Source organism: Sus scrofa, chromosome 9 (genome assembly GCF_054392235.1).
Source record: "Sus scrofa isolate SSC_HxYL_T2T_F1_AM1 chromosome 9, Sscrofa_HxYL_maternal_Yorkshire_Landrace_v2.0, whole genome shotgun sequence".
NCBI classification, from domain to species: Eukaryota; Metazoa; Chordata; class Mammalia; order Artiodactyla; family Suidae; genus Sus; species Sus scrofa.
The window spans coordinates 79,177,645-79,306,177 of NC_139391.1; the positions used below are offsets into that span (position 1 = coordinate 79,177,645).

Below are 128,533 nucleotides of genomic sequence, written 5' to 3' on the forward strand. Positions count from 1 at the left end.
TATTTTTATAGAAATAATAACAGAACATGAAAATTAGGTGTTTATATACGCTTCCAGGAATTAAGTTACTAGTTGGGAGATTTATAGTCACAAATTCAACTGCAAGTTTAGCATAAATTTCCAGTGAGTCCTGGGAAATCACTAAGCTTTTTACTTCTTTTGTGTTACTGTTGGCAATAGAATGCCAACTATTGTAACATTTACTGGTATATGATATAGCAACTTGGCAACATTGATAAATTCAATGGTCTAGTGCAAAAAAAAAATAGTATCAAAAAATATGTTTTCAAAACCACCATGAGGTGTTATTTCACACTTGTTAGAATGACTACTATCCAAAATAAATAAATAAATAAATAAATAAATAAATAAATAAAACAGAAAAATAACAAGCATTGACAAGGATGTACTGAAATTGGAACCCTTGTGTACTGTTGGTGGATATGCTATGGAAAAGAGTATGGAGTGTCCTCAAAATATTAAAAAAAAATAGCATTAGTAATCCCACTTCTGGATATATATTCAAAAGAATTGAGAATAGGTTTTTGAAGAGATATTTGCATACTTAGGTTTATAGCAGTGTTACTGACAATAGTCAAGAGTTGGAGCAACCCAAAAGTATGTGGTATATACAGACAAGGGAATGTGATTCAGCCTTAAAAAGGAAGGAAATCTTGTCATATGCTACAACATAGATGAACCTTCAGGACATTGTGTTAAGTGAAATAAGCCAGTCACAAAAAATCAAATATTGTAGTAGTATATTTATATGAGTTATCTACAGTAGCCAAATTCATAGAACAGTAGAATAATGCTTCCCAGACCCTGAGAGCATGGGGAAAGGGGAAGGAGTAGTTGTTGTTTAATGAATACAGTTTAACTTTTGCAACTTGAAAAATCTGAAGATGTGTTAACAAAACAATGTGAATATGCTTAATCCTAGTGCACTGTACACTTTAAAAAAGGTTAAGATGGTAAGTTTTATGTTTTTATAATAATTAAAAAATAGAAAAATATATTAACCTTTCTAGATAGAACCAACTTTATGGCTTTATAAAAAGGCAGATACAGGAGTATAACATAAAGCTCATTAAAGGAATCTCTTCCCTCTGACCTTATGTCTTTATGCCTTAAATGCCACCCTTAGAGCATCATTCTCTGTGCTTATGAACATATTCCTTATTGTGACTAATACCTAACATAATGATGTATAATCAAGTATTTATATTTAAGAACATTTATATCAGATTATTAAGAGTAACTTTTGATAGAATAAGGGAAGAAAAAGAGTAGAAGGGAAAGGGGTGCTTAGTGAAGGGAGAGTCCACCTCAGAGCTGAGGAAAAACTTTCCCTTCCTATTTCCTATTGCCCTGGGGAAAGTTGCTGTTACCATAGCAAAGGGAGTCTATGTGTGTAACCTATGCATTCCTTTCTAGCGGCAGACAAAAGAAACATTGTGAGGGAATTACTTTCACAGCTCTTCACCCCTGGGCCATTAGCATTAAGTTTAAGCAGTATTTTTCCTGTTTTTGAAGTTAATCCAATATTGATCATTTCTTCTCATTTCCACATCTTTCTTTAGTTCACATGAAGAACAACAGATTAATCATTACAATGGGACCAGAAGTGTTAATACATTTTAATATCCACTCCAACACAGACCACTCACCTCTCGGCCTTGTGCTGTGGAACTTACCTCTGAAGAAATGCCATTTTTAATTTTGTGATTTTTGCATGTATTACCAACCCCTCCCCCATGGTTACTATGGAAACTGGAGAGTGAGTGACTTCGTAACTTTAACAGAAGTTGCTATTGTTAAAGCTGGAATAACAATTGTGGATTTACCAGGGGAATACAGAATTTTCTATCATAATGTTGGCTATTTTTTTTAACCAGGTGTTCCATAACTCTTCTACAAGTGTATTCCCAGGATAGGAACAATATTTTCTGTATTAATGACATAGGAAAATGTTTGTGATTTTGAACAGCAGTATGATAGTGAAAAAAATTAAATTAATTAAGTCAATTTATATGACTTTATGTGTCTATATCTTTCCCTTCTATTCAGCCTTAAGCTTTAAGAAGAGCATCCTTAAAGATTTCATACATTTGGGTTTTCTTTATTTTTAGTTAAACACAGAAATGATTTATTATGCAAAATTTGGAGAGCAGAATAAAATGTAAAGAAGGTGAAAAAAAAAAAAAACTCAGGAGTTTCTGTCATGCTTCAGCAGCAACAAATCTGACTAGCATTCATGAGGACACAGGTTTAATCCCTGGGTAGAACAAAAGAAAAAAAGAAAAAAGAGAGAGAGAGAGAGAAAAGCAATCAGGACTGGACTAGCATTCATGAGATGGAGCTGTGAAAGTGAAAAGGAACCCATGCCGTGGAAAGCCACCTAAACAACAGGGATATCAGTGGAATGGAGGGACCTCAAAGTCTCCAAGAAAAGCACAGGAGCTGGACTAAGGAGGGCAAAGCAGAGTGAGAGCAGCACAGATCATCTGCACCACTGCCCTGGACACTACAGCCTGAGACACTCCAGCAGGGACTGGGCACTGAGAATCAGGCTTTGGAGGATTCTGCAAGTGGGAGCAGCCTGTGCAGCACCTCCAGTGCAGGCTAGGCAGAATGGCGTGCTTCTTGCATGGTCTACAGGTGGTGGGGGCAAACCACTGAAGTTATCTCTGACCCCACAGATAGGCGTGGCTGGCCATGACTAGGGGTCCATGAACAGGCACCACTTGCAGACAAATCACCTCAGACGGCACCACAGAGGAGGGCATTGCAACTGAACGCCATCTGTTGTTGCTCTCACTCCTCTGAGAGCTCACACACCCTGCCACAGCCACTGCCAAACAGGCCCATGCCAAGACATATTATAATAAAAATGGCAAAAGGTAAAGATAAAGAGGATTCTGAAGGCAGCAAGAGAAACACAAAGTGTTAATTATAAGGGAACCCCGATAAGGCTATCAGCTTATTTTTCTACAGAAACACTACAGGCCAGAAGAGAGTGGCAAGATATATTCAAAGTTCTAAAAGGGAAAATTTTGCAGCCTAGAATACTCTACCTACCAAGGATATCATTTAAAACAGAAAGTGAAATAAAGAATTTGTCCAACAAACAAAAGCGCAAAAAGTACAGCAGTACTAAACCCACTCTAAAAGAAATACTGAAAGGGTTTCTCCAAATAAAAAACAAGGAAGAAGAAATAGGATGGAGGAAATCACAACTGGAAAGCAAATCACTTAAATAAGCCAGCATACAGATCTAAAAGTGGGGGCAGGGGGGGGGACCTACTGTAAAAGTGATGATAAACAGAAGGAAGAACCAAAGGACAAACATGAAGATGTAAAAAAAGGACTTCAAAATCATAGAATGTGTGGAAAGAAAATAAGAAAATATACACTCTTTTTTTTTTTTTTAAATAATGTGTTTCAGCCTATATGGCTATCAGATAAAGCAACCAGATATACGAAGGGCTTAACATACTTAAAAAAGACGGAAACCACAAATCAAAACCAAACATTACATCCACAAAAACTAAAAAGAAAAGTACACGAGCATAAATTAAATGGAAATCATCCAACCAAAAAAAGAAAGGAACAAAGGAGAAACAGAATCAGCTGGAAAACAAGGTTTAAAATGGCAATAAATACATGGTTATCAGGAGTTACCTTAAATGTCAATGGACTGAATGCTCCAATCAAAAGACATAGAGTAGCAGACTGGATAAAAAAACAAGAGCCTATAATATCTTGCCTACAAGAGACTCACCTTAGGGCAAAGGACACATATAGATTGAAAGTGAGGGGATAGGAAAAGATATTTCATGCCAATGGAAAATACAAGAAAGCTGGGTTTGCAATACTCATATCAGACAAAATAGGCTTTGAAATGGAGGCCATAAGAAAGTAAAAGAAGGACACTATTTAATGGTAAAAGTAGTAATATCCATTCAAGAAGAGGATATTACAATTGTCAATATAAATGCCCCTAATATAGAAGCAACCATATACAGACAACAAATATTAATAGACATAAAAGGAGAAGTTGATGGGAATACAATAATAGTAGGAGACTTTAACACCCCACTCACATCAATGGACAGATCCTCTAGACAGAAAATCAATGAGGCAACAAAGATCATAAATGACACAATAGAAAAGCCAGACATAGTTGACATTTTCAGGACATTACATCCAAAAAAAAATATACATTCTTCCCAAGCGCACATGGAACATTCTCAAGGATTGACCACATACTGGCACAAAACTAACCTCAACAAATTTAAGAATATAGAAATTATTTCAAGTATCTTCTCTTACCACAATGCATGAAACTAGAAATCAACCACAGGAAAAGCAGTAAGAAAAAACTAACTACATGGAGACTAAACATGTTACTAAAAACCAATGGGTCAATGAGGAAATCAAGAAGGAAATTAAAGAATACCTCAAGACAAATGATAATGAAGACACATCCACTCAAAATCTATGGGATGCCACAAAAGCAGTGCTCAGAGGAAAATTCATAGCAACACAGGCCTTCCTCAAAAAAGAAGAAAAATCTAAAATCAACAACTTAACCCAACACCTAAATGAATTAGAAAAAGAACAAACAAAACTTAAAGTCAGTAGAGGGAAGGAAATCATAAAGATCAGAGAAGAAATCAATAAAATAGAGATTAAAAAAATAGAAAAAACCAATAAAACCAAGAGCTGCTTCTTTGAAAAGATAAACAAAATTGACAAACCTCTAGCCAGACTCACCAAAAAGAGGAGAGAAAAAACCCAAATAAACTAAATAAGAAATGAAAAAGGAGAAATAAAAAAGGATACTGAACAAATACCAAAAAACCATAAGAGAATACTATGCATAATTATATGTCAATAAATTTGACAACATTGAAGAAATGGACAACTTTCTAGAGACTTACAGCCTGCTAAAACTGAATCAAGAAGAAATAGATCAACTGAACAGACTTATTACTAGAAATGAAATTGAATATTAGTAAAAACACCCCCTACTAACAAAAGTCCAGGACCAGATGGCTTCACAGATGAATTCTACCAAACATACAAAGAGGAACTTATACCCATCCTTCTTGAACTTTTCCAAAAGCCTGAAGAAGAAGGAACATTCCCAAAGACATTCCATGAAGCCACCATCACCCTAATACCAAAACCGGATAAAGATACTACCAAGAAAGAAAATTATAGGCCAATATCCTTGATGAATAAAGATGCAAACATTCTCAATAAAATTTTAGCCAACCGAATCCAACAACATATCAAAAAGATCATATACCATGAGCAGGTGGGATTAATCCCAGGTTCACAAGGATGGTTCAACTTACTCAAATCAATCAATGTCATACCCAACATTCACAAAAGAAAAGTCAAAAACTACATGATCATCTCAATAGATGCAGAAAAAGCATTTGACAAAGTCCAACATCCATTCATGATCAAAACTCTCACCAAAGTGGGTATAGAGGGAACACACCTTAACATAATCAAAGCCATTTATGACAAACCCACAGCAAATATAATACTCACTGGAGAAAAACTGAAAGCCTTCCCACTAAAATATGGAACAAGACAAGGATGCCCACTCTCACCACTGTCATTCAACATAGTACTGGAAGTGCTAGGCACAGCAACAAGACAAATAAAAGAAATAAAATGTATCCAAATTGGAAGAGAAGAGGTAAAATTGTCACTCTATGCAGATGATATAACACTATATATAGAAAACCCCAAGGACTTCACATAAAAACTAATAGAACTGATCAACAAATTCAGCAAAGTAGCAGGATAGAAGATTAACACTCAGAAATTGGTCACATGTCTGTATACTAACAATGAAATAGTAGAAAAGGAATACAAAAATACAATACCTTTTAAAACTGCACCCCAAAAAATTAAATACCTGTGAATAAACTTGACCAAGGAGGTAAAACACTTATATGCTGAGAGCTATAAAACATTAATCAAGGAAGTTAAAGAAGATGCAAAGAAATGGAAAGATATTCCATGCTCCTGGGTTGGAAAAATTAATATTGTAAAAATGGCCATACTACCCAAAGCAATCTACAGATTCAATGCAATCCCTATCAAATCACCCAGAACATTTTTCACAGAACTAGAATAAACAATCCAAAATTTATATGGAACAACAAAGACCCAGAATTGCTGAAGCAATCCTGAGAAACAAATACCAAGCAGGAGGCATAATTTTCCCAGACTTCAGGCAATATTACAAAGCCATAATAATCAAGACAGTGTGGTACTGATACCAAAACAGACATACAGACCAGTGGAACAGAATAGAGAACCCAGAAATAAATCCAGACACCTATGGTCAATTAATCCTCAACTTTAGGAAAGAATGTAAAATGGGAAAAAGACAGTCTTTTCAGCAAGTATTGCTGGGAAAACTGGACAGCTGCATGCAAATCAATGAAAACTAGAACACACCCTCACCCCATGCACAAAAATAAACTCAAAATGGTTTAAAGACTTAAATGTAAGACAAGACACAATCAAACTCCTAGAAGAGAACACTGGCAAAACATTCTCTGACATCAACCATACAAATATTTTCTTAGGTCAGACTCCCAAGGCAACAGAAATTAAAGCAAAAATGAACCAATGGGGCCTAATCAAACTGACAAGCTTCTGCACAGCAAAGGAAACCATAAAAAATAACGAAAAGACAAACTACAGAATGGGAGAAAATATTTTCAAATGATTCAACTGACAAGGGATTAATCTCTAAAATAAACAAAGAACTTAAACAACTCAACAGCAAAAAAACCAACAACCTAATTGAAAAATGGGCAAAAGACCTGAATAGACATTTCTCCAAAGAAGATATACAGATGGCCAACAAGCACATGAAAAAAATGCTCAACATCACTAATTATTAGAGAATGCAAATCAAAACTACTTGAGACACTACCTCACACCAGTCATGACGGCCGTCATCAATAAGTCTACAAGTAGCAAATGCTGGAGAGGGTGTGGAGAAAAGGGAACCCTCCTGCACTGTTGGTGGGAATGTCGATACAACCACTATGGAAAACAGTAAGGAGGTTCTTAGAAAGCTATACATAGAACTACCGTATGACCCAGCAATCCCACCCTTGGGCATATACCTGGACAAAACTTTCCTTGAAAAAGACACATGCACCTATACATTCATTGCAGCACTATTCACAATAGCCAAGGCATGGAAACAACCTAAATGTCCACTGACAGATGAGTGGATTAAGAAGATGTGGTATATATACACAATGGAATACTACACAGCCATAAAAAGGGAAAAATAATGCCATTTGCAGCAACAAGGATAGAACTAGAGACTCTCATACTAAGCGAGATAAGTCAGAAAGAAAAAGACAAATACCATATGAAATCACTTATATCTGGAATCTAATATACAGCATAAATAAACCTCTCCATAGAAAAGAATCTCACAGGAGTTCCCGTCGTGGCGCAGTGGTTAACGAATCCGACTAGGAACCATGAGGTTGCGGGTTCGGTCCCTGCCCTTGCTCAGTGGGTTAACGATCCGGCGTTGCCGTGAGCTGTGGTGTAGGTTGCAGACGTGGCTCGGATCCTGCGTTGCTGTGGCTCTGGCATAGGCCGGTGGCTACAGCTCCGATTCGACCCCTAGCCTGGGAACCTCCATATGCCGCAGCAGCGGCCCAAGAAATAGCAACAACAACAACAAAAAGACAAAAAGACCAAAAAAAAAAAAAAAAAAAAAAAAAAGAAAAGAATCTCACGGACCTGGAGAACAGACTTGTGGTTGACAAGTGGGAAGGGGAGGGAGTGGGAGGGACTGGGAATCTGTGGTTAATAGATACTAACTATTGCCTTTGGAGTGGAAAAGCAATGACCTCCTGCTGTATAGCACTGGGAACTATATCTAGTCACTTATGATGGAGCATGATGGAAGATAATGTGAGAAAAAGAATATATATATATGTATGTGTGACTGGGTCAATTTGCTTTACAGTAGAAAATTGACAGAACACTGTAAACCAACTATAATGGAAAAATAAAAATCATTTTTTTAATCAAAACTCATTATCCTAACTCAATTTTAGTTAGTATTTGATCTATGTTCTTCCAGGATTTTTTCTTAAGCATTTTTTAGCATAGTTGAGATTATTTAAGGTTTTAATTGCAATAAATTAAATTTTATTTATCATCTAGAACTTCTACCATTGGATAGTGAAATTAACAGTAATCATTCAATATGTATAACTGATTCCTTTTTGCTGTATACCAGAAATTAACATAACATTGTAAGTCAACTATACTCCAAAAAAATATTATTTTCTAAAAATTAACTAATAATAAAAAAGTAGTCCATTTGTCTGTTTCCTATTTTTTAAACTTGATAATACATTGGGTTTGGCTGGTGGTAGAGGGCATGGAGAATGGAGCATCATCAACATTTGCCATTCTTGAAAGCCCCAGGTATAGCGAATTTGCCATTAGCAAACTGTTTGAATTTATAAGGACCAGAGGTTGGAGAAAAAGAAAGGGTATTTATCTCTAAATTGAAACTGCAAGGGCTATACATGTTTCTCTTCTCAGCTGCCAAACTGTTACCATGCAAAGAATGCCCCTTTAGTTTAGATGCCATATAAAATAGATAAGATGTCAAAATATTCTTCTAAAACAAAGAATTTTAAAATTCAGTAAATTAAAAACTGAGCAGTGTTGGTCTACAATGCCTGAACTTGCCTAGCTGAAGAAAGAGCCCAGAGTCGGCAACACAGACATCAATGGTTTAACTGATAGGGGGATCTCACATGTTAGAAGCAAGGTCATGGAGCAATACCACCCATGTGTGTAACAGAGGGTGGGCAGAACATGGCAACAGATAGAGAGGGCAGGGGAGATTACAATAGGGTGTACTGTCCTCAGTTTAGCTCAAGGCTTACCAGGGAAACCAGCAGAGAGGTACACCCCTTGCTGCCCTTTTGATGAGCTATCAGGAAGAGATGTTCTGATCTAAATTTAGAACAATCATTAGCTGGGGCCTGGGGAAAGCATATAGGAAGAGGAGTCATGTGTTTAGGATATAAGTGAAGCAGGTAACGTCCAGCAGGGGATGTACAGAGAGCAAGAAAACAGCCACCTTGAGTAATCTCACCATACACTCCACCCCTACATACCCGGCACAACCCTTACAATCTTGGTCCACCACTCTTCTACAATATCTCTGGGGTCAGGGATGTAGGGGGCACTGCTACCAGACATATAATACAGACATCAGCAGCCAAAGATTATCAAGAGTTAAGACAAATGGTATGCTAAAACCAGTCATCCACCAGGATGTGGGCAAACTGTGGAACCAAGCAATTACCAGGTCAGTGGAGAGGGAGTCAATGGCAACAGCTCTCTGTCTAGTTATAATGAAGGTAAGGGCACCCTTGGTTTTCACTAACCCAGAGCCACTCCCAGAGGGAGGGGAAGGCCCTGGCTTTGAAGGAGACACTCTGTTGGCCTAGATAGGAGTCAGCAGTCACATCAAAAGTCTTATTGCATTTTTCTTTAGATGTCTACTCCATGTTATGTTGGGTGCCATTAGGGATAGACCCATTAGGTCTTTCCAACAGAAATAGTTAATCCCACTAGTTGGACTTGGATGTCCAGAATCTAGCCTTTCCACTCCACACAGGATAGCCCAGGGAGGCTCATGGCCAGTCGGCCGGGAAAAATATATGATGTGTTACACAGTAATGTTTACCATCAGCGGTCTTTCTGATATATTGGCATGCAGAACAGGAAGATGGTAAGAGTCTTTTCCCACCATTGTCATTTGTTCCGACCTGGTCACAGGTTGACTTTTCATGGAAGGCCAGAGAAGGACAATAACGGCCTCTTGCTATAGACCCAGAAATTAGACTCATTTCAACGTGAGCCCATTGCTGCTGTTCAGGATGCAAATAGATTTCCTCTGCTCAGGGAGGGAATGAAATGTAAGACATCCAGCAATAACAACAGGGGAGATCATGACCATGAAGCAAAATCAAGGGGTGCCCACATTCTGAGATAATACCATAACTGCCTGTGCTTTTTTCCTGGTCTGCAATACAGTTCAGAAAACTCAGGTTCTCAGTAATACAGGAATGTGTTCAAAATTACTTCTACAAGGGCCACCAATTTTTACATTGGATGTCTGAACAACAGCTACTCCATTTTGACTTTCAAATGCATTCCCCTCCACCAGGGCCAAAGCAGATACAAAATGCATGTTTGATAGGCCAAAAAACAGGTCACCCTGGTCAGTAAAGTTTTAAGTTAAACCTTTAATAAGCCAGACTGACTTCCCCATACATCCATATGTGAAGGTTTTTTTCCCATCATTTCCTCTTTTGATTGCAAATATTTCAATAGACCAAAGTATATGCCCTGGGTCCAAATCATGTCCAGAAGTCCCCTGGTGCTAGACCTTCTTGATATGTGCCCAATTATATTAGCTGAGGAAAAACTGATCACTCTCAGAGGTAAGTCATTGTATAAATATTTTACCCGCTATACATCTTATCAGTTACACTGAGTTGTTACCCAAACATTGTATGAGTTCTTTTAGCATAGACTTAGAGTAAGTAGTGTTACCTATCATGAGTAGTTATACTCTGTGACAACTTCACTAGAGAATTCTCTTTCCATCTAGAATAGCAGGGCCAAAGTATGGCTAACAATAATTTTCATAAATACAGACTTCAATTAGCAGAACAAGAATTTAATATCCACTGAAACATAATATTTTCCTCTCTAAAATTACCCTTGTCTCTACCAAACATAGCTCTAATTTCTGGTGATATCACGCAGAAGGAAAAGAAAAATGTTTCATTTCTACCCACAGGTTTAGTTTACCCAGTTGTTGTCAAAACAATAACTAACTTGAGGGAAAGGCTTCCCTCTACCTGGAAAACACACATAAAAACCGGTAATACTCCAGACAAAAGCCATAAAAATCATAACCATATTCACCAGTTCACTCAGTAACCAATCATCTTGTTAACTTTTTATGAAGCCATCGGGTTTTCCATTAGGATCCTTTAATTTGTATACAGCTCAGTAGTGAGATCTTTAATTTATCAGAGCCCTGGACTTATCTTTCCTGTTAATCTTCTTGAAGATGAAGCACTCCTGCAAAAGCCTCAGAGTGCTTACAACAATAACTATCTCTAATGATAACACTTTAAAAGTCATGGCTAAACACCTGATTACAATGCAATCAATAAAGAAATGATTACAATGTAATCAATAAAGAAACTTGATTACAATAACTAGAATTGTGACTGAGTATAATCTTAACTCTTAAAAACCTTAACAACTGGCAAAAATCAGGAAACAAATAATTGAGAACATCAGCAGATCATATCTGCTAGTCCTGATTGGGAAACTTATACTTTGGTCTTCCTCTGCTAAGAAGGCAAAGGTGAGTAAACTTAGACCCATCCAGTAGTTAATGTTCCAATATTTTATTCTGTTTGAAATGACCCACATTATAAAATAATTCTCTTCATTTAAATTAATTTAGTTTCAAGTCATGAAAATCCAGCAAAGCTACTTTTTTTTTTCCTTTCCATGACTGTGCCCATGGCATATGTCATTTCTGGGCCAGGGATTGAACTCACATAGCTTCAGAGATAATGCCAGACCCTTAACCCCCTGCAACACAACAGGAACTCCAAGAGAGACTATTTTAGATAGACTTTTCCAAAACATAATTATTCCTAAACGGTTTTAAAAGGCCTTCTTTTATTCCCTTCACTCTAAGAGATCAGGTAGGATTAAAGTTCCACAGAGTCCAGGTAGATCATTTACATCTTTTTTTTTTTTTTTTGTCTTTTGTCTTTTTGTCTGTTGTTGTTGTTGTTGCTGTTGTTGCTATTTCTTGGGCCGCTCCCGCGGCATATGGAGGTTCCCAGGCTAGGGGTCCAATCGGAGCTGTAGCCACCGGCCTACGCCAGAGCCCAGCAACGCGGGATCCAAGCCGCGTCTGCGACCTACACCACAGCTCACGGCAACGCCGATCGTTAACCCACTGAGCAAGGGCAGGGACCGAACCCGCAACCTCATGGTTCCTAGTCGGATTCGTTAACCACTGCGCCACGAAGGGAACTCCATCATTTACATCTTAAAAGTACAAGAACAGAAATACCAATTCCTTCTAGAAACCTTACTTCTTCTGATGGCATATGAAAAAATCAGTTTTAGAATGTCAAAAATATCTACCTTGACTACTTTCAGGGATTTTTTTTTTTTTAAGTTTCTAAACAGTTCAGTTTAAAGAAAAAACAAGAATAGATAACAATACACATCTTTCACTGACATTCACATGCCTCAATTTTATAGGAATATGAACCAACTTTCAAGTTAACCATAACCTGTGCTGTTAGCTCAGCATCTGTGGCCTTTCTGAATCTAAAAAGCAACTGAATGGGAGTTCCCCTTGTGGCTCATTGGGTTATGAACCCAACTAGTATCCATGAGGGTGCAAGTTCCATCCCTGGTCTCACTCAGTGGGCTAAGGATCCAGAGTTTCAGGGAGCTGTGGTGTAGGCTGCAGATGTTTGGATCCCACGTTGCTGTGGCATAGGCAGCTGCAGACCAAGTAGACTCCTAGCCTGGAAATTCCATATGCTGAAGGCGTGACCCTGAAAAGACAAAAGAAATAAAAAGTAACTGGCAGCCCACAGCTGCAGCCACTACTCCTTTCTTCTCACCGTAATAGCAACCACAACGGCCTTATTGGTGTCTATGAATTCTCTGTACACTCTTGGTGGCCCCCCTTTGTCAAGAACAGTCACCGCAGGAGCACACATGCTAGTGAGTGGCCACCCTGGGATTTCTGTGCAATTCTCAGTCTTCAAGTGCTAGTGGATGTCTCCTACAACCTTCCACTCCCATCCTTATTTCCTGACATCTCAGCTTTCACGCAAAGTTTCTGGTCTCCTGGCTGTTCCACCAGTTGTTGGGCTGCACCCCCCGCCCCAGGCCTTCAAGGTGTGGACTTGCCCAGCCTCGGAACCAAAGAGCCCAGAATTAGCAACATGATTTAATGGACAAGGGATCTTACCTGTCTGAAGCAAGGTCCTGGAGCGACACTCCATTCTTTGCGGCAGAGAGCAGGCAGAACAGGGCAGCAGTCTTCTCTCCAGGGGGTGGGGAGAGGTTACCAGTTAAAAGGAGAATTGACTACAGGTTGGCTCATCAGTTACCAGGGAAACCATCAGAGGAGAATACCCTCACCTCCCTTTTGATTAGCTATCATCCAGATATGATACAAGCATTAGCTGGGGCCTGGGGCAAGTATGTAGGAAGATCAATTTAGTGCGTAGGTGTAGGTGAAGCAGGCACTGGTCTAAAAGGGGATGTACAAAGAGCAAGAGAACACCCACCTTGAGTGGCCTGATCATAAAGCAATTGCAACATTTTAAAATTTATTTTTATTTATTTTTTCATTTTTTGCTTTTTATAGCCATACCCACAGCATATGGAAGTTCCTAGGCTAGGGGTCTAATCAGACCTACAAGCCCCCAGCCTACACCAAAGCTGCAGCAATGCAGAATCTGAGCCGTGTCTGACAACCTACACCACAGCTCACAGCAATACCAGATCCTTAACCCACTGAGCAAGGCCAGGGATGTAACCCATGTACTTATGGATCCTAGTTAGGTTCATTACCACTGAGACACGCTGGGAACCCCCTCAACATTTTTTAAATGATAATTTACCACTGATATAAAACTTATGAAGGTCCAGAGACAATTAGAATTATATATATGTATATATTAGAAAAATGTCCTTTTTATTGAGAATTATTATAAAATTGTGCACAACTTTTTTTTCACTATTATTACTTTTCACTAAGAAAATTTTCTAGGAGTTTCCATCGTGGCTCAGTGGTTAATGAATCTGACTAGGAATCATGAGGTTGCGGGTTCAATCCCTGACCTTGCTCAGTGGGTTAAGGATCCGGCGTTGCCGTGAGCTGTGGTGTAGGTTGCAGATGTGGCTCAGATCCCACGTTGCTGTGGCTGTGGTGTAGGCCAGTGACTACAGCTCTGATTAGACCCCTAGCCTGGGAATCTCCACACGCACAGGAGCGGCCCTAGAAAAGGCAAAAAGACAAAAAAAAAAAAAAAAAGGCGAATTTCGATAAGATAGCCCAGTATTTTCTTTTTCTTTCCTTTTTTTTTTTTTTTTTTTTTTTTTTGCTTTTTAGGGCTGCATTTAAGGCACATGGAAGTTTCCAGACTAGGGGTTGAATCTAAGTTACAGCTGTGGGCACTGCCACAGCAATGCAGGATCTGAGCCATGTCTGCAACCTCCACTATAGCTCATGACAATGCTGGATGACCTACTGAGCAAGGCCAGGGATAGAACCCCCATCCTCAAGGATACTAGCTGGATTGTTTCCACTGTGACACAATGGGAACTCCCTCTAATCTTTTTTACATATGAACACACCAAGTTTTTTTAAATAATTTTGTCCATTTTTGTATGGTGTACAAAAAGTAAATTTAATAATGTATATATTTTATATTGCATGTCAACAAATATTGCAATATATTCATTTAAAATAATAATTTTGATATCTAAAAAATTTTAAATTTTGATATGTAACAATTTTAAAAACACATAAATTTAGACTCCTTCACATTCATTGAGAAAACAAAGGTACTTAATTTCCGTGAATTAATTATGTAACACAAGACCTACTATGTCAAAAATATACTTAAAATGAAATATGCTTTATTTGGGGACTGAATATATGTTTAAAAGTATATTAATGTGAAACTGTTATACATCAAAAAGAGCAAAAACATTTTTCATGACTTTGCGATTCTAACAGATTCCTCAAAAATTCAACTGATTTGTTTAAAAAAAATTTTTTTTTTGGTCTTTTGCCATTTGTTGGGCCGCTCCTGTGGCATATGGAGGTTCCCAGGCTAGGGGTCTAATCGGAGCTGTGACACCAGCCTATGCCAGAGCCACAGCAACGCGAGATCCGAGCCGCGTCTGCGACCTACACCACAGCTCACGGCAACGCCGGATCCTTAACCCACTGAGCAAGGTCAGGGATCGAACCCGCAACCTCATGGTTCCTAGTCAGATTCGTTAACCACTGTGCCACGACGGGAATTCCTAAAAAATTTTTTTTTCATTGACAAGGCAAAAGCAGTGTTTTCAGGCTATTTCTGAAGATCTTCCTAAAATAAAATAATTGTTTTAAGGGTACAATAATTATTTCACAACACGTGGCTTACACATTATTTCTCATTTTAACATAAGTTTTTGAAGCCCTTCTCTTGAAGAACTATTTAAGAATATTATAGCTCTGGGATCTGGTAAAGAATAGTTTTGTATTATAACTACCAAGGAAACAAATTGTATGCTTTGTAGTATGACTAAATTGATGAGACTGATTTATTAAAGTGACCAACAATATCAAAACTGAAGAGAGTAAACTTATCCACTAGGGTATAAAAGAGATATTTTTCACAAGAATTTAATATTTTTCTTTGGATAAGATTATATCATGGACAACGAAAGCATTAACAAATCTCTTGAGCCTGTCTTTTTTTTTTTTTTTTTTTTTTTTTGTCTTTTTGCTATTTCTTTGGGCCGCTCCCACGGCATATGGAGGTTCCCAGGTTAGGGGCTGAATTGGAGCTGTAGCCACTCGCCTACACCAGAGGCACAGCAACGCGGGATCCGAGCCTCGTCTGCAACCTACACCACAGCTCACGGCAACGCCGGATCGTTAACCCACTGAGCAAGGGCAGGGACCGAACCCGCAACCTCATGGTTCCTAGTCGGATTCGCTAACCACTGCGCCAGGACGGGAACTCCGAGCCTGTCTATTTTGCACATTGTACAATCGCAGAAAATCTTATATCAATAACATTTAATCTGTATAAAATTTTTCTCTTTTCTTTCTTTTATTTGAAGTCTGCACTTGTGGCATATGGAAGTTTCTAGGTCCCCAGGCTAGGGATGGAATTGGAGCTGCAGCTGCCAGCCTACACCACAGCCATAGCAATGACAGATCTGAGCCAAGTCTGTCTGTGACCTACACCACAGCTTGAGGCAATGCCGGATCCTTTAACCTACCTAATGAGGCCAGGGATTGAACTTGCATCCTCATCCTCATTGAGGTCGACATCCTCAACCTACTGAGCTACAGTGGGAACTCCCAAAATTATCTTTTCATTTGATAATTTTTCTTAAGGATTCCTATGATAATGATGAACTGGTTCAGGAGTATAAAGTGTATTGAAATAACTGAAAATATTTCTGCCATCTCTCAGAAGATAAATATATGTCATTGTGATATTCCAAGGGCTCTTTGAGAAATCTCACAGATAATTCTAATTTTGAAAGACATCTGGGAGTTCCTGTTGTGTCTCAGCAGTAATGAATATTATCCACGAGGACTGAGGTTTGATCCCTGGCCTTTCTCAGTGGTTTAAGGATCCGGCGTTGCCGTGAGCTATGGGGTAGGTTGCAGATGTGGCTTGTATCTGGCATTACTGTGGCATACGCCAGCAGCTACAGCTCCAATTCAACCCTTAGCCTGGGAATTCCAATATGCAGCAGGTGCGGCCCTAAAAAGCCAAAAACAAACAAACAAACAAAAAAACCCAAAACATCTAATGCTCACTTTTTTCTTAATGATTTTTATTTTTTCTCTTATAGTTGATTTACGGTGTTCTGTCAATTTCTACTATACAGCAAAGTAACCTGGTCTGACGCACACACACACATATTCTTTTTCTCACATTATCCTCCATCATGTTCCATCATTAACTGACTAAATATAGTTCTCTGTGCTATACAGTAGGATCTCATTGCTTATCCACTCTAAATGCAATAGTTTGCATCTGTTAACCCCAGAATCCCAGTACATCCCCCTCCCTGCCCCTCCCAATTGCAACCACAAGTCTATTTTACATGAGTTTCCCTTCTGTAGAAAGATTCATTTGTGCTATGTATTAGATTCCAGATATGTTTCTGCTGTGATGCAGTGAGTTAAGAACTTGACTGTGGCGGCTGGGATCACTGGGGAGGCTTAGTTCAATTCCTGTCCAGCACAGTGGGTAAAGATCTGTCGTTGCTATGGCCTGCAGCTCAGATTCGATTCCTAGCCCAGGAACTTCCATGTGCCATGGGTGTGGCCATTGAAAAAAAAAATGAGATTCCAGATATAAGTGATATCATATGGTATTTGTCTTTCTCTTTCTGACTTACTTCATTTAGTATGAGGGTATCTAGTTCCACCCATGTTGCTGCAGATGGCATTATTTTATTCTTTTTTATGGCTGAGTAGTATTCCATTGTGTATATATACACCATATCTTCTTAATCCATTCATCTGTCGGTGGACATTTAGGTTGTTTCCATATCTTAGCTATTGTGAAAAGTGCTGCAATAAACATATGGGTGCGTGTATATTTTTCAAGGAAAGTTTTGTCCAGATATATGCCCAAGAGTGGGATTTCTGGGTCATATGGTAATTCTATATTTAGTTTTCTGAGATACCTCCATACTGTTTTCCACAGTGGTTGTACCAATTTACATTTCCACCAACAGTGTAAGAGGGTTCCCTTTTCTCCACACCCTCTCCAGCATTTGTTATTCGCTGACTTATTAATGATGGCCATTCTGACTGGTGGGAGGTGGGATCTCATTGTAGTTTTGATTTGCATTTCTCTAATAATTAGTGATGCTGAGCATTTTTTCATGTGCTTGTTGGCCATCTGTGTATCTTTGGAGAAATGTCTATTCTGGTCTTTCACCCATTCTTCAGTTAGGTTGTTGGGTTTTTTTTTTTTTGCTGTTGAGTTGTATAAGTTCTTCATATATTTTAGACATTAAGTCCTTGTCATTTCCATCATTTGAAACTATTTTCTCCCATTCTGTAGCTTGTCTTTTTGCTTATGGTTTCCTTTGCTGTGCAAAAGCTAATGCTCATTTTGGCAGCATATAAACTAAACTTAGAATGATATAGACAAGATTAGCATGGTCCCTGTACAAGTATGATGTGCAAATTTATAAAATGTTCCATATTTTTTTTCCAGCAAATGATGCTGGGAAAGCTAAACATTCACATACAAAAGAGTGAAGGTGAACTCTTACTTTATACCATATACAAAAAGATTAACTTAAAGTGAATCAAAGACCTAAACATAAGCACTAATGCTAAAAACAAACAAAAAACTTAAAAGAAAACATAGTTCGCGAGTGTGGTTGTGGGAATGATTTCTCAGATATGACCCAAAAGAACAGGCAAACAAAGAAAAAAATTGATAAACTGGACTAAATCAAAATTTAAAATATTTGCATATCAAAGAACACTATCAAGAGAGTGGAAAAGAAACCTATGGAATGGGAGAAAATATTTGCAAATCATATATCTAACTAGGGGCTAACATTCAGAATATATAAAGAACTATTCAACAAATAAATAAACAAGTAGATTTAAACGTGGACAAAGGAATCAAACAGACAATTCTCCAAAGAAGATATATAAATGGCCAATAAGCACATAAAAAATGTTCAAATCACTATTAGAGAAATGCATATTAATACCACAAAGACATATCATTTCACAAGTGTTAGGATTGCTATTATCAAAAAAAGGAAACAAAATAAATGTTGAAAATGATGTGGAGAAACTAGAACTGTTAGCATTGCTGGTGTGTCTATAAAATTGTGCAGCCACTATGGAAACTGGTATAACTGTTTCTAGAAAAAAATTAAACATAGAATTACCATATGAGGAGTTCCCATTGTAGTGCAGTGGAAAAGAATCCGACTAGTATCCATGAGGATGTGGGTTCAATCCCTGGTCTCCTCCATGGGTCAGGGATCCGGCATTGCCATGACCTGTGGTGGTAGTGGTCACAAACACAATTTGGATCCCGTGTTGCTCTGGCATAGGCTGGCAGCTGTAGCTCTGATTCAGCCCCTAACCTGGGAATTTCCATATGCCACGGAAATGCCTAAAAAGCGAAAAAGAATCACCATATGATCCAGCAATTCCACTTCTGGGTATATACCCTAAAGACTTGAAAGCAGGATCTGTTTTTTTGGAAAGTAGGATCTCAAAGAGACATTTATACATCCATGTTCATAGCAGCATTAATCACAAGAACCAAAAGGTGAGAGTAATCTAAGTGTCCGCTTAAGGATGAATGAATAAACAAAATGTAATATATACATACAATGAAATCTTAAAAAGGAAAAAAATTCTGACACATGCCACAACATGGATGAAACTTGAATAGATTCCAAATGAGATAAACCAGTCACAATAGGACAACTACTATATGATTCCACTTACATAAGCTACTTCCAGCAGTCAGATCCATAGAGACAGAAAGTAGCATGGTGGTTGCCAGGGACTAGAGGGGAGGAGAAATGGAAGATATTGTTTAACAGGCATGGAGTTTCAATTGGGAAAAAAGTTTTGGCAATGGATGGTGGTGATGGTGGCACAATAATGTGAGGTAAATTTTTGTACTTGATGCTATAGAACTGTACACTTAAAAATGGTAAAGATGGTAAATTTTGTTACATGTATTTTACCACAATTTAAAAAATGAAAAAGACATCCTAAAAACTTTTTTTTTTAATTTTAGTATCTAATCTCGAAGAAGCAAAATAAGAATTATCAGAAAAGAGAGAAGTTCCCGTCGTGGCGCAGTGGTTAACGAATCCGACTAGGAACCATGAGGTTGTGGGTTCGGGCCCTGCCCTTGCTCAGTGGGTTAACGATCCGGCGTTGCCGTGAGCTGTGGTGTAGGTTGCAGACGCGGCTCGGATCCCGAGTTGCTGTGGCTCTGGCGTAGGCCGGTGGCTACAGCTCTGATTCAACCCCTAGCTTGGGAACCTCCATATGCCGCTTGAGTGGCCCAAGAAATAGCAACAACAACAACAACAAAAAAAAAAAAAAAAAAGAAAGAAAAGAGAAAACCACATTTTACAGTAAAAATAGAAGGCGGCTACAAAATGACAAGGGACTTTAGCTATTCTGGAGAACTTTTTTTTAGTAATCAAGAACATAATAAAATCAGCACGAATTATCGGAACTTATTCTGGTGATATACAAAACTGCTAAACTTACAGATTACACAGAAAGGTAAAGCATACCCTTTATTGTCCTTGTTAAAAGCAGACTAAAGATTTCAATATCAATTTCTATTTCACAGGGAGAAAGTGAAATTCCAGTATTTCATTAATTTAGTCTTTAGCAGTGAGAGGTATTAACATATCTTTATAAAAAAACCCATCAAAATTAAGCAAAACTGTGACAAAATTTTTAAATATTTTGTCTATTTTCTTTCAGACTCTCCTAGATTATGGTGAATAAAATTCTCTTTCCTCAAATCTTCTACAATGTATTATATACACTCAAGTTTCATCCTTCACTGCATTCTTTAATATTCTGGAACAAACTGAACTTTACTCTAGAACAAATTTATTCTGTTTTTCCTCAAAAAAATATGCCAGGCTATCTCTCCTGGTTGTCAAAGGCTGTATTGCTCTTTCCCATTTTGTATGAGTTCATTTTAAAAAATTTTTCTGATATTTGTTACATGACTCATAGTATGTAACAATATATGACTCATATATTCTCTATTTGGAGAATGTTCCATGTTCATTTGAAGATCACTGTATATATCTCTTTATACTGGGTAATAGTTCCTTGCTTTGATGTCCCCATTATATGATATTAATCTACCACCCCAAATTTATTTTGTTTAGTGTTTATATAGCATATCATTTTAATCATTTTAACCTATTATTGCAGAGAGAGTATCGAATTGCAAAGGAGCATGAGGAAATTTGAGGGTTGAAGGATACACTCAGTATCTTGACTGGCAGTGAAATTATAAGAGTTATATATCTGTTATAACTCATCAAATTGTATACTTGAGTGCAGATTTTGGCACAAAAATAACACATCGAGGAGTTCCCATCGTGGCTCAGTGGTGAACGAATCTGACTAGGAACCAGGAGGTTGGGGGTTCGGTCCCTGGCCTTGCCCAATGGGTTAAGAATCCGGCATTGCCATGAGCTGTGGTACAGGTTGCAGACGCGGCTCAGATCCCGCGTTGCTGTGGCTCCGGTATAGGCCGGTGGTGGCTACAGCTCCGATTCGACCCCTAGCCTGGGAACCTCCATATGCCGCGGGAGCGGCCCTAGAAAAGGCAAAAAGACAAACAAACAAACAAACAAAAAACCACATCGATAAGGATGATTAAAGATAGAATAATCAAAAAATATCTAGAAACTCTTCAAGTATTTGGAATATTAATATGCTTCTAAATAAACCAGGGCTCAAAGAAGAAATCACAATGGAAATCTAAAAAACCTTGTGTTAGATAATAATGAAAAGATTTTGTATCAAAATATGCAGAATGCAGCTAAAGCAATGTTTCGAGCGGAATCTATAGTTCTGTGTGTTTACATTAGACATGAAGAAACATTTAACAACATTAATCTACATTTCTACCTTAGAAACTTAAAAATTAAAGTTAAATCCAAAGTCAAAAGAAATAAAAAATGAAAACTCAGAGCAGAACTCACTGAAATTGAAAATGGTCAATAATGGAGAAAATTAATGAAACAAAAAATTTTTTCTTTAAAATTGTTAATGCAATTGGTAAATCCCTAGGTAGGAGACATGCTGTTTCTTTTCTTCTATGACATAAACTCATCAAAGAATTTCAGTGTTCTAGACAATATTATTTCTTTCCCTGAATATTACCATGATGTCTATGGAAATCAGTCTTAGCAAATTTAGTGTTAGCATACAATTTAGGTAAGAGTTTGAAGAATGCTGTTGATTATACAGTGAGGTTAGGGTAAGTTCGTTCTCAGTACCCATGCAAAGACATCAAATTACAAACAAACATATCATGTTCACAATTTATGAAAAATAATCCAAAATTTTGAAATAAAGCCACGAGAATACAGTATATCTTTTCAAAGTCATACTGGATCATTATTTAATGAAAACCTCTGAAGATTATTTCTAAGAAAATTAAACTGGCACTTCTACCCAGGTTTTACCATTTTTTTCACTATTTGATTAGAGCCCAAACAATCTAAAATCCATGTTATCTTGTAGATTTCTGTGTGATAGAAGCATTTACTCCCAGCATTGTGTTGGGATTTGGGGGGTGGGGGTGGGAGCAGTGTTTTTTACTGTGAAGTAACAAGTTTTGTATCTAACCTAGTAATCTTATTCTAATTTTACTGTACTCAAGTGCCTATAAATAGTTCCTCAAAATGTTTTTTAATTAGCTTTACCATCTTACTTGCTAGGGTTAGGAGATATTTCTCTATTGGTCTCTCAACTTCTGTGTGTCCTAGGAGCAGAGGTACTAACTGCCTTTGTTCTGAATTATCTTTTCAAGAATGTTTGTATAACAAACACCCTTGGAAGATACAGTGTTTGCTTTCAAAGAAAAGTGCAGGTTTATTTAGAGCCATGGGAGAAAGACAGATCTACCTCCTAGGCAGGATGAGGGTCAGGCATGCTTAGTGTGTACTACCTAAGTTCAGAGTTTCTTTCCCAGAATGCAACCCACTGCATGCGCAGGAGTCACCTGGCCTTTTCCTATCACTGTGTAGAATTGTGGTTAGAAGAACTGGCACAAATATGCTTATGTTTCTGCTGCTTGCAGTGCTGTAAGTAATAACTTCTTTTGGCCTCTAACCCAGGCATCTTGTGTCTTCTGCTAGCATCCATGAATCCATGGCAGGCAACTTTTTCGCTTGCATCTAAGGTAAAATCTCAGACCCTTCACAGTTCTTGATATGTTCTTCATTATTTGAAAAATCGGGAAAAATACTTGAGCTGTGTTCAGTCCGTATTTGTATTTTAATTATTTGAAAACTGTACTTAAACATATTGACAGATCATCCACTGGGACATCTGAGTGGACTTTCATGCTGGATTCAATAGAACAGCATTGTCCAAGAAATGAACTTAAAGGATTGTTAAGCCTAGGCATATCTTTCTTCCACCCCTGCAGTGATTTCCACTCACTGTAGAAATTTACTTTGCTGACTCACTCTTTCACTCAGTTGTTTTCTTTTTTGTTTTTTGTTTTTTTCCCCTTTTCTTTCTTTTTCCCTCCTTGTTTTTGTTTTCTTCCTTGGCTCTTGGTCAAGAGTGTTAGTTGGTCTATGTTTTGTCTACCTGCATGTTTGGGCTAAGCTGCTTTTTACAGCCAAGTGCAGGGACAAATGTTCTAGCAGATCATCTTGACTGCATATTCAGTTGAGCATCTGATGTGGACTTGAATTTGACTCATGCGTGGCTGATAAATGTTTCCTGATTGATTGCAACAATTTCTGATAATCTCTTTGAATTGCCTCTCTGCAAGAATGATAAAGATCTGTTCTTTGTCAGGTTGAGACAACAAAGAATCTGGCTCATATCAATTAAAATATTTTTGTGTACACTGGAAAGGAAAAAGAACTGTGGAGTTTTTGTATTCTGTGTTTACTTTTACCCATGGCTGAGGCTGTAGAACTAATGGTGCAAATTCTTTTAGTGACTTTTCATGATTGAGGAAAGTCTTTAGCTCCTTTAGGGTGATTTCAAAATATTTTCCTATTTCAGAAGGGTATTAGTAAATTAGACTGTAAAGTCTTACAGAAGAAAAAAGCTCTGTTCTGATTGGTTTAAACAAGTTATTACATAAATATAATATTCCAAGAGTTTTTAGAAATTAAACTAAATTTTAATATTTTACATGTTAGTCTTTAAAAAATCAATTTCTAAAGAAACTTAGTTCAGAAGCATTTTCATATGAGGGTCCAAATATTCATTATCAAGGTGAAATCTGGACAAATTGGACTGGATTCATTTTTGGTTTAAACCAGGGTTTCTTCACTGTGGCACTGTTGACATTTTAGGCCACATAAGAATTTAAAATTAAACTCTTTGAAAAGACATCTCTCATTACATTTTCATTTAAACACACTTTATTATATTTTAATCCTAAAAAAAAAAAAAAAAAAAACTTGCGGAAACAAAAATAACTTAGCGGATCCATGGAACTGATGTTGGAAATCTTAATTATTTCAATCATGCAAAATTAAACTCACCTTGTACTAGCTAAAATATTCTACTAAACATTTTTATATGTTGATAAAACTAGAAGATAATGTGTTGATTTTAAGCTACAATTACATTACTGTAATTCATCCAAACAATTGTCTATTTAAGAATATATTCCTGATTTTTCATATATAAGTAAATCTCTATAATAATATCAATTTTTAAAACTCTAGAATTTTGCCAAAAGTTCTCAGTGTTGAGTTTTTCTTTCTAGGTGGAAACCACATCTATTACTTCAAACCACATCTATTACTTCGAACCACATCTATTACTTTGAACCACATCTATTACTTCAAACCACAGTTAACTTTTCTACTGAGTTTCACACTTGGCAAGGAAAAACATGCAAAAGAAAAGCAAACAATATAAAATTTCCTCTGTCCCTTTTTTATTTTGGAAACTTTTAACTTTATATCTGCACTAGGTATTCTAGAATTTACACATTATGACAGAGCAATGTTCATGAACAAATTAATTTCCAAATTTCCAAAGGGAAGAGAAAGAAGAAACAAGAGGAAACTAGCTTAAAACAGATATAAAAGTATCAATAAAAGGCTTATTATCTAACCTCTGCAAGGAAGGGAGAGGGATCAAATGAAAGAAACCCTATTTTCACAGAGATCACATAAGAGAACAAAGCATTACCATTATTTTAAACAATAACTAGGGTCTTTAACCATTTCATCAAAACTTATGATTAAAAAGCTGTTTAGTAATCAGAAAAGTAGGAAAACCTGAGGGGATAGATCTCTTATGTTAAAAAGTAGCCTCAGAGTTCCCATTGTGGTGCAATAGAAATGAATCCAACTAGTAACCATGAGGTTGCAGGTTCCATCCCTGACCTCACTCAGTGGGTTAAGGATCTGGAGGATCTGGAGTTGCTGTGAGCTGTGGTGTAGGTCGCAGATGCAGTTCAGATCTGGCATTGCTGTGGCTATGGTGTAGGCTGGCAGCTGTAGCTCTGATTAGACCCCTAGCCTGGGAACGTCCATACGCCATGGGTACAGCCCTAAAAAGCAAACAAAACAAAACAAACCAAAAAAAAGTAACCTCTTTTACATGTAGCTGTTCAGTTTTCCTTAAACCACATAGAGACTATGTTTTCTCTATTGTATATTCTTGTCTCCTTTTTCATAGATTAATTGACCATATTGCATGGGTTTATTTCTGGAATCTTTATTCTGCACTACAGATCTATTTGTCTATTTTTGTGCCAGTGTCATGCTGTTTCATTTACTGTTGCCTTGTAGTATAGTTTGACATCAGGGAGATTGATACCACTGGCACTGTTCTTTTTCCTCAATTTTGCTTTAGTTATTCGAGGTCTTTTGTGGTTGCAAACAAATTTTAGTATTATTTATTCTAGTTCTGTGAAAAATGTCATGGATATTGTGATATTTCACTTATATGTGGGATCTAAAAAATAAAACAAATGAATGAAACAGATTCACAAATACTGAAAACAAACTTGTATTTACCAGAGGGAGAAGGGTTGGTGAGAGGCAAGTTAGGAGATAAAAACTAGTAGGTATAAAATAAATATGATACAAGAATGTAATTAAATAAGATACAGGATGTGCATGGGGAATATAGGCAATATTTTTAATAACTTTAAATTGACTATAAATTATAAAATCTTAAATCACTATGTTGTACACCTGAAACTAATATAATATTGAATATCAATTATACCTCAATTTTATTTTCTTTTTAGGGCTGCACCTGTGGCATATGGAGGTTCCCAGGCTAGGGGTCCAATCAGAGCTACAGTTGCCGGCCTGCACCACAGCCACAGCAATGCAGGATCCAAGCCATGTCTGTGACCTACACCACACGTCATGGCAATGTCAGATCCTTAACCCAATGAGTGAGGCCAGGGATAAAACCCACAACCTCATGGTAACTAGTTGGATTTGTTTCTGCTGTGCCACAATGGGAACTCCTATACCTCTATTTTTTTTTTTTTTTAAAGTAACCACTTGTTTGAATACACAAGTCAGAGTATCCGCTTCCAAGGTTTTCTGCCCATTTGCATGTTGTTTACTTCAGAAATTCCCTGAAATGGCCACAGTAATTCTAAATACTCCTTGATTAAATGTCTACTTAGATCTCCTGCCCATTTTTTAATTGGGTTGTCTGGGGTTTTTTTACATTAAGCTGTATGAGCTGTTTCTATATTTTGGAATTTATTCCCTTATTGGTCACATCATTATCAAATATCTTCTCCCATTCTATTGGTTGGTTTTTTTTTATTTTGTTTATGGTTTCCTTCATTATTCAAAAGAGTTTAAGTTTAATTAGGTCCCACATGTTTATTTTTGCTTTTGTTTCCATTGCTCTAGGAGACAGACAGAAAAATATGTCACTGAGATGTATGTCAAAGAGTATTCTGCTTATGTATCCCTCTAGAAGTTTGTTTTGTTTTGTTTTGTTTTGTTTTAGTATTTGGTCTTACTTTTAGTCCATTTTGAGTTTATTTTTGTGTTGGATGTTAGAGAATGTTCTAATTTCATTCTTTTACATGTAGCTATCCAGTTTTCCCAGCACCACTTATTGAAGAACTATCTTTTCTCCATTGTATATTCTTGCCTACTTTGTCATAGGTTGACTATAAGTGTGTGGGTTTGTTTCTGAGCTATTCTGTTCTATTGATCTAGGTCTCTGTTTTTGTTCCAGTACCATTCTGTTTTGATTACTGTAGCTTTGTAGTACAGTCTGAAGTCAGGGAGTCTGATTCCTCCAGGTGTTTTTCTTTCTCAAAATTTCTTTGGCTATTTTGGGGCTCATGTGTCCATACAAATTTTGAAAATTTGTATTGTAGTTCTGTGAAAAAATGCCTTTGATAATTTGATAGGGGTTGCATTCAATCTGTAGATTGCTATGGGTAGTATGGTCATTTTGATAATATTAATTCTTTCAACCCAAGAATGTGGTGTATCTTTCTAGATGGCCAATAGGCACATGAAAAGATGTCCAACATTGCTGATTATTAGAGAAATTAAAATCAAAACTACAATAAGGTATCACCTCACGCCAGCCAGAATAGCCATCATCAAAAAGTCTACAAATAATAAATGATGGAGAGGGGGGTAGAGAAAAAGGAACCCTCCTACACTGTTGGTGGGAATGCAGTTTCGTACAGAAACTATGGAGAATAGTATGGAGATTCCCTAAAAAACTAAAAATAGAGTTACAATAAGATGCACCAATCCCACTCCTGGTTATGTATCTAGAGAAAACTACAATTTGAAAAGACACATGCACTACAATGTTCATAGCAGCTCTACTCAAAATAAAGACATGGAAGCAACGTAAATGTTCATCAACAGATGAATGGATAAAGAAGATGTAGAATATGTGTATTGTGTGTTATAGATAGATACATACATACATACATACATACATACATACATAGATACACAGATATTGATGTAGATACATATATAGATGTAGATATATACATATATATGTTTTATGTGTATACACACACACACATTAGAATACTACTTAGCCATAAAAAGAATGAAATAATGCCATTTGCAGCAACATGGATGGATATAGAGATTATCATACCAGGTGAAATAAATCATAGAAAGACAAATATCATATGATATTACTTATATGTGGAATCTAAAAAGATGAAACAAATGAACCTCTTTACAAAACAGAAATAGACTCACAGACATAAAAAATAAAATTATGGTTACCAAAAAGGAAAGGTGGGGAGAGGATAAATTAGGAGTTTGGGATTAACATATACACACAACTATATGTAAAGAGGATAGACAACAAGGACCTACCTGTATAGCACAGGGAACTATACTCAATTATCTTGTAATAACCTTAATGAAAAAGAACCTGGAAAAGAATATATATATATATATATATATATATATATATTATATTTATATATATCACTATATATAATAACATATATTATTACTCAGTATTATATATATTTATACATATGGGTTCACTTAGGTAAACTCCTAAGACTAACACAACATTGAAAATCAACTATACTTCAATTAGGAGTTCCCATCGTGGAGCAGCAGAAACAAATCTGACTAGGAACCTTGAGGTTGTAGGTTTAATCCCTGGCCTTGCTCAGAGGGTTAAGAATCCAATATTGCTGTGAGCTGTGGTGTAGACCAGCAGCTGTAGCTATGAATAGACCCCTAGCCTGGGAACCTCCTTATGTGGCCCTAAAAAAACATAACAAAACAGAACAAAATAAAATAAAATACATTATACTTCAATTTTTAAAAAAAAGGAAAGTAAAAAAAAAGTACTCCTTGGTGAAATAAGCCAATTAAAGAAATATGCATGTGAATGAAAGCATGAAGACAGCACAAGTGTGGGCCACAGTGTCAAAGATGACCTCATGAGAACCACAGCACTTGGTGAGAATCTGTCCAATCAGCAAGTCTTTCTGGCTTGAGACTTCCAGCTCCAAGCAAAAGAAATGAAATTAAGTGATTATCAAAGGAACCAAAGCCAGATACAGGAACCTTATTAGGTTCAGAGAGGTGGCCCAAGGCAAAATTGGTCCTACAAGAATGAAGGTCTAATGAGACTTTTTGAACTTGTCAGCCCTCAGAGAAGAACTGAGAGACAAACTACTGAACCTATGCTAATCATTTCCCCTGACTTTTCTCTTATGACCTCACAACAAAAAGTGACAGGAAAAGAAAAAGAACCCAAATATTATGTTATGAATAACAAGCTAGGTTTACCTTCAAATGTATTTTCAAGTCTGATCAAATAGACAAAGGATTGCTAAAAGGAGTCCTTATTTCAGGACATAAGAGAAACTCTGTTTTAAAATGCTTCACATGTATGTTTTGGACCTGAATGCAAGTGCAGTACCTACCTGACCACCCTGCAGTGGGAGAGTCCCTGAACAAGAGGTTAAAGAAACCTCAAGAGTCCACGTGGTTTCAGAGCTGAGGGCCTTGGGCTGTGTCAGCCAGTAGGTCTTGGTCAGGTCTTGTGTTTCCAGGGTCATCAATGCCACTTCCTCCAAAGACCAGCAAAAAAATCAATTGATCAAGCAAAGCAAAGTTTATTAGAATGACAGTCATAAAGGGGGGTGACGCCATGAAAGTCTTTATAGTATATCAGGAGGGAGATTTCAAGAAATAATATTTGTAGGGTTGAAGGAGCTGGACTGGCAAGGTTCAGAGCAAACCATTCATGGCAGGTTATTATTATGAGTATTTTGACACAATAATTTGGGATTGGTGGACATGGTAAGGTGTTCTGATGAATAAACTGTTGAAGGATAAGGAAGCTATTTACCCAAGACAGCTATCTATTGTCTTAATAGAAGAGTTATTTATCCAAATGAGCAAAGTCTCTACCTGGACAAAATTAGTTTGCAGAAATTCCTTTAATAGCAAAATTTACTGATTTACGGTCTTATCTCACTTGGCCAGAGTTCTCCAGAACAAACATTTGTGTCCTGACAGCAGAGGTGGTCTCAGTTCTTAGAACATTTCTGTTCTGTAACCTCTACTATAGCTTTGCTCAGTGACATACCTGGAAAGTATTATTGCTTTCCGATGCTGTCCCAAATAAAAACCTGTAACTATCTTGCAAAGGAAAAATTTTCTTCTGCTTCCTCAGAATATACCCTTTCTTTAGAATGGTATTAACCTTTCATTGGTCTGGTAATGTTTCTGTTTCCATTTTCTTACAAATGGAGTACTTGTTGTTAAAAGAATTCAAATAAGTTTTCCCAGGGTTTGCATCTCAGGATTTTTTCCAGCTTCCTCGGCACACTTGTCTATCCTTCCCTAACCTGCTCTCGTTCACAGGGAGAAAAAAATTCATCAAATTTCTAAGGCTAGAAATTTCTTCTGACTTTAATATTTTGTAGCTATTTCCATAAAAATCTAGGTTGAGAAAAATTAACAGTTTGATCTTGGGATCCTTATGTAAAGCAAACAATTTAGACATTTTTATTTAAACGTGATTGATAAGGAGTTCCTGTCGTGGCTCAGTGGTTAAAGAATCCGACTAGGAACCAAGAGGTTGCTGGTTCGGTCCCTGGCCTTTCTCAGTGGGTTAAGGATCCGGCGTGGCTGTGAGCTGTGGTGTGGGTCACAGATGCCCCTCGGATCCTGCGTTGCTGTGGCTCTGGTGTAGGCCGATGGCCACAGCTCTGATTTGACCCCTAGCCTGAGAACCTCCATATGCTGTGGGAGCAGCCCTCAAAAGGCAAAAAGACCAAAAAAAAAAAAAAAAAAAGATTGATTAAAGATAAGATGATAGAATCACTTTGTCACTTTGTAATATGAACTGTTTCATTGTTTTGGACTAGAGCAAAAATGTCTTTGTCCATCATAATGCAGTGAAGCAGTTTGAATGGGAGTCTGAAATACATATTTTACTGTTGCATCTATTAAAATAGAGAATTAAAACCTAAAATTGACTAAGTATTAGAAATATTTCTATAACCCATACAAATGAACTTCTTAATTTGACTAGCCAGATTAAGAGACAGACATAGGCAATGTAGATACATAAAGAAAATGATTTGTGTGTCCAAGTGTCAACAGAAAGCTTGCTTTTATTTATTTATTTATTTATTTATTTATTTATTTATTTATTTATTTATTTATTTATATTTTGGGCTGCACTCATGGCATGCAGATTTAGCCAGCCCAGGGATCAAACCTATGCCACAGGAGCAACCCAAGCTGCTGCAGTGACAACACTAGATGTTCAACCTGCTGTGCCACAGGAGAACTCATATAGAAAGCTTTTATTTATTTATTTATTTTTTTTGTCTTTTTGTCTTTTTGTTGTTGTTGTTGTTGTTGCTATCTCTTGGGCCGCTTCCGCGGCATATGGAGGTTTCCAGGCTAGGGGTTGAATCGGAGCTGTAGCCACCGGCCTACGCCAGAGCCACAGCAACGCAGCATCCGAGCCGAGTCTGCAACCTACACCACAGCTCACGGCAACGCCGGATCGTTAACCCACTGAGGAAGGGCAGGGACCGAACCCTCGACCTCATGGTTCCTAGTCGGATTCGTTAACCATTGCGCCACGATGGGAACTCCAGAAAGCTTTTAAAAGTCAAGTGTGCAAAGACCAAAAAAGCCATGAGGATACCTGGAGTTTAATTAGGTATCTTCTAACATGTATCACAGTTATAGTCCTTAATAATAGAAAGAACATGAAAAGGATGCAAGAAGTGGTCAAGTCCAAAGGTTTTTGAAGATAGACAGAAAGCTATTTCAATATCTTAGGAGACAAAGTGGTGAAAATCCAAATGAGATGATGAAGCTAATGGCAACAATCTTAATGGGGACTGCACACTCCTTTTAGAAGACAAATGCAGACATTTCCTAATTAATGACCGTAAACTGTTCCTGACAATAAGCACTTACACACTAAAGTGTTAAGAGAAGCCAATTATTTTAAACAGGGACACTTTTAATATGTTAACTATCAACTCATTGCTTCCAAGCAATTTCTTAAAATACTGAAAACCGTTGCATATGAGTAACAGGCTCTAACATTAGGATGTAAAATTATTATAACTAAATGTACTGTGTGCAGTAATCCTGAGACCTTTCTACACTATGGACATCATAAGAATCACAATAAAAGAGTTTGTATTGATGTTATGATTGCTTGTCAAGGCTTCTACACTGATTCTGTCATTCTGAATATTGTATTTGGTTTACAACTCAAGAATTTTCTCTCATCATTTTGATAAAAATATTGCACTGAGCTTTGGGGATATAAATATACATTTGTTCCCATATAAACACCAGCCTAAAATATTGTTTTGAGAGATAAATATGTTTTATGAAGTTAGAGATATTAAAAGCCTAGATGCATCCTAGTGGGAAAATCTTAGCTGAGGAGAGAATCAGCAGCTTATGCCTGTATTAGAAAATTTTGTAACTTATTTGCAGCTTCAATTCATGGACACGAACTATGTGAAAATTTTCTCCGTCCCCTTTTAAAAGGTAGAGTGATTTTAACTAAGCCTTAGAGACCCCTCACTGAGGTCGTTAAGAATCATGCTAGAATTTTGCCTTAGAAAGGAAAGAAATTCAGACACACTTCAATTAGGATGAACTTTGAAGCATTAGGCTCAGTGAGATAAGCTAGGCACAAAAAGACAAACACTGTATAACGCTATTTATATGAGGTATCTTGTGTGGTCAAATTCATGGAAAGAAAATGTAGAAGGGTGGTTGCCAAGGTCTGTGGGGAAGGGAAAAACAAGAATGATTTTTTTCCCCCTAAGTCAATAGACTTTTTATTGTATCTTAAAACATCACAAGGGAGTCCAAAGAATTATCTGGCATCTTGATGTTTCTGTAGCCATACAACACAGATCTTACTCATCAGCCTGCTGAACTGTTCCTTTCTCAGAAATAGAGATATGATCCAAAAATTTTCAGATATCCTTGTTCTTAACTTTTGTGGCTTGCTGAATCAAAGCAGCTGAATTTTATACAAGTTCAAGGCTGTTTCCTTCAAGAATCAGCTCATCTTTCTGCGTTTGAGATACTGAACAAGCAACCACCAGCCTCATCTGAACCATACAGATGTATTTTTCACCCCCAAAATTTTGGATTTCAACAAGAGAACCATTCTCCTGAATAATGACGTTGATGGGGAAGAGAGCATACACAGACCTCATCTTGGAACAGAAGCCCAGTGTTACCCCTTGATCATGTTCTGTACATGACTACAGATAGTGTGGAACTACTGAACTACAGCCAGTAGTTCCTTTCTAGTTCCCCACCATTTGTCAACCTGGAGCCTCTTCTTTTTCTTTCCAAGGAGACTGAGTTCTACATTGATGTGGTTCTAGTGCCTCTTCAGAGTGCCTCTGGGGCCCTTCACGATAAATGTGTGTCCCATGGAATGTCGACAGTCTGATTGCTGAGAATGGTCTTCATTCTCGCAGTAGATGCAGCAAAGAAGGCTTTTTTTTTTTTTTTAATGGATATGGAGTTTTAACTTTTTCCAGATGAAAAGTTCTGGAGATTGGTTGCACAACAATGTGAATATACTTAACACTACTGAAATGTACACTTACCAATGGTAAGGATGGTAAATATTATGTGATACATTTTTACAACAATAAAAAAGAACAAAGAGGGAAAAAAGAATCATTCTAGAAGATCACATTACTCAGAAGACATTTCTAAACATTTTTGGTATTACTAAGTGTCTCTTTAGTGATAAAGCATCTTTTCACTCACGAAGAATTAGGAGTATATATAAAAATCTTAGAACATATAATCCATAGTGTTAATGTTTTGCATTAAAGAGTCTTGCATATTCACCACTGTATTTTCTTATAATATTTGTCTTAATTATTTGTAATTCCATTTTCAAAAGTGTACTTGGATAGTTGATTTAGGTTGGTGATATTCAATTCTTACTAAATTTATGTACATTCTTAAAAATGTCAGATAATTTGAGGTATTTATAAGTTTAACTTATGAGATTAACAAGAGTTTTAGTAGGCAGAAAGACTTATTAAAAAGTTATTAACTTATTAAATAACTTTTAATAAGTTATTAACTTATTAAATAACTTTTAATAAGTTATTGTTAACTTATTAAATAACTTTTAGTAAGTTATTGTTAACTTATTAAATAACCTTTAGTAAGTTAGTATTAACTTATTAAAAGTTAGATAATTGTTTTGCTGAAAAGAAAATTGAACATGTTAATGCAAAAAGTTAAATGTGAAAGGAAACTGAATAAACTGAGATTTTAAAGGAATTTAATAAGGTTCTAAAATCTCCCTTAAAAGCAACTATGAAAATTTGCTAGACTCCTAAAAAGAATTCAAATACTATAAGGTACATTAAAAGCTTAATAAAAAATAAAGTAAATAAAATATTCATTTTAAAAGTAACCTAAGTAAACCTCTAAGTGGTCATTTTTCACATAAAAGCTGTCCTTGAGGGCATAAAAAAAAAAAAAAAAAAAACACCTCACTTTCACACAAGCAATACTATGGCATGTAAAGAACAGAATGAAAGCTGGGTTGCAGCAAGTTAATGAATAGTTGTTAACTGCCACTGACAGTGTGAGCAATTTGGATATCGTATAGAATAGAAAGACAACTAAATTCAATGATTGCAGAGAACCAAGGCTAAAAATGTAGATGCAGAGAATTTGTTTCCTATTTAAATTATACATAACCCTTCTCGATAATTTTTAACCTCAGAGCCTTTACTCAGTTCTTTATTCATTAATTGCCTCACCAGCAGGCAATTTGAGTTCTAGGGTCGGCCTGACCCTGTGGGGCCATGACTACCAGGAGCCTTGATAATGAGCAGCTTAATTCTGTCTTCCTCTCCGGTACAGAGTAACTTATAATTCTGCTCAGGTGCAAAAGCAGTTTGAAACTGTCTCTGTCTCTGGTTCTCAAAGATTTTCTCACAATCAAAAATAGATTTTCTTTTCTTTTTAAGTAATCTGAAAAGCACCCCACTCAGTAACATGTACATTTAATAATTTGGGGGGAAGGTAATAAGGATGACCTAGTATGATATCATTTTAACGAGCCAGTCTCTCTCTAAGGAAGCTCTGGGCTTTGATGAGTCTGAGGCACATTTTCAAATGATTCAGAATCACTTATCGATCACACTTGGTGTGTAGATGAAGGTGTTAGTATTATTGACAATTTAAAAGAATAACAAAAGAAAAAGCCTTGGACTTCAAAGAGTTTCTAACAGTCTTTTTAGAATATGGAACAGTTATGGGCAGACAAGCCCAGGGCACCATGCTGCAGCCATATGTGCCTTCAGGGCCCTGAGTCACACAGCAGGATAAGAGGAAAGGAAACGAGGACTAGAGGCAGGTTATAAAAATGAAATTGCCTCCAAAGAAATCCTCAGACCAGTGGTCCAGTGGAACATGTCGAGCAGGGACTAGAGAAACCCATCCAAAATTACAGCTCTTGCTAACCACAGGACTTGGCCCAACTACCAGTTCAATGAAGATGTTTCCAATTAAAAAAAAAAAAAATCATTCAACGGGGACTTGCTGTTTAGCACAGAGAACTCTACCCAATATTCTGTGATAACCTGTGTGGGAAAAGAAGCTGAAAGAGAATAAACGTGTGTACATCTATAACTGAATCACCTTGTTGTACAGCAGAAAATATAACATTGCAAATCGTCTATACTTTGATAAAACTTTAAAAAATGGAAAAAAAAATCACTACCCTCACGGTGAGCCTGAAAATACATAATGACAATGCCAGAACATAAATCACCATACAACTTGGCCCCACAACTTCTGCAGCCATCAGCCCTGAATGATTAGGACTGGGTCAATGACTGCCAGTTTCTTCTCATTTTTGGCCCCAGCTTCTAGCTCAGGACCAACCAGAGAAAGCCATATAAAGGTCCCAAATCAATCATGCATGGTGACCTACTTCTAGTTAGCCACTTCTAGCTGCTACCCCCCTTTTCCGCTATCAAACTTCCTTGACTGTCTTGGAGTTTCTGCTAAAAGCAAGTGACTGGGCCTGACTGCCCCACTGTAGCAAGCTCTGAATATACCACTTTATAAAATTATAATTTGTGTGGTACTCATTAATTTCCACAGTTCTGCTAGAGGCCCTACATAGACACTCTCTTCTCTGCCTATTGCCACAGACCCCAGTATTTGACCAGATGCAGGACCCACCAAGGGAGAGCCAGGTGTCTTGCTGCTCAAGGCCTGTGGAGCCAGCACCAGTGTGGTGATGCAGCACTGAGTTCCTCAGCTATTTATCCTCAGTTTATTAGGCAAACTTTTACTAGTTTCTATTTGTTTGGCATTCTTGGTAGAATCTGTTTATTCTTTTCCATATTTTGTGTGTGTGTGTGTGTGTGTGTGTGCATTCTGTTTTGTGTTATGCTGTCTGAAAGTGTTGTTTGTACAAGACAGGGAATCCCAGATTAAAACACAGGCATAGGTCCAATAAGTCTATTCCACATTTCCTCACCAATTTGCTTTTCTTACTAGACAGGCATTCATTTGGATGAATTCTGCTGAGAGTCACCAAAAACCTGATGAATTTTTCCTTCCATCTTGACTTTTTTATCTTGAGAGTTTGGCTTTGATCCAGAGACTGTTCACTCTGGTTTTCTGGCTGTGGGGTGAAGAGTTGGGGCAGGGTGTAAATGAAAAGATTATTGGGTCTGCATTTGGAAGTAGCCAGCCAACCTTCAGGTTAGGGGTTCAAAATATGAGGTGCATGAGAATCTCATTACTGATGACCATTGCCCAGCTCTGACGGTGTCAGCTAAGCCAAAGTCCTCCTTCTACGTATATACCCTCATTACAATCCTTGTTTTTGAGCCTCTCCTCTAAATGGCATGACTTCACCAAGGATGATCTAGGTCTTCGGTAGCACTCTGGGGAACACTAAACTTGAACAAAACTGATCATTTGAGAGGTGCCTTAGAAGGGAAAGGGAATAAGATTTCTCAGGCTTAATGGGCAGTGGTTTTTGATTGGTATGCAAAGACCTCTAAATGAAATTCTGAATCAAAAATTGCTTCACTATAAGAGTCTTTGGCCAAAAACAATGAGCACTTTAGCAAACCTAAGCGAAAGCAAACTAGACTCATTTCTTTTTTTTTTTAATGAAATTTTTATTATATTCAAAAATATTTTTTTTCTTTTTTTGGTCTTTTGTCTTTTTATGGACTCACATAGAGGTTCCCAGGCTAGGGGTCAAATCAGAGCTGTAGCTGCCAGCCTGCACCACAGCCACAGCAAGGCAAGATCTGAGTCGCATCTGCCACCTACACTACAGCTCACAGCAATGCTGGATCCTTAACCCACTGAGCAAGGCCAAGGATTGAACCTGTGTCCTCATGGATACTAGTTGGGTTTGTTAACCCCTGAGCCATGATGGGAACTCCTAGACTCATTTTGTAGTAAGTCCTCCAGTTGCCCCTTCTTCTCCCCCTTATCCTCTGATCTCTCTCCTTCTGCTCTTCCAAGGACACCTTCTTCTCCTTCCCCTGGTCCAGATCCTCTTCATCCTACCAACGACTCTCCAAAGACCCTGAAATACCACTTGCTTCTAAAGATCCATCCCTCTCATCAGCAAGGTATGCAAACAACTACAGAATTTAAACCTCTAAACTGAGGTAAATTAAAAGCTGTGATTAAGAATTTCCCTAAACCCAGACAAGGCCAACAGCTATTCATAGATGAATTTAGAATTCTTTTTGGAGTTTCCATTGTGGCTCAGTGGGTTAAGAACCCAATGTAGTCTCCATGAAGACACGGGTTTGATCCCTGGCCTTGCTCAGTGGGTTAAAGATTTGGCATTGCTACAAGCAGCAGCATAGGCTGCAGATGCTGCTCAGATCTGATGTTGCGGTGGCCGTGGTATAGGCCTGAACCTGAAGCTCCAAGTCGATGACCCCTAGCTCGGGAACTTTCATAAACCACAGACACAGTCATAAAAAAATAAAATTAGAGAGAGTTCCTTTGGATGTCTATAACCCAGGGTTACCTAGCCTCTATCAACTTGTACATACTGTGTTCAGAACTTCAGATGCTAATTCTTAAATGGCAGACTTTGATTGAACCAACTCAGAAAGGACCCTACAAGATTTCTCTTCTGACAGCAAACCTGAGGGTCAGAAAACAGCTCAAAAAGGAGAACAAAGTACCCTAAAAGCCCTACCTGAAACATTTCCATTTAAAATTGTTTGGGCCATTACTGAATTTTGCAAACAGAAAAAAAAAAAAAATCAATGAGGAATAGGTTCTCATTCAAGATTAAAACATCTAGGAGTTCCCTTCATGGCGCAGTGGTTAACGAATCCGACTAGGAACTATGAGGTTGCGGGTTCGATCCCTGCCCTTGCTCAGGGGGTTAATGATCCGGCATTGCCGTGAGCTGTGGTGTAGGTTGCAGACGCGGCTCGGATCCCGCGTTGCTGTGGCTCTGGCGTAGGCCGGTGGCTACAGCTCCGATTGGACCCCTAGCCTGGGAACCTCCATATGCCGCGGGAGCGGCCCAAGAAATAGCAACAACAACAACAACAACAACAACAACAAAAAAGACAAAAGACAAAGATTAAAACATCTAAATTTTCCTTGCGATTCAGTTCTGATACAAAATATAGATGATGTCATACTTTTCTCAGAGAACAAGGAAACCTGTAAAAAAAAAAAAATGATGCCATTTACTTGCTCTCAGTCACAGCAGAAAAAAGGCATGAAGTCTCAAAAGATATTACATTTTTTCCCAAACACTGCTTGTTATTTAGGACATGGCCTAATTAAGAAGAGAAAAATACTCTCCAAATAGAATAAGACTACCCAAACTTATCCTATGCTCCCTATAAAATGACAATTGAGAGGGTTTCTGAGTTTAACGGGATATTACAAACACTGGGTTGCCAAATCTTTTTGAGTTTGTAACACTTGTTTATGAACTGAAGATCGTCCAGTACCATTGACCATGGAGTTTACTGAACAATCTCCAGTGGTGAAGATCTGAATATCTAGCCTTCCCTGAATTGATCAGCTTCTCACAAGTGACAGAATGTCCAAGGGGTGGGCGGGGGAGTACTGAGAGATAAATATGCAAATGGACAATAGCCAGATCAAGTGTGTATGTGTGTAATCCAGCTTTGACTCACAACTTCTGTGGCAATCAGCCGAAAGTGATCAAAACTTGGGCAATAACTGCCAGTGTTCCTCCTTTTTGCCTTGACTTCCAAATCAGGATGAACCAGCAAAAGCTAAGCAATCTCTACCACACAATTACACAGGATGCCTCACTTCTAGCTAGCCCTATATTTCATCTATAAAGCTTTTGCCTTCCCCTGTTTACCTCTGAGTCTCTGCCAAATGCAAGTGTTGGAGACTGACTGCCTTGTTACAGCAAACTCTGAAGATATAACCTCTGTTCATTCTTACCTCGGTTGTCTTTGGCATTTTCACATCCTCCACCTAGAACTGTCTCTTTTGAAACATTTTAGGTTCTTGCTATAAAAGTTCCTGAGCAGCATCGATCATACCCAGAGCCAGGATAGAGATGATGTTACTTGATCCCAAATTTCAGAGTCAACACGTCTGAGTGACAATGCCATTTTATTTCACTCTACCAACGCTACACTCAGGGAAATACCAGCCAGCTCAGCAAGAAAGCTAACATATTAACTCCAAAAATGTGATAGAAAAATTACCATCAAACCAGAGAGAGGCAAATGTGAGTACTGGGTATTTTTTAAGCAAAATGCTGGGCTTGCAGCTTTAACTTCCTGTTATCTGCACTGTTTTCTAACTCTGTAGGATAGAGGTTAACAAGCAGTTTTTTGTCTAATAGAGATATAAATAAATTCTATCCTGTATCATTTACTGTCCTGTGACTTATAAACCAGCTTAGCATCTAACTCAGAAATCTAATAGTAATGTTCTTTAATTAGATTAGAATTTAGATTCCTGGCTCCTCAAATGCTTTCTGGACTAATTTTAACATCTTACTGGTTCCCTCATTGATTGATAAGTTGAATGAAATATTTGACACATATTCATTTGATATTTTCCTAAGAGACATGATTTTACTTTTTGAAAATTATACTTTAACCATTAAAGATTGAGCTCTTAAAGGAAAGATATAATTTTTTTCTCCTTAAATATTATGATAATATGTACTAATACTTATCTTAAAATTGAATCAACCTTGCATTCCTGGGATGTAGTTTATATGATAATATGGTGCCAAATTCTAATTGCATATATTTGTATTTAGGATAATAGCACTTATAATTACTAACAATTTTCAGTGAAAGGGAAAAATCACTTATAAAAATATAAAAATAAACACATTAAATAATTTATTTTATTCCTATCATATGAGGGAACCAAACAGACGTTTTAATAGTTTACAGGAAAAGATAAAACAGAAAAAGGTTATGTGGAGTAAAGGAATTTTGAGAGGAATTGCAAAATGGGGGCAAAAATTTTTCCTAAAAGGGGAGGAAATTCAAGTAATTTCATTATCAGACAAAACATAATTTATGTATGTAAAAGTTACCTAAATGTAAACAGAAATGCAAAATAACTCAAAGACAATGAACAAGGCTAGAATCGATAACCTGAGATGGGATGGTACAGATGTTACATAGTTTCCATTGAAACAGAAAACATTTTTTGACATAATCATTGATAAATTGGTCTGTAATTTAACCTTTTTATGTAACCTTCATTGCATTTTAGTATTGTAAAGGGAAAAAAAATTCTCCAGTCCTTCCACTAAAGCAGAATTTCAAGACACATGGACATCAACGGTGTCCATTGGTGGACTAAGAATTTCCAGGTGCCTGTCTCTCTCAAGAAACATCAAAAAACCTGGTGAAACTTTCATAATCACCCTTTTAGAAACACTGGGAAGTAGTCAAGGATTTTCAACAACCCAAAAAAAGGCCACAGGAAAAGGGTAAGAGAATTTTGTGAAAATTAACTTAGTCTTGCTTGGCCTCTCTTCCCAGTACAAGAGCAGGCTTGGAGATGGTAACCTGTGCTCCTGATGTGGCACCATGGTTCCAGAGCAAGCCAAGCAGACCTTGTTCCTGAGTATTGTGTTTTGTTTTGTTTTTTTCTTTTGGCCTGTTCTTAGATTCCTGAAAGACTGATGTCAGGGGCCTGCCTTTGTTTTGCCTAACTTGGAACTCTCTCAAGGTGAGAACCAGCTATGTGAAGGATGTTTCACTAAAACATTGAAAGACAGAAGAATGAACTTCTACCAGCAGGAGCAAAAAAAAAAAAAAAAAGTAGACAAGCAGACATTATCTGTCTATCTATCTATCTATCTATCTATCATCTCAGTTGGCACAAAGGGTAGATACACAGAAAGCTAGAAATAAAATTATGGAGAGTGAGACTCTTTGGCAGAATAAGGGCTTTGAAAAGTTCCTGCCTATGATGGGGAACTTATGGAGAGTGAGACTCTTTGGCAGAATAAGGGCTTTGAAAAGTTCCTGCCTATGATGAGGCACATCATGCCCAGGGCAGGATGCCTGCTCAGAAAAGACCTGAGATGACCATAACCTTTCACTTTTGGCTGATCTTTAGGTTCAAAGAAAGCAGGGGTTGAGGACTAAGTGGGATTGTAAGCAGACTGGTTAATCAACCAAGGAGTGCCTCCACACAGTGCCAGTCTTCAAAGACCTGGAAGTATTGTTCTGTCTTTTCCATTCCTTCTTTTCTTTGCATTTTTCCTTCTTCTGTTAATTTTTCTTTTATCTTCTCTCTCTCTCTCTCTCTTTTGACTCCAGGAGTTTAAGGAAATCTCTGTCAAGAAATTAGCTAACAATTAAACTAAAGGAACAGAGACTCCAAATACATATATGACAGAGAATACAGTCCTTACAAAAATAGTGTTATTTCTCACAGCAAGCAGAAACAACAAATCCTGGAGAGAGGGGAAATTTTAATTTCCAAAGTTATCACATTATTATACGCAAAATATCAGATTTCAACAACAACAAAAAATTATAAGGTATACAAAAAAGGAAAAATTTATGGATCTTTCACAGGAAAAACAGAAATGAACAAAAACTGCACTGAGAAAGCACAAATACTATACTTAAGTAGACAAAGATCTTAATAAATGGTCTTATATGTGCTCAAAGAGCTAAAGGAAACCATGGGCAAAGAAACAAAGGAAACCAGGAAAATGATATTTCAATAGAGAATAACAAGAAAGAGATAGAAATTTTTAAAAGAGACCAAAGAGGATATTTGGAGCTAACAAACACAAAAATTGAAATGAAAAACTCACTGGTGGAATTCAAGAGCAGATTTGAGGAGGCAAAAGAAAGAATCAGAATTTAAAGATAAGTCAAATGAAATTATATAGTTGGAGGAGCAGGAAAAAAAAAAAGATGGAGAGAAATGAACAGAACTTGAGAACCGTGGGATACTATTAAGCATACTAACAAATGCATAATGGAAATCCCAGAAGAGGAGAGAAAGGGCAGGAAGACTATTTGAAGAATACTCAGTATTTCAAGAAATAGTGGCTAAAAATTTCCCAATTTAAAAAAGACATAAAGGGGATTCCTGTTGTGGCTCAGAGGTAATGAACCCTACTAGTATCCTTGAGGACGCGGGTTTGATTCCTGGCCTCACTCAGTGGGTTAAGGATCCAGCCTAGCGATGAGCTGTGGTGTAGTTCACAGACGTGGCTTGGATTCCAAGTTGCTGTGGCTGTGGTGTAGATCGGCAGCTGCAGCTCTGATTCAACTCCTAGCCTGGGAAATTCCGTATGTCGTGGGTGCAGCCCTAAAAAAGACAAAAAATAATAATGATAATAATAACAAAAAATAAAAAAGACATAAATCTATACATTCAGGTAAATACACCCTGAGATTGAGCAAATTTTCATAGTTTTAATAGTCACTTGTGTTTTCTGTCAACTGCCTGTTCATTTGTCTCATTTTTTCACTTTCCTAATATTTTTCTAATACCTTGTGTATGTATATATATATATATAAAAAATACATGTTTATGGTTTTATTTTGTCTTAATGACAGATGATTTAATTTTTATATTACCAGTTCTATGCTTTTTCTTTATTCATTGTCTGGGTTTCCTGTATTGCCTAATAGCACTTCCTCCTCTTCAAGATTATACAGCTATTCTGTTACACTTGCCTCTGATATTCCTATAATTTAATTTTTAACATTTAAGACTTTATTCCATATGCAGTTTATATTTTGTATTTGAGATATCAGGGGACTCAAGACCTTCTCTTCCAAATGTTTAACCCAGTTGCATTGACATAATTGCTGAATAATATATTCTTTCCCCTACGAACTTCTAATGCCATACTTCTCTTCCCCAAATCTTTAGAATTTAATATATACATGGAAAAGTTTGTAGACTCTCTTGAACTGCCTATTTCTACACTAATATCCTACCATTTTAATCAAGCAGCTTCAAGAAAATTTTTATGTCTAATAGCACTTCCTCAATAATAGTTTTTTCACAAACTTTCATGTGTGCACTTTTTTACATGCACCTAAGAGTTATTTTATTGAGTGTCAGGTTAAATACCTTTGGAATTTTGGTTGGAATTATATTAGATTTATATTTTATTCTGGGAAGGATGGCTATGAAGTCTTCTCAACCTGGAAAATGATGTCTATTTAATTGGATTTTTGTTTATGGTACCTAATATAATTTTCAAAAGTTCTTTTCACAAAAATCTTATTTTTCATATTAAATGCTTTCCTACATATCATATAATTTTTTTTCCTTATTATGGATACAGGACATTTTTCCATTTTGTTTTCCATCTGGTGATTTCTAATGTAAAAACTATTAATTTTTATGTATTTATTACTTGCTATTTATTAAATTCTCAAACTAGCTGTCAGTTTTCAAAGTTGAGCCTTTTGGGTTTTCTTGCTATAGATTCCACATAACTATAAATAATAATTTTCTTCTTTCAATAATAATTACACTTATTCCTTGTGCTTTTTGCATTATCTAGAATCTTTGGAAAAACAAAGAATAGTAGTGATAGCAGATATTCCTGTCTTTTTTCTGGTTTTAATGGCAATGCCTTCAGTATTTTTCTATTTTGATGATTTTTGTTGGTGGTGGTGGTTTCTGATAAAGACTTTTTCTTGCTTTAAAGAATTTCTGTTCCTTTTTGGTTAGAATTTTATGGCATTCCCGTCGTGGCGCAGTGGTTAACGAATCCGACTAGGAACCATGAGGTTGCGGGTTCGGTCCCTGCCCTTGCTCAGTGGGTTAACGATCCGGCGTCGCCGTGAGCTGTGGTGTAGGTTGCAGACGCGGCTCGGATCCTGCGTTGCTGTGGCTCTGGCGTAGGCCAGTGGCTACAGCTCCGATTAGACCCCTAGCCTGGGAACCTCCATATGCCGTGGGAGCAGCCCAAAGAAATGTCAAAAAAAAAAAAAAGAAAGAAAAGAATTTTAACCAGGAAAAGGTAACAAATTTTACCAAATCAAAAAAAAAAAAAAAAAAATCAATTGATGTCATGTATTTTTGCTTTTTGTTACTGTACTATATTGTTAGTGTTAGTCAACCCATTATAATTGCCTTACTAGTATAAATCCTACTGTTCTTTGAATAAAATCAAGACTTTTTCCCCATGCAGGCTATGGTAATTATTTTCAACATCCTTTCAAACCAAGTGCCTCCTTGGCCCATGCTTACTACTGTTCCACTCCACTAGCCTCCCTCATATTCCCCAAGATCACTAGGCCTTTATTACGTATTGCTGTCCTTACCAGGAGTGCTTTCTCCCTTGCTCTTCATATGTCAGACAGAGTCTAACCCAACAGACCTTAGCATCTCCTCAGACTAGCTTTCCCTAACTAATCTTCTTCTTCCACATATTCTCCATCTCCTTGAGTTAATTTTCTTTACATCAGTTTTTTTTTTTTTTTTTAAACTACAAATTATCTTGCTATTTATTTGTGGTCTATTTCAGGGTTAGCAATTTTTTTTTCTTTTCTAAAGGACTCAGTAGTGAATATTTATACATCGTGGTCTTTATGGTCTCAGTCACAACTACTCAATTCTGCCTCTGTTATGTGTAAAGCAATAGGTAATGCATGAGGCAGGAGATGGGCTAGGTCAAAGAAAACTCTCCAGAATGGGCAGCAAGCCAGATTGGGCCTATGCGTTGGAGTCTGCCCATTCCTGGTTGTTAGTTGCTTCAGCTGTTCTTTTCTCAGTTTACCAAATTGAGTCTCAAGACCTGTAGTTGAAGCATTTCTTGAAGCAGAGGTTTAGCTACATTATCTTAGGTTCTTTAATCCAACAGACTATCTTTTCCATTATTCTTTTGGTGATTGCACATTTCATTTAAAAATCACATTTCTTCTTGGGATCATATTAAAAGACTTCAGTTATGAAGCAACTAAGTTTATATTGTTTGTTATTGATTTTAGTTTTTTCACATTTTAGTGAAAGAGTATCACTTACTCTCTTCATTTAAAATTTTTCCAAGACTTTTATCTGCCCAATTACAAGTGATTTTTTTTATAATTGTTCTATGAGTATAATAAAATAAGATGTATACTGATAGAGGTAGATACAAAATATCATATGCATATAAATGCTGGTAATTTTCCTGTTCAAAATCTTATTTGATAAATATTACTGATTGTCCTACTGATTTTTACTGTATGTTTATCACTATAAATATCCTTTGGTTGAATACTCTTTAATTCTACTACACCTGATATAATATCATCCTCTGATTATTTAATTTGTATCTTTCTATATCTCTTTATTTTCTTCCTTCATTTCTTATAGTCAATATATGGCTAGATTTTATTAAACCAATCTGAAATTCTATCTTTTCATGGGGGAATTGAACCAAATCAATTGTTCAGTTTGATTTTTGTTTTATCCAACTTATTTTATATTTACTCCTTTTATTTATTTTGTTATGGCCTTTTTTCACTTCCCATGGGCTTCTTGCATTTACCTTTTAAAACTATTTCTACATTAGTAATTTATTCTATTATATAGCTCTAATTTAATCAACCATATTTTTCTTCATTGGTATGCCAAAACTAAATCATTCTTGTACTGCTGTGCCCCAACTCTTTCTTCTCTGCTTCATCTGATACGGAGGAGTGCTGGTCTCTGACTGAGCTACAAAGTAGAGCTGCGGAGAGGCAAGATACGCATTCTAATTCTCAAGGTCTCTCAGATATTCTAACTGAATGTAAAGAATGAGCTAATGAGGAGGGAAGACTGGGGACAAGAACTTCCTCCTCAGAATGCATCTACTAGGAGAAGGTGGTGTCCAGCCAATTTCCGGCTGTTGACCCTCTTCCTGTCAAAAGGCTACATCCCTACTGCATTGTTCCAGGGCAAAAGGTCAAGCATTCATTGGCCTTGATTAGATTTGTTTAAACCTTAACATCTGCTTGTAATTAGTAGGAATCCTTCCAAGATTCTGATATATGATGAATTCTAATCCTTAGTTTCCAGAACCATTGCACATGTTTTATAATGTGTATTTTCATAGATATTTTACGAAAATTGTGATGGTTTTTATAGCTATTGAAAAAGTAACACATAACATTGCCTAACATTTGGAAAATGCAAAATAAAGTCCCCAAAAAGAAAATATCCATAGCCCACTTACACAGAAAAAATTTCTTTTATCAGATTGTTTTATAAATGTATTATTCTAATTCTGATTTTCTATTTATTCTTCGTAATGTAAAGTCTATTTGAAAGCTGTTCCATATCTGAAAGTTTATATATTATGAACTTTTTCCAATCTATATGTATTCTTCAACAGCAAAAATTTTGTTGCTACTTAGTATCCCATCTATAATTTCCAGAGAATTATTTTCAAATTCATTGGTAAAGTTGTGCTAGTATTGTCTTTTTACATTTTAGTATCTCTGGACTAAGCAGATATCTGCTTTCTCATTCTTAAAATTATTCATTTGTATTTACCTTCTATTGTTTTTTAATATATTATATACTGATTATCTTAAAAGCAACACTTTTTAAAACTTCTTTGGCAAAATTTTAATATAATTTCAAACTTGTATAAAAGTTGAATGAGTAGGATAGGAAATACCCATCTGTCTGTTACCCAAATTCACCAATTGTTTATATTTTGCCCATGTAATATATTACTTTATATGTGTAGATTGTGTATAAAATGTATATAATATATGTGTTACTACCACTATTGTACATTACACTACTTTTTTCTGAGCCATTTGGGACTAAATTGAAAATATGCCTATTTTTCCCTACATTCATTCAGTGTGTATTTCCTAGGAACAAGGGTATTTTCTTCCTTAACCACAATATAGTTGTCAAAATTGGGAAATTAGAACATTGATGCACTATTGTTGAATTTATAGTCTATATTCAGATTTGTCTTTGCCTTAATAATGTGCTTTGTAGCATTGCTTTGGTTATCATATCTCTATAGTTTTTTTTTTTTTTCAGTCTTGAAGACTTTCTTAAATTTTATCTTTCTTAACCTTGAAATTTTGAAGGCAGCTATTGCAGAATGTCTCTCCATGTGACTTTGTCTGATCTTTACTCATGATAAGATTTAGACTGTGCATTTTGATGGTAATATGACACAAGTTATGTGTCATTCTCATTATAGGATATAAGAAATAATGTGATGTAAGTTTTGGTCACTTGATTAAGGTGGTATCTGCAGATTTCTTCACTTTAGAGTAATTGTTTCTTCTTTTGTGATTAATAAGAAGTTTGTAGAGAGTTGAGACTATGAAAACGTCCTGATTTCTTATTCATTGATTTTAACATCTCTTCCTGATTTTTAACTCAACCATTCCTTCTGTATTTGTTGACATTTTACAGTACTATTTATTCTTTCCTGCTTATTTTTCATCTTGGTAGGTTCGTGCATTCTTATGTTATTAAACTGGTTATAACTCATTTCTCTATATATTTTGTAGCATATATATTTTGGTATACAACTCAACCCTTAAAGTTGTCATCTCTTGAAGTTGGCGTCTTTTTTCTAACCTTTAGATCATATTGCTTTTTCATTAGCTCTATCAACTGTTTCCTGTTGTTAAATTTGTTTCCATGTATACTCATGCGTACACTGAAATTTGATGCATAGAAGATGGATTATGTAATTTCAGCCTTTTACTCAAAGGTATCCAATCAGAACAATCTTGACTTGGTAAGAAAATAATTCACAGGTAAAATAGAACCTGCTATCAGATGTCAAAACACTAACCTTCTCTTTTTGCTTTTCACCATTTTAGTGTTTAATGCAGTAATGTGGTTTTGTGGAAAACCATCTGCCATTTTTATCTTTAGAAGACTATCTTTTTTGTTACGACACAGGAGGAGGACTTCATTGGATTTGTTAATGTTCTGTTTTGTCTGTTTGTTTTTTAGAGCCGCATGTATGGTTTATGGAAATTTCCAGGCTAGGGGTCGAATTGGAGCTGAGCTGCCAGACAACACCTCGGCCACAGCAACATGGGATCCAAGCTGTGTCTGTGGTCTACACCACAACTCGGGGCAACACCAGATCCCTGGCCCACTGAGCAAGGCCAGGGACTGAACCCACATCTTTATGGATACTAGTCGAATTGTTTCCTCTGCGCCACAACAGGAACATCCAGATTTGTTAATGTTCTAATAACACTGCTTTAGTGTTTGCACCATGATCTATATCATTCCCCACAAATTGTTGATTTTCAGTAACCACTTTACTCTCATTCATTATAAGAATCTGTAAGCATTACTCTCTCTATATATCCCATGCTTTCATTTGAAGTGTTGACAGGATTGGTCTTTGAGTTAAGCAATGTGCTTGCCAAGGAACAAAGATGATGTCATTTCCTCTGAGATTTCTGTCCCAGATAGGTGAGAAGAAATAGAGAAGAAACCAGACTTGCTTTTAGAAATTTGGGAAGAGAAATTCTGTGTGACTTGTCATTCTTTGTCTTGAATCTTTCTAAACTTCTGTATACTGGGATTGCTTCTTCCTTTATCTCTAGTTTTGACTCATCATGGTGGGGTTTTTGTTACTTAAATGTCATAATGAATGAGCCTGTTGAAGAGGCCCAAGACCCAGTATTTGTTGGAGACTTTGTTTCCCATGGAGTTGTTCCCAAGCAATGCCCCTGCCTGTCTTCCTTGCTGCTCATCAGCAGGGGCCAGGGATTGAAGTCCAGGCCTCCACTGAGGTTGCTCTTTATTCTTCAGACATAGTTCCATGATTATTTTCCCAGGGAAACCTGGTTGTTTTTAGTTAAGAATGCCTCTAGTCCCTTTCAGCAAAGAGAGCTAGGAAATAATCTTTATCGATTTATATCTATACATTATATCTGTCTTTATTTCTATATATAAATTAATGACTATGAGCTTCATTTCCAATTCAATACCACAAGGCATGATTGGTTCTCCTCTTTCCATATTTTTATCACTTCTTCACTGTACCTGAACAGTGAAAAATCTGGATCCCATGAGTCTCAATATTTTTATTTATTTGCACAAGTCTAGAATACACAAAAGTTAGTTTCAGAATTTTTAATGCATACTACTAAGAAAAGTAAGCATTCTAACAAGAACCTTGTTCACATGAGTTCCCACTGTGGCTCAGTGGGTTAAGAGCCTGACAAAGTGTCCACGAGAATGCGGGTTTGATCCCTGGCCTCACTCAGTGGGTTAAGTATCTGGTGCTGCTGCAAGCTGCAATGTAGGTCACAGATGTGGCTTGTATCCAGTGCTGCTATGGCTGTGGCATAGGTCAGCAGCTGCAGCTCCAATTTGACCCCCTAGCCTGGGATCTTCCATATGACACAAGTGCAGCCTTAAATAGGAAAGGAAAAAAGAAAGAAAAACAAAGAACCTTGTTCACAGATTTGCTTTTATACTTAGCTGCACAAAATCTAAGTCTACAATTGATGAGTGTTGACAAGGGCATACATACATATAGTCCACATCTTACCAAAATAATTTTCCATCTAAAACTGTAGGGCTTTTGTAGGCAAAGTTAAGATGTCTGCTTAAAAGAGACTGTAATAAATGTTAAGACTTTATGTAAGTTTCATTGTAACCATAAAGCAAAACCTATAGTAAATACACAGAAGATTAAGAGAAAGGAAGCAAAGCATAGCACTACAGAAAATCATCAAAGTAAGAGAGCAATAGAGGAACACACACACAGGGATTAAAAATAATCAGAAAAAGATTAACAGAATGGTAATAGTAAATCCACAGCTCTTAATAATTTCTTAAAATACTAGAGGAATAAATTCTCCTGAGAGTGGCTGAATGGATAAGAAATCAACAAACAAAAACACAACAACAACAACAAAAAAAACCATGATCCATCTATATATTTCTGAACTAAAGAGACTCACTTTAGCTTTAAGGACACATATAGACTGAAAGTGAAGGGCAGATACAAACCAAAAGAAAATAGGAGTAGCTTGGAGTTCCCGTCATGGCTCAGTGGTTAACAAATCCGACTAAGAGCCATGAGGTTGTGGGTTCGGTCCCTGCCCTTGCTCAGTGGGTTAACGATCCGGCGTTGCCGTGAGCTGTGGTATAGGTTGCAGACATGGCTCGGATCCCGTGTTGCTGTGGCTCTGGTGTAGGCCAGTGGCTACAGCTCCGATTAGACCCCTAGCCTGGGAACCTCCATATGCTGCGGGAGCGGCCCCAGAAGAGGCAAAAAGACAAAAAAAATAGGAGTAGCTATACTTATATAAGCTATACATATATCATGCAAAACCGATTTTTAAGCCAAAGACTGTAACAAGAGACACAAAAGGTCATTATATAATAATAAAGAGAATAATTCCTCAAGTGTAACATTAGTAAATATATATATATATATATACTCAAAACAGGAGTACCTCAGAGTTCCTGTGGTGGCTTAGCAGTAATGAACCTGACTAGCAACCATGAGGATGAGGGTTTGATCCCAGGTCTCGCTCAGTGGGTTAAGGATCCAGCATTGCTGTGAGCTATGTAGGCCGCAGACACTGTTTCAATCCCACATTGCTGTGGCTATGGTGTAGGCTGGCAGCTGCAGCTCCAACAGAACTTCTATATGATGCAGGTACAGCCCTAAAAAGCCAAAAAACAAACAAACGAACAACAACAACAACAACAAAAAAAAAACCACCAAAACAACAAACAAACATACACCCAAAAGCAGAAGTACCTAAACATATGAAGCAAATGCTAATAGACTGAAGAGTAGACATTATAAAAATATTAGGGGACTTTAATCCACTTTCAATAATGAGTAGGTTAGGCATACAGAAAATCAATATGGAAATACTGGACTTAAACTACACAATAAATTAGATGGACCTAACAGACATTTATTAAAAATTCCATACAATATTTATAGAATACACTCTCTTCTCAACTACATTCTCTAGAACAGATCATACCTTAACCATAAACAAGTTTTAATAAATTTAAGAAGATTAAAATCAGAATTCCCATCATGGCTCAGCAGATTAAATACCCAGCTAGTATCCATGAGGATGTGGATTCGATCCCTGGCCTTGCTCACTGGGTTAAGGATCCCATGTTGCTGGTGCTGTGGCATGGGCTGGCAAGTGCAGCTCCAATTTGACTCCTAGCCTGGAAACTGCCATGTGCCACAGGTGTGGACCTAAAAAAGGAAAAAAATAAAGAAGACTGAAATCATATTAAGCATCTTTTATGACAATATGATATTAGAAATCAATTATAAAAAGAAAAACCGGAAAATTCACAAATAAGTGGAGATTAAACAACATACTACTGAACAACCAATGAACTGAAGAAATCAAAAGAGAAATGAAAACATATCTTGAGAGGAATGAAATTGTAAATAAAACACATCAAAACTTATGGGATACAGCAAAGGAATTCCAAAAAGGAAGTTTATAATGACAAACTCCTATATCGAGAAATAGGAAAGACCTCAGAGCTTTTCCTTACACCTCAGAGAACTAAAAGAATAAACTCAACCCAAAACTAGTTTAGGGAAGAAAATAACAAAGATCATAGTAGAAATAAATGAAATAGAGACTGGAAAAACAATAGAAAAAAAGATAATAAAATAGACAAATCCTTAGCTAGAATTACCAAAAGAGAGAGAGAGAGAGATTTTGCACAGCAAAGGAAACCATTAAAAAAAATGAAAAGACAACTCACAGAATGGGAGGAAATCTTTGCAAATGATGCAGCCAACAAAGGCTTAATCTCAAAAATATACAAACAACTCACACAACTCAACAACCAAAAAACAAACAGCCCAATTGCAAAATGGGCAGAAGACCTGAATAGACATTTCTCCAAAGAAGACATATGGATGGCCAACAGGCACATGAAAAACTACACAACATCAGTAATTATTAGAGAAATGTAAATCAAAACTACAATGAGGTACCACCTCATACAAGTCAGAATAGCCATCAGTAACAAATCAACAAATAACAAATGCTGGAGAGGATGTGCAGAAAAGGGAACCCTGGAGTTCCCGTCGTGGCGCAGTGGCTAACGAATCCAACTAGGAACCATGAGGTTGTGGGTTCGGTCCCTGCCCTTGCTCAGTAGGTTAACGATCCGGCGTTGCCATGAGCTGTGGTGTAGGTTGCAGACACGGCTTGGATCCCGCGTTGCTGTGGCTCTGGTGTAAGCCAGTGGCTGCAGCTCCGATTAGACCCCTAGCCTGGGAATCTCCATATGCTGTGGAAGCGGCCTAAGAAATAGCAAAAAGACAAAAAAAAAAAAAAAAAGGGAACCCTCTTTCACTGTTGGTGGGAATGTAAATTGGTACAATCACTGTGGAAAACAGTATGGAATTTCCTCAGAAAACTAAATATAGAACTACTACATAATCCAGCAATCTCACTCCTGGCCGTATAACCAGACAAAGCTTTCAGTCAAAAAGACCCATGCACCCCTATGTTCACTGCAAGCACCGTTCACAATAACCAAGGCATGAAAATCATCCAAATGTTCTTTGACAGATGAATTGATTAAGATGATGTGGAATAAATGATGGAATACTACTCAGCCATAAAAAGGACAAAATAATGCCATCTGAAGCAACATGGATGGAATTAGAGATTCTCATATTAAGTGAAGTAAGTCAGAAAGATAAAGACAAATACCGTGTGATATCACTTACATGTGGAATCTAAAATATGGCACAAATGATCCTACCTACAAAATAAAAACAGATCATGGAGATGGAGAGCAGACTTGTTTTTGCCAGAGGGAGGGAGGAAGAGAGTGGGATGGATAGGAAATTGGGGGTTAGTAGGTGCAAACTATTACATTTAGAAGGGATAAGTAGTAGGGTCCTACTGTATATCACAGGGAACTATGTCCAGTCTCTTGGGTTAGAACATGATGTAAGATAGTATGAAAAAAAAAAAAGACGGTGTATATATTGTGGCTGGGTCACTTGGCTGTACAACAAAAATTGAAGCAATACTGTAAATCAACTACACTTTAATTTAAAAATTTTTTAAGTAAAAAAACTACAAAGGATCATAAAAGACTACTATGAACAATTATATAGCAACAAATTGGACAATCTAGAAGAAATGGATAAATTCCTAGAATTATATGACCTACAAAGACTGAATCATAAAAGTAATAGAAAATCTGACAGACCTGTACTAGCAAGGAGATTGAAACGCTAATTAAAAACCTCCCGGCAAAGATCAGGACCAGACAGCTTCACTGGCAAATTCTAAGAAATATTTAAAGAAGAATTAATATCAATCCTCAAACTCTCCTGAAAAACAGAAGAGGAGGGAACCCCTCCAAACTCATTTTAAAAGGTCAGCATTACCCTGATACCAAAGTCAGACAAGGACACCACAAGAAAAGAAAATTACAGGCCATTATCCCTAATGAATGTAGATGTAAAAATTCTCAACAAAATATTAGCAAACTGAATTCAACAATAAAATTAAAAGCATCATACACCATGATCAAGTGAGATTCATTTCAGAGATGCAAGAATGGTTCAACACAAGCAATTCAATCAATACAATACACCACACTAACGAATGAAGGATTAAAATCATATGATCATCTCAATAGATAGAGAAAAAGCATTCATATCTTTCATTCATGATTCATTCAATATTCAACATTCATTCATGATTAAAAATTCTCAACAGTGAGTGTACCTCACCATAACAAAGGCCACATATGACAAACCCCCAGTTAACATCATATTCAATGGTGACGATCTGAAAGCTTTTACTCTAAGAGAACAAGACAAAAAGCCCACTCTTGTTACTTTTATAAATGTAGTATTAGATATCCTATCCAGAGAAGTTAGGTTTAAAAAAAAAAGTAATAAAAGACATCAAAACAGGAAAGGAAGAATTAAAGCTGCCTCTATTTGCGTATGACATGATATTACATTTAAAAACTCTAAAGACTTCACCAAAAAATCTTTAGAATAAATGAATTTAGTAAACTTGTGAGATCAAAAATCACTATACAAAATTATTTTTGTTTCTAGAAACTAACAACAAACTCATAAAGAGGATAGTTTTCTACTTAAGAAAAGAGAAAGAATTTCCCATTTAAAGTAGCATCAAAATTAGTAAAATACTTAGGAATAAATGTAACCAAGGTGAAAGATCTATACACTATAACATTATGAAAGAAACTGAAGAAGATAGAAATAAATGGAAATACATTCCATTCTCATAAACTGGAATAATGAAAAGAGTTAAAATACTCCACACTACCCAAAGTGATCTACAAATTCAATGCAGTCTCCATCAAAATTCTAATGATGTTTTTCACAGGAATAGAAAAAAATTTCTAAAATTTGTATGAAACAACAAAAAGACCATGAATAGCCAAAGCAATCTTGAGGGAAAAATGTGGAAGTTATCACATTTCCTGATTTTGAATTACAGTAAGATAAAGATCTTTTTTAAAAAAATTATTATAGTTGATTTACAATGTTCTATCAATTTCTGCTGTAGAACAAAGTGACCCAGTTATACATATACCTAAATTCTTTTTCTCATATCTTCCATCATGTTCCATCACAAGTGACTAGATATAGTTCCCTGGGCTATACAGCAGGATCTCATTGCTTATCCATTCCAAATGCAATAGTGTGCATCTACTAACCCCAAACTTCCAGTCCATCCTACTCCATCTCCCTCCCCCTTACAACCACAAATCTGTTCTCCACGCCCATGAGTTTTTTTTTTTTTTCCTGTTCTTTAGATAGGTTCATTTCTTCAATATATTAGATTCCAGATATAAGTGATATCATATGGTATTTGTCTTTATCTTTCTGACTGACTTCACTTAGTATGAGAATCTCTAGTTCCATCCATGTTGCTGTACATGGCATTATTTTGTCCTTTTTTATGGCTAAGTATATCCCATTGTGTATATGTACATATTAATCCATTCATCTGTCAATGGGCATTTAGGTTGTTTCCATGTCTTGGCTATTGTGAATAGTATTGCAATGAACGAAGGGGTGCATTGATCTTTTTGAATGAAAGTTTTGTCTGGATATATGCCAAAGAGTGGGATTTATAGATCATATGGTAGTTCTATATTTAGTTTTCTGAGGTACCTCTATACTGTTCTCCCTAATAGTTGTACCAGCTTACATTCCAACCAACAGTAAAAGAGGGTTCCCTTTTCTCCGCATCCTCTCCAAATTTGCTACTTGTAGATTTATTAGTGTTAGCCATTCTTACCGGCATGAGGTGGTACCTCATTGTAGTTTTGATTTACATTTCTATAGTAATTAGTGATGTTGAGTATTTTTTCATGGGCCTGTTGGCCATCTGTATGCCTTCTTTGGAGAAATGTCTATTCAGTTCTTCTGCCCATTTTTCAGTTGGGTTGTTTGTTGTTTTTCGTCTGTTGAGCTTTATGAGTTGTTTATATATTTTGGACATTAAGCCCTTGTTGGTTATATCATTCACAACTATTTTTTCCCATTTTGTAGGTTGTCTTTTTTCTTATGTTTTCCTTTACTGTGCAAAAGCTTTTAAGGTTGATTAGGTCCCACTGGTTTATTTTTATTTTTATTTCTATTGCCTTGGGAGACTAAGAAAACATATGTAGAGTTGATGTCAGAATGTTTTGCTTATATTCTCTTCTAGGTGCTTGATGGTGTCTTGTCTTAGGTTTAAGTCTTCAAGCCAATTTGAATTTATTTTAGTACATGATGTGAGGGTGTATTCTAGTTTCACTGATTTTCCTGCAGCTGTCCAGTTTTGCCAGCACCACTTGCTTGAAGAGAATTTTTTCCCATTTTATATTCTTAACTCCTTTGTCAAAAATTAATTGACCATAGGTATCTGGGTTTATTTCTGGGTTCTTTATGCTATTCCCTTGGTTCCCATGTCTGTCTTTGTACCAGTACCACACTGTCTGGATTACTGTAGCTTTGTAATATTGTCTGAAGTCTGGGGGAGTTTTGCCTCCTGCTTGGGTTTTTTTTTTTTCCTGCCTCAGGATTGCTTTGGAAATTCTGGGTCTTTTATGGATTGGTATAAATTTTTGGATTGCTTGTTCTAGTTTTGTGAAAAATGTCGTGGGTAATTAGATAGGGATTTCATTAAATCTATAGATTGCTTTGGGTTGTACAGCCATTTTAATGACATTAATTCTTCCAATCAAGGAGTATGGAGTATCTTTTCTTTTCTTTGAATCCTCTAATAAAGATCCTGAATTTTTCATAGTATATTTATTTGGATTAGAATTGCTATATAAAGTATCTACTATTACAAAATTGATTCTCTAAGTTAACCTCTTACCTAAGTCTAATGTCACTTTTCATCTTATACTTGAATCCCTTGAACCAAATCATTTATTAACAATCTACAAAACTTGTAAAAATCCAGTGGACATATTACAGATACAACCCATTCTAATTTTGCATGTTTCTGACTTTCCCGTTATCCCATTGTTTACCTGGTTTTGATTATCTGCTATGATTTTTTCCCATAATACCTTACTAACCCAAAAAAATTTTTAACAAATACATAATGAGAGAAAGAATGTCTCATCAAGCCAAGCTACATTTTTGGAACTTCTCTTTTCCCTTGATAATCAAACTAAAAGACATTAGTTGGTGATTACATTTAGATATTGTTAAGTAATAAAATTGCATACCTAGAAGAATAAAGGTATTCAACTCAAATCCACTAAATAATATTAGACACATGTTTAAATGAGTCTATTTTAGTAATTTTTTTTAAAAAAGCAGAAGGTAATGATGAAATCAAACTCAAAATTGTAACTTAAAGAGGGTTTTAATGGATTAGAGCTGAGATTTCAGTATAAATTCATGTTTAGTTTAAAATAAACACAGATGATTACATATGTAGAAACATGTATATTTGTTTATACACTAGCTAGTAAACACATACATTTCCTTGCTCTGTCAGCGAGAGGGCAAGAAACAGTGACATTCCAGTAGCAGTGAGGAGACCTAACACCTAGATCTTAGTTCCTAGTACCACTTTCCAAGAAGGAACCAGGACTCCTTAGAGAAATGGCTGATTCTAGTGTAGGGGCAGGAAATAGGATGATCTTGGAGTATCTTCAAGTGCTAGAAGAGTGAAGGTAGCCCTCCCTCCCAAAAAAAAAAAAAAAAAAAAATCTCAAAACTTAAAACCCAAAGCAAAAACCCATGTGATGAAGACATGTCAAAGGGACACATAAGCAAACTGAAAGATTTCCCAGAAAACTGCAACAATTTGAGAAACTTAAAAACAAAACAAGGAGTAGCCACGTGGCTCAGCGGATCTGATTCTGTCACTACTGCAGCTTTGGCTGCAGTTGAGGCATGGGTTCAGTCTCTAGCCTGGGAACTTTCACATCCAGTAAGTGGGGGCAAAAAAATAAAACAGAACGGTATTGGGTTATAACACAAAGTATAAAATAAAATCTATGAGTTCATACTTATAGAACCAGATGATTGAATAAATAGATCAGGGGAGACAAATTTCCTGTACAGAGTTGCAAATAATTTGTGTAGATAACTCTGCTGGCAAGAAATAGGGCCATAACCTCCACTCCTTTAGTGTGGACTGTGCATAGTGCTTCCAAAAGGTACAAATGGGAAGGAGGGGAAAAGTAACTTTACAGGGGAGGAACCTGGTGAGCACTCCCTCAGACAGTGGATCAAGGTTAGCATAAACAATAACAAGTCATGTAAAAATAGTATCGAGTTCTCATCTTGGCACAGCGAAAATGAATCCGACTAGGAACCACAAGGTTGCGGGTTCAATACCTGGCCTTGCTCAGTGGGTTAAGGATCTGGCGTTGCCTTGAGCTATGGCGTAGGTTGCAGACATGGCTGGGATGTGGCTTTGCTATGGCTCTGGCATAGGCTGGCAGCAACAGCTCTGATTAGACCCCTAGTCTGGGAACCTCCATATGCTGTGGGTGCGGCCCTAAAAACACAAAAGACAAAAAAAATAAAATACAAATAAAAATAGTATTTACCCTTGATAGAAAGGAATAGGAATGGCACTCCACCTCTGTGATCTTCCTTCCAAAAATCCGTAACTCAAGTCTAACCATAAGAAAGATCACTAGTCAAACCCCAATAGAAGAGACTTCTATAAAATACCTGATCAATACTCCCCCAGACTGTCAAGGTCATCAAAAATGAGGAAAGTCTGGGAAACTGTCACCTGCAAGGGGAGTGTAAGGAGACATGACAGAATGTAACAAGGTATTCTGGATGAAATCTTGCAACAGTAAAAGGACCTTGAGTTAAAATAAGGAAATCTGATTAATATATAGACTTTAGATAATAAGAAGAATGTATCAATATTTGTTCATTAATTGTGACACATGTGTCATACTAACATGTCAAGGGAAATTGGTATAAGGTATAAGGGAATTCTGAAATATCATCTCAATTTTTCTGTAAATCTAAAACTATTCTAAAAACAGTTTATATTTTTGAAAGTATATGTTGGAGTATAAAAAGCCCTCTTGGTTTGAGATTGTATGTATAAACTATTAGCAGTCTAAAGGTCAATTGTATTGAGTTTTTATTTATTATTCTTTCCTTGGTTTGCAATGTTAACTGCATTCTTTTGATAATATGATTCAAAGCTATTTACTTTCACTCCCTCTGGCGAAAACTTCCCCATATGCTCCTCAGTATGCTATTCTGTAACCTCTTATTGCAGTATTTTTTTAATAAAAAACTCTTTGCAAAAACAATACATTGTGGAGCTGAGTTTTCAATTTTATTGAGTGAAGGACATTAGTTCTTCCCGTTGTAGGTTCAAATAAATTTTGTATTTAAAACATAGATTTCATATATATTATTTTACTCTGAAAAGGAAAATGTGCCTTGTTAGATAAACAAAATATACTGCAATATGTTACAGTTGTGGATCTTGAGGGCTGAAAATGACCCTGAAATGAAGAACTTCAAGTACAGGATTGTACAAATTATTTCAACAATGACTAAATTATGGCAGCCAGGACAAAAAGAACATAAGCAAAACAAAATTCTAAAAAAACTTAAAGCACATCATAAATCAAAAATATTTATAAATATTAGGAACAATATTCAAATAATAAAGGTCGACTTTTTTCACAATTTCTGAATATGGCACAGGAATATATGTGGGAGTCTATTTGCCATATTTATATAAATAAAGTCAGTTCATTTTTATCTGTTTTGGAGAATGTTTATTAAGATCAATGACTTTTCTCTGATATTAAAATTTTGCACAAACCCAGAAAAATTCTGGAAAGAAAGCTGTTTTTCCCTTTGTGCAGGATTGCTTTTTCTAGGGAGCTAAGATTGGAGAATTCATTTAGAAAAAGGGGGATTCTGGAGTTCCCGTCGTGGCGCAGTGGTTAACGAATCCGACTAGGAACCATGAGGTTGCAGGTTCGGTCCCTGCCCTTGCTCAGTGGGTTAACGATCCGGCGTTGCCGTGAGCTGTGGTGTAGGTTGCAGACGCGGCTCGGATCCCGCGTTGCTGTGGCTCTGGCGTAGGCCAGTGGCTACAGCTCCGATTGGACCCCTAGCCTGGGAACCTCCATATGCCACGGGAGCGGCCCAAGAAATAGCAAAAAGACAAGAAAAAAAAAAAAGAAAAGAAAAAGAAAAAGGGGGATTCTACTAGAGCATGATGATGTTACAAGTACAGAAAGCAGGCTTTAGATATTGGGGAAACTGGTACTGCTAAAGAAAATTATACCAATTCAAAGTAGGACAAAATAATGACTGTATGTCTTTTCAGTATCCTATCATAACACTGTCTGATAAGATCACCAAAGATTATCCAGTTCTCTAAGGGATGAGCCTTTGTTTGACTTACTAATTACCTTCGATTAAGACCCAGATTCTGTGAGTTATACGTCAGTGGTTTTTTTTCCAGTAGAAGTGTAAATGACTTCTCTCCGGTAGAAAAGATAATCCAGAAAGTTACACTTTTATCACCCTGTAGGATATTAACCATTTTATCTCTCACTGCGTACATTTACTTCAGGAAGACTTTTTTTCTTCTGACAGTGTAAATCAATCTTAATCTCTGTGTGTGTAGGTATTCACACATCTATACATAATATGTATGAATAATACATATTACATGTGTATATATATTTCAAGTGTTCTTTGAACCAGCTTAACCATTCTACTCGTAACTTTAAGTCAAATACACCTTTGACATATGTTTATACTGTATTTGTACGGGTCAAGCTATAATAAAATGACTCAAAGTATTTACTTTTAATTTTTCAGGTGAGAACTACATACATTCTTCAACCCTTTAAAACAGGTGACTGAAAAAAAGTTTTATGCCTCAATTCATTGGTTTAGAGCTGAATTACTGCCACTAGATTTCACCTCTTCCCAACTACTGCATATATCCTCATCTATTTATGATTGTGGCTCAAAGCAGTACTTGTGAGCTACTATTGGTAATGACAGAACACATAGCCTACCTTTTGTAATGTTGAACAGTTTGATCTTGTGATGGATGAACAATGTACCATAAGCTTTCAGAGCTTTTAAACAAAAGATCTTTGACTGATATCTGCTTAACATTTTACACTTAAAAACCCACCCACTTCATTAATGAAAATCAATATTTACTCATCTTTCATTAAATATTCTCAAGAGAATAAAATAGATTTCGATCTGTGGGTTATATGAGGGGAAAAACCTAATCGACTAACAACAACATTATCATCATCGTTATCTTTTCTAACAGAGAGAAATAATTTATCCAGTAATCAACTTTATCAATTGTCCTTTTCGGGACATAGTCACCACAGGATTGAATATAGTGCATAGATACTTGAAATACATAAAACAAGCGCAGAATAACTACTATGTTAAATATCATTAAATGATCATGTGGACAAATTAATGAACAAGTCATCTGGCTATGCAGTCAATCTAGGAAGGAAGATCTAGAAAATAACAGTTGTCCTTGAAACTCCCCTGTATGTAGCTTCTAGGACAAAATAACGAGTGTCAACAAATGGTGTAACCAGTATTGCCGATGAGAAAGCTCCTAAACGTTAGACTTTATATAACACAGTCAGCATTTTACACATAAATGGTCATGGAAGTACAAAGCCCTGTCCCAAGGAAAACTCCTTCTTTTCCTGCTTATATTTACTTATTGTTCTTACTGAACCAGTAATTTACAAGAGCCAGGAAGTGGCATGGTTGGAATTTTAATGCAAGACTTTTAACTCTATACCCAGTCCTTCTTCAAAAGATAATAGTATACATATTCTGTACACCTTGACTTTATTTCAGATCAGGGTTTATTAAAACTTATTTTGTATTTCAGCAAGGGAAAAAAGATTCTCAAGGTTTCACTTCATAGGAACAGGATGTGTGCATGTATAGTAAATTCTGAATAACCCATGCCAATAAAGAGCATTCGCATGAAAAAGGAAAATATAACTAGTGTAACACTTGCAATAGAGATCTGTTCTACCTCCAAAGATATGAATGTGTATTTACCTGTCCATTCACATGCATGTGTTTCATGACAAACACCATGTAGTCAATGCCTAATGTTTCCCACATATTTTCTGTCCAAATATTTAGTTAATGCCACCCACAATGGGGTTTCCCAAATACATACGTTCAGAAAACTTGAGGGTTTATCATTCTTTTACTGAAGTACTGTCTTTCTTACTGAGGCAAATTATACTTGTGATCCAAAGGCTAATAAATCTAATAAGCTTTAGGGTTTTTCAATACTTTAACAAATATACATAACACTACAATTTAGTCTTCCAACATAAAGGTGCCTTATTAAATAAGTCAAGTGGAAAGGCTAACCATGCTAGATTGGGGACTCAGAACCTCAGGTTCCAAGTTAGTTCACAGGACGTGTGTCACATGATACAATTAGTAAATCACCTGGAACTGTTTTCCTCAATGGAAAATCAGAGGGCTGGACTGATTTCTAGAAAATGGCTAAGTTCTTTCCCTTACACCTCATAATTGATAGTCTTCCTAAATTTTTCCTTCATGAAAAATAAATTTCAAATAAAATTCTTGTTTATGAAAGTATAAGCATCTAAAATAAATTGCAAATAACATTCTGTGTTTATTAAAGCACAAGCATCTAACATTTAAATAGATAGTTCATATCCTTTATAGTAGAATTATGAATTTGTTACTGGAGAAATGTTCAATTTATTGTAACAATAACTATAACTTTGACAGGAAGAAAAAAATTGTATCACTTAAACTTGGACATTCTGCAGTATTTTTTATATATTGACTAAAAATCAAACTGTATTAAATGCTAAGGATTATGTCATAAACTTTAAAAATAAACATCTCACAGATTGCCAGATTATTTATCTGAGAACATATAAATACAAACTAATATGAATCATTATAGCATTCACTTTTGAGTGTGACTAATGAAGTCAATAGTAAAACCTATATAACTGAAATTCCCAACTTTGAAAATTAAAAAAAAAAATTGTCAGTGTGAATTCTATAAGCTTCTGTTTTCCAATTCTCTAATTCTTCTTTTCCTATCAAAAATATTTCTCACTTAAGAATTATCTTCAGAATCATTAATAGCCAAATCAAGTTTCAATATGGTCTTACTAAATAATTTGGCACCTCACCTAAGGGAAAAAAAAGCAAATAATTTCCAGAAGAATTAAAACATAGTTTTTTCTATAAGTGTTGGCATTTCAGTTCTGCCCAGAGACCCTCTCAAATTTAGCTGGAGATAGTTTCCATGGTAACTGAAGAATGTGTTTGATGAGTCTTTGAAACAGACAAATAAGAATCTTTGCTTCTCATGCCACTTACAAGGGCTTAATTTCTAAAATATACAAACAGCTTATACAACTCAATAACAAAAAAAAACACCCAATCAGAAAATGGACGGGAGATCTAAAGAGACATTTCTCCAAAGAAGATATACAGATGGCCCACAGACACATGAGAAGATGTTCATCATCGGAAATTATTAGAGAAATACAAATAACTACAATGAAGTACTACCTCACATGGGTCAAAATGGCCATCATTAAAGTCTACAAATAACAAATACTAGAGAGGGTGTGGAGAAAAGGGGACTCTCCCACACTGTTGGTGGGAACGTAAATTGGTGGAGCCACCATGGGAAGCAGTTTGGAGCTTCCTCAAAAAACTAAAAATAGAGTTGCCATATGATCCAGCAATCCCAGTCCTGGGCATATATCCAGACAGTACTGTAATTCAAAAAGATACGTTCTCCTTTATGTTCATAGCAGCACTATTTAGAATAGCCAAGACATGGAAGCAACATAAATGTCCATCATGAGATGAATGGAAGATGTGGGACACACATACCACATATACATATATATATATATATAGTGTATGGGAGGTAGGCTAAGGAAGAATTGGGAATTTGGGATTAGCAGATGTAAACACATATATAGAATGGATAAGTCATAAGGTCCTACTGTATAGCACAGTGAGGTGTATTCAGTATCCCATAATAAACCATAATGAAAAAGAAATGAAAGAGAATATATATGCATATATCTGTATCACTTTGCTCTACAACATTATAAATCAACTAACTTCAATAAAATACATTGTTTTTAAGAAAGACTCTTTGCTTCTTACAAGTGAACAACAATTTACCTTTCTGATGCTTAATGGACTCGAATTTATGCTGGTTTAAGACAAAAACTGGAAAAAAAGTCAGTTCTGTCAACCACACAAAGTTTGGAAGGTAGCTATCAATAAAATTGAGGTCAGTATAAGATACTGATATACATCCCAGTTCTTTTAGTCTTCCTGAAATAATTTTTCCAAAGAGAGGAATATATTAACATTTGATATTAAATATCTTATACTGCTATGAAGAATTTTAAAAACTAATTTTCCTATTCCAAGAAAATATATCACTTACCATTGCCATTGTTGATTTTTAATTAATTACTTCCTGTGGAATCTGCAATGCAAAATTGTGACACTGTAAAAAAATCAGATTGGTCTTTAAAATTATTTTTTAATGGCCGCACCTGCAGCATATGGAAGGTCTCAAGCAAGGGAGCAATTCCGAGCTGTATTTGTATACACCATGGTTGAGGAAACACAGGATCCTTAATCCACTGCACTGGGCCAGGGATTCAATCTGCAACTCTGCAGTGACCCAAGCCTCTGCAATCAGATTCTTAACCCACTGTACCACAGCAGGAATTCTGGTCTTCAATTTTTTAATGTTTGTTTGGGGGGTTTGTTTTGGTTTTAGTAGAGAAAAATTAGGGATGGGTTAATGGGAATGCACAAGTCAGTATGTGAAGGAAGGAAATATTTGCAAACTACTGGGCTGAAAAACAGGTATACCTTTTCAAAAGGCTAAAAAAATCCCCATGAAAGTAAAAAAGAATATTGGTATAACTCAAGAACAAATCATGATCCTACTTAAAAGTATCTCTGCATACACTTGTATAGAAAAGATATAAAAGCAGATAAATGTACCCCAATCACAAACCAAAATCAACAAAAAGACAGTCAACTCCCTAAAAAAGAATCTGTGTTTCTCTTGGTTATGACACTGGTTACCAAGGTAGTGATTATATTTGAGAGACCCCTGGGTACAAATCCATCCTCTTGAAGACTTTCAATAAAATCTAAGTCAAACAGACCCTTCTAATGGACTAACTTGTGCTCCCAGTATTCAAATTCCCGAATCTTAGCAAATGGCGCTTGTTGCAAAGCAAAGGCAAAAATTAAGGTAATTATTGAAATTTTCCATTTAAAACTGCTTTTACCTCAACTCTCCAGAACAGAAAGTTAAAACATTTCCATCTAGTATAATTTCTTAGAACCCTGTGACCCAGGCATTGTAATTGGCTGGATAGCCAGTAGCCCACATAAGTATTTATGTGATTTAGAGAATATGAGTGCTGGTGTTGGGGCTCATGGCATGTAAAGTACAAGCTGAATTTAAGCTCTCCCTTACCTCTTTATCCAGACATATTTGGGCAGTATATAAACTGCACAGCTGTCTAAGATAGAGCATTGGATCTTAAGTATGCAGTGATGAATAGAACACCTACAGAAAACAATAATTGAAATCTGTTATTAAAGGACTGTTAGTATTTAAACCAACCCGATCAATAGTTTAAGAACCTACCATGTGCCAAGAACACTATTTAAGGAATACAAAAATGGGAGCTAAGAACTACAGAAGAACCCTCGTCATGTAATGACTTCTTCAAATTCCTATACCAAGAGACTTCACCAAACCAGTTGTGGCTTTTGGCAGCTGAAGACACATCCCCCTGGGATGACCTTACCCTTCTCCGAGTTCTGGCCTGCAAAAGCTCAAGGCTATCAAAAGAATTTAATGTTTGTTCTATCCTGTTCGAGACAATAGGACCCTGCTCCCCAATTCTTAGAACATTTACCAACAAAATCAAAACAAAAAAGAAAGCTTACAATCATAAATCCTTCATCCATCCCTTTAAGATAAATGTATATGTATCTCCTATAACCACAGAGTCTTTTTCAAGAACTGAAAGCCATTTCTTCAAAATGTTACCTGCAGAAAGGATAAGACCTCTGTCTTCCAGTCTCTTTCGGAGAATATAATCCTAACTTCAATTCTTGCTAGAAGCTACAGCTGGCCCAATCATGTGTATACTGACTGATCCTCTTACCCACTTTTCATAATTTTTCACTCCCCTGACACTGCTTGAGCACTCCCCTTTCCCTAATCCCCTTTTTTCCCTTTAAAACATTTAGTCACCTCTGTACAATTTGGAATGGAGCTCTGTTCTTTCCCCTGCTGCCAATAGTTACTGAATAGAATCTGTTTTCCCCACTCTAACTAATGTTTGGCTTTGTTTACCTTTGACAGGTCTAAAGAAAATATTCTAGTGGGAAAAATAAATGGCCATAAAATATAAAATAAATATGCTATGATAGTACGTTTGTTTGACTAGAGTGTGTATATAAAGACTGCACATTGATACAGATAATGATATATCTGAGAAGAAGAGGGACATCCATTGGGCAGAGGAGGAAAGAAATATGGAAGGAGAGGAAATTTATCTGGGAATTATGAGTTTGAATTTGAACAAGAGAAAGAGAATTTGGGGTTTTTTGTTTGTTTGTTTTTGTCTTTTTCTAGGGCCGCACGTATGGCACATGGAGGCTCCCAGGCTAGGGGTCTAATCGGAGCTGTAGCCACCAGCCCACGCCAGAGCCACAGCAACGCGGGATCTGAGCCACATCTGCAACCTACATCACAGTTCACAGCAATGCCAGATCCTTAACTCACTGAGCAAGGCCAGGAATCGAACCCACAACCTCATGGTTCCTAGTCAGATTCATTAACCACTGAGCCACGATAGGAACTCCAAGAGAAAGAGAATTTAATTTAGCACTGACATAGGTTCATATTATTCCAGAAGACATAAGCATTATCATAACTATACCAATAAATTGCAAGATCCATAAAGCACAGATCTTATTTTATATCTGTATCATCAATATGTAAAATACAATGGTCTAAATGAAAAGTCATCAAATTACCAAATACATGAAGTATAATTTAAACAGACACTAAATATATGAACTAAAAGGAAGCTTATACAAACTTAATCAGAAAATTGGGAGTTCCCGTCGTGGCGCAGTGGTTAACGAATCCGACTAGGATCCATGAGGTTGCGGGTTCGGTCCCTGCCCTTGCTCAGTGGGTTAATGATCCGGCGTTGCCGTGAGCTGTGGTGTAGGTCGCAGATGCGGCTCGGATCCCGCGTTGCTGTGGCTCTGGCGTAGGCCGGTGGCTACAGCTCCGATTCAACCCCTAGCTTGGGAACCTCCATATGCCACGGGAGCGGCCCAAGAAATAGCAGCAACAACAACAACAAAAGACAAAAAGACAAAAAAATTAAAAAAAATTTAAAAAAAAAACTTAATCAGAAATAAAGAAACATTACATCTGATGCCCATAGAAGTAAAAAGAATCATGAGACTTGTATGAACAATGATATATCAACAAACAAGACAACCTGTAAAAAATAGATAAACTGCTAGAAATATATATAACCTACCAGGACTGAATCATAAAAAAAAAAATAGTCAGTCTGAAGAAACCTATAATTACTGTAGACATGGAATCAATAATTAAAAACCTCCAAACAAATGTTTGGGACTAAATGGCTTCGCTGGTGAATTCTACCAAATATGTGAAGAATTAACACCACTACTTATCAAAGTTTTATAAAATACTGAAGGAGAGGGAATACTTCCAAACTTATTATACTGGGCTAGCATTACTGTAACATTCAAACCAGAAAAAGACACCACAAAAAAAAGAAAACTATAGGTCAATACCCATGATGGATATAGATGCTAAAATCCCCAACAAAATAATAGCAAACCAAATTTAAGAGCACATTAAGAGTGTCATACACTATGATCAAGTAGGCTTAGCCCTGGGATGCAAGGATGATTTAACATATGAAAATCAATTAATGTAATATGCAACATTAACAAAATAAAGTATAAAATCACATGTCCATTTCAATAAATGCAAAAAAAAGCATTTGATAAAATTCCATGCCCCTTCATGATAAAAATTTTCAACAAGAGTTCTTGCTGTGCCACAGCAGATTAAGAATGTGACCACAGTGGATTAAGAATCTGACTGCAGCATCTCGGGTCACTGCAGGTGTGCAGGTTCAATTTCCAGCCCAGTACGGTGGGTTAAGGATCCAGTTTTGCCACAGCTGTGGCGTAGGTTGCAGTTGTGGTTTGGATTCGGTCTCTGGCCTCGGAACTTCCAAATGCTGCTGGTACAGCCATAAAAAAAAAAAAAAAAAAAAAAAAACTAGGAGAGTATCTGCATGAAAAAAAGACATATGTGCAAAACCCACAGCTGACATTTTAATCAATGGTGAAAAACTTAAAACTTTTCCTCTAATATCAGGAACAAGACCCTCTCTTACCACTTTTATTCGACATAGTACCAGAAATCCTAGTCAGTGCAACTGAAGGAAGAAAGGAAAGAAGGAAGGAAGAGAAGGCATCAAAATTGGAAAGGCAGAAGAAAAACTGTCCCTGTTTGCAGACACATGATCTTTGTATAAAAAATCCTAAAGACCTCACCACAAAACTGTTAGAATAAACAAATTCAGTAATGTCAACATACAAAAATCATTTGTGTTTGTATACACTAACAAGGAACTATCTGAAAAGGAAATTAGGAAAACAATATTATTTACAATAGCACTAAAAAATAAAATACTTAGGGAAAAAACCTAACTAAGGAGATGAAAGATTTATATAGTAAAAACTACAGAACACTGATGAAAGGAATGAAAGACTAGGAGTTCCCATCACGGCTCTGTGGTTAACGAACCCGACTAGCATCCATGAAGATGTGGGTTCGATCCCTGGCCTTGCTCAGTGGGTTAAGGATCTGGCATTGCCATGAGCTGTGATGTAGGTCACAGATGTGGCTCAGATCCCACATTGCCGTGGCTCTGGTGTAGGCCAGAGGCTACAGTTACGATTTGACTCCTAGCCTGGGAACCTCAATATGCTGCTGGTGCGGCCCTAAAAGATAAAAAGACAAAAAAAAGAAAAAAGAAAAAAATTGAAATCAAAGTCTATACAACCAAATGGAAAGCTTGTGTCCGTGGGTTAGAAGACTTAATATTGCTAAAATATCCATACTAGCGATTGAAAGAATCATCACAATCCCTGTCAAAATCCCAGTAACAGTTTTTTACAGAAATAGAAAAAAATAACTCTACAAAACATATGGAATTAAAAGTAGCCAAATTAATTACAACTATTAATAAAGCTGGAGGCATCCCACTTCCTGGTTTCAAAACATATTACACTTTTTACCTTGATCAAAATAATATAGTACTGGTTAGGACAGACATATAGGTCAAAGGAAAAGAACAAAGATCCAGAAACAAATCCATACATATATGGTCAACTAACTGATCTTCAAAAAGGATGGAAAGAATACACAATGGAGAAAGGTGCAGCCCTCGAAAAAAAATTTTTTTTTGTTTACAAAATGGTGCTAGAGTAACTAGATTTCACTATAAAGCCATCCATACTTTACAACCTAAATAAAAATTATCTTGATATATCACAGAAATTAAATTACAAAATTTTAGAAGAAAATCTTAATGACCTTGGTATACGTTTAACAGAACACACACAAAAAAACATAAAAAATTGACAATATACTTCATCGAAATTACATCTGCTTGCCAATAACTGTGAGGAATCTGACATTTCACTCAAGTTGTAAACTAATGCATAGCCTCCCATAGTTTTATGGATGCTGTCATCCAAGATTCCTGAATCAAAGCTTAAATATTCATGGCACAACAAGTAGCATGCCTATTCGCATATTTCTACCAATTTTCTTTGTCCCTAAATCCTACAGGGGTAAGGCAGATGGGCCTAGATGGATGTTTGAACATGCAGTGGGTTGCACTGTAGAAGAGGGAACTCAGATGTCTTATGATGTGCAGTACGCATGGCTGTCCTTTGCTCCAGGAAGATACATTCTGGCTTTTTGTTTGTTTTTTTTTTTTTGTCCTTTTGTCTTTTTGCCATTTCTTGGGCCGCTCCCACGGCATATGGAGTTTCCCAGGCTAGGGGTCGAATCAGAGCTGTAGACGCCGGCCTACACCAGAGCCACAGCAACGCGGGATCCAAGCCACGTCTGCGACCTACACCACAGCTCACGGCAACAATGAATCCCTAACCCACTGAGCAAGGCCAGGGATCGAACCCGCAACCTCATGGTTCCTAGTTGGATTCATTAACCACTGCACCACGACGGGAACTCCACATTCTGTTTATTATACCGGATAATTAACATGCCTGCCTATTGCTCTGGAAGGAGACACTGTCCGTCTCTTTCTTCCAAAGCTACCTGCTATACAACATCCATTAAAAGATAGTCCAGAAAAAAGTTCAGGTAGTAACCTGCTCACAATAAATGAAGAAACATGAGAAATCTATGAAACACTGTTTCCCCAAACTGTTCTTGCAAAGAAACACTGTTAAGTACATGAAAAAGAAAGACACAGAGAAGAAAATATTTACAACACATCTATGTAACCCAAAACGTATAAATAGTATCTACTATTTGATAAATATACAAACAACCCAAAAAATAAGAAAAAGTCTTAAATAGGTATTTCACAAAAGATATATGAATGGCCATTAAGACATGAAAAAATGTTCAACATCAATAGTCATCACAGAAATGCAACTTAAAACCACAATCTGATACTACTACATATCCATTAGAATGGCTAAAATTGAAAGCACTAATATTAAATATATTTATATTAATAATATTATTAAATAATAAATATATTTTATATTAATGTTAAATATTTAATACATTTATTCATACAAGTGTATTTATATGTTTTAAATTTTATATAATTAAAAATATGTTATACTAAAATTAAATATACTTTATATTAATATAAAATGTTGACAAGTATTTGAAGCAACCAGAACAGTCATATATTGCTGGTGGGGGTGTATAATAGCATAATCATTTTGTAAATGTGTTTGGCAATTTCTAATACCCTTAAAAATACATCTACCCCAGAATTCCCTGGTGGATAGTAGTTAAGGATCTGGCATTGTCACAGCTGTGGCTTGGGTCACTGCTGTGGCACAGGTTTGATCCCTGGCCAAGGAACTTCTGCGTGCTGTGGGTGCGTGCTGTGGGTGCTCCCCACCCCCCGCAAAAAATAAACCTACCCCATGACCCAACAATTTTTTTTTAGGTATGTAGTTAAAAAGAATTGAAATGTCCAATAAAAGACTTACACAAGAATAAGATTTGTATAAAAATATAATACTAGCTCAGTCTGGAAACATCCCAAATATTCATTAATGGGCAAATGAATAAACTGTGATATATTCACACACATGAATACTACTTGGCAATTAAAGAAACAAGTACTACCAATATATACAAAAACATGGATGAGCTGCAGAAATATTAGGTTGAGCAAAAGAAACCGTACACAAGACTGTATGATTCCATTTCTACCAAACTCTAGAAGAAACAGAATTAATCTATAGTGATAAAAAGGAGATCAGTGAATGCTTTGGGGTTCGGGACAGGGCTTGACTTCAAAATGCTCAAAGATCATTTTCAAGTAATTGAAATATTTTGCTTCTTGATTATAGTGGTATCTACTAAGTTGTATACATTTATCAAAACTCATTAAGCTGTACAATCAAAATGTGTATTTTATTGCATATAAATTACATAATTACATAAATTTTATTGAGGATGTAATCCAGTTACATAAAAGATGACCTGAAATAACAAACTCACAGGTAAATATATTGTGAATGAAAAATGTGGTATTACATCTGAATACAGTGAAACATAGATTTAAATGTAATCATCTAGTATAGATGATTATACTAGATTCTGTACATAGAATGCAATTTTTATGAATATTGAGAATGTATTAGTAATTATAAGACAGTTCAGTAAGGTAGCTGGACACAAAATTAATGTATAAATCTTAATTCTTTTGCTATTTACAGTTTTAGAATGTAATGGTGAATATATCCAAGTAACAACATGTAAGTAAAAACACTTGGAACTACATTTGAAAGGACATACATAAACGTATTTTATAATTCCACTGTGGAACACAAGACATATTTGAAAAATGTAAGACTGTTTTTTGTTGACTGGTGCTTTATAACAAATCACTCCAAAACTAGATGGCTGAAAATATTTGCTTATTTGTAGATTTGCTAGGGTTTAGCTGGCCTGGAAGGAGCTTGCCTGGGCAGCTCTGCTTCCCCCATAATCCTTCAGGCTGGCGAGGGCACTTCTTCATATTGTAGCAACTGGAATGGATCTGTTCTACACATCTCTCATCCTCCTCCTGGGCTCCTAGCAGATGGATAATGTTCTCCTAATGCCAGTGGCAGAGGCAGTCCCATGACTCAAGTGCATTTCGAATTCTGCCTATGTTACTATGACAATATATCTTTAGTCAAGGCAAGCCTGCACATTCATGGCCAAAGTCAATGGGCAGGAAAAAGTACTCCTATGGAGGAGTAGAAGGGACTGCAAATCACATGGAAAGGTTGCCATTGATTAGATGTGTCTACCCCACCCTGCAATTGATATGTTGAAGCCTTAACTCTCAAGGTAATGGTGTGGCATTGAGGCTGTGGGAATTAGGGAGGTAATTAGGTTTACATAAGGTTATAAAGAGAGGAGCCCCCATGATGGGATTTGTGCCCTTGTAAGAGGAGGAAGAGACATTAAATCTCTCCACCACATGAGAATACAGAAAAAGGCAGCTTCCTACAAGCCAGGACGAGAACCTTCACAAGAGCAGAATCTGCTCGTCTCTAGGACTTCCCAGCCTCCAGAACTGTGAGAAATAAATTTCTATTGTCTAAGTCACAGACTCTAGGATTTTGTTCTAGCAGCCTAAGACATATTGTCATTCAAGGGATAGATGAAGAATTGGACTAATAATGCAATATACTAAAAAGGCATACCTGGATTTTGGATAGAAAGAGTAATTATGGTGATTTTTAAACATCTTTGACACAAACTAATCCTTTGACTTCTCTCATGAAGAAAAGTCTGATTCCTCCGCTTGAACCTGGGGAGCCTTTGTTGATGAATAGAATGTGCCAGGAAAAATGCTGCATGACTCCTGAGGCTTTGTTAGAAAAGGCTGTGCTTTTTAAGCATGCCTCAGTACTTTAGAGTGACTATTATTGTGCTAAATAAATTCGTTAATTTGCATAATGTGTTAGTACACATGTTTTCATTAGTGTGACTAAAATATATCCAATAATTAACACCTACAATTCTGCTTACCTTTACATTTCAAAAATTGTTTTATGTAAAATCCATAAACAAATTCAAATAGACTTTTAGATTTGTTTACAGCACTCAGCTTTCAAGCCATATGAATCTCAATAATTAAGAATAAAAATAAAACAATTATGTAAGACCAATTTTTTCTGATTATTCTGCAAAGAACTTTTGAGGGGCTGGTTAGTAGCTACACTGTTGGTATAAGGCAAAGCATAGAGTAGACAAAGTTAAGAAGGCCAAGTCCAGACCAGTATAATAAGGTACAAAGGTAAGTGTTCACTGTATCACTTGAAGGTGGAGTTAGTATGGAACCACAGAGCTGAAGCTGTCTGTTCGACAGGGACTGAAGCCAACCCCAAATCCTTCGTCTTCACTGTTTTAAGAAAGAATTACACTGATGTCCTGAAATGCAGCTTGTCTCCACACTCTGAACAGCTGGATTCATAGCACCATGAGTCAGCTGACCAGGACAAATACAAGAACAAACGATAGTGTTCTACAAACAAATAGCTAAATAGTGTTTGTTTGTTGTACAGAATTAGGGCAGCTACAAGGAGAACATCCATAACCAAACTGATAGAACATATAAGCAAAATTTGAAGCAAAACTGCTTAGCAATAGAATGTGAGGTAGGTGGGTAGAAATTCACAATAGCAGATAAATTTGCAGGAATTATGGTAAGCATATTGGATTTTTTTTCTAACCAGATCCAAGACATGTTGTCCATGACATGGAGACCACTCATATACAAGTGTTGAGAGCAGAGACTATACCTTCCCAGGAGAACAGCATGAACTTTCTACTTCTGCTTGTTCCTCTAAAACACGACATGAGAATATATCTACCTCCTATTATCTCTCTCTGTTCAAATTCTTTTTCCAATTTGAAATATCTTCTTCACTCCTGCTGCCACCACAAAGACTTCCTGGACATTGATATCTGGTCCAAATCTCTCTGATTGAGTTCTGCTCACTTGCTTTAATATTTTCCATCAATTAGCACCCTTTTGATGTTGTTTTTTAAGCATGCCTGACAATTATTAATGCGTGGGTGCTATAATTTTGATTAAACTCTAAACTCTTAAAATGAACGTCCAACTTTTTTTCATTATGCCAATAATTGGCACAATGTTGTGTTAAGTATAAGGTGTACAATGTACTGATTTGATACACCTATATATTGCAATATGGTTTCCACTGTAGCATTAGCTAATACTTACATCACATCACATAATTACCATTTTCCTTTTGTTATAAAAACCTTTAAGATCTAGTCTCTTAGCAACTTTAAAGAATAACACAGTAAGTTGACAATAATCACAATGATATCCATTAGAACTGCTGAATTTATTCTAATTGGAACTTTGTAGCTTTTGACCACTATTTCTTTAATTCCTCCATTCTTGGTAACTACTATTCTATTCTGTTTCTATGAATTGGCTTTGTAAAATTCCACAGATAAGCAATATCACATAGTATTTGTCTTTTTTTGTCTGACTTATCTCACTTAGCCTAACAAGTGAGGTCCATCCATGTTGACTCAAAAGGTAGGATTTTCTTCTTTCTCATGGTTGAATAAAATTCCACTCTCTCTCTCTCTCTCTATATATATATACACACACACATGTATTTATGTGTGTATGTATATCCAGTCAGACACTTGGGATTTTTTCTCATGTTGACTGCTGTGACTAGTGTTGCAATGAACATGAGAGAGTAGGTATCTTTTCAATATCCTATTTTAATTTCCTTTTAATATATACCCAGAAGCAGGATTGCTGAAATACATGGTAATCAACTTTCAATTTTAAGGAAGCTTCATACTATTTTCCATAGTCGCTACAAAATTTACATTTATACCAACAGTGCATAAGTGTTCCCTTTTCTCTACTTCTTTGCCAACACTTGTTATTTCATCTTTTTTATGATAGCCATTCTAACAGGTGTGATGTAATATCTCATTGCCGTTTTGATTTGCATTTCCCTGATGATTAGTAATAGTGAGCATAATTTTATATATCTGTTGGCCAGCTATATGTCTTTTTTGGAAAAAAAACTAGCAAATCGAATTCAACAGCAAATTAAAAGGATCATATATCACCCTCAGCCTGGCACAGTGGGTTAAGGATCTGGTATTGCCATAGCTGTGGTGTAAGTTGCAGCTGTGGCTCGGATTCGATGCTTGGCCCAGGGACTTCCATATGCCATGGGTGTGGACAGAAAAAAAAAAAAAAAAGAAAGAAAAGGATTATACATCACGATCAAGTGCGATTTATCCTTGGCATGAAAGAATAGTTCAACCTACATAAACCAATAAAGATGATATCCACTTTAAAAGAAGGAAAGATAAAAATAATATGACCATTTCAAGAGATGCAGAAGAAGCAGATGACGAAATACAATATCTTTACATGATAAAACTCTCAACAAAATTGAGTATAAAAGGAACATACCACAACATACTAAAAGCCATATAGGACAAGCCACACACTTCATATTCAATGGTAAAAGCATGAAAGCTTTCCCTCTGAGATCAGAAACAACAAAAGAGTATCCACTTTTACCACCTTTATTCAACAAAGTACTGGAAGTCTTAGCTTGAACATTCAGGTAAGATAAAACAATAAAAATTATCTAAATGAGGAGAAAAAAAGTAAATTTTTCTTTATTTGAAGATGATATGATTTTATATGTAGAAAATCCTAAAGACTATCAAAAAATCGTTACAATTGATGAATTCAGTAAAGTTGTAGGATATAAAATCAACATCATAAATCAATTGTGTTTAAATACCACTAACAATGAAATATCTGAAAAAGCAAGAACTCAGTGAAAAAGGACTCAAATTGTTTATTACAAGTAAATGAGGACCCTAACTGAAAAGATAGGGACAGGGAAAACGAGGCAGAAACAATATTGGAGGTGATTTCCAGGAATTTTTTTTAAATTTATGGAATATATAAACATACAAAAATAAATAAATAAATAAATATACAGATGCAAGAACCTCAGGAAACTCCAAGCAGGATAAAGAAAACCATATATGAGGTATATTATAGTGAACTGATGAAAACAAAATGAGAAGAATTTCATAAAATCAGCCCGAGAAGAAAACCCACTACATTACAATAATAGAAATAAAGCTGATAATAACTTTTCAAAAGAAACATAAGAAGCAGAAGGTAAATTACATCTTCAAAGTGCTGAAAGAAAAAAAACTAATAATTCACAATTTTACTCAGCAAAACCATCATTCAAAATGAAAGTGAAATAAAGGTGCTTATAGACAAAAGCAGGAATAATTGTCAGCATACCCATAATACAAGAAATGCTAAAATAAATTATTCATGCTGAAATAAACTAATATCAGATGGAAGTACAGAACTCCAGAAAAAAATGAAAAGTATCTTAAAAAGTAAATATTATCTGTTTTAATCATGAATAATACCAATGTCTTCTAGAGTTTTATGACAAATATAGAAGTGAAATATATGTTGACAATTGCACAAGGGCATGAGATTGTTAAATTTAGTTAAACTGTTGAAAAATTTCTGAATTATTCATAAAATGGTAAAATTACTAATATGACATAATCTGAAATAAACTCAAGGATGACCTAAAATGGGCAACATAATCACTTAAAGATTAGTACAAAGGGTATATCTAAGAAGTTACAGATAAAATATAATAATTTAAAAAATACTTGCTTAATACAACAAAAAGCAGAGAAGAAAAAAATCAGAAAAATAATCGGAAAAAAATTGAAAATAGAAAAATGGTAGACTTAAATGCGGCTATTCAACTATACTAGTAATTACCTTGAATGCAATAGTGATGAAATACTAAAATTAAGAAGATAGCGAGACAGACTTTTTTTAATATATTCTATTCATAATGGACACAAAAATATGAAAATTGATAGGCTGAAAGAATGAAAAAATATGTACCATGGAACTATTAACCAAAAGAAAGCTGATATGGCTATGTTATAAAAATAATAATTTTATTTCCACCTAATTATATTTGTTTGCCTGTTTGTTTTTGCAGGTGGTGACAAGAGATTATTTATTTCTTTATTTAGGCTTTTTGCCTTTTCTAGGGCCACTCCCGTGGCATATGGAGGTTCCCAGGATAGGAGTCCAATTAGAGCTCTAGCCACCTGCCTAAGCCAGAGCCACAACAACACAGGATCTGAGCTGCGTCTGTGACCTACACCACAGCTCATGGCAACACCAGATCCTTAACCCACTGAGCAAGGCCAGGGATCAAGCCCACAACCTCATGGTTCCTAGTCGGATTCCTTAACCACTGCACCACAAAGGGAACTCCAAATTATGGTTTTAACATATATAAAATAAAAATTAACAAAACTGAAAGAGAGAAATAGACAAATCCATAATCAGAGTAGAAGATATTAACATAATTCTCTCAGCAGTTATTAGAACAAGTAGACAAAAATATCCTGAGGACATGAAAAATTTGAACAATACTATTAACTAATTTGACCCTAAATGATATGTTTGGATTACTACATACTACAATTGCAGAATACATCCTTTTTAAGTGCACAAGAAACTTTTACCAAAAATAGACCACACTCTAAACCATAAAGCATGTCTCCAAAAATTACAAAGAATTGAAATAGCAAAACAATAAATTTGAAATTGACAGCAGAAATAGAAGCAGACAATCCCCTATTGCATAATTAAACACTTTTCTGAATACCTCAATAGGTAAAAAAATAAAAACACAATGAAAATTAGAAAATATTTTGAACTGAACATAATGTAAATATATGAAAACATTTCATGAATACAGTTAAGCATATGTTAATACATATAGAAACTGCTTGCTTTAAATTCATACATTAGGGTGTTCCCATTGTGGCTCAGCGGTAAGAAACCCAACTAGTATGCATGAGGACACAGGTTCAATCCCTGGCCTCACACAGAGGGTTAAGGATCTGGTGTTGCCATAAACTATGGTGTAGGTCACAGACACAGTTGGGATCTGGTGTTGCTGTGGCTATGGGGTAGACTGGCAGCTGCAGCTCCAATTTGACCCCTAGTCTGGGAACATCCATATGCCATGGGTGCCCTAAAAAGACAAATAATGTAATAATAATAAATTCATAATTAGAAAACTGAAGTTTCTATCTCAAGAAGGTAGAAAGAGAAGAATAAATAAAAAAATATAAAAAGAAGTTAATGAAAGAAATGTAAGAAAAATAAATAAAAAGCAGACATACAGAGTTTCTGTTGTGGTGCAGCAGAAATGAATCCAACTAGGAACTGTGGGGTTGCAGGTTCAATCCCTGGCCTTGCTCAGTGGGTTAAGGATCTGGCGTTGCTGTGAACTGAGGTATAGTTTGCAGAAGTGGCTCAGATCTGGCGTTGCTGAGGCTGTGACATAGACCAGCAGCTGTAGCTCTGATTCGACCCCCAGCATGGGGACTTCCATATGCTGTGGGTGCAGCTCTAAAAAGCAAAAAAAAAAAAAAAAAGCAGACATACAATAGGGATAATCAATAGAATTTAAAGTTATTTTTAAAAATAGTTTAAATATTGATAACCCCCCTGAAGATTAATCTTGAAATTATTTTAAAAATGGAGTTCCCATTGTGGCTCAGTGGTTAACGAATCTGACTAGGAACCATGAGGCTGCGGGTTGGATCCCTGGCCTTGCTCAGTGGAGTAAGGACCCCATGTTGCCCTGAGCTGTGGTGTAGGTCACAGATGCAGCTCCAACCCCGCATTGCTATGGCTGTGGTGTAGGCCAGCGGCTACAGCTCAGATTAGACCCCTAGCCTGAGAGCCTCCATATGCCGCAGAAAGGGCCGAAGAAATAGCAAAAAGACAAAAAAAAAAAAAAAAAAAAAAAAAGGGAAAACACACATTACACCATCAAGAATGGAAAGGGTGATATCACTGCTAAAAGGGAGGGATATTCTAAATGCATTTTTTTAATCAGAGGATATTTTAAATTTAACAAATTGGATAAAATTATTGGAAAATAATTACTTTAAAAATATAAATTAAAAAACTAATGGAGGAGTTCCCTGGTGGTTCAGCAGGTTAAGGACCCAGCATTGTCACTGCTGTGGCTCTTGTTACTGTTGGGCTTCAGTTCAATCCCTGGTCCAGGAACTTCCACATGCTGTGAGTGTGGCCAAAAAATAAAAATTTTTTAAATTTTAAAAATTAATACAAAAAGAAATGGAATATCTAAATAATCATTTTTTTCTATGAATGTAAACTTTTCCACAGTGAAAACTCCAGCCCAAGATTACTTTAAAGGCAAATTATTTCAATGGGAGGAGGGATGAACTGGGGGTTTAGGATTGACATTTGCACACTGTGGTATATAAAATGATTGGCCAACAGGGACTTGCTGTATAGCACAGAGAACTCTACCCAATATTCTGTGATGACCTAAGTGGGAAAAGAAACTGAAAGAGAATGGATGTATGTACATATATAACTGAATCACTTTATGGTACAGCAGAAATTATCACATTATACACCAGCTATACCTCAATAAAACTTTAAAAAATAAAAAAAAGCAAATTATTTCAAAGATTTAAGGAAAAAATTCTATGACAATGCACACTCTGAGACAATGGAGAAAAATGAAAGACTTCTCAATCTGTTCCATTAATCTGTTCTCAATCTGTTTCTCTGACACCAAATTACCAAATACTTATAAAGACATCACAAGAAAGTAGCATTATAGGTAATATCTCTCATGAATATGGATTTTGAAATGCTGACCAAAATATTACCAAATAAATCTAGCAACGATATGTACAAATATATATGAATTACATATAACACACACACATACATAGTTGTTTTACATTAAAATTGATTTTTATTTCAGGAATGCCAGATTAGTTTAATATTTGAAAAGCAAACAATATAATTTTCCACATTACCAAAATAAATTTAAAAGTCATATAAGCATTTCAATAGATGGGAAAAAACAATTTTTTAAAAAGTTAAACTTCCATTCATGCTATAATTATTCTCAGGAAGACAGGAATAAAATAGAACTGCCTTAATCTGAAAAAAACAGTATCTAGAAAAACCTATTTCTATCATCATACAAAACGAAGATTTATTTAGTGAATACTTTCTCCCGAAAATTCAGAATGAGACAAAATGAATATAAACATAATTTTAGCCAATATCATAATGGAAGTCTTAGTCACAAGATCAGGACAGAAAAACAAAACAACACAAAACCAAGGGGGGGAAAAAGAAAAGAAAAAAAACATTGAAACCATCTACAAGAAAAACTATTAAATTAATAAGTGAATTTAGTGAGATTGATGGATATAATCAACATACAAAATATATACAAATATACAAAAATCAATTTGATTTCTATATGCTAGAAACAAACTAGCTTTCTATATATTATAGAACATACAGCAGCAAATTACTGGAAAGATAAATTTGCAGATATCATTTATATTAGAAATTCTAAAACATCAAATACTCAGATATGACCTACAAAGATGTGAAAAGCTTCTTCACTAAAAAGTATAAAACACTAACAGGTTTTTAGTATCTATTTATTTGCATTGTTTGAAAATAGGCAGGAGGAGTTCCCGTCATGGTGCAGTGGTTAACGAATCCGACTAGGAACCATGAGGTTGCAGGTTCGGTCCCTGCCCTTGCTCAGTGGGTTAACGATCCGGCATTGCCGTGTGGTGTAGGTTGAAGACTCGGCTCGGATCCCACGTTGCTGTGGCTCTGGTGTAGGCTGGTGGCTACAGCTCTGATGGGACCCCTAGCCTGGGAACCTCCATATGCTGTGGGAGCAGCCCAAGAAATGGCAAAAACACAACAAAAAAAAGAAAATAGGCAGGAGACTTCTAACTTCTAGGGCAAGGATGGATTATATACCTATAACATTAACCATATCAATTCCCATTTGCCTCAATTCTTTTCTCTTCAGGTAAAGAATCAGATTAGATATCACCCTACCAGTACTGGGGCCTGTAAGTAAACTAAAGAACCATAAAAATGTAAATCTGGAAGTTTAAGTTGGAGAGGAATTGCTGTCTGACTTTCCCTCCTGAGAGAGTTCAGAAGATTTTATTCCTTATTGTGAACATTGCATAAGATGAGAAAGGGAATGATATTGGACTGTTACCTTTTCAAATGTAAATAACTGTCTTTAGGGGAAGATAAGACAACCATCTTTGAATTTATAATCAAGATTTTATTTCCATGGCTTCAGTACTCAACCCCTGGAAATAAAAACTCATATCTCTGTGCAAGTAAATCTCTTTAAGTTCTCATTATCTGTTTAGTTATCATTTCAATTCCAAGACTTGTGTTTTAGCTCAGGTTTCATTTTCTTCACTTGAGAAAGCCCTAACTACAGAAAAAGGAAAAGCAAGCAAGCAAGCAGGCAGGCAAGATGGCAGGCAGACAAAATTCTCCCCAGCTTCATCAACACCGCTCAAAATTTTTATTTTTTTATTATCTTTTTATTTTTTTCTAAAATTTTTAGATATCTTAATAAATATCCATAGGCAATACCTTTAAGATCTTAGCTGTTAGCAAAATTATCCAAATATTCAATTCAAATGAATTCAATTCAATATGATCCCAATACAAATCTCAGAAAAAAATTTCCACAGGAATTGGAAAGCTGATTTAAAAATGTATGGGAAACCAAGATCTAGAATGCTCAAAAAAATTTTGAAAAAGACAAAGGAAAACATAAAACAAAAAGGCAGGAGCTCTCGTCGTGGCTCAGTGGTTAACAAACCCGACTAGCATCCATGAGGACACGGGTTCGATCCCTGGCCTCACTCAGTGGGTTAAGGATCTGGCGTTGCCATGAGCTGTGGTGTAGGTCACAGATTCAGCTAGGATCCCGAGTTGCTCTGGCTCTGGCATAGGCCAGCGGCTACAGCTGATTCAACCCCCTAGCCTGGGAAACTCCATATGCCACCAGTGCGGCCCTAAAAAGACAAAAAGGCAAAAAAAAAAAAAAAAAAAGACAACTCACAGAATGGGAAAATATATTTGCAAATGAAGCAATTGATAAGAGTTTAATCTCCAAAACAAATACCTCCTGCAGCTCAACATCAAAAAAACAAACAGCCCAATCAAAAAAAAGGCAGAAGATCTAAATAAACATTTCTCCAAAGAAGACATACAGACTGCCAAAAAAACCACATAAAAATATGCTCAACATCACTAATTATTAGAGAAATGCAAATCAAAACTACTATGAGGTACCACCTTACACCAGCCAGAATGACTGTCACCAAAAAATCTACAATGGTAAATGCTACAGAGGGTGTGGAGAAAAAGGAACCCTCTTACACTGTAGGTAGGAATGTAAATTGGTGCAACCACTTTGGAAAACAGTATGGATATTCCTTGAAAAACTAAAAATGGAACTACGGTACAATCCAGCACCCACTCCTGGGTGTCTATCTGGAAAAAACCATGACTTGAAAAGATATACGCACCCCAGTGTTCATTGCAGCACTATTTGCAATAGCCAAGACATGAAAGCAACCTAAATGTCCATCAACAGAAGAATGAATAAAGAAGATATGCAATGAAAAAAAAAAAAAAAAAAGGAGTTCCCGTGGTGGCTCAGTGGTTAACGAATCTGACTAGGAACCATGAGGCTGCGGGTTGGATCCCTGGCCTTGCTCAGTGGGTTAAGGATCTGGCGTTGACCGGTGTCTGTAGCTCCGATTAGACCCCTAGCCTGGGAACCTCCATATGCCGCGGGTGCAGCCCTAGAAAAGGCAAAAAAAAAAAAAAAAGAAGAAGATATGCAATGGAATATTACTCATTCATAAAAAAGAATGAAATAATGCCATTTGCAGCAACATGGATGGACCTAGAAACTATCACACTAAGCAAAGTTTGACAGTGAAAAACAATCATATGATAATCACATATATGTGGAATCTATAAAAAAGGATACAAATGAACTGGTTTATAGAACAGAAACAGACTCACAGACTTTGAAAACAAACTTATGGTTACCAAAGGGGACAGCTGGGAGGGGGAGGGATAGACTGGGGGTTTGGGATTGACATATGCACACTGAGTTATATGGAATGATTGACCAATGGGGACCTGCTGTACAGCACAGAGAACTCTACCAAATATCTTGTGATAATATATATAGGAAAAGAATCTGAAAGAGAATGGATGTTTGTATGTAGATGATTGAATCAATTTGTTGTATAGCAGAAATTATCACAACCTTGTAAATCAACTATACTTCAATAACACTTAAAGCTGGTAGTTTCTCAAGTGTATACATACATTAAAAATCACTTAACTCTTCCTTTAAAATTAGTATACATTATGAACATTTCTGAGTATATGCTACAAGTCAAACTTATAAAATGAGGAGTGTTTTTATCTGTTGAGAAGTGTGCAAGCTTTTTTGAGCATGTTTTGTATGAGAAACAAGGGAATTCTCAGAAGGAAACAAGAGTTTCTCCTTATCCGTGGTAATGTTCTATAAAGTCTTCATGAACACTGCATTAGCAGATACTGAACCATCCCTTCTAGGAGAAACATAAAATTATGTTCCTGCTAGCATATGGCCACAACATTTTTGTCAACTGATGAATATATACACTTGTTTTACATAATTTCTGCTTAAAAACACTAATATATGTTGTTTCATTAACATTGAACTTGCAGACAACACTATAATTCATACCTGAATGAATCTCATAAACTTCTGAGCTTAGGAACAGTAGACAGCACTTCAACACTTTGCCGAGGAGCCATGTGTAACTGCAAAATCACCAACAAAAAGCACAAAAGAGCATAAGCTGTGACATTAGAGTGCAAAAACAAGAGCTGAAAAAGAAGGCATAACCACACCTTATTTGAGCTCGGCTGGGAACATTCATATCAGATAACTCGAAATTTTCACCATTCTGTGCATGTCCATGAATGACCACAGAAATGATCCAAGTATTGATTTTTGAGGGTTACAAATAAATTTTAGTGAGTAGACAAAGCTGCAAACAGATTCCATGAATGAGGACTGAGTGTAACTAGAAGGCTATAAGACTCGTAAATCTTTCATCAATTCTCAAATTTAGAAATAATGTCCCTTAGGGGAAAACTGATTTGTAAGATATCTAAGTAGGCATAGAAGGAAATATGTAGAAATTAATAAAATATCAAGTCATAAATGAGAGTGAGAATAATAAAGCAAAATTGGACCTCTGGGCAAAGGTTAGAGAGAGCATTAAGGATGAACAAGAGGTATCACTGAAAGAAATATTAAGGAAGTAAAATGGATTGTGTAGTCCCTGAACATCAGCTAAAACCTTAAACTCATCTCTTTTGCTTCTAAGTGTTTTACTTTTTATCCTTTCCAATTGTTTTGATTTTTCTAATTGAGGTATAGTTTATGTACAACATTAAGTAAACTTCAGGTGTATAACAGAGTGATTCACCATTTTTAAAGCTTATGTCCATTTGTTATAAAATACTGCATATATTCCCTGTGTTGTAGAATATATTCTTGTGGCTTTTGTGTGTGTGTGTGTGTGTGTGTGTGTATGTGTGTGTGTGTGTGTGTGTGTCTTTTTAGGGCCACGCCCATGGTATATGGAGATTCCCAGGCTAGCGGTGGAATCAGAGCTGTAGCTGCTGGCTTACGCCATAGCCGCGCCAGATCCAAGCTGCGTCTGCAGAGGCCAGGGATTGAACCTGCGTCCTCATGGGTATCAGTCAGGTTCATTTACACTGAGCCACAATGCAAACTCCCTAGCTTTTTTATTTTATACATAGTAGTTTGTACCTCTTAATCTCCTACCCCTATTTCTCCACTTTCTTCTCCCTTCTCCCCACGGATAAGTACTAGTTTGTTCGCTATATTTGTGAATCTGCTTCATTTTTGTTATATTCACTAGTTTGTTGTATTTGTTAGATTCCACATGAATGATATCATACAGTATTTGCCTTTCTCTGACCTCTTTCACCTCTATGTCCATTTATGTGGTTGCAAATGAAACAAAAGAATGAAATGGCAGGGATTTCCTGTCATGGCGCACTGGAAATGAATCCAACTAGGAACCACAAGGTTGAAGGTTCAATCCCTGGCCTCACTCAGTAGGTTAAGGATCTGATGTTGCCATAAGCTATGGTGTAGGCCACAGATGCAGCTTGGATCTGGTATTGCTGTGGCTCTGGCATAGGCTGGCTGCTGTAGCTCCGATTAGACCCCTAGCCTGGGAACCTCCATATGCCACAGGTGTGGCACTAAAAAGCAAAAAAAAAAAAAAAAAAAAAAAAAAAAAGAATGAAATGGCAAAACTTTCTATTTTTATGGCTAATATTTCCATTGTGTGTCACACACACACACACACACACCTGGCATCTTTTTTATCCATACATCTTAGGCTGTTTTCATATTGCGTCAGTTGTAAATAATACTGCTGTGAACAATTGGATACACCTCTCTTTTTCAATTAGTATTTTCATTTTTTTCAGATATATGCCCAGGAAGAGGATTGCTGGGTCATATGGTAGTTCTATTTTTAGGCTTTTTGAGAAACCTCCATACTGTTCTCCATAGTGGCTGCACAAATTTACGTTCCCAGCAGCAGTGTAGGAAAGTTTCATTTTCTCCATATCCTCACCAGTACCTGCTATTTCTGTGTGTTTTTTTTTAATGACAGCCATTCCGACAGGCAGGTTTGAGGTGATATTTCATGTAGTTTTGATTTGCATTTCTCTGAAGACTAACGATGTTGAGCATCTTTTCATGAATCTATTGACCGTGTTTATGTCTTATTTGGAAATATTTCTATTTAGGTCTTCTGATTGACGGGATTAAGATGGCGGAATAGGACTGCAGCTCAACTTCTCTCCTAAAAACAACAAAATTCACAACTAAAGACTGCGCACTCTTCACCCAAATGGACCGGAAACCTTAAAAAAGATATCCTACTCCAGAAGAAAAAGAGGAGGACACATCAAGAGGTAGGAGGGGTGATTTCACGATGTAAACAACCCCATACCTCCCGGGTGGGAAGCCCCACAGACTGGAAACTAACTGGTTCACAGACACTCACCTACAGGAGTGGGAGTTCTGAGCCCCACATCAAACTCTCACGTGTGGGGATCTGGCATTGGGAGAAAGAGCCCCTGGAGCATCTGGCATTGAAGGCCAGTGGGGCTTGTGTGCAGGAGCTCCACGGGACTGGGAGAAAAGGAGACCCCATTCTTAAAAGGCGCACACAGACGTTCACGTGCACTGGGTCCCAGGGCAAAGCAAAGTCTCCATGAGAATCTGGGTCAAACCTGACTGCAGTTCTTGGAGGACATCCTGGGAAAACAGGGGTGAACGTGGCTTGTCCTGAGGGAAAGACATTGAAGGCAAAGCTCTAGGGAATATTCAGCAGTTGCCTTTCTCTGGAGGTGGCCATTTTGGGAAAATCTGACCCCACCCATCAGTCAGCTGCTGAGAAGCTCCAGGGCAAACAACAACCCAGGTGGAATCACAGCCCCGCCCCTTAGTAAACAGGCTACCTAGACCCCTCAGGCACACAGCTGCCTCTAATCCCATCCCCAGACTAAGCGCCACCCAACAGAGGGATTAGAATCGGCTCCACCTACCAAGGGGCAGGCATCAGCCCCTCCCATCAGGAAGCCTACAGCAAGCCCCCCATACCGACTTCAGCCACAGGGGGGCAGACATCAGAAGTAAGAGAGGCTATAATTCTATTATCTGTAAGAAGGTCACCATAGCAAAAACCTATAAAAATGAAAAGACAGAGAACTATAACTCAGATGAGGAGGGAGAAAGGAAAAACCCCAGAAAAACAGCTAAGTGAGGAGGAGATTCTTAGCTTCCAGGAAAAAGACTAGATTGTTGATGCTGAAGATGATGCAAGACACTGGAAACAAACTGGAGGCAAAGATGGATAACTTATAGGAAACACTGAGATACAAGATACAAAGAGATACAAGATATAAAACTTAAACAAGAAGAGATGCAAAATGCAATAACTGAAGTAAAAAATTCACTAGAAGAAGCCAATAGCAGAGTACATGAGGCAGAAGAACGAATAAGCAAGGTGGAGGACAGATTAGTGGAAATTACGGATGCAGAACAGAAAAGAGAAAAAGATTGAAAACAAATGAAGAGAGTCTCAGAAAACTCTGGGACAACGTTAAACACACCAACATTTGTATTATAGAGGTGCCAGAAGGAAAAGAGACAGAGAAGGAGACAGAAAAAATATTCCAAAAGATAATAGCCAAAAACTTCCCTAACATGGGGAAGGAATCACTCACTCAAATCCAGGAAGCACTGTGAGTACCATATAAAATAAACCCAAGGAGGAACACCCCGAGACACATATTTAGGTCTTCTGTCCATTTTGGGGGTTTTTTGATGTTGAGTTGTATGAGCTGTTTATATATTTTTTGATATTAACCTCTTATTAGTTGTATCATTTGCAAATATTTTCTCCCATTCAGTAGACTGTCTTTGTCGATGATTTCCTTTACTGTGCATCTTCTAAGTGTTTTCAGCACATCTTCTGGGGGTCTAAATACATAACAAACTCATATTGTTGTACTTTTATAGAAATTTATTTAAAATATATTAATCCTTTGATAACACACTACAATAACATTAATATAGATATGGCATTCAGAATGGACTTACATACATATTCCATACCTCATCAACCAGGTAGTATAGGTTGTGCTGCTTTAAAAAAAAACTTCAAATCTCAACAGCTTCATACAATAAATGCTGCTTTTGTTTTTTGATTTTCTCACACAACATGTCCTTTGCAGATCAGCTGGAGATTCTGCTTTAGCTATAACCTCATTCCAGGGAATAGCAACTGCATGGCTATTAGCAAGACTGTTCCTCCTGTCTTTCCACTGACCCTACCCAGAACTGTACAGTGTGGTAAAATATTTCTCTGTCATCAAGGGCTTTGTAGACAATACATATTGTTTAATAATCATTAGGACCAGGTGACATCTATGATTTGTTAGTCCCCAAACAATGAAAAAGTCCTTCATTGAGCATTCCCAGAACCAAGGAGGCTAGATACCCACTCATAAATCTTGATTTAGAAATGTACTCCCTTTTTCCAAGCATGTACTCTCATATCCTAGGTTAACTATAAAATTGTCCTAGTGGCCCCTTGGTAGTGTGGAATATAGCTAGTGAATGCTTTGGATCATTGTCTATATAATCCTGCCTGTGAATAAATTAATCTATAATTAACTGATTCATTGATTATATGGAACTGCCTGCCTTGTTTTTCTATTCTCAAGATACCTTCCCAATTCAGTGGGCACTTTTTGAATCCTCCATCCTTCAAAAACTATTATCTCAAAAGTTGCTTCTGGAGTGTGTAACAGAGGCAAAGAAATAGTTTTGGAGAGTTTTATATCAGCAATAAATGCTTCAACAGAGAAGTGATACTCATGGATTCTACTCGTAATCATTGGCCAAATCTAGTTAAATAATCTCATCCAACCAAAAGGGGGCTCGATATTTTGTTAAGAATATTTGTGGCTATGTTTACAAAGGATATAATCCCTGGTTTTCTTTTCTTGTAATATTTTCTTCTGGTTTTGGTATGAGGTTTTACAAAGTTGATAAAATTTCCTCCTCTATTTTCTTAAAGAAATCTCTAGGAGTTCCCATTGTGGCTCAGTGGGTTAAGAACCTGACATAGTGTCCCTGAGGATTCAGGTTTGATCTCTGGCCTTGCTCAATGGGTTATGAATCTGTCATTGCCTCATGCTGCAGCATGGGTTGCAGATGTGTCTTGGATCCAATGTAGCTGTGGTGTAAGCTGGCAGCTGCAGCTCTGATTCGACTCTTGGCCTGGGAACTTCCATATGCTGCAGTTGCAGCCATAAAGAGAAAAATGTAATAATAAATTTAGATAGTCTACTATTAAAAAAGGAAGGAAGGCTGGAGTTCCCATCATGGCGCACTGGAAACGAATCTGACTCGGAACCATGAGGTTTGCAGGTTCGATCCCTGGCCTCGCTCAGTGGGTGAAGGATCCGGCATTGCCCTGAGCTGTGGTGTAGGTCACAAGATGTGGCTTAGATCTAGCATTGCTGTGGCTGTAGCATAGGCTAGCAGCTATAGCTCCAATTGGACCCCAGCCTGGGAGCCTCCATATGCCATAAGTGCAGCCCTAAAAAGACAAAAAAAAAAAAAAAAAGGGAAGGAAGGAAGGTCTAGTAAGGATTATTTTACTCTTAAGGTTAACTAAACTTACCATTGATCCACTCAGAGCCTGGAGTTTTCTTTATGCAATTGACCCTTGAACAACGTAAGTTTGAAATGCATGGTTCCACTTATATGCATGTTTTTCTGATTATTGGAAAAAATTTTTTGAGACTTGTGACAATTTGAAAAATCTTCAAATGAACTGCATAGCCTAGAAATAGCAAAGAAAATTTTTTTAAGTTAGATATGTAGTGAAGATATAAAATACTCTTTACATACTAGTCTATTTTTTCATTTACTACCATAAAAATATACATAAATACATTACCAAAAGTTGGAAGTATAAAAACTTACACAAACACTCATAGATAGTAGATCAAGCCATTTGCAGTTGAGAAAAACAAAAGTAAATGTAAAAATAAAGTTAAATCACAACTGCATAAAATTAACTGTAGTACATACTATACTACTGGAGTAATTTTTAGCCACTGCCTTTGCTACTGTGGTGAGCCATGTGTTGTGAGTTTTCACTTAAAATACAGTGTGATACTGATCATCTCTATGCAAGCAGTTCATCTCCAGTAAATTGAACACCATGCTAAAAAGTTCTCTCTGCTGATTCTCCTGTATTTTCCATTGTTTGGAGTTGATACTGCAAACCTTGAATGACCCTATTATACTCACACAGAGTGCTCTAGTGATGCTGAGTGCTCCCAAGAAGAGAAGACATTTAAAGAGAAAGTTTGTAACATGACATTATTAGAGAAAGTTGAATTGTTTAATATGGACCACAGATTGAGGTCTGCAGTTATAGTTGCGCATCATTTCAAAATAAATTAATCCAATGTAAAGACCATTCTAAAAAAAAGAAAAGGAAATTTGTGAACCTATTTTTTGCAGCTATGCCGCAGGTGAGAAAAGAAAACTTTGTACTTTTTGCAAAATATCTTTTTATCTCATATTGCAAATGCAACTTTTATAGAGGTGCGGGGTTGTATAAGAAAGGCATACCTATAGGCTCTAATATGATTTGAGAAAAAGTAAAGTCATTATATGACAATTTAACACAAATGGAAGGTGAAGAATATAAAGCTAGAGAATTTAAGGACCACAAAAGTTAGTTTGAGAGTTTCACAAAGAGGTTCAGCTAAAAAAAAGCCAAAATAACAAAAGAAGCAGCTTCTACCCACCAATAGTGGCCCTAAAAAAGGAGAGGAGAGGGGAGGGAAATAAAAATCATTGAGGAGGGGGTTCCCCAGTCGCCCAGAAAGGTTAAGGACCTGGCGTTGTCACTGCCATGGCTGTGCCATGGATTTGATTCCAGGAACTTTTGCATGCTGTGGGTGTGGCCAAGAAAAAAAAACAAGCAAAATTAAAGCATGCATTAGAAAGAAGGAAGAAAAGAAAGAGGGAGGGAGGGAAAGGAAAGGAAAGAAATTGAGGAGAAAGGATAACGTCTGAATAGGTTTTTAATGCAAACAAAGGTGTCTAATGCTGGAAAAAGAAGTCACAAAGGACATTTATTAGTAAGGAAGAAAAGAAAGCACCAGGGTTTCAGGCCGGAAAGGACAGGCAGACTACTCTTTCGCTCAAAAACAGCTGGGTTTATGATCAGGACCACCCACTGCAAGGCTGCTAACTCCTGAGCCTTGAAGGGAAAAGATAAACATTAGGTACCAGTCTTCGTTGTACAAGAAGATGGCATGAACAAGAACCCTTTTTTTCTAGACTGATATCATGCTTGCTTTGTCCCTGAAGTCAGGAAAATATCTTGCCAATAAGAGACTGCCCTTTTTTTTAATTGTTTTGTTTTTTCAGGGCTGCACCCATGGCATATGTCAGTTCCCAGGCTAGGGGTCGAATCAGAGCTGCAGCTGCTGGCATACACCACAGCTCATGGCAAAACCAGATCCTTAATCCACTGAGCAAGGCCAGGGATCCATCCTCATCCTCATGGATTCTAGTTGGGTTCATTACCACTGAGCCACAAGGGGAGCTCCGGAGACTGCCTTTTAAAGTTCTTTTCATATTGAACTATGCCTCCTGGCTACCCAGAACTGGATAAGTTCAATGCTAGAGGCAACTAAGTATTCTACTTGCCCCCAAACACAGTGACATTAATTCAACGTCTAAAACAGGGATTCATAAGGACCTTTAAGGCTCATTACACGTAGTACACTACAGAAAGAATCATCAATGCTATGGAAGAGAATCCTTATAAAGAGAACATCATGAAAGTCTGGAAGGATTACACCACTAAAGATGCCATTTTTAATACATAAAAAGATGTGAAAGACATCAAGTCTGAAACAACAAATTTCTACTGGATAAAACTGTGTCCAGATGTTGTGCATGACTTCACAAGATGTACCAAAGAGCCAATCAAAGAAATAATAAAATTGTGGTTATGGCAGAAATGTTGGGGCAGGGGTGAAGGGTTTCAGGATACAGATTTCGGAGAAATTCATGAACTAACAGACATCACATCAGATGAATTAACAGAAGACGACTTGGTGGAGGTGAGTACTTCCAAAACAGTGCTAGGCGGGGAGGAAGAAGATGTAAAAGAAACAGTGCCGGAAAACAAGCTGACATTAGACAATCTGGCAGAAGAGTTCCAATTCTATTACATTACTTTTGACTTCTTTTACATGAGCTCTTCCATGGTACAAGTACTAAAACTAAAGCAAACAGGAGAATATCGGTATCTTATAAAAGTACTTTTAGAGGGAGTTCCAGTTGTGGCTCAGTGGTTAGTTAACGAATTCCACTAGGAACCATGAGGTTGAGGGTTCAATCCCTGGCCTTTCTCAGTGGGTTAAGGAACCGGCATTGCCTCGAGCTGTGGTATAGGTTGCAGACATGGCTAAAGTCTTGTGTTGCTGTGGCTCTGGCGTAGGCCAGCAGCTACAGCTCCAATTAGATCCCTAGCCTGGGAACCTCCATATGCCATGGGAGTGGCCCTAGAAAAGGCAAAAAGACAGAAAAAAAAAAAAAAAGGGGAGTTCCTGTCGTGGCGCAGTGGTTAACGAATCCAACTAGGAACCATGAGGTTGCGGGTTCAGTCCCTGCCCTTGCTCAGTGGGTTAACGATCTGGCGTTGCCGTGAGCTGTGGTGTAGGTTGCAGACACGGCTCAGATCCCGCGTTGCTGTGGCTCTGGCGTAGGCCGGTGGCTACAGCTCTGATTCGACCCCTAGCCTGGGAACCTCCATATGCCACGGGAGCGGCCCAAGAAATAGCAACAACAACAACAAAAAAGACAAAAGCCAATTCCCTCTCCTCCCTCTCCCACCCATAAAGCTTAGAATCAGTAAAACCCTTATAAAAAAAAAAAAAAAAAAGGTACTCTTAGAGAAATGAAAAAGCAGAAAGTCAGACAGGAATCTCCACGTATTCTCACAAAGTTACAACAAATGTGCCTGTCTCTCCTGCATCCCCTTCCACCTCATCCACCTCCTTCACCTCTGCCACCCCTGAGACAGCAAAACAACTCATCTTCTTCCTCCTCCTCAGCCTACTCAACACAAAGATGGCAGAGTAAGGACTTTTATGATGACCCAGTTCCACTTAATTAATAATATATAATCCTCACGTCATATAGTTAATGAACTTATCTGTTGTGCATGTGTCTTTGAGTGAAAATCTAGGAACCCCATGGCAAGAACTGTGAGATGTCTTTGTATCATCATTATCGCTGCCTAAGAATTCATCTTGTAGAACACTGCATGCAAAGCTTGTATTGAAGTAGATACACGATCCTTACATAGACATAAGGTGAGTGATATTTAATATAAAATTATAATGCGTTAACTTTATTACCGTTTTATAATTTTGCTTTCTTGCTTACACTACTGTACAATATGCCTCTCTCGTAATTGGAGAAACGGTATATCAGCCTATCATCATGGGTGGTCTTTTTTTTAATGTAACAATGTTTTCAATAATGTATTATGAATATGACTGTAATGCTGTCTGCCATAAAAATTCTATAATGATTCATTCATTGGTGTATAGGCCAGGCGACTGTGAAGCAATCATATCGATTACTCTAAGGTATCATAAAGCAATCATTGCTGCTTCTTTATTATCAGCGCATGAATCATTATAGCTGTAAATCAATATGAATTTCTTTTTCACAATACCTTTTCACTTTTGATGTCTAGTGTTACTAATACATATAGTATATCAGTATTTTGCATCATATAAGACAATATTGATGTAGGGCTGACAGACAACTCATCTTGTAAGCAGAAGAAAACTTAATGGTGTCAGTAAATAGAGTACAGTTCTGTAAAAGTGTTTTCCTTATGATTTTCTTAACATTTTCTTCTCACTAGCTTACTTTATTTTAAGAATGTAGAATACATAAAACACACAAAAAAATATGTCAGCTAATGTTATTGGTAAGACTTCTAGTCAACAGTAGGCTATTTATAGTTATGTTCTGGAGGAATCAAGTTATATATGAATTTCTGAATGCATGGGAAGGCTAGTACTTGTTCAAGGAACAACTGTACTTAAAAGGGATAAGAGGAATCATATTTTCTATTTTTTTTCTCAAGTCATATTGAACATTTTTTTGTTTTTCAAGGAACCTGCACATTTAATAAGCTTTTGAATTTACTGGTATAAAGTTGCTCACAGACAGATCTTTCTTGCCTCCCCACTTGCATCTCTTACAAGCATCCTATCCTAATAAATCTGTTTCTTGCCTATCACTTTGTCTTTCACTCAATTCCTTCTACACAGAGGCATAAAGAACCTGAACCTCAGTGAGTCCAGACACAGGGGGTGATGGCATTTTAGTCAAGTGGAAGGAGCTTGGATCTGGATAGAGGCGACATTCAGGGCGTTTAACAACTAGTGCACATCATAACCACACTGAACAGGCACAGGGGACTGTGCCATTTCTGGGGTGTTTTGGCTGTGCATCAGTGCTAAATCTGACAGTAGTCCCAGGCCAGAATGGAAGCTCTGCCAGGGACTAGTCCAGGCCCTTGGGAACATTACTTTAATCTCCTTTGGTCTCCTCCTGTGTTAAATGAAGGAATTAAAGTGAAGACTGGAGATGGGATTAGGAGGGCATAATAGAAAGACTAGAGCTCACCTTCTCTCTTAAAAACAACAAAATTACAACCAAATGAGGAACAACCTTCAACCAAATGGACTGGAAACTTTCAGGAATACATCCTACTCCAAAAGACAAAGGGGAGACTACATTAAGATGGTAGGAGGGGTCATGATGCTGTATAAGCAAACCTGTACTAGCTGGGTGGGAAGCCCACAGACTGGAAATTAACTATATCACAGAGACTCACCTACAGAAGTCTGAGTTTTCTCACGCCTGGGGTTCTGGGATTCCGAGAAAGAGCTCCCGGAGCATCTGGCATTGAAAGCCAGTGGGGCTTGTGCACAGGAGCTCCATATACAGCCCTATAAAGAAAAAAAAAAAAGTTTTAAAGAATGAGCAAAGATAGGTGGTATTTGGGGTCACAGTGACCCCACTACAGAATCCAGTGTTTATAGATTGGGTTGAGTTATAAGGTGGGGGGGGGGGGTGTCTAAGAAGCAGCTCCATCAATGTACCTGGCACTCTGATGCTAGAACTGCAGGGTAAGCTAGAATTGTTGAGAACATCAGCCAGATTATAGGAACTCCTGTGAGTTCCTCTTGAAGATATCTAATGTGGTTAGTAGCTAGCACTGATATCTGAGGAATACTGATGTTTATGAAATACCTGTTATATAAATCTCCAAGGGCTCTGGATGACCTGGATGCCTAAGAGAAGGCATGACCAGGATATGTTGGGCTGCACCAGCAGAGGACACTAGAGCCAACAAGAACCCACAATGACAGCTACCAGGGTGAGACAGAGGAGATGAGATATTGCCATGAAGTCAAAGCGACACAAGCAGCAGGTCACTATGGCTGACTGAGTGAGACATGCTCCAGAACATGTGAACATTTCTTCTGGGGCCAAAACATTAGAACAATAGATTACTGTTATTATATTTACTGACTCTAACTTCTAATAAAACTCCACTTAAATTTTGTGGGCAGTGTATTTACAAAAGAGCTCAGCTGAACATTGGTATCAATGCAGATACTTATATCAACAGGGAGATTTTTTTTTAGGATTCTTGGAATTCAAGACAAGTGATCGAATCAAGTGTATTATTATTTTTCCTATTTTTATCTTATCCCCTAACCAAAATCCAGAATATTATACTCATTTTTATTCCCTATGGTGTAACCCTGGTCGTCATGTTTTGGCCAAGTGTGACATTAATATATAAGAATACACACGTACACACACTATTTATCACCCTCCTAACTTTCAGCCAACTTCACAAATTGTCTTTCATTTCACCATTTCCTCAGGCAAAATCAGAAAAGCATTAAGGCTGGGTAAACATGGGTATTATATGTATAAGTTGAAATGACAGTAAATGACAATCTTAGTCATTCCTGGATCCTCTTTCTTTTAAGAAAAAAGTGTTATTTTTCTTAAGCATTAGTGTAAATAATGTGAATTAACTACATTTGAGAAATAAAAGGAGAAATTAAGCAAATGCTACAAGGGATATATTTAAATCAATAAAATCACAAAAATGAACATTGTAATAAAACTGTACAAATATTTAGCTAAATTGGAAAACTATTATGAGTGTTCCAGCATGCAATTTGGCATTATAACAAATCACAAGAAAAACCATGTCTTTGTGAAGGAAGCAAATGTGAAATGAGTAAAACTAAAGAAGGTTTTTTGCTAGCTCTAAAACAATGATTTACTTCAATTTTTCATGAAGGCTGCTTAATTAAATATGCTTAATATCTTGGCTTGCATGTTATTTTCTATTTCTTAGTGCTGAGAATGTTTTATATTTGAGAGGTATGTACAGCATATTCTAAAAATAAATCTTGGAACATGATTTTCACTCTTTATGAATGAGTAATTTTATTGCCAGAACTATTTGACCATTTACCAAATGTTCTGTCCAGTCACCTCTAACCTTCTAAACCATGTTAAAGGAAAATAGGATCTCCACAAAATTTTTGGGCTAATTCTTTTACCTTCACTGTCACCAGTTTTTAATTTGGAATCCTGGTTACATCTGCCAGTATTTGTCATTTGGAGCCAATTTTTTCAGTCTTGATTAGAGTTCCCACTTTTATTTGTTCTTTTACTCAGCTTTGAATATGTGGTATACTGCTATAGGTACTTCTAAGTTTTTGTTTTTGCTTTTTTGGGAATCCTTGAAATCTTAAATTTTTCTTCAAACTAGTCTGGACATACAGACTTACAGATGAATGAAACTTGTAAATCTTACTATTTCTCTCTTTCAGTTTCCTAACAGCTAATTCCAGTTCTATTTTATTCAAATTGTCTAAATCTTCCTCTGTAAATACCAATTTGGACATATTGGCTTTGTGTACATTAATGTATTACACATTTCCCTCTGACCTGGGGGATGCAAACAGAAGGGATGGTCTAGAATCTGGTTAGGGTAAGAGATTACACGCAGAAAAAGCCATCCATCCATATTGAATATACAATGAAAGACACAGACGATGCTATAGGAATACAAATGTTATTGAATCACTGGTTGCTAAACTAGAGAACACGTTATTTTTTTAAATTCAGAGTAGTAATGTCATTTTTCATTGTCATAATTATGGAATTCAATAAATTTCTAAATCATTCATGTCCTGTCAAAGTATAATGATCAAAAAGCAAAAGGAGTTCCCACTGTGGCTCAGCAGAAAAGAATCTGACTAGTATCCATGAGGATGCAGGTTCGATCCCTGGCCTCACTCACTGGATTAAGGACCCAGCATTGCTGTGAGCTGTGTGTAGGCCACAGATGTGGCTTGGATCTGGTGTTGCTGTTGCTGTGGTGTAGGCTGGTGCCTAAAGCCCAGATTAAATCCCTAGCCTGGGGACGTCCATATACCACAGGTGTAGCCCTAAAAAGACAATAAAAAAATAAAAAAGCAAAAGTTACTCATTTCTTAATACATATTAATTAATATACAATAAATACTTGTCATAGATTAAGTCATTAATGGTGGAACTAGTAAGGTAAAGCTTGTTCAAAGACCATTCTGAGAAACACATTACTTACAGGCATTTTGGGAGTTTATGGGGGGAGAGAATATTAAATATAAACTAGTTAATTTCCAAGAGAACAATTAAACCGTAACTTTTGCTATCATTTCGACCAGATAAAAGTCTGTAAGTTAATACGTCCTTTACAGTATCTGTACTCTAATCAAATGGCAAAACAGCAAAGTCAAGTACAATATAGTCTTAAAGAATTAAATAGTCCTTAGGTGGATCTTTGATACAGTGGCCTATGCTACATTGGAAGGTCACAATGCTCCATTTCCTATTTTCCAGTTTTGGATAAAATTTTCCTTTACTAGTTTACCCTCTTGGTTGTTTTAAGTAAATCACATAATTTCTTGGCTTCATTTTCCTTGCTGTCTGTTAGAAGGTATTCAAGATTTATTTTTCTCACAGTGGGGTTGATGCCAGAAAGATGGTACTGGAATACAGGTTCTTGTTCACGGCAGTCAAAGAATGAACTCTGTGAACACCCAGACAGCAAGCATCAAAGTTTTTATTAAAGGAAAGCAGATAGCTGCCAGGGTTACTGGCAGGGGGGAAGAAGAGCCCCCCCCCTCTATTGTCCTATAGGGGGGTTTATCCCTTAAAATGGGGGGATGCCAACATGGGGTCCAGAGAGATGTGGTCTTCTCTCATTGGCCTTGCTTAGCTACCTATATCAGTCCTTGTCCAATAGGGCCTTAGGGGTGGAAATGTCCTATAAGTCTCTAAATTTCTTTGTCCTTTTTGTCCTGTAAACTGAGTCACAGGGGATTAGGGATTCATGTCCATTTGGGCATAGGTACACTCCCTATAGTAAACTAGGCCTGCAGGGGATGTTACTCCCTGGAGCCCCCAAGCCACAAATGTTAATCAGAGGCCATATCAAAGAATGCATGGAAGCCGTGCTCCTACACTGACTACCTGAGTTAATATTCTGCCTCAGGGTTAACAAGCTAAAGTGCAAAAATGGACTTCAAAAATTAACATACTTAAGAGTTATTAATGATTAGTACTGTCCCACTCTTGATATTGAGAAATATTTATGTATTTGTGTGGGATTCTAGTTTATCTTTTATGGCATGTTTTTATAGTTAAGGGAATGTGTCCCTTTACTACCTGAATTTTAAGTGCTCTTGCACATTCTGACTAACGGTAGACATTAAATATTTGCTGAATGAAGACCTAGTTTTTGTGAACACTGATCTTTGTTAATAAGGAAAATGGTGTTCAAAATCACCTACTAGTGAGTTTTTTTTCTTACAGCGATTAATGTAATGGTTTTTCTCTGTAAGCATTCATAGTCTTTATTCCAACAGATCTAGATCTTCTTAGTAAAAAAAAAAAAAAAAAAAGATCCTGCAGAAGTATTTTTTATTTACATGTCATGCTTACCTTTGACAGTTGAGTATAGGTGATGTTCTTTTTTATTAATAGCCTTTTGATTTGTGTTAGCCAAAAATAAAAAATAATTCATCCACCCATCTTTTTCATTAGCCTTTTATGGTAACCAAGATATTGTAACCAAACAGGGCCTTTTGAGGCTCCTGGGCACATAAGCCTTTCTGGGTCCTCCATTTCTTGATTTTAGGGAATAAGCCTCAGCCTCTCTGACCTTCCCTGAGATCCTAAGGGCAGTTGCTAATCAGGAAAGGGAGAAGATGCAGAGACCAGGGAGGAGCAGGGTCAGGAGACCACAGTGCAGCCTTGGGGCAGGGTCCTTGTTCCTCCTTAAGGAATACACATAACAATATCCTCGAGCCTTTCTGCAGAACTAAAATCCCCAAAGAATGGAACTACTTGATGAAGCATTCTTCATTCTGGAGAGAAGGAGGACCACCAGAACCAATCCTGGGGCTACTAAGCACTAGCTCTGAGAAACAATGCAACCTCACCTCACCTGATCCTTATCTATTGCCCTATTTTCCACTCCTCATCTCTATAAAACTATAAAACCACCTCCTCATTTTTCCAAAGAGATCAGAGCCTCTTAAGGTATTAGCCTGCTGTGGCCCCCTTTGCCTGGCAAAGCAACACAGCTATCTTTTTCTCCTTTACCCCAAACTCTGTGTTTCAATTTGGCACAAGCAGGCAGAGGCTGAATTTTGGCAACACTTCTAGTCACAGACAAGAGTCCTCGTTGAACGATTTTAGGGTTTTTCTAGTTATGAGGAGCTGCAAGAATTGGGACCATAAAATCTCCTGAAAATACCTAACTATCTAAAGACCTGTTCTTCCAGTTTCCCCAGAGGACAGAGTGACTCACTCCTGTTCTTCAGCCTGAGCTCTGATCAAGGGGTGCTCCAAGTTGGCAGCTGCAGTGGCTCATGTTTTACTCCACATAGAGGCTGACAGCAAGTGCCAAACCTCAGTTCACACCACTGAGCCACAACAGAAACTCCAAGGGCTTATTTCTGCAGAATTCAAATATGTTGTATACAACCCTTGAGGAGGAACCAGTACCCTGCCTCAAGGCTGCAATGTTGTTTCTTGACTGTTCCTCCCTTGTCCCTGCACCCTCCTCCCTTCCCTGATGAACAACTGTTTGAACCTGCCCTTTGTAACCCAGGGAGACTTTTGGAAGCTGGAACTTATTCCCTAAAGACAAGAATGTTGGACAAAGAAAGGCTTGTGCACCTAGGAGCCCCACAGGTTTTCACTGTTATGGACTAAATGCTTTTGCCCGCCCCTCCCCGCCCCCCCATTCATATGTTGAAACCACCTTAACTCAAAATGTGATGGTCCTAAGAAATGAGGTCTTTGGGAGGTAATTGGGTTTGGTTGAGGCCATGAGGATGGAGGCACCAGGTGGGGTTTGAGTCCTTATTAGAAGAAGAAGATAGACCAGAGCTTCCTTTCTCTGTCACCTTGTGAGGACACAGCAGGAAAAGGGCCTTTACCAAGATTTTCTGGCATCTTGATCTCGGACTTCCCAGGCTCCAGAACAGTAAGCAGTAAATGCCTAATGTCTATTTAAGGCCCTCCTAGTCTATGATGCTTTGTGAGGGCAGCTCAGGCTAATCCAACTAAGACCCTCACCCTGAGCTTGCCTTCTGTGGGATTTTCTCTATTGAGTATGTAGTTTTGCCCTTTTTAAGCATAGCATTCATAAAATGATTTTTGTTGCACTTATTCCTATTTCTTATCAGTGGGAGAATATTGAAACTTCGTAGGAATAAGGTTTATAGACATTTGGGTTTTGTAAGATCTGTGCCTGTCAAATTTTAAGTTTTATTAAGTTGATATGCATGAAAATCATATATGATTTTTTAAACTTGACAAGAAACACAGAATTTAAAGTCAGTGCTGGCTCAATACTCTTTCACTGAGTGATGCCATCATTAACAATAGTGGAGATATTCCATGTTTATGCCAAATGTTTATGGCATTTGAATTAAGAACAACTACAACTATGAAGTTCATCAAGTTGTTGCTTTTGTTGCTGCTGGTTTTAATTCTAGTGAAAATATTTATTAAAAAGCTTTCTTTCAATATTTCAACAGAGAATTACTGACCAGAAAGATTCTTAAAATGACCTCCTTGTTTTACAGATGAGGAGGAAAAAGATTAACAATCTGATGGGTAGTCATGAAGAGTGCTGATAGTGTTGCCAAAATTCAGCCTGTCTGCTGATACCAAATTGAAATGCAGAGACAGTTTTGGGTAAAGGAGAAAAAGATAGCTTTATTGCTTTGCAGGCAAAGGGGGCCACAGCAGGCTAATGCCTTTAAAACTGTGCCCCCCTTGATAGAGAGTGGAGGTGGTTTTATAGTTTGAGGAGTGCAAAATAGGGGCATCGATAAGGATGAGGGTAGAGGTGAGGTTGCATTGTTTCTCAGAGCTGGTGTTCAGTGGCCCCAGGACTAGTCCTGGTGGTCCTCCTTTCCAGAATGAAGAATGCTTCATCAAGAAGTTCCATTCAGGGAGTTCCCGTCGTGGCGCAGTGGTTAACGAATCCAACTAGGAACCATGAGGTCGCGGGTTTGGTCCCTGCCCTTGCTCAGTGGGTTAATGATCCGGCGTTGCCGTGAGCTGTGGTGTAGGTTGCAGACGCGGCTCGGATCCCGCGTTGCTGTGGCTCTGGCGTAGGCCGGTGGCTACAGCTCTGATTCAACCCCTAGCCTGGGAACCTCCATATGCCGCGGGAGCAGCCCAAGAAATAGCAACAACAACGACAACAACAACAACAAAAAAGACAAAAAAAAAGACCAAAAAAAAAAAAGAAGTTCCATTCATTTGGGGGTTTTAGTTCTGCAGAAAGACTCAAGACTTCCCATTGGGGCTCAGTGGAAACGAGTCTAACAAGTATCTGTGAGGACAGGTAGGTTCAATCCCTGGCCTCCCTCAGCCGGTTAAGGATACAGCATTGCTGAGAACTGTGACATAGGCTGCAGATGCTGCTTGGATCCCACGTTTGCTGTGGCTGTTGTGTAGGCTGGGGGCCACAGCTCTGATTAGACCCCTAGCCTGGGTACCTCCATATGGCGCAGCACTAAAAAGATAAAAAAAGAAAGAAAGAAAGGCTCAAAGATATTGTCATGTATATTCCTTAAGGAGGAACAAGGACCCTGCCCCAAGGCTGCACTGTGGTCTCCTGACCCTGCTCCTCCCTGGTCTCTGCATCTTCTCCCTTTCCTGATTAGCAACTGCCCTTAGGAACTTAGGGAAGGTCAGAGAGGCTGAGGCTTATTCCCTAAAATCAAGAAATGGAGGACCCAGAAAGGCTTGGGTGCCCAGGAGCCTCACAGGGCCCTGCTCAGTTACATTAGCAACCTTCAGGAGATCAGGAGCAAACTTCTATAAAATGTGTGCCTGGCTCATGCACCTCCCCTTTCACTTTTATGACTTCTATCTTGATAGTCACCTTTCCTCTTTGGGGCACTATTTCAGCTCTCTGAAATATGACCTCCTGCTTACTATTTTTTGTTAAGTGGACAGACAAAACAAAAGATGTCAGGGTCACTCCAAAGAACAGCCACTCCCAAGGGTGGGTCAGTGAGCCCTGAGGAAAAAAAGAAGACTGGCCCACAGACAGGTGCACTGAGGTGCATGTCAAAGGAATGATTCCAGTAAGCCCAGACCCTTAACATCTTCCCATAGAAACTCTGTTGTCTGTAAATCTTTTTCTATAAATCTGGTTATCTGTAAATCTTCTGTTCCTACTGCCTTTCCTTTGTTGCAATAAATGATGTATCCTAGCTTCCCTTCCCTCCCGCCCCTACCTCCTTGGAGTGGTTTCTCAGGGCTACCTGAGATACTGTCTCCCAGGCTTAAGTCCTAATTTTGCTCCAAATAAAACTTAACTCTCAACTTTCAAGTTGTATTTTTTTGTTTTTATTGTCGACAGTGGTAATGAACCTGAGTAGTGTTCATGGGGTTGCAGGTTTGATCCCTGTCTTTGCTCAGTGGGTTAAGGATCTGGCATTGTCGTGAACTGTTGTGTAGGTTGCAGATGCAGTTAGGATCTGACATTGCTGTGGCTGTGGTGTAGGCTGGCCGCTACAGCTCTGATTTGACCTTTAGCCTGAAAATTTCCTTGTGCTGCAGGTGCGGCCCTGAAAAGAAAACTAAACTCTCAACAAATGAAAGATGTTAAGAAGCATTCTTCATTCCAGAAAGGAGGACCACCAGAAGCAGTCCCAGGGGCACTAAATATCAATTTAGAAGAAGTATGAAAGCTTGCATCTAACCTGATTCTTATCTGTGGCCCTATTTTCTACCCCCAAACTATAAAACAACTTCCTACTGGCTCCCAAAGGAGGGCACAGTGTTTAGGGCATTAGCCTATTGTGGCCTGCTTTGCCTGGCAAACCAATAAAGCTGTTTTTTTCACCCTTCGCCCAAAACTCTGTCTCCACATTTCTATTCACCACTGGTGGACAGAGGCCCAATTTCAGCAAGAAGGATAGGTACAAAAACCAAATCCTCTGAACTTGGGTAAAGGATGGGAAAAGTCAGGGATTGGGTTTTCCTCTAAAAGTCTCCCATGATATCTGTGAATAAAGTATTGTGTACATTCAAAGGTAGTAAACTGCTGTGACTCTTCTCTATGAGAGATTTTTATTTGGTATGTTTGGCACGATTTCTGGGAATATGCATTTTTATTAATCGTTGTGACCAATTCTGACTCAGGTAGTCACTGGACTACACTACTAAACGCTGGACTGGATGATCTCTGGGGTAGTTTAAATATCTAAAAAGCTGATTACAGAAGCCTAGGACTTCATTAGAATTCTGTCTGATTTTTCTGTGTGTTAATACAGAGTGTCAAACAAACAAAAAAAAAATACTCCATGTGAGTTATCATGATAATTACCTGAGGTGATTCACACATCACCTTTGAGTTTATTTTTTCTTTTCACTAAACTACAAGAAACAATGAAGAGCTCTTCTTGTCCTTTGCTTGGCACAATGAACTTATTTTGCCCTGGGAAGAGTAGGTATTTAATGTTAGTTGATCTTCCTTCTCATACTTTCTTCTCGCTTTTTCTTATTTATTCATATTTTCTCTGGGACACTAAAAATTCAACTTTGTATAATTCCTAGATAACCAGTATCATTGGTGAGTATTCATGTGCCTCTATATAATAACTAGTCATTATTTTCTCTTAATTTGATTGGCCACTGTGTACATTACTTGGTTCAAATTATTTCTAATTAGAGTATCAGCCTCATTTGCTTTTTTATAATGCCCTTGAGCTGTTCAGTTCCATTAGTGTTTAAAAAAAAAAAAAAGGCTAATATAGAGGAAGAAGTCAGAGAATCTGACATCTCTAGTATCATACAGTCTGAAAAACTGCTTTACCTCTCAAATAAGGACATTTTTGTTTGTGTTGCTGTCTACTTTTATGGTAGTATGTGTCCACCATTAAAATCTACAGGACACACAATCTAGACCAATAAAGCAATATGTACTCAGTGATAATTTTCCTTTTGCTCTGCTTCTTAATAGGACAAGAAATAAGCTTTCTTAGCAGAGTCCACTCTATTATCAAGGCTCTTGGCCAATTTCCAGGCCAAGGCCTATTAAAAGCTTCTAAGAAGCCAAACAATTTAAATACCCTGCAGTTAAATTAAGGAGCTCTATTCAAGTAGACAACAGCAAAGGTGATAACACTTCCACAATTCTATTAACAATTCATGAATTCTCAGCAAATCTCAATGGGTTAATCCAATCACCACAGTTAAATCAAATGGAGCTTCCATTCTGCTAGTTTTTCTCTTCCATCCACGAAACTTTAATTTGCCTTTTTCTTTTTAATGAAAGGTTTTTTGGAGGAAAGAGGGCTTTGGGATTGTACTAGACTGGTTCATACTCTAGCTTTGGTCCTTACTAATAGCTTTAGGGAGATCTGTAAAGTTTCTAAGTTTTAGGGGTTTTTTTCCCCCTCCCACAAACATAATTTATAGAGATATTGCAGGAATGGACACAAGAGCCAAAATAACTTGCTTAGTACAGTGCCTAGCATACAAATTGTCCTTAGTAAATAAAAGCAGTTATTATTTAGGAAGAGGTCACACATTGAGGTAGATGAATGTGCCTGTCTTTCTTCCCTCACTCTCTCCTAATCCTTTTTATTGTTTTCCTCCAGGTGCTTCCCTCTCTGCCCGTTCTCCTACCCACATGACATCCACATCCAACTCTTCTACCAGCTGTCTGATAGAGTCCAGTATTTACCACCCTGGCCTTGCTCTTCCTGTTGATGTGCTATTTTTTTTTGGAACATCCTGACTCTATTGTTATCAAAATATAACCTCTCTTTTACTTGGATTCATTCATGTTTCATTTCTATCCACAGGTGTACTTTACCCAATTGTTGCAAATCACAACTAACTTGAGGCAAAAAGCTTCCCTCTATCTGGAAATCATAGATCAAAACCAGTAATATTTCAGACAAAAGCTGTAAAAATCATAACCATATTCACCAGTTCACTCAATAACCAATCATCTTGTTAACTTTTTTATGAAGCCATTGGGTTTTCCATTAGGATCCTTTAATTGCTGTACCCAGCTCAGCAGTAAGATCCGAAATTTATCAGAGACCAAGACTTGCCAAAAAGTTCCTTCCTGTTAATCTCTTGAAGATAAAGCACTCTTGCAAAAGAGTACATACAACACTAACTGTCTCTAAATGACAAAACACTAAAAGTCATAGCTAAACACCTGATTACAATGTAGTCGATAAAGAAACTTGGTCACAATAACTAGAATTATGACTGATTATAATCTTAACCCTTAAAAAATCTCTGGAGTTCCTACTGTGGTGCAATGGGATCTGTGGCATTTTGGGGGCACTGGGACACAGATTTGATCCCTGGCCCAGCGCAGCAGATTAAGGATCCAGCATTGCCACGGCTGCTGCTTAGGTAAAAATGATGGCTCGGATCTAACCCTTGGCCCAGGAACTCCATATAATATGGGGCAGCCAAAAATAAATTAATTAATAAAGCCAAAACACAACAAACAACAACAAAACCACCTTCTTGGTAAAATCAAGAAGCAAGTTATGGTGAACTGTTGCATCAGCAGTTCCTCATTGGAAAACTTACACTTCAGTCTTCTCCTAAAAAGGCAAAGACTTAAAACTTAACTGTTTCAGACTTAATAAGCTTAAGTCAATCTTAGCCAACTTAGACCCACCCAGCCATTAATGTTCCAGTATTTCATTCTATTTGAAATGACCCAGGTAGTCAATGAATTCTCTTCATTTAACTTTGTTTCAAATTACCAAAATTTAGAGGGACTATTTTGGATAAACAGTCCCAAAACACAATTATTATTCCTAAAGTTTTAAAAGGCCTCCGTTTTTTTACCCATCACTTAGAAATCAGGTAGGATTAGATTACAGTTCCAGAAAACCCAGGTAGATCGTTTACATCTCAAAAGCACGAGAAGAGAAACATCAATTACTTTTAGAAATGGGACTTCCTCTAATGGCATATGCAAAGTTTTAGGAATTCTCTTGTGGCATGGTTCCTTAAGGATTTGTCACTGCAGTGGCTCTAGTCATTGTTGTGACAAGGGTTCAATTCCGGGGTAATAGGAACTTCCCCATCCTGAGGGCATGGCCTAAATAAGTAAATAAATAACCCAGTTTTAGAATGTCGAAGGATCGCTGCCTTGGCTATTTTCAGGAATTTTTTTTGCGGTTTCTAAATAGCTACTTCAGTTTAAATAAATAACTGGATTGGAGATACCTTAGAAATCTATACATATAACTTCCATATGACCCTGCAATCCCACTCTTGGGCATCTATCCGGACAAAACTCTACTTAAAAGAGGCACGTGCACCCACATGTTCATTGCAGCACTATTCACAATAGCCAGGACATGGAAACAACCCAAATGTCCATCGACAGATGATTGGATTTGGAAGAGGTGGTTTATAGACACAATGGAATACTACTCAGCCATAAAAAAGAATGACATAATGCCATTTGCAGCAACATGGATGGAACTAGAGAATCTCATACTGAGTGAAATAAGCCAGAAGGACAAAGACAAATACCATATGATATCACTTATAACTGGAATCTAATATCCAGCACAAATGAACATCTCCTCAGAAAAGAAAATCATGGACTTGGAGAAGAGACTTGGGGTTGCCTGATGGGAGGGGGAGGGAGTGGGAGGGATCGGGAGCTTGGGCTTATCAGACACAACTTAGAATAGATTTACAAGGAGATCCTGCTGAATAGCATTGAGAACTTTGTCTAGATACTCATGTTGCCACAGAAGAAAGGGTGGGGGAAAAAATGTAATTGTAATGTATACATGTAAGGATAACCTGACTCCCTTGCTGTACAGTGGGAAAATAAAAAAAAAAGAAGAAGAAATAACTGGAATAGGCAATAGTACATATTGGAACATGAACCAGAATTCAACTTAACCCTCGCCTGGGCTGTTAGCTCAGTGTCTGTGGCCTTTCTGAATCTAAAAAGCAACCGACAGCCCATAGCTGCAGCCACTACTTCTTTGTTCCCACCATTATGGCGGCCAATATCTCCACAAAGGCCTTAACGCTGTCTGTGAATTCTCCATACTCTCTTGGCAGCACCTATTTATCAAAGACAGTCACCACAGGAGCCCACATGCTAGTGGGAGGCCATCCTGGAATTTCTCTGCAACTCTCAGTCCCCAAGTGCTAACGAACAGACAGCTCCCACAACCTTCCATTCCCCACCTTACTTCACAACATCTCAGCTCTCAAAGGAAGTTTCGGGTCTCTTGGCTGTTTCACCAGTAGTTGGGCTGCACTCCCTTGTAGGCCTGGACTTGCCCAACCTTGTTACCAAAGAGCCCAGAATCAGCAACAGACACATCAGTGATTTAATGGACAAGGGATCTTACCCGTCTGAAGCAAGGTCTTGGAGCGACAGCCCTCTGTGTGCATCAGAGGGCAGGAAAAACCCTGTGGCAATCTCCTTGACTCAAGTGGGTAGGGGGAGGTTACTAGTTAAAGGGAGAATTGACTTCTGGTTGGCTCACCAGTTACCAGGGAAACCAGCTGAGGGGCACCACCTTCCTCTCCCTTTTGAGCAGCCATCAGGTGGAGATGTCCTGATCTAAAGTTAGAACAATCATTAGGTGGGGCTTGGGGCAATTATGTAGGGAGGTCAGTGTTGTGCATAGGTTTTGGCTGAAGCAGGTGCTGGTCCAGGAGGGGATGTACAGAGAGCAAGAAAACAGCCACCTTGAGTGGTCTGACAATATAATTCCAAAATAGAAGTTATTATGACCAGAGTCAATCCAGTAAATGAGGTATTGGTGGATAGGGGAGCCTCACATGTGAAACTTGTCAGGGAGGAAAAACTTTTCCTCTATTAGTTTCAGTGCTGGGAGACTGTGAATTAAACAAATGAAAGACAAATTAACAGGAGGAAAATCACATAATTTTATTAACATTTACACACATGGGACTTAACAGAAAAGTGAAACTCAAAGAAATGGTTAGACCTGGGGGCTTATATTACCATTTGAACAAAAGAAAGGAGCTTTGAGCTTCCGGTGATGGTAAACTGTAGGGAAATGACTAGGAAATACGTTAGGTAATTAATAGGAGATAAGGGTTATTTTAGTAAGGTTTGTTAACTTATCCTGGTGGATGTAGTCTCTCCATCCCTGGTGATGAGTTGTTCTCTCCCTGGTAGGAAGTAGGAGGGGGGGTGGAAGAGAAGGGAAGAAACACATTCAGAAAAGAAATGGGAGTTCCTGTTGTGGCACAGTGGAAATGAATCCAACGAGGAACCATGAGGTTGCAGGTTCGATCCCCGGCCTCACTCAGTGGGTTAGGAATCAGGCGTTGCCAACGAGCTGTGGTGTAGGCCACAGATTTGGCTCCGGTCCTGAGTTGCTATGGTATAGGCCAGCAGCTACAGCTCCGATTCATCTCCTACCCTGGGAACCTCCATATGTGTGGGTGCAGCCCTAAAAAAAAAAAAAAGAAAAGAAAAGAAAAGAAAGAAAAATAGAAAGAAAGGGAAATGTACACCCTGCTTTTAGGCAGATAAGTGGAGGCTGGAGAACTCTTCCTGCATTTGTTAATTGTCAGTTGCCTTCAGCTCAAAACAATCCTTATGTCAAAGTGGCATATTTTGGGATGGCATATTCTGATCTTCTTCAATCTCATACAACACCATATAGATAGTCAGATGGATACCCAAAGCAGGCACTTACTCAGCCAGCTCTATTTTCATTGTTCGCTCACCATAATCTCATAAATGTTATCAGTATCAACTTTGGACCTTAAAAGTACAGACTGCTAAGTCCTCTTTCCCACCTGTCTCTGGAGATTTGATCTGCACTGTCAACAAGCACTCCAGGTGACTGTCATTCCATTAAAAATTTGAGAACTTCACTAGTGTACCTTTGGCATGTACATATAATGAAACAAGCCACAACGTTCTTACAAATAATATATACCAATGTTTCAGTAAGGCCTGAATAGTGAGACTGAAGTTATATCTTGAAAGTAAACAGAATCCTTTCCCCTAATATGAGTTTGTCAGGCAACCTGCTACCTTACTTTGACCAATCCTGGAAGTTGGGGTCATAAACATAACCAAGCTGAGCTCTATTTTGAGATATAATAGCATTCTCTGGAGCGCTCTTAAAAATCCTGATTCTCGGCAGTTCCCTTCGTGGTGCAGTGGAAATGAATCTGACTAGGAACCATAAGGTTGGGAGTTCTATCCCTGGCCTCACTCAGGGGGTTAAGGATCTGGTGTTGCCGTGAGCTGTGGTGTAGGTCACAGACATGGCTCAGATCCCACACAGCTGTAGCTGTGGTGTAGGCCAGAGCTATAGCTCCAATTGGACCCTAGCCTGGGAATCTCCATATGCTGCAGGTGCTGCCCTAAAAAAAAAAAAAAAAAAAAAAAAATAAATCCTGATTCTCAGGCCACACTCTAGAGCAACGATATCAGGACCTTTTGGGGTTGACCCAGGCATTTTTTTCTAAAGCTCCCCAGGGGATTACAGCATATAGACATATTTAAGTAACAGTATATTAGAGGCATGATTTTCAACGCTGGCTGCATATTAGAATTATCTAGTGACGGTTTACAAAAGACAGCTACCTGGAGCTCCATTCCCAGAGCTGATTCTCATTTAATTGTTCTTGGAGTTACCCAGGTTGTACAATGGGCAGCCCAGTGTTGAGAACAAAGGCACTAGAGCCCAAATTCAAAGTGAGAATGAGAAAGTGTGTTGAAGAGGAAAACTTACTTTCAGACTTGGAACAAAGAATAAGAGGGAAGGGGAAAGTGGAGGATCAAGTTTAGAGTTTCAGAGCAGGAAACAGGCAAATGATCCAGCATAGGCAGTGTAATATAAAAGTGAGCTAACAGTTCAAATACCCTAATCCTGCGCACAGCCCAGGGACAGGTTGTTTTTATTTCAAAGACTAAGCAATCCTACACTCCAGGCTTTAGAGAAGAAGCTATTCTATTATGAACTGCAGGTGTGTTTTAAAATAGCATAAGAAACATTAGAAAATTGTCATTGCTATTTAAGGTATGTGGTTGGCTAGGAAGACTCTATAGGTCCTCCTGTTCCTCCATGAATAAGGTATTAGGATTTATCAAGATCAATGTCTATACCTTTGATATTCGAAGTATTGGCTAGACTAGCAGCACTAGCAATAGCAAAGATCTTCTTCTAAATGCAGGATCTCAGACCCCATTTTACCAAATCAGACTTGTGTTTTAACAAGATTTGCACTTGAGTAAGATTTCTATGTACTCTAAAGTTTGAAGTACCATAAAATGGCACTTTAGGCTTAATATTTTGGACTGGTCCTATATTCAACTATGTAACTTAGAATTTTCCCCTCTAATCTCCAAAAAAAAATGTTAGCTGAATCCTACTGCTATAATATATGTACAGTTTCCCCAGCTGAAACTTTCATACAAGGAACTTGTTGGTGTGCCTAAAAGAACAGAACAAATACTTGGGGCTTTTAAGAGCTTACAGAACTGCTTGTGTCTGCTTGCTAATAAGTGTGTGTGTGTGTGTGTGTGTGTGTGTGTGTGTGTATGATGGAATTTGGTCTAAAATTTCCTTCATTGTAATAGGTCTTACATAATAGTGAGGTTGTGCTAGGATTTACCTTTAAATATTGGTAGCTACATATAGTTATCAAAATGGATGTAATCAATTGTAAATGACAGAATCAACAAAGTGAGTCACAAAGCTAGTTCAAACTTTATGCTTGACAGACTAGAACAATGGGTCCAGAGAGGCTAGGGACTTCCCCAGAGTCTCAGTGATTGATGAAAACTAAGACTAGAACTCAAAACTTCTGACTCTTGAATTTCAACTTCCTTTTTTTTTTTTTTTTTTTTTTTTTTTTTTTTTTTGGTAAACATGTACAGCCTTCTTTCCTTAGAAAATTACCAGACACCTTTATTTGCCTAGAAGTAGAGTGAAAACAAAGGTGAAGGAATGAGTTTTAAGGTCATCAAACTTAAAAAAAGAAACCTCAATATCACTTTCTTGGCGTCTCTTCTAGACCAGTCATATCCTCAAGCAGACCAGAGGGCACATGTAAGATATGCTTTAAGAAAAATAAAGTCTTCTTCCCCAATCATAGTTTTAATAATGTCACATCTCAAGAATAATTTCTTTCTTTCTTTTGTTTGTTTTTTGTTTTTTGGTTTTTTTGTTTGTTTGTTTGTTTGTTTTGGTCTGCACCTGTGGCATATGGAAATATGGAAGTTCCCAGGCTAGGGGTCCAAGTAGAGCTATAGCTACCAGCCTACACCACAGCCACAGCAACCGGAAATCTGAGCCGCGTCTTGGAGCTCGTGGCAACACCGGATCCCCGACCCACCGGATGAGACCAGGGATCAAATCCTCATCCTCATGGATACTAGTCAGATTCGTTTCTGCTATGCCACTTCGGGGACTCTAAGAATCATTTCAAAATTTCAGTTTATGTACAGCACTCTAAAAAATCTGGAGAAAATTTTTAGCTAGCAATCATATATCATGAATAATCATTTTAACTGTGTTAAAATGATAATTCTCCAAAGAAAGTGAAATAATGACTTTCATAGAGGTATAAAAAAATGACTCTCATATAGTGCTAAAGATTTTATTTCATTGGTTAATCAACGAGGGAACCAGACAAATGTTAAAACTGTTCACTGTTCAAAAGAAAAGTAAAAAAAAATCAAAATTTACATGGAATAAAGGAATTAGATTACAAAGGGAGGCAAAACTGGTCTCTATAGGAGTTGGAGAAATCAAACAAAATACTGGACAATAGAGTTTACATATCTATCAGTTATCTGCAATTTAATAAAGGGTGTAAAATAGCTCAAAGACAATGAATAGGGCTATTAGGAGACAACCTGGAAGGATTGGATTTGGATTTCAATTTTTCATTGAAATCCAAAACTGCTATGCTACAACTGATTACTCATTATTGCTTTTTTCTATAGCTATTATAATGTCTATGTACTAGTTTCCCTTCAAATAATTTAGAATAGAAATATAACTCAGAATAATAAAAAATGATCACTACCTAATATTTTAAAAAGGTAGACTCTAAAATGGAGGAAATAACTAAATGTGAAAAAAGGTAATGTTGAGATAAGGAAGAATTTCTTAAAGAAAACCTGAAAGGCACAAAATGCAAGGCAAAAAAAAAAAAGAGATGAATATGAATACACCAAATTAAGGATCAACATGTGCAAATTAGAGATATGACAGATTGGTACATGTGACGTTTACCAAGTCTAGAACCAAAAAGGGGTTGATAGGTAAGATGTGAGGAACTCCTGCAAATCAGCAAGGAAAAACCTGCACCCCCCAAAAAATAATCCACCAAGAATTATATCTAGGACTTTCTTTCATTCTAATATACCACCTGGTCCTAAGGGCCAGACACTTGTCTTTAACTGATGAGGACTACTAGTATTTTTTAAAAAGAAGTCAACAATTGTTGAATTATTTTAATTGTCAACAACAGTCAAGAGTTTCTGTGACGGGAACACTAGACTGGCAAATTTTGGGACTGGAGAGAAGGAAGTCAAGAACCTGAACTATTGCATTGAGAGATTCCATTGGGGAAAGGAAATGTATCCAGGGGAAAACAAGGTGGCTGGCACCTTGGGAGTTGAAGAGCACTAACAGAACCAGTGAGATGTCTGCATAGATGAATCCAAGATGGTTTGCCATCTGGGCTGGCCTTTTGCTACTTCCCACCTTTTCTGCTCACAAGCCTTAAACTTGAGAAGCTACTGTACTCACAGACCAAGAAAACCAGAAGCTAAAATTGTGCACACACATGTTTGTATTTATATTTGTGTATTTGGTCACTTATGTATGTTTATTATACTCATTCACTACATATTTTCTTTATAAAATAAATATAAGTCCCCAGGAGATAGAACTAAGTTTGTATGATGCTAAGTACCTGTATATTCTTATTATATATGAAATATATATATGTATATATATATGAACAGGAGTATCACAAAGATCAGAGGAAGAATATAAATTAAATAATTGGTTGAAGACAGTTTATGGATAACAGTTCTCAGTGTTCAGCACAATGCCTCAAATAAGGTAAATGCTCAGGAAATAACTTCACCAATGGGACATAAATGGTGAGTGTACTAAGTCCTGATAAAATATTTTTATTATCAATGAACTAATTATTACCCCAATCAACTACTCATTGTCTTTTTATTAAATTTTTTTTCCCAGAAAGAATGCCTTAAGAGCAACTGGTATTAAACGTATTATCATATGGGGCAGATATTTGCCAATATTTGATAAACTTATATCTAGTGACCAAGAGATCAAGTCAATGTATCTGGGGATGTATTTTGCAACTAGTTCAACTTGGAATATTACATTTATTACATTTATTATTACTAGAATATTATATTTTTTAAAATTAGAAATTTTATGGATGCTTTATCAAGTTATTTTATGTATCATCTACTGTAAATATAAACATGGCATGCACCATTGCTCTCTAAGGTAGACACTGAGGTCTCCCTCATCCATCTGTCTATATACTTTTGGAAGAAAATCTTGGCTTCGTCTAAAAATAGGCTGTTGGCCCATCTCTGTTGGAAGCAGTCTGGCCTTCTATTTAATCATGTGCTTCCTCGGCGAACCTATTTTTTATAAGAAGGAAATTTCCTACTTTGACAATTAGTTGATTGTCAGAGCATATCAATCTGTCTGTATTTGGCAAAATAGAATATGTTCACTCCAAATTCCTACCAAGGAGTATGTCCTAGATTGCGATATTGTTATAACCTCTGAGGGGAATTCTTATAACCTCTGTGGGGGAAAGATTTATTGGAAGATTAATAGAAGTATTTAAATATATTTCTTTACTTGTATTAATCAAGCTTTTTAATTTCTGGAGTTTTGATGCTTTGATATGAAGTGGCGGGTTTGCAGATCCTGGCAGAATTGCTCCTCTCAAGGCTAGCCAATTCCAAGGTACCTGTGTAAGAGCACATTTCCAACCAACCAATCTAGGGCCCATACCCCCAAATGGCCCTTTCATTGGGCTGTTACAGAACTCTCATACTCACAATTTTCTAGTCCTAATCACCCAAAAAGACATGTGCCAGACAACTAGAGACAGCCCTTATATCCTAGAGCCTGCTGAAATGATTCAAACTATCCAATCCTAAGCCTGGTTATTCTGCTTCACCTATTTCTTCCCTAAGAAAACTCGAGAGGCTCTTGGACTTTTTTCTTCCATTCCCTCTGCCTCCTGACTGACTGATGCTGCTTCCCTTCCTGGCCTGTGTGGCCTGGTGTGTCCCTTTACTGGGGAAATGTGAGTAACAAGCTCTCTTCACAGTGGGAATCATCTCCTTTGGTGTTGGCTTTACAAACCTAAATAATGATAAAACCTACATTTAAAAACACCTTTAGAGCAGACCAGACATTCAAAATTCTGCCAAGTCTCAAATCTCTTTGAATCTCTAAGTGAACTGCTTTTATTGAATAATCTTTGCTCTCATACCAGCCATCTATGTTTAAGTATTTTATTTTATTTATTATTATTATTATTTTTGTCTTTTTAGGGCCACACTCATGGCTTATGGAAGCTCCCAGGCTACGGGTCAAATCAGAGCTGTAGCTGCCGGCCTATGCCACAACTGGGGACCCGAGCTGCATCTGTGACCTACACCACAGCTCACAGCAACACCAGATCCTTCACCCCCCTGAGCAAGGCCAGAGATTGAACCTGTGTCCTCATGGATACTAGTCAGATTCGTTTTCACTGAGCCACTAGAAGAATTCCTGTTTTAGTATATTAAAAGAAAGAGATTTCAAACTTCTTTTTTTTTTGCCACAGGCATGCAAATTTTCCCAGGCCAGAGATCAAAACTAAACCACAACAGCAACCCAAGCCACTGCAGGGCAACGCCAGATATTTAACCTGCTGAGCCACATAGGAACTCTAAGTGTACAAACTATTTTTTAGATAAAAGTGAAGTTGTTGCTAATGGTATAACTCACTATTGTTATGAAATGTGCCTTTTATGAAATCATACAAAAGAAATATTATATCAAACATACTTTTAATCTCATATTTTAGTCTGAATAATATATTGATCAAATTGTACTGAATATACATATATAATTTTTGCTCAAAAATTTACTATGAAACTTTAAAGAAAATCTATAATTATTTTATTGTAACTAATTACCTATCAATGTATTCTTTCTAATAATATGTGGGTTTACTTCAGTGGTCAGTTGGAGCTGCGTCCTATTGGCCTCTGAGGGCTGACTATTAAATTTACAGGAATTGTATGTCAGTAGTTTGAAATTGGCCATGAGTGGAATAATTATAGCATGGAAATTGACAAATACTGAAAACCAGGACTCCCCTATTCCCTGTGAAGAGCTGGTTGTTAAACATCTGTCAGCACACCACTGGTTTTCTTTCATTTGTATTATAAACTAGAATATATCTAAATCAATAGGAAAGATTTCAACATTTTTAGAATTTCAACCTAGTTTACAATGAATATTTTAAAATTTGCCAAACATTTAATGAAACCAAATATAAAACTTCAGACCAATAACCAAGTTGCTTGGTTTTTTTTATGAGACCAATAAAATATCTTGTTAATTTGCTTTTTAAGTGAAGGAACTCAACTTGACTTTTTTTTTTTGTATTTTTGTACTTTTAGGGCCGCACCTGCGGCATATGGAGGGTCCCAGGCTAGGGGGCCCAATCAGAGCTACTGCTGCCAGCCTATGCCAGAGCCACGGCAAGGCCAGATCCAAGCCGTGTCTGCAACTTACACCACAGTTCATGGCAAGGCTGGATCCTTAACCCACTGAGCGAGGCCAGGGATCGAACCTGCCACCTCACATTACTAGTCAGATTACTTTCCCCTGCGCCACCACGACAGGAACTCCTCAACTTGACTTCTTAAGCTAAAGTAAAACAAGTGAAATGAAAATGTATTTGCCATTTTTAGATGTTTAAGGCTAACTAGGGAAACAGCTTCTCCTTTTCTGGTGAAACTGATGAGAGAGGAAGAGTGAAAGAAAAAGAATTCAAGGTAGGGAACAGAGTTCAAATAGTAATTGGAGTCTTTCCCGGCTCAAGCTCAGGGGATTAACTTCAAAGCAGAAGGACCGAAGAACTGACAGTATCTAATTTATCAGAGTAAAGATGAATCTGGGTTAGTCTGGACCACCTAAATCAGTCCTTATCAGGTAGGAATCAGTGTCTCCACCTAATCCACTAGCCAGAAGCAGGGAGTCAGAATCAGAAGGGCATCTGGTTTCACAAGGAAGTAGTGGTTTGACTTTTTTTTTTCTGCATTAGTAAAAAAAATCAGACCTGCCATTACAAATATAAAAGTCAAATTTAAAACAGCTAAAGCATTTATATACTTTCCAAGTATATGGCACGTAGATTTTCTAACACAGTTAAGTAATAAAGTGACTGAAAAATAAGGAAGTCATCTCTGTACTTTCTGAGGCATCAGTGAGGTCAAAAATATGAAACTTGGCAATGTAATCTTGTGTATGAATTACCTTCTCTTGCCAATGAAACTTGATTTTGGTGATTCTCCAGCGATTATCATACATGTAAAATTCATTTTCTTTGTTGTAGGTTCACCTTGCAGCAATGAAAAATATTTTTTCCTATTGTGGTCAAAAACACATAATAAAATTTGCTATTCACTTTTAAAAAGTGGGCAGTAGTTAATATAGTAGAATTAACCATATACATGTGGTGCAACAGATCTCTAGAATTTTTCATCTTGCAAAACTGAAATATCTATTGAACAACTCCTGTCCTTTGCATCCCTCACCCTACAGTCTCTTGCAATCACCATTTTATTTTCTGTTTAAAATTTGACTATTTTATGTATCTTATATAAGTGGAATCATGAAGCATTTGTCTTTTTGTGAATGATTATTTCACATAACCTTAAGTCCTCAAGTTCCATCCATGTGGCAGTATGACAGGATTTTCTTCTTTTTAAAAGGTAAACAGGAGTTCTCTTGTGGTGCACTGGATAAGGATCTGACATTGTCACTGCAGTGGCTTGGGTCACCATTGTGACACGGGTTTGATCTCTGGCCTAGCCACTTCTATAAGCTTAGGGTGTGCCCCCCCCAAAAGATACCAATTGTATGGAATATTGGATTCCATTGTATGCATATACTACATTTTCCTTGTCCATTCTTCTGTTGACTGACACTTAGGCTTCTAAATCTCACCTATCACAAATAATGTTGCCATGAACATGGATGTGCAAATATCTCTTCAAGATCCTATTTTCAACTTGGAATAAATATCCAGAAGTGGAATTATTGGGCATAGTAATTCTATGTTTAAATCTTTGTGGAAACTCATACTGTTTTCCATATCAGCAGTACCATTTTACATTCCCACCAACAGTGCATGAGGGTTTCAGTTTTTCTATATTCTTGTTTCTTACTTTTTTTAATAATGGCCATTCTAATGGGTGTGAGCTAATATCTCCTTGTGATTTTGATTAGCATTTCTCTAATGATCAGTGATATTGAGAATATTTTCATATGCTTGTTGGCCATTTGTATATCTACTTTGGAGATATGTCTATTCAAGTCCTTTGCTCATTTCTATTTTTTTAATTTTTTAATTAAAGTATAGTTGATTTACAATGTTTCTTCAATTTCTGTTGTACAGCAAAGTGACACAGTTCCCTGTGCTGTACAGTAGGGCCTCATTGCCCATCCATTCCAAATACAAAGAGTTTGTACCCAAAAACCCCAAACTGCCTGTCCATCTCACTCCCTCTCCCTCCCCTAGGACCTTAGCTCATTTTTAAATCAGAATTTTTTCTTTATTGTAGGAGTTTTTTTTATATATTCTGGATATGAACCTCTTATTAGATGTAAAATATGCAAGTATTTCCTCCCATTCTGTAGGTTTTCTCACTCTCTTTCCTTTGCTCCACAGAATTTTTAAGTTACTGTATTCCCATTTGTCTACTTTTGCTTTTGCTGTCTTTGCTTTTAGTGTTTCATATCCAAGAAATTGTTGCCAAATCCAACATCATGAAGCTTTTCCTATATTTTCTTCTAGGAATTAAAAAAATGTAGATATTACTATATCTTTAATCCACTGTGAGTTAACTTTTATACATAGTATAACATAAGGGTCCAGTTTAATTCTTTTGTAGCTTTATATTCTGTTTTCCCAGGTCATTTACTGAAGAGACTATCCTTTCCACAGTGTGTATCCTTAGCACCTTTGTTGAAGATCATTTTGTCATATATCTAAGATTTTTTTTCTGTGTCCTCTCCCTATTTTGTTCCATTGGTCTCTCTCTCTCTCTCTCTCCCTCTCTCTATATATAGGACCATTCAGTAACAGACAACAGGTTAATGAATAAAGTTAATTTAGAATATGGGGAATCATACTAGATTTAGGCAGTTGATTATGGGCCTGTGGACTCCCTTACATGTTAGTCAAAGATCTTTTATTTTATATTATTTTTTTTTATTTTTGCTTTTTAGGGCCCCTAATGGCATATGGAGATTCCCAGGCTGGGGGTCAAATTGGAGCTACAGCTGCCAGCCACAGCCACAGCCACAGCCACAGAAACACCAGATTCAAGCCGAGTCTGCGACCTACACCACAGCTCATGGCAACCCACTGAACAAGGGCAGGAATTGAACCTGAATCCTCATGGATACTAGTGGGATTCATTACCGCTGAGCCACGATGGGAACTCCCCAACTGACCTGTTTTAAAGTGTACAATTCAATGTGTTTTAGTATTTTCACAGGGTTGTGCAACCACCATCACAATATAACTTTAGAACATTTTCCTATCCCCTAAAAGAAACTCCATAACCATTAGCTGTCACTCCCTAGCATCAACACCACCCCCTGTCCCAGCCTTAAATAAGCACTAATCTACTTTCTATCTCTATGCGTTTGCCTATTCGGGATATTTTGTGTATATGGAATCATACAGTATGTGACCTTTTGTGATTAACCTTTTTCATTTACTATGTTTTCAAGCTTTATCCATTTTGTAGCATGTATGACCACTTCATTTTTTTCATTGCCAAATACATTACACTGTATAGCTATATTACCAAATACATTACACTGTATAGCTATATTACAGTTTATGTATTTATTCATCTTATGATGGATATTTTTGTTGCTTTCCTATTTGGGCTATTACTAATAATGCTGCTATGAACATTCCTGTGTATAGTCCAAAGATTGTTAGTATAAGCATTTGGAAATAAAGAAGAGAAACCTTGTGGAGGCCCTGCTGTCTGACATTGTAAGAATGCTATGCTTCAAAGGAGAACTATGCATTGTTTAGATCACATTCTTCTAGCTATCTGATTGTAGTCTTTCTTCATCTTTAAACAGCTCCTTAAGGTGGAGATAGCTGATAGTAAGTCAAAATAATTCCTGGGTAGAGACCAATAAATCCTGACAGGTGGAGGTTTACTTACCTTCCCTCTCCAACTGTGGAAAAGGCCAGTTTTACTTTCATTTACACATTAATTTCAGTACTTTTAATATATAAATGTATTTAAAAAATTATTTTCCTAGGAGTTCCCACTGCGGCACAGCGGAAACAAGCTCCACTAGTATCCATGAGGACTCAGGTTCAATCCCTGGCCCCGCTCAGTGGCTTGGGGATCTGACATTGCCATGAGCTGTGGTATAGGTCATAGACACAGCTTGTATCCTGCATTGCTGTGGCTGTGGTATAGGCCAGCAGCTGTAGCTCCAACTTGACCTCTAGCTTGGGAATTTCCATATGCCATGCGTGCAGCCCTAAAAAGCAAAAAAAAAAAAAAAAAAATTTCCCTTGAACTGGTTGCTGGTTGTAATATCCGTTTCTTCATTAATTATTTAAATAAAATCATTAGCACTTTAAAAAATCTGTATGGGAGTTCCCGTCGTGGCGCAGTGGTTAACGAATCCGACTAGGAACCATGAGGTTTCGGGTTCGGTCCCTGCCCTTGCTCAGTGGGTTAACGATCCGGCGTTGCCGTGAGCTGTGGTGTAGGTTGCAGACACGGCTCAGATCCCGCGTTGCTGTGGCTCTGACGTAGGCCGGTGGCTATGGCTCCGATTCGACCCCTAGCCTGGGAACCTCCATATGCTGCAGGGGCGGCCCAAGAAATAGAAAAAAAGACAAAAAAAAAAAAAAAGAGAGATTCCATAGGAAACAATAAATATTTTTTTTGAACCTAATATATATTTATGATCCCTCAGTCAGTTCTGAATTGTTTGTTCCTTATATTTCTTTTTTTTTTTTTTTTTTTTTTGTTGTTGTTGTTGTTGTTGTTATAGTTGCTATTTCTTGGGCCGCTCCCGCGGCATATGGAGGTTCCCAGGCTAGGGGTTGAATCGGAGCTGTAGCCACCGGCCTACGCCAGAGCCACAGCAACGCTGGATCCGAGCCGCGTCTGCGACCTACACCACAGCTCACGGCAACGCCGGATCGTTAACCCACTGAGCAAGGGCAGGGACCGAACCCGCAACCTCAGGGTTCCTAGTCGGATTCGTTAACCACTGCGCCACGACGGGAACTCCTGTTTGTTCCTTATATTTCTTAAGTTTAACATACCCAAATATATGGCTAGAATTTTGCAGGGAAGCCATAGTTTCCTTACGTGGAGAAATTTCACTTATAGCAAAGTAAAAGTCATTATAGTTTGCAATGACCTTGTGATTTAAAAATCCCACAGAAGCCATCAGAGTGGTTTTAATTAGGTAATGGTGATGTACAAATATTTTGGGAAATCTACCTATATGTAAATATGTAAGTTTCTGGGTCAGCACTTATCCAAGGGAATCTCAGTGGCAATTTTTGTGTGTGTGTGTGTGTATGTGTGTGTGTTTTTGCCTTTTCTAGGGCCGCTCCCGCGGCATATGGAGGTTCCCAGGCTAGGGGTGGAATCAGAGCTGTAGCACCGGCCTACGCCAGAGCCACAGCAACGCTGGATCCAAGCCATGTCTGCGACCTACACCACAGCTCACGGCAACACCAGATCCTTAACCCACTGAGCAAGGGCAGGAATCGAACCCGCAACGTCATGGTTCCTAGTTGGATTCATTAATCACTGAGCCATGACAGGAACTCCCTCAGTGTCAATTTTAAGCTTAGTGTTATATTTTTGAAGGTGCATTTGCTTTTCAGAAAATAAAACTATATCACATAATAAATGACTATTTATGCATCTAAATGCCTCATTTGGTCTTGATCCAGCTCTCCTTTGGGTGAGAGTGTGTTAGTCTATCATTTGTTTCTATGTCGCTGAACTTGCCTAATTTCTGAGGCTCTTGAGATGAGCTAACTTACAAATTTGCAAAATACATACACTTTGCATAAACTATATTACAACACACTCCACTCAAATACATCGAACTTACTATAAAGAAATGTTCAGGCTTCATAAAATAATGTCAGGCTAGAGTGTTAGTTCTGGAACAAAGCAAAAAAATTTTTAAAAATCCACAAAATTCGGTTTCTTGCTCTTTAAAAACCCACCAGGTCAAATTGGTATTTCCAGCAAAGATAATATCTTATTTTGGTTTTTGAAATTATACTATTTAACCCCCTTTTAAAATTTAAATTAATATCAGCTCCATTTCATTTCTCATTAATGTGTTTGTTTTATATCATAAAATATGAATTTTATTTCCTTTTAGGACCCAGCCAGGTGGTAGTAAACTATTTTCAGCTGTTCACTATATTTTTTTTGTATTCATAAATTAAATGAAATATTTAGATTATTGTTTAAGTTTTGTCATACTTCCAAAAGGAAATAAATAGTATTCTTTTTGTATAGACATGTTCCATTTTGGTGCCCATGGCTTTCTTTTAAAAACAGCATGTTATGGAGTTCCCATCATGGCTCAGTGGTTAACGAATCTAATGAGGAACCATGAGGTTGCCGGTTTGATCCCTGGCCTTGCTCAGTGGGTTAAGGATCCGATGTACAACAGCTCACAGACATGGCTTGGATCTTGCGTTGCTGTGGCTGTGGCATAGGCTGGTGGCTACACCTCCGACTCGATCCCTAGCCTGGAGACCTCCATGTGCTGTGGGAGCAGTACAAGAAATGGCAAAAAGACAAACAAAACAAAACATAAAAACAACATATTATAAGAGAATAAACGGTTTATAGAATAGATAATTATTAATGTAGATTTTAATAATTACATTATTAATGTAGAATTTAATAATTACATTATTATTGCTCAATTAAACGAAAATCAAGAGCAGGATTAAGACCCAAGATTTTCTAGACAGACTGGTCTCTTTAACTTAGGAAACGAACTTTTTATAATTTCAGATTGAAATTTTTTTTCTTCTAAGAACAATGCAAGAAAAAAGCCTAGAAAGCGTGTGATCCATATATACATGTAGACTAATCAAAGACACCAGTTGAGTGAAGTACTTTATAGTGGGTTAATCAAGAAGAAACTAGCTCTAAAGCCAGCAAGATTTGCAAATACAATCAGTGCTGGGTACTGTCCTAGGACAAGAACAAGAGGGTTGGTCGCTCAAGTTCTGTACACTGATTAGGATAAGTACTTTTTTATTATTAATCCAATTTCAAAAATTTAATAGTGTATAAACATGGAAGTCATTCTTGTGTATTTTCAAACTTCATTTGAAACTATTGTGCTAAAATAATGGTAATTAACAAGAGTCTATGCTGGACATCATGACTATTGCTAAGAACCTACAGAAAATACATTAACAACTTCAGAACAAATTTTTTTTATTATTTCTAGAAGGAGATGACCACGCCTACTAATTAAGTACTAGCGTTTTCTTAAAATTCGGTGTGTTATAATTCAAATTTCCTGTAAGGTGGGACCATAATGGACTTCCTCAAGGAGGCTCTATTATAAGAACTAGATTGGAAATGGAAATAAAGCAGAAATCACCTGTTTATTTGGAGACAAACCAGAGTATTTATTTACTTTAGTAATTAATTCACCAAGGCTAATGTCACGGAATTGGAGAAACTACTGAGTTAACTTTGTTACTCTTTGATTTTTTTTCTTTTCCTGCATATTTTCACCATTAAAGAGTGTTTTGGACATTTTCCTCAATAGTTGTATGCAAAGAAGAGCTATGCTATTACATAGCTCAAGAACTAGGCATAGCATCTCTAGGGGAAAAGAAGTACTGAATATGAATTCCAGTAAAAGGTTTTCAATTTGAATCTCAATTTGACACATTGCTAACTATTCTCTCAGTGAAGAATGGGCTGCGTCTCTCTCATATGTTTCAGTCTTGAAATAATCAATTATTCTGAAGCGGAGTAGACAACATGCCAATCCCAAGGATGCCAGAGTTCAGGTACACCCTGTGGGCAGAGGATTGTCAGGTTAAGTACCACTCCTAGAGGCCTTCTGCCAGAGCGGCTAATCTGCTGAAAGTAAAATGGGTTTCTGTGGACAGATAAAAAAAAAAAACCCTAACATTTGTTTTTAAACATGCAATTTGCACCACTATAAAACTGAAAACTGAAAAGAATCGTTATAGCAACTATTGTTTCGACCTGAGAAGCGGTGATGGTAATGAAAACATCACACAAATGTCTAGTCCAGTAAAATTCTTGGTTTTCTGTGTTTTATGTGGGCAACCAAATAAAGTAAAAATAGGGAAAAAAAAAAAAAGATGTATCACTTTGGCCTAAATGCACTGTGTAAATCTACAGTGGTTTATTTGTAGAGTTAATATATTAATAATAACTTAAAAATGATTTTAAGGATTCCCAAGAAGTCTATAGTTTATTACTTGTAGCAAATAAAAGTAAATAAGCCCAGCATGAACCTACTTTAGGCCAAAAAGCCAAGATACTGGATGTAATGTAGAATGAGAAATTAACCAAAATGATGGTACAAATTGTCAATGGCATGTCCAAGCCATGAATGCAGGTAGAAAATCATGCTGAATAATTATCAATTTATTTAGGCATAAATGATACCTTCTAGATGACAAAATCCATTTATTGATCAAAGCTTTTTCATAGCTAGCATCACAAAACCAGACTGGTCATAGATATCTCTGATGTATTCTGAATATAAGCGTGAATACTCTACCAATTTTTTTAGAGAAATATATTTTACTGCTAAAATGTGTGTGAAATACCATTAAGACTAAAAAATAAAAACTTGGAGTTCCCGTCGTCGTGGCGCAGTGGTTCACGAATCCGACTAGGAACCAAGAAGTTGCAGGTTCGATCCCTGCCCTTGCTCAGTGGGTTAATGATCCGACATTGCCATGAGCTGTGGTGTAGGTCGAAGAGGCGGCCCGGATCCCGTGTTGCTGTGGCTGTGGCGTAGGCCGGTGGCTACAGCTCCGATTTGACCCCTAGCCTGGGAACCTCCATATGCCGCGAAAGCGGCCCAAGAAATGGCAAAAAGACAAAAATAAATAAATAAATAATAAAAACTTAATTTTTTACTCTTAAATAAGGACGGTTATTTTATTTATTTTTTGCTTTTTAGGGCCGCACCCGCGGCATATTTAGGTCCCCAGGCTAGGTGTTGAAACGGAGCCTACGTCACAGCCATAGCAATGCTGGATCCGAGCCCCATCTGCGACCTACATCACAGCTCATGGCAACGCTGGATCCTTAACCCACTGATTGAGGCCAGGGATCAAACCCTCATCCTCATGGATCCTAGTCAGGTTCGTTAGCTGCTGAACCAAGGAGGGAACTCCAGAATGGTTATTTTAAAAGATGGACCTTTGGAGTTCCCGTCGTGGCTCAGTGGTTAATGAATCTGACTAGGAACCATGCGGTTGTGGGTTCGATCCCTGGCCTTGCTCAGTGGGTTAAGGATCCAGCGTTGCCGTGAGCTGTGGTGTGGGTTGAAGACATGGCTCGGATCCTGTGTTGCTGTGGCCGCGGCTGTGGCTGTGGCTGTGGCCGGCAGCTATGCCTCTGATTGGACCCCTAGCCTGGGAACCTCCATGTACCATGGGTGTGGCTCTAGAAAAAGGCAAAAAGACTAAACAAACAAACAAACAAATAAATAAATAAATAAAAGATGGACCTTTAAGATGCCTAAATATCAACATCCCTGTCTGAAGGTGACAAAGCACGCTGATACTTACAAATGCAAAATAAAGCAGTTATTACTAAACTTTTGGTAAACAAGTGCCTCATTACTGTCAATACACTTTTCTTATTAATCCTGGAGAAGAAACAGTAGTAGGAGTCCTTTTTGCTAAAGTTACATGTAAAACTGCCTATAAGAATCACTTTCATTAATTTGCCTACTCCATAAAGAAGTTATTCTAGAGACCTCCAAGTTTGTTCTATTCTTTTCTCTCCCTTTGTGAACTTCTGTTAACACATAGCCAGGTGTCTTTCTGCTATAAATCAAGGAGTAATAGTCTGTGTTCAGTCTCAGCTTACTTAATTTTCCCTAGTCTTAAAATTGGATTCAGGTTACTTTCATAACTACACCCAATATTCCACTCTCACTTATGAATAATTTAATTACTTGAATATATACTCACAATATCCATAATGGAAACCTAAAAAATACAGTGAGAAAACCCCTAGAATAATATAGAATACATTTTGTGCATTTTTATTGACTAATTTTATGGTCCGTTTTTAGTAATCATGATAATATTGGTTACAAAGGAAATAAGAATAACAGCACACCAGTAGTCTACATGATTTATAAAAGACCCATAGATGAAAATCAAAACCCTCCTCTTCCCCAAATTTGGGGGATGCCTTGTATGTCAGTACTGAACTTCACCTAATACTACCATAGCGCCTTTCCAATAAGAACGTGCAAAATTTATGACATCTCCCCCAAATATTAATGATCTATTGAGCTAAGTTTTGACCCTTCTAAAGTCCAAATACCTTTCTTTTTTTTTTTTTTTTTTTTTTTTTTTTTTTTGTCTTTTGTCTTTTGTCTTTTTTTTTTTTGTTGTTGTTGTTGCTATTTCTTGGGCCGCTCCCACGGCATATGGAGGTTCCCAGGCTAGGGGTTGAATCGGAGCTGTAGCCACAGGCCTACGCCAGAGTCACAGCAACGCAGGATCCGAGCCGCGTCTGCAACCTACACCACAGCTCACGGCAACGCCGGATCATTAACCCACTGAGCAAGGGCAGGGACCGAACCCGCAACCTCATGGTTCCCAGTCGGATTTGTTAACCACTGTGCCACGACGGGAACTCCCAAATACCTTTCTTAATTTATAGAAGTGCAACTGTTGTCTAGGACAGGACTGTTCAATAGAAATTTCTGTGATGAAAATGTTCTGTATCTATACTGTTCAATATGGTAGCCACTAGGCACATGTAGCTACTAAGCCTTTCACATGTGGCTAGGGGGACTAAGGAATTTAATTTTATTATTTATTTAGGGTCACACCTGTGGCATATGGAAGTTCCCAGGCTAGGGGTGGAATCAGAGCTGCAGCTGCTGGCCTATGACACAGCCTCAGAAATATACCATCCGAGTTGCATCTGCGACCTACACCACAGCTCAGGGATCTTTAATCCACCGAGTGAGGCCAGGGAACAAACCCGCATCCTCATGGAAAATTGTCAGGTTTGTCTCCAATGAGCCACAATGGGAACTCTACCTGGTTCCTAAGTAACCTACACCACAGCTCATGGCAACACTGGATCCTTAACCCTCTGAACAAGGTCAAGGACTGAAACTGCATCCTCATGGATACTAGTTGGGTTTGTAATCACAGAGCCACAATGGGACATCCTGAGGAACTTAATTTTAAATTGTATTTGATTTAAATTAATTTAAATAACCATATATATTGGATTAGTTAGTACTGGTCTAATAGTCTCTTCAAACATTCAGAGAAGTGTTAGAAATGGACGGTAGATTATAGGCAATCCAGGAATCCAAAATTATCAGAAATTATGTTTTAAAAACTCTGTCTTTCATACTTTCAGTAGGAATTTTTCCAGAAGATTCACATTAAAAAAAAAAAAAAAGAAAGAAAAGAAAGAAAGAAAGAAAAGAAAGGAAGAAACCCAAACCAACCAAATTCTTTAGTCTGCTTTTCTGTATGAATCATCTTTTTGTAAAGAGGTGTAAGACTGGTTTTGTTGCCAACTCTGCCCCCTCTTCTACAGATAGAACTCAGTGATTAGGTTCTTGGATTTATTTAGGTTATTCTCTTAAAAAACATGGTTTCCACACTGCAAATAAATGACAGGAACTTTTCCACTAAATTACCCCAGACAGCACAAATGTTCTTTCCAAAAGTGGAGACTGGAACCACAGCCCCCTCACATTGCCTGTTACATCTGTTTATGCTTATAGAAGTGACATCCACATCATAGACACAGAATGCCAATTTTTTGGGAAAGCACCCAGAATTTGGTGAGGCTTGAAGAAAAGAAAAAATTCCACTGTTCAAAATAAGAGATACATAGAATTGAGTAGCTACAAAGCCCTTTTGAAATTAAGCGAGAAAAGATGTTGCTTCCAGAGTGTAGATTGCGTGTATAGACTTGCTGGAGTTCATACGCAGCAGTAATCATTCACTAGCGATGTAGCTGTAGGTAAATTATAGAACCTAAAGCTCAGTTTTCCCACCTGTAAAATATAGATAATAATAATTCTGTTGGGGAAATTAATGTAAGACTTTGAAACGGGCAAAAGATTATTGGGTGTCCTTTCAATGGAATGCTAGATGTTATCCACAGCACGCTGGAGTTGTGTGGTTCTACAATAGTTTGCACATTTGCCTGCCTTTGACCAGGCTTTTTACTCTTTAAGCCGTAGGAACTTAATGATAATGTAAATGGTTCTTATCTGTAGATATGAAAAATGGTTTTGTTCCTTAGAGATCCAGTTGATTAGGAACTAGTTCAAAATATTACATTTATTGTCTTATTAACTGGTTTTGTCTCTTTTCTGATTTTCCATAAAGATTTGTTCTTCACATTCTCTTGGTGTTCCCTCCCTAATTGATGAGTCAAATAACATTTTGGACACATTTTTCATTTTATGTTTCTATTCGAAAATATTTTTACCATCTTGAAAAATTATCCTGAGAGTTTCTACTCCATAGAGCTTTTTGGAG

The 128,533-nt window shown here is 37.2% G+C and overlaps 1 long non-coding RNA gene, 1 other non-coding gene and 1 pseudogene across 3 annotated transcripts; 1 reads left to right on the forward strand and 2 right to left on the reverse strand.

The window, feature by feature from the left end:
* The first annotated feature begins 18,020 nt into the window (after nucleotides 1–18,020).
* Nucleotides 18,021–18,127, forward strand: LOC146400006 (U6 spliceosomal RNA). Its single transcript, XR_014816999.1, has one exon. It is a non-coding gene; the product is annotated as a U6 spliceosomal RNA (small nuclear RNA).
* Nucleotides 18,128–32,558: 14,431 nt separating this feature from the next.
* Nucleotides 32,559–33,151, reverse strand: LOC100522026 (large ribosomal subunit protein uL6 pseudogene; annotated as a pseudogene).
* Nucleotides 33,152–36,917: 3,766 nt separating this feature from the next.
* On the reverse strand, nucleotides 36,918–65,899 carry LOC106504957 (uncharacterized). 2 transcript variants are annotated; one of them, XR_014816805.1, is made up of 5 exons: nucleotides 65,763–65,899; nucleotides 65,181–65,273; nucleotides 64,125–64,166; nucleotides 50,589–50,802; nucleotides 36,918–41,502 (listed from the first exon to the last, which is right to left on the reverse strand). It is a non-coding gene; the product is annotated as an uncharacterized LOC106504957 (long non-coding RNA). The 2 variants fall into 2 exon arrangements; XR_001298950.3 differs by lacking the exons at nucleotides 36,918–41,502; nucleotides 50,589–50,802 and adding an exon at nucleotides 51,233–51,361.
* Nucleotides 65,900–128,533: the final 62,634 nt, after the last annotated feature.